Below are 144179 nucleotides of genomic sequence, written 5' to 3' on the forward strand. Positions count from 1 at the left end.
CATACGACCTAACTTTGAAGAGGAAGATCGTTGTTGTGGCAGGAGAAAGCCCATAACCCCGGTATCCTCTTCTTTGGCCGGCGGTCCGCTTTCAGATAAAAGTGGTCTCTGACAGATTCACCGCAAGATCACTTTTATCGGAGGTGGGAGAGGGGCTCCCCCTCCCTCCGCCGCTTACCTGAGCGGCGGCAGCTGCGGAGGCAATCGCATGTTCCTCCTACTTGGCATGGAGGCGAGTGAGGGGAAGATGGCCACCACCCATGTCCATATCATTGCAGGGTGGGAGCGACGTCAAAATGACACTTCCGCCCACAGCTCTCTTAACCTCTTTCAGACCGGACCATTTTGCAGGCCAATGACCAGACCACTTTTTGCGATTCAGCACTGCGTCTCTTTAACGGACAATTGCGAGGTCGTGCAACGTGGCTCCCAAACAAAATTGACGTCCTTTTTTCCCCACAAATAGAGCTTTCTTTTGGTGGTATTTGATCACCCCTGCGGTTTTTATTTTTTGCGCTATAAACAAAAAAAGAAAGAGAGACAATCTTGGAAAAAAAAAAAACGCATTATTTTTTACTATAATAAATATCCCCCAAAAATATATATGGAAAAAAAAAAATGTTTCCTCAGTTTAGGCCAATACATATTCTTCTACATATTTTTGGTAAAAAAAAAAAATAAATGAAAAAAAAAAAAAAAACGATTATTGATTGGTTTGCGCAAAATTTATAGCGTTTACAAAATATGGGATAGTTTTATGGCATTTTTATTAATAATTTTTTTTTTTTACTAGTAATGGCGGCGATCAGCGATTTTTATTGTGACTGCAACATTATGGCGGACACTTTTTGGGACCGTTGTTATTCCTGTGTAAATGGCACTGGCAGTGAAGGGGTTAACCAGGGGGTGGCAGTGTAGGAGTTAAGTGTGTCCTAGGACTCAGGGGGGTCCCGACCGGCGCGCCGCCGGCGGTGCACACGTGATGGCAGGGCGGCAAATTCAACTGAACGTACCTGTACACCAGTTTGCCTGCCCGTGCCATTCTGCCGACGTACATCGTTGTGCGCCGGTCGGGAACTGGTTAAAGGGCCATTTAAAAAAAAAAATAAAATAAATAAAAGTATTGCATTTTAGTGTAAATATGAGATCTGAGGTCCCTTTGACCCCAGATCTCATATTTAAGAGGTCCTGTCATGCTTTTTTCTATTACAAGGGATGTAATTGTAATAGGAATAAAAGTGACAGATTTTTTTTTTTATTTATTTATTTTTTTAAACCACTTGCCGCCGCCCTATAACAAAATGACGGTGGCAAAGTGGTTTCATAATCCTGACCGGACGTCATATGACGTGATCAGGACTTTGAGCCGCTGCGCGCCCCCGGGGGCATGCATCGCGGCGATCGTTGTTGCGGGGTGTCAGTATGTCAGACGCGAGTAGAGGAGAGCCGATCGGCTGCTCCTCTGACAGGGGGGGGTCTGTGCTGATCGATTATCAGCGCAGCCCCCCCCCCCCCCCCCCCCCCCGAGGATGCCCACACTGGACCACCAGGGACGCCACCAGACCACTAGGGATGCCCAGGATAAGGTATGCCACCCTATACCACCAGGGATTCCAGTCAGTGCCACAATGGATGCCAATCAGTGCCCATAATGAATGCCAATCATGGGCATCACCGATTGGCATGCATTATTGTTTGGCACTGATTGGCATCCATTAGTACAGTATATTATAATACAATGCCGCCTATCAGTTCCCATCTGTGCCGCCTATCAGTGCCCATCCGTGCCACCTACCCATGCCCATCTGTGCCACCTACCCATGCCCATCCGTGCCAGCTATCAGTGCCAATTTGTGCCACCTATCAGTGCCCATCCGTGTTACCCATCAGTGCCACATATCAGTATCCATCAATGCCACCTCATCGGTGCCCATCAGTGTCGCCTTATTGCCCATCAGTGAAGGAGAAAACTGACTTATTTACAAAGTTTTGAAACTGAAACAAAAAATAAAAAATAAAGAACATAAAGAACAGAGTTAAAATAAAAAGGTAAAATAAACAATAATTATATGAAAACGGTGTTCAAACCACACATGTGAGGTATTGCCACGATCGGTAGAGCAAGAGCAATAATTCTAACCCTAGACCTCCTCTGTAACTCAAAACATGCAACCTGTAGAAATTTTTTAAACAATCGCCAATGAAAATTTTTAAAGGTAAAAACTTGTCGCCATTCCACGAGCGGGTGTAATTTTGAAGCGTGACATGTTGGGTATAAATTTACTTGGCGTAACATCATCTTTCACAATCTTAAAAAAAAAAAATTGGGCTAACTTTACTGTTGTCTTAGTTTGTAATTCAAAAAATATAATTTTTTCCAAAAAAAGTGCGCTTGTGAGACCACTGCGCAAATACAGTGTGACGGTGTGAAATTATTTAAAACGACCACCATTTTATTCTCTAGGGTGTTAGGAAAAAAAATGTATAATGCTTGGGGGTTCCAAGTAATTTTCTAGCAAAAAAATATGTTTTTAACGTGTAAACAACAAATCTCAAAAAGAGGCTCGGTCTTTAAGTGGTTAATTACTAGCTGTCTGAAGATCATATGTAATTCAGTGTGTGGATAATAGCTACATGTTAGGCTCGGTTCACACAGGGACGACACGACTTCAGGACGACTTTGTGAGGCAACTTGGAGACGACTTGAACACGACTTTTAGACACAACCTTTTGCCGTGGCCAATCAGAGAATGAGCTCTGAAGGGGGAACTCCACGCCAAAATTCTGAAAAAATTTTGGCGTGGGTTCCCCCTCCGAGAGCATACCAGGCCCTTAGGTCTGGTATGGATTCCAAGGGGAACCCCCTACGCCGAAAAAACGGCGTGGGGGTCCCCCCCAGACCCTTATCCGAGCACGCTACCTGGCCGGCCAGGAAAGGGGGTGGGGACGAGCGGGCGCCCCCTCCTGAGCCGTACCAGGCCGCGTGCCCTCAACATGGGGGGGTGCCTTGGGGGAAGGGGGGGCGTGCGGCCCCCCCACCCCAAAGCACCTTGTCCCCATGTTGATGAGGACAAGGGCCTCTTCCCGACAACCCTGGCCATTGGTTGTCGGGGTCTGCGGGCGGGGGGGGCTTATCGGAATCCGGGAGCCCCCTTTAATAAGGGGGCCCCGGATACCGCCCCCCCACCCTATGTGAATGAGTATGGGGTACAATGTACCCCTACCCATTCACCTGTAAAATAAAGTACAAAAAAAAAAAAAAAACACACAACACACAAGATAAAATAATTTATTGCACAGCTCCGGGGGTCATCCGTCTTCGGGGGTCTTCTCGCCGGACTCCTACGCTATCTTCTTGTAGCTCTTTTACTAGCGGAGGAGACCGGCATTCTTCTTCGTCGCCGCGGCCTCTTCTTCCGACTTCGGGGGCCTTATGCCCCTCTTCGGTTCTTCTGCCGGGCCACCGCGCTTTCTTATAGCTCTTTTACAGGCGGTGGCCCGGTCTTCTGTCGCCGCCGCCGCCTTCCGTTCTTCTTCTTCTTCTCCTGGAGATGTTCACTCGACGTTCTCTCCGGCCGCAATGCCAGGGACGCGCTGCGCTGCCACTTATATAGGGACAAGGGGCAGTGTCACATGGGTTGGTCACATGGGTTGATGTCACATGGCGACAGTCCCAGCATCCTCCGGGACTGTGACATCATAAGGGGGCGGGGTCACCATGTGACATCAACCCATGTGACATCAACCGATGACCCCGCCCCTTGTCCCTATATAAGTCGCCGCGCAGCGCTTCCCTGGCATTGCGGCCGGAGAGAGCTTCGAGTCAAGATCTCCAGGAGAAGAAGAACGGAAGGCGGCGGCGGCGACAGAAGACCGGGCCACTGCCTGTAAAAGAGCTATAAGAAGGCGCGGTGGCCCGGCAGAAGAAGCGAAGAGGGGGACAAGACCCCCGAAGTTGGAAGAAGAGGCCGCGGCGACGAAGAAGAATGCCGGGCTCCTCCGCTAGCAAAAGAGCTACAAGAAGATAGCGGAGGAGTCCGGCGAGAAGACCCCCGAAGACGGAAGACCCCCGGAGCTGTGCAATAAATTATTTTATCTTGTGTGTTGTGTTTTTTTTTTGTACTTTATTTTCCAGGTGAATGGGTAGGGGTACATTGTACCCCATACTCATTCACATAGGGTGGGGGCCGGTATCCGGGGGCCCCCTTATTAAAGGGGGCTCCCGGATTCCGATAAGCCCCCCGCCCGCAGACCCCGACAACCAACGGCCAGGGTTGCCGGGAAGAGGCCCTTGTCCTCATCAACATGGGGACAAGGTGCTTTGGGGTGGGGGGGCCGCACGCCCCCCTCCCCCAAGGCACCCCCCATGTTGAGGGCACGCGGCCTGGTACGGCTCAGGAGGGGGGGGGCCCGCTCGTCCCCACCCCCTTTCCTGGCTGGGTAGCGTGCTCGGATAAGGGTCTGGTGTAGATCTGGGGGGGACCTCCACGCCGTTTTTTTGGCGTAGGGGGGTTCCCCTTGGAATCCATACCAGACCTAAGGGCCTGGTATGCTCTCGGAGGGGGAACCCACGCCAAATTTTTTTTCAGAAATTTGGTGTGGAGTTCCCCCTTCAGAGCTAATAATTCTGTCAAAGTCTCCTCCGTATAGACAGAGATCCGACTTGGAGGCGACCTCCATTGAAATCAATGGGTACAAGTCGGATTGAAGTAGTACAGGAACTTCTTTTGAAGTCGGAGGCGACTTCAGTAGCGTGCATTAAGACGGCTCTCATTCACTTACATTGATTTTTAAATGTTGTCCGACCTGAGGCGACCTGAAGTCGGATCGCAGTCGCCCCTGTGTGAACCGAGCCTTACAGAACTCCTATTTATAGGACACTGCACTATGAATGGTGTCTTAGATAAATATATGTCTCAGTCATGTGGTCTTCAAGGAAATCTAAAAATGAAAAAAAAAAAAGTTATGTTGCAGATATGTCATCCAGTGTTGGTCATCTTACTTTAAAAAAGTAATTAAAGTTAAGTTACAAATTACTTCTCCCAAAAAGTATTTGCGTTAGTAACTCAGTTACTGCATTGGAAAAGTAAATTAGTTACTCAGCAAAGTAAGTAACTTTTTTTTTATATGCGGAGGGCGGGGGCCACCCGTCACCTGACCCCGCCCCCCTCTGACGCAAGGGGAAACCCGGGCTTCCCCGTGACGTATGGGTGAACCTCGCACCCCTCTGATGTAACACAGGCAGGTTTCCGTTACATCAGAGGGGTGCGGGGTTCACCCATACGTCACGGGGAAGCCCGGGTTTCCCCTTGCGTCAGAGGGGGGCGGGGTCAGGTGACGGGTGGCCCCGCCCTCCGCATATAACAAACGTCAGGCCGCCGAAATCCCTGCAGTGTCTCCTCCGTGGAGACAGAAGGTGGATGGATTCGCTGCGCTGGATGAGATCAGCGTCGCTGGAACCCGGAGAGATGATCGTCCGTCGCTGGATAGCAAGAGTGGATTACCACCGCTGGAATCTTTTTTTTAATTTTTTTTATTTTTAATAAAGGAATTTTCAAAAGTGTGTTTGTCTTATTTAACTATTTTTTACACTTTCTTTGTGTACCCCCTTACCATTTCAAACAGGGGGGGCCGGCATCTGGGGGTCCCCTTGTTAAAGGGGGGCTTATAGATTCTGACAAGCCCCCCGTCCACAGACCCTCACAACCACTGGCCAGGGTTGTGAGGATGAGGCCCTTGTCCTCATCAACATGGGGACAAGGTGCTTTGAGGGGGGGGGTCACAGACCCCCAAAGCATCCTCCCAATGTTGAGGGCATGTGGCCTGGTACGGTTCAGGAGGGAGGGGGGGCCGCTCTTTCGTCCCCCCTCTTTTCCTGCGGCCTGCCAGGTTGCGTGCTCGGATAAAGGGTCTGGTATGGATTTTTAGGGGGACCCCCACGTCAATTTTTTTTTAATTTGACGCGGGGTTCCCCTTAATATCCATACCAGACCTGAAGGGCCTGGTAATTGAATTTGGGGGACCCCCACGCTTTTATTTTTATTTTTTTAACCACTTGAGACCCGCAATACGTCTATTGACGTCATGGGGTTTTGCTGGTTATATCTAAATGATGCCTGAGTCCCTGGAGTCTCTATGATCGTTCGGAGGCCGGGCGCGATGTTATGACGTCACGCCCGGCCTCGGTATTCAAATTAACGGCGCCAATCTGGCTAGGAAGCCAGGATCGTTTTTTTTTTTTTTATTATTTTATTCTTCCCAGCCTAGAGGTGAGATATGGGGTCTTATTGACCCCATATTTCACTGTAAATAGGTCCGATCGTGCCATATTCCTATTACAAGGGATGTTTACATTCCTTGTAATAGGAATAAAAGTCATCAATTTTTTTTTTTTTTAAGTGTAAAACTAAATAAAAAAAAAAAAAAAAAAATTTTAAGCGCCCCTGTCCCCGTGAGCTCGCACACAGAAGCGAACGCATACGTAAGTTCCGCCCACATGTGAAACCTTTGTTCAAACCACACATGTGAGGTATCGCCACGAACGTTAGAGTGAGAGCAATAATTCTAGCCCTAGACCTCCTCTAACCCAAAACATGTAACCAGTAAAAAAATTTAAAGCGTCGCCTATGGGGATTTTTAAATACCAAAGTTTGGCGCCATTCCACGAGCGCGTGCAATTTTGAAGCGTGACATGTTGGGTATCTATTTACTCGGCGTATCCTCCTCTTTCACATTATGCAAAAAAATTGGGCTAACTTTACTGTTTTTTTTTTTTTTTTTTTTAAGCATGAAACTGTTTTTTTTCTGAAAAAAAACGCGTTCGAAAAATTGCTGCGCAAATACCGTGCGAGATAAAAAGTTGCAATGACCGCCATTGTATTCTCTAGGGTCTTTGCTAAAAAAACATATATAATGTTTGGGGGTTCTATGTAATTTTCAAGCAAAAAAATTAGGAATTTTACATGTAGGAGAGAAATGTCAGAATTGGCCTGGGTCTGAAGTGGTTAATCAATTACTTTCAATGAGTGTTCTCTGTATTACGGAGCCGACAATTCATAATAGCTACGAGTGATTTTAAAGGACTTTTTTTCCTGCATAAATGACACTTTGTGCAGGGACAGTTCCAAGCACCAGAAACATGCGCCCCTTCACAGGCATACTATAGACAACCCCCCCCCCCCCCCTACGAAATTTAAAGGAATTACACTTTTATTGTTTCACTTTATTCATTATTAAAATCACTGCTCCCGAAAAAACGGCCGTTTCTAAAACTTTTTTTTGCATTGATACAGGTCCCCTGGGGCAGGACCCGGGTCCCCAAACACTTTTTAGGACAGTAACTTGCAAATTAGCCTTTAAAATTAGCACTTTAGATTGTGAATGTTGGAGTCCCATAGACTTTAACCACTTGCCGACCGCCGCACGACGATATACGTCGGCAGAATGGCACGGGCAGGCATATGGGCGTATATATAAGTTCCTGCCTGCCCGCGGGTGGGGGGCCCGATCGGGCCCCCCCCCGGTGCCTGCGGCGGTCGGCATTCCTTCGAGAGCGATCCGGGATGAGGGGGCGGCCATTCATTCATGGCCACCCCCTCGCGATCGCTCTCGACGAATGGAAATCCCCGGTGACATCACTTCCTCTCCTGTAATGTAAACACAGGAGAGGAAGTGATGTATTCTCTCCTCCGTGTCGGTATTTTTCGTTCCGACACGGAGGAGAGCGGATCGGTGAGTTGCACCAACACTCTACACACACAGTAGAACATGCCAGGCACACTCACACCCCCCCTTTACCCCCCGATCACCCCCCCAATTACCCCTGCCCCCCAGTCACAGTGACACCAATGTCATTTTTTTTTTTTTTTTTTTTTGCATTGGTGTCATTTGTGACTGTAATAACTGTTAGGGCAGTTAGAGTTAGCCCCCTTTAGTTCTAATGTGCCCCCCTAACCCCCCCAATAAAGGTTTAACCCCGTGATCACCCCCCGTCGCCAGTGTCACTAAGGCTGGGTTCACATTGCAGCGGTTTATGAGAACGAATGTGATTCGCACCGCACTGCAGTGCAAATCACATCCGATCTCTGTGCGATTCGAGTTCAGCCATTCGCCGCACCCGCCGCAAATTCGCACGGGACCCTTTTTTTGGTCCGCAGCAGAATCGGATCGCATGGGTGTTCACACCATGCGATCCGAGTTTGCAGATCGCACTGCGATATGCGAACTGATCTGGGGGTGTCAGTAACATTTCACTGACACTCCCAGCAGTTCGCATAGGGCAGTGTGAACTGCCGCCGGGAGGCATGCGATGCGGGAACCCGCCGCGGATTCGCGGCGTTTCCGCATCGCTCCAGTGTGAACCCAGCCTAATAAGCGATCATTTTTCTGATCGCCGTATTAGTGTCACAGGTGACGCTAGTTAGGCAGGTCGGTATTTAGGTTCGCCGCAGCTTTTTATAGCGCCAGGGACCCCCATATACTACCGCATAAAGCCCCCTGATTGCCCCCTAGTTAACCCTTTCACCTGTGATCACCATATAACTGTTACAGGTGACGCTGGTTGGTTAGTTATTTTTTTATAGTTTCAGGGCACCCGCCATTTATTACCTAATAAAGGTTTAACCCCCTGATCACCCGGCGGGTGTCATTTGTGACTAATAACTGTTAGGGCAGTTAGGGTTAGCCCCCTTTAGTTCTAAGGTACCCCCCTAACCCCCCCAATAAAGGTTTAACCCCGTGATCACCCCCCGTCGCCAGTGTCACTAAGGCTGGGTTCACATTGCAGCGGTTTGAGAACGGATGTGATTCGCACCGCACTGCAGTGCAAATCACATCCGATCTCTGTGCGATTCGAGTTCAGCCATTCGCCGCACCCGCCGCAAATTCGCACAGGACCCTTTTTTTGGCCCGCAGCAGAATCGGATCGCATGGGTGTTCACACCATGCGATCCGAGTTTGCAGATCGCACTGCGATATGCGAACTGATCTGGGGGTGTCAGTAACATTTCACTGACACTCCCAGCAGTTCGCATAGGGCAGTGTGAACTGCCGCCGGGAGGCATGCGATGCGGGAACCCGCCGCGCATTCGTGGCGTTCCCGCATCGCTCCAGTGTGAACCCAGCCTAATAAGCGATCGTTTTTCTGATCGCTGTATTAGTGTCACAGGTGACGCTAGTTAGGCAGGTAGGTATTTAGGTTCGCCGCAGCTTTTTATAGCGCCAGGGACCCCCATATACTACCGCATAAAGCCCCCTGATTGCCCCCTAGTTAACCCTTTCACCAGTGATCACCATATAACTGTTACAGGTGACGCTGGTTGGTTAGTTATTTTTTTATAGTTTCAGGGCACCCGCCATTTATTACCTAGTCTCACTAGTGTACCCCTAAATTTAGGGGTGTCTACTTTCCAAAATTGGGTCATTTGGGGGGGGTTTGTGCCATCTTGGCATTTTATGGCCTTCAAAACTGTAACGCCCTTAGAAAGCCTGAAGGCGGTGCTTGGGTTTCGGGGCCCCGTACGCGGCTAGGCTCCCAAAAAGTCCCACATATGTGGTATCCCCGTACTCAGGAGAAGCAGCAGAATTTATTTTGGGGTGTCATTTCACATATGCCCATGGCATGTGTGAGTAATATATCATTTAGTGACAACTTTGTGAAAAAAAAAAAAAAAAAAAAAAAAAGTTTGTAATTTTCCCGCAACTTGTGGCAAAATATAAAAAATATTCCATGAACTCAACATGCCTCTCAGCAAATAGCTTGGGGTGTCTACTTTCTAAAATGGGGTCATTTGTGGGGGTTTTGTGCCATCTTGGCATTTTATGGCCTTCAAAACTGTAATAGGTAGTGAGAAGTGAACTCAAAAATTTACGCCCTTAGAAAGCCTGAAGGCGGTGCTTGGTTTTCGGGGCCCCGTACGCGGCTAGGCTCCCAAAAAGTCCCACATATGTGGTATCCCCGTACTCAGGAGAAGCAGCAGAATTTATTTTGGGGTGTCATTTCACATACGCCCATAGCATGTGTGAGCAATATATCATTTAGTGACAACTTTGTGTAAAAAAAAAAAAAAAAATTTTTTTTTTGTCATTATTCAATCGCTTGAGGCAAAAAAATAAAATATTCAATGGGCTCAACATGCCTCTTATCAATTTCCTTAGGGGGTCTACTTTCCAAAATGGGGTCATTTGGGGGGGGTTTTGTACTGCCCTGCCATTTTAGCACCTCAAGAAATGAGATAGGCAGTCGTAAACTAAAAGCTGCGTAAATTCCAGAAAACGTACCTTAGTTTGTAGATGTGACAACTTTTGCGCAAACCAATAAATATACAATTATTTACTTTTTTTTTACCAAAGACATGTGGCTGAATACATTTTGGCCTAAATGTATGACTAAAATTGAGTTTATTGGATTTTTCTAATAACAAAAAGTAGAAAATATCATTTTTTTTCAAAATTTGCGGTCTTTTTACGTTTATATCGCAAAAAATAAAAATCGCAGAGGCAATCAAATACCATCAAAAGAAAGCTCTATTTGTGGGAAGAAAAGGACGCAAATTTTGTTTGGGTACAACATTGCATGACCGCGCAATTACCAGTTAAAGCAGCGCAGTGCCAAAGTGTAAAAAGACCTCTGGTCATTTACCAGCAAAATGGTCCGGTCTGAAAGTGGTTAATAGGGTTCTAAAGTTCACACGAAGTATGCTATATAGTAGCTCCGTCAAATCTTCTTTATACATTCGACAGACACCATAAGCCTTCAAAGACAGATTCGACCGTAATTCATGTGGATTTTCGGACGAATGCAATTTTTTTACGAAAAACGAAATAAATAAAAACGAATTTCAGGAGTAACTAAATAAATAAATTTTTCGGACGAAAACGAAATTCCGAAATGAAATATTTTACTCTGCACATGTCTAGTGGGTATGGCAGAGTATTGTCAGGGTATTGCAAATCATTGGCAGGGTATTGCATTTGCAGAGCATTGGCAGGGTATTGCAGAGTATTGGCAGGGTATGGAGGGATAGCTGTGACTGCAATTGTCACAGAGCTGCGCTTTGGGCACTACAGATGCAGCCCACATCGCTGCATCCATCCAATTTCTCCCCTCCACTGTACAGATCTGTACATAGAGGGGAGAGAGGAACCGGCGGCATCATTTGACGGAACAATCACATTGTAAACGGCCGACAGGTGCACCAAGATGGCCGCCACTCCGGACCTAGGCCAAGGCACGCTCCGGATCGCGGCGGGTGACAACCCATTGCACCCCTAGTGGTGGTAGATGTAATTGCAGTAACGCTGCCCAAGTAATGGGAACGGCGTTACCATGAGGGGAAGAGTAGAGTAATCAGTTAGATTACTCGTTACCCTCTAAAGTAACGGTGTACTTCAACTCCGTTACTTAAATCACTGATGTCGTCACATGGTTGTGCTTTCTAATACAATTTGTGAAAATTTAGAGGACATACACGCACACAAAATTGTTGATTTACAAAAGAAGTTATTTACTACTAGATTGTAAGCTCTAATAAGCAGGGCCCTCCGATTCCTCCTGTATTGAATTGTATTGTAACTGCACTGTCTGCTCTCATGTTGTAAAGTGATGTGCAAACTGTTGGCACTATACAAGTGATCATCACTGTAATAAGCAATCAGAGTAAAAAAAAAAAAAAAAATCCCAATCACCTCTCCAGAGTTGTACAGTGTCAAACATTTCATGGCCCAATGCTCACTCTGACTAGCCACCCTCTCTCAGGGGAGGATGCCATTTGTAGAGTAGTCTTTCCAGAGCTTGAGGGAGACCCTTTTAACTCCTTTTTTGGGGGTGTTTCAACTTCCCCTTCTGACCTTAGCCCATTGCACAAAGCAGAGGTACTACCAGAAGAAATTGCATCCATGGCTATTACTGCTCAGCCTGATGTAATAGTAAATGTGTCAAAAGGAATGCCTGGGTCACCAAACCTCTTTCTTGCCCCTCTTGCTCGTGTACCTCCGCAGCTTGCGGAGGCACTTTAAAAAAAACAAAAAAAAAAAAAACAAAAAAAAACCCCACACACTCTCATGCCACAAACACGCGCCAACGCTGCGCTAAGCTCCCCCTGTCGCTTATGGCCCCACTCTTCTCCCTTTTAAGGCTGGGTTCACACTGCTGCGGGGGGAGATCCGGATGTGATTCGCACCGCAAATCACATCCGATCTCCGTAGCAATGCGAGTACAGCCATACAGATAGTATGGCTGAATTCGCATCGCTCCCGCAGCAAACTCGCACGGGACCCTTTTTTTGGTCCGCAACAGAATCGGATCGCATGGGGGTTCACACCATGCGATCCGATTCCTGTGCGAGTCGGCAGATCGCACTGCGATATGCGGACGGATCTGGGGGTGTCATTAACATATCATTGACACTCCCAGCCGTCCGCATAGGGCAGTGTGAACTTCCGGCGGGAGTAATGCGATGCGGGAAAACGCCGCGGATTCGCGGCGTTCCCGCATCGCAGCGGTGTGAACCCGGCCTAAAAAAGAGCTTTCCTGCGCAAGTGTGGGCCTCTGATCCTATGGGAACATACAGTGAGGGGGAAAACTGGCGAAAAGGGAGCCTGGAAGCTGACCAGTAGGGCGACATGGCGGTTGTTTTTGTTTTTTTCTCCTGGTGCTTCTTCCTCGTGAAGAGGGGGAGAAAACAGCACAGGTGGGGGGCGTTTGGTGGGGCGGAAACTTACCAGAGGTCTGCTGCTGGCTGGAGGAAAGGAAGCTGCTGTACCTGTACAACCTGAGCTCTGTGGGGAAGCGTGAGAAGGTATGTGCTCTATAGAGCCCCCAGTGGTGACACATAGGCATGATAACATTCACTAAATTAAAGGAGGCATTCAAATTAAATTCCAAAATTTCTTAGAAAATTCCACTTACCTTTCCCGCCGCAGGGTTTTCTGTGGTAAAACCCAACAGATCCAATCTTCACCCTTCATGGTGGGTTCCGTTAACAAACCTTCAGAAGCTTGGGACCCTCGGGGAAACCCACAATCCTGAGCCTGTAATAGCACCACTGCCAGTAAAACTTTATGGTCTCAATACCAAAAGTAATGGATCCCAGGGTCCAGCTCTCTAAAAAGAGAAGCGTTTCCAGGCGAAACCTTGTTTCTTCGGGCACGAGGCCCGGAAACCATTCAATTAGGTCAAAAGGGCACTTTGAATGGAACTGGCTGTATGGCTAGCCCCAGCAAGGAATGCTCCAGTGGAGCTCAGCACAGCACATCTTCACTCGTGACCAACACCTTAGACACTGGCAAAAAAACTGGGATACTCCTAGTATTGCGAGGGGTTATATAGGGACGCAAATTCCTGTTTAGGGTGTGCCAGTGTGCAGCACCCGAAGGTGGGCTATAACCCACATAGTAATTACTATGGCTCTGTGTCCCTTGACGATTAAAGAAATGTGATAGGTAGTATGGAAATTAGATGTGTAATTTATGCTCCTCAAAACCCAAAAGGTGCTCCTTGGATTTCGGGCCCCTCTATACAGTTGGGCTGTGAAAAGTCTCACACATGTGGTATCCCCATACTTGAGGCATAGCACAATGTGTTTTTGGGTGCAATTCTCAGTATGCCAATGCCGTGTGTGAGACATAACTTGTCAAAATTACAACTTTTTGGAAAAAAAATAAAAAAAAATAATAAAACACACAAACACACCACATTTTCATTTCTTTTCGTTTTCCAATTGTGACAAAAAAATTGCAACTTCAAAAAACTCCCCATGCCTCTTACTAAACATGTTTGATGGTCTACTTTCCAAAAAGGGGTCATTTGGGAGGTATATGTACTATTCTGAAATTTTAGAGCCTCAATAATATGATAGGCAGACAGTAAATCAGGAATGATTCATTTTAAATTATACACTTACTTACAAATACTTATACACTTGTAAACTCTGTACCTTTCACACAGAGTAAATAATGTACAAAATATGATTTGCGTTTGATTTTTCCCAAAGAAATGTGGCAGAATACATTTTGGCTTAATTTTATGAAGAAATAAAGTTTTGTAAGTAAATAATCTAACAGAAACCAAGAAAAGTGTTTTTTTTTTTAAATTTAATTCAGTATTTTTTCATTTATATAGCAAACAAGTAAAAACCCAGTGTAGAGTAAATACCACCAAAAGAAAAACAAACAATCTCTATGTCTCAAAATATATTTTATATATATATATATATTATTAAAGTTTCATTTTGGTACAGTATTGCACGACTGAAGTTTTTGTCAAAGTGTGACAGCGCTTAAAAACTTAAAAATGGCCTGGGCTACGGACTATCCAGTGCCAGATGACCCTGCCTTCTTCCTGCTTCACTGCTCCGACATTCCCACTACTACCTACAAAAGTCGGTAATACATCATTTACTTAACGCTGCCAAGCACTGCATTGCCCTTTGATGGAAAGAATCTGACCCTCTATCTATCCAAATGTGGCTTAGAAAGGTTGAAGACATTAACAAAATGGAACATCTGGTGTTATCTGAGCAAAACGAACGATATTAGCAAACATGGCTTTCCTGGATTATGTTCATATATTCAGATGAGGACAGATCCCTGTTAGATTGCTCCCCACAACCACCTTAAACATCCCACTCTTTACCAGCCTGTTCGGTTGTTTGAGGTTTTTATTTTTTTCCTCCTTTCTCCTTCTTACCCATCTGGTCCATTCTTCCTCCCACCTACTATATTGAAAACCTGGGTACTCAAGCTTGTGTGCACTTAGTATATTAGTGCAATTCATCCCTGTACAGTCTGACCTGAAATTTTGTACCCTTTTATGCACTTATCTTACTTGACTACTCTTTCGCTGTTCAGAATTGGATGTGATTTGTTGGTTACATTTTACACCTTAAAATATATATTTGAAAACAAAAAAAATGGCCTGGGCAAGAAGGATGTAACAGTATCCAGTATTGAGATGGTTAAATGGCACCATAATGGGGCTATGTTTTAACACACCACAGCAGACAGGTGTGGACCCTCTATAAATTGTGATAACAGAAAAAAAATAAAAAGGGGGGGGGGGGGGGGGGACAGATGTGTAAAAATTGTCATAGTGGTGCATTGGCAGCCCATTCAAAATTAAAGAGCCGCTTTACAGCAATGCAAGTGTCTGCATCCATCCTAATCAATGGTAGATCAAATTATAGGTACAATGCAAGTTCAAAATCTATTGAATATTTTTTTTTTTTTTTTTTTTTTAAGATTTAATATCAGCTTGAGTATTTCAAATACTATATAGACATACTCTGCATTACTCGTCTTATAACAAATAGTGCTCCTCACTACAAATGTTTGTTCCTCGGTTCTACAAGGTCCACTTGGGAGCATAAATAAGATACCACGGCATTATGTAGATTGGCCTCTGGTATAAAAATACAGTCCCCCACTTACAAATGCATTCTGTTCCGGGAGCACGTTCATAAGTCCACTTTGATTGTAAGTCCAACAAGGAGAGGTGTATAATGCTTTTCAGAAAAAAAAAAAAAAAAAAACCCCCAGCACAAAAAAAAATACTGCAAAAGAAAACATTTTTAATCTTACAGTACAGAACAGTACCTTTAAATGTACAGTATAACAGCTGGCATACAGGGGCTGGCATGAAGTGAGCAGAGAAGGAGAGTTACTGACTGAAGGAGGGAGGGGAGGTGGGAGATGGTGGAGCTGAAGGGTCATCAGCAATAGGTAATTACATAGTTTGTGAGGTTGAAAAAAAGACAAGTCCATCGTGTGTGTACTTTTATGTTAATCGTACATTGTGTATTCCTGTATGTTGTGATCGTTAAAAGGTACCCAGCTAATAGTTTTTCAAAATGATCAATGCTCCCCACTAATACCACTGCTTGTGGAAGAGAATTCCACATCTTTACCGCTCTGACAGTAAAGAACCCTCTATGCAGTTTAAGATTAAACCTCTTCTCTTCTAATTGTGTCTTTAAATTCCCTTTGACTGAAAAGTTTTTTTCCCTATCCTAGGGTCACCAGTACGGTATTTGAAGTGAATACCCTTTTTAATGCATGCCAATATTCTGTTGGCTTTGCTTACAGCAGCTTGGCGGTCAATTTCACTCATGCCTGATGTTGATGGCACAGGTTCTGGTTCCTCCTTCAATTCTATCTACTCTTGAAAAAAAACACGACCCAATGATGTCTGGGTAGTAGCTGTTTATTTCTCATCAAAGATGACACAGTAACACTGGATGAAATTCTAAACAGCTTCTGCAACCTTTGTGTATCATTCTATGTTTGAGTCCCGTGCCACAAAAACTAACAGTGCCTCCTGGAATGAAGAAAGTCCCCTTGCCATTTCCTGTGTCAAGAGTCTCTTTGGTTCTTCAGTTATTTCTTCCTCCTTTTGCTGGGCCTCCAATTCCATCAGGTATTCATTAGTAAGCCCCTCGTGTTGCACAGCAAGGAGTTCAATGAAGTCATCTTGCAGATCCAGGGCCAGCTTCTCGCTGAGGGTCACTAAATTGCCGAAGACCTTTTTGGACTCTTCACTCACCTTCTCAAATCCACGAACATCATGAACAAACTGCGGGAAAAGCTTCTTCCAAACCGCATTCATAGTGGAGGCCGCAACCTCACACCAAGAAAAGTCAATGTTTTTTTATGACCTTGTAGGTGTTCTAGTTCTTCAAAAATTGTTGCAAGGATGTTTCCGATTTGTCATTCACCTTTACTGCCTGACGAAAAGTGTGATGTAAATAACATTTCTGGAAAGCTGCAATAATTCTCTGGTCCATAGGTTGGATTAATGTCGTAGTATTCGGTGGCAGATGCACTACTTTGACGTTGGGATGAAAGTAATTTTTTTTCTGCATGGTAAACTAAGAGGCTTCAGTTTCATATCACCGAAAGCACTGCCACCAAACAGTTAGCCTGTCCTTTGCTGCTTTATAGCCTGGCGTCAACTTTTCCTCCTTACTGATGTAACTTCGGTCTAGCATCCTCTTCCAGTACAGTTCTGTCTCATCTACATTAAAAACATGCTCAGTTAAATAAGCGCCTTCATCATTTTCTTGAAGCGTTGCAGGAAATTCCCGGGCAGCTACGGTATCTGCACTCACCATTTACTTTTACATTGTAAAGGTTGGTTCTAGCCTTGAATCTATGAAACCAGATGTGACTGTCATTAAAAGATGCACCTTCTTATTCTTTACCTGTGTTTTTTTTATGTCTTCATACAGGCTTTTTTTTATTTTTATTTAGCATTAGGCTGAGAGGGACTCAACACTGATGTTGATCCTACATCTACACACTGAGAAGTTCCTTTGTTTCCGCTATCACTTTTCCATGCTCTTTTTAAATTATTGTTGACATTATTGGCACAGCAGATTTCACATACTCCATAATCTTGTCCTTTAGAATTGTGTCGATGGTTGAACTATTCATGTTATAGGAACGAGCGATGTCTACTATCTTTTCTCCCCGCTCCAATCCCATCAATTATTTTCGCTTTTGTTTCTATTGTTATTGCTTGGCGCTTCTTAGCAGTCCCTGCTACATCAATGTTGCTTTTATGCTTGCTTCAGGACATCCTGGGCTTGAAATCCACACTGTACACTATAGTACTGTACACAGCATCACGAACGCTTGTGACAGAGGGTGCACACGTGTGACAATGTCTGACAGATAAAGTGAGCTACTTCGGTGAGTTGACATGCGAACAAATGTTCGCATTTTTTGAAAGTTTGCAACTTGAAGATTTGTGTGCATCTTTGCATAAGTAGGGGATTTACAGAGGGAGCTAATGCACTAAATTGTAATTTACCATTCAGAAATGTAAGTGTTAAAGTGGTTGTAAACCCTGTTACCAATTATAACTTGAATATCTCCTAAACCTTAAATATCTCCTAAACCAGTTTAGGAGATATTCAGTATATGCGTCATTGCCGATATCACCGACGCATGCACTGAAGAAATGGGCCACTGGCGCAGTTTCTTCAGCAGCTGTGCCATGACCGGCAGCTCCCAGGCGAATGCGTGGGAGTGACATCATTGTGGCTCCGGCCAATCGCAGCCCCGCTGCAAACCCAGAAGTAACCCCGGTGGAAGATGCCCATGCTGTACTTGGAGGACCAACGCTGATCCGAGGCATTGTTCTAAGGTATTTTATAATAAGCTAGTATGATGCATACTACCTCGTTATGCCTTTGTCTTGCAGGGTATTTTTTTCCCTCCCGAGGTTTACAACCTCTTTAAAAGGGAACCTGTCAGAGAAATCTGCAGACTGTTCTTGCTGCTATCCTAAAAATACCAGTTGCCTGGCATTGTATTTGTCCAACATAGTTAATACTTTTTCAGTCACTGTCCTTGACCAACTGTGCAAAAAGTAAAAGACAGAAATTCAGATCTGCATGTCTCTTCTGGGATGGTGATTTAGAGAGCATTTGAAGCCAGAGTTTCAGCATGACAATTAGGCGAGTAGCATCATCAAGAGAAGAGGTCAGTAGTAGTAGTCTTCTTATTACAAGCTCCCCTATAACCCAGTGTGACAAGCATTGGAGGGGATTTGTAACAGGATTTTCTCAGGAGAAAGGTAATCATGTCAGCCTATTACTCTCTATTTCGCCATTCTATCTAGACTGTTCTGATAGCTTGAACAGTTTATACTACCTATGTGCTTGGATAAACAGAATTCCATCATGCTGCAATAGCCTGGGGCAGATATGGTAAGTTAGGGTCTTATGGTGGATGATTACTTTGAATACAAGCATAACCGGTCTTTGTATCCATCTCTAAACAATGTGTGAGCAGCTATCCTCTGTACCAATCTGCCACATAAATGAGAGGAGGATTATAGCAGAGGTCTTCTGAGGACAAGGGCCACATGTGTATAATGCAGAACACTGGCACACACTAATGGGTTGATTTACTAAAGGAAAATCCACTTTGCACTACAAGTGCACTTGGAAGTGCAGTAATTTTAGATCTGAGGGGAAGCTCTGCTCAGTTTATCATCCAATCAAATATTCAAAGAAAAAAGTTTATTTTCCTTGCATGTCTCCCTCAGATCTACAGCGACTGCACTTCCAAGTGCACTTGCCTTTAGTAAATCAACCCCCGGGTGTATTTATAGTAAGACGAAAGAAACAGAAATAAGGACCTCTGAAAGGCATATTATTAGATGACGTACCTGTGATTCTTTTTCACTAATCTTTTATCATGAAACCCTTCAGTTGAGATGACCGTGCCTATCTAGTGGGACCAAAGAGCTGAGAATTCAAAGCTAAACTGTAGGCAAACAGATAAATACTCAGTTTAAATACATACAAGAGATCTGTCTTACCTGTAAAAAGATCTGTCATATTGGTCATATTTTTGAGCCAGACAAATGGAAGGCAACCTAATATCCTGGTTCAGATGGAATGCCGAGCCCACCTTAGGAAGAAAGGAAGGAATTAATTTCTACAGGTTACCAGTTTAGGGTTATAGAGGCGGTTTAGTGACAATGCGCACAAATGCTGGGGATTATTATTGCGTCCACTGACTTCAATGCTAGGAGTTACTAATGCATCCTCGGATACCATTGTTGGGGGTTATTATGGTCTCCACTGACATCAATCCTGGGGGTTATGAATACGTCCTCTGATACCTGTGTTGGGGGTTATTATGGCATCCACTGACACCAATGCTGGGTGTTATAAGTACGATCACTGACATCTATGCTGGGGGTAACTCTAATTCGTGTTTAGAAACAGAATTAGGGGCGGGACAGGGTAGGGGTTGGGTGGGGCAACTGGTGGCAAGTAACTCTTAAGGCCTGGCTAGTAGCTATTTTTTGAGCCCTGATGTACCTAGTACGCCATCGATCTGCAGCTGCAGGCATCACCTGGTATCATTTTTTTAGAGCTGGTGATCGGCTCTCTTGTACAAGCAATCGGATTGGTTAACTAACCACTCGATTGCTATTACAAGCAGCGGGAGAGGACATAAACCCCCCCACCCCCCCCCCCTCGGCTTGCTCTGGGTCTACCCTCCCATACAAAACTATAACAATATTTAAAGGAATATTTCATTTTTATTGTTTCACTTTAAGCATAAAAAAAATTATTATCACTGCTCTTCGAAAAAATAGCCATTTAAAAAAAATGTTTTTGCATTGATACATTACCCCTGGGGCAGCACCCGGTTCCCCAAACACTTTTTATGACAATAACTTGCATATAAGCCTTTAAAATTAGCACTTTTGATTTTTCATGTTAGTGTCCCGTAGACTTTCAAAATTTGCCCCAAACACCACATATTGTTCGCCCGAACTCATGCTTGGGCCGAACCATTCGCCCATCCCTTTAAACAAGTCAGAGCTCAGTGGATAAGTTATGAATTAAAATTTCCTGCAAAGTAGGGAATAAAATCCTTTACTTCCTGTAGTAAAAGCACCACACCGTGTACACCTAAACACTAGTTAGTAGGGGTGCAACGGATCAAAAAAACTCACGGATCAGATCATTCCTCGGATCAGAGTCACAGATCGGATAATTTTTCAGATCAGCAAATAATAATTTAATTTGCAAAAACCTGTGAAAATTCCACTACCATATAGTCCCCACTGTAATATCCACAATATCCCCCACTGTAATATTGGTCGAGTATGGCTGGGTATGGCAGAGTATTGGCTGGGTATGGCTGCTTCCATCCGATCTTTCCCCTCCACTGTACAGAGAGGGGAGAGAGGAACTGGCGTCATGACACAACGGCGGTTTGTTTACAAGGGATCGCTCCGTTGGAGCGATCACATTGTAAACGGCCTCGGTGTAGAAAGATGGCCGCCGATTCAGAGCTAGGCCGAAGCCGCGGCCTTTCCTAAGGCCAAGACCGCGGATTGCGGCATGTGCCGATCCGAGCGGGGTGACCCGCACGGATCGGTGATGATCTGTTGCACCCCTACTAGTTAGCCACTATGGAAAATTTATAACCAGCTATTTTTTTGTGATACGGCACTACGTTATTTTAACAGACATTTGTGCAGTAATGTGACACTGTACCCAAATAAAAGTTATGTCCCTTTTTTCCCACAAATAGAGCTTTCTTTTGGTGGTAGTTGATCACCTCTGCTTTTTTTTTTTGCACTATAAAATAAAAAAAATGAGCAACAATTTTGAAAAAATATATATTTTTTACTTTTTGCTATAAACCATATCCAATAAAAATTATAAAAAAAAAATTAATAAAAATCGAATTTCTTCATAAATTTACTCTAATATGTATTCTGCTAAAAAAAATTTTTTTTTTTGTACCAAAAATAAGAAGAATCCCAATAAGTATATATTGATTGGTCTACACGAGCGTTCTAGCATCTACAAACTAAGGGCTATAGTTATAGAATTTTTATTTATACTAGCAATGGCGGTGAGCAGAAACTTATAGCGGGAATGTGATATTGGAGTGGACAATTGGACACTGACACTTTTTTGGGGGGGGGGGGATCAGTGACACTTATACAGTGATCAATGCTAAAAATATGCAGTCACTGTACTAATGACACTGGCAGGGAAGGGGTTAAACATCAGGCTTGATCAAGAGGATCACTGTATGCCTAGCCAATGTTTGTGTTTCCTATGTGTTCTGCTTTTACTAGGGGAAGAGATGGAATGTATTCCCTGCTTTGCAGGAATACAGAATTTATCCCTGCCCCCGTCAGAACAGTGATCTGCCTTGTTTACATAGGCAGATCCCAGTTCTGTGTACTTTACCCAACAATCAGCGGGTGCCGGATGACAGAGTGCCCGGCACCTGCAAGTTGGCTTCTGAATTATCACAGCAGAAGCGGTACACGCCCCCACACAGACACTATCTATACACACATATGATCCGGAGCACAGCTGCTGCCCTGTAGCAGTAAAACAGGGCTACAGGGCAGTCAGCAAGTGGTTAGGCACACAGTTAGCCTTTTGATCACCCTAGATGTTTAACCCCTCTTCCCTGCCAGTGTCATTAGTACAGTGACCGTGCATATTTTTTTAGCACTGATCATAGTATTAAGTTACTTTCACACGGAGGCGATTTTCACATGCTTTAGCGCTAGAAATAGCCTCTGCTAAGCGCCTGCAAACTACCCCCCATTCATTGCAGTGTGCCTTTTCACACTGGGGGGTGTGCTTGCGGGAAGTTACGAAATGTCCTTCAAGCAGCATCTTTGGGATGAGTTGGAAGAGCTGTATTTAGTGCTCCCAAAACGCACTGCCCAAAGCTCCTGAAAAAGCGCTGCAAAACTGGAGTTTTTACCTTTTTTGGGGGGTAAAAACCACCCCACTAGCGGTCAAAAATCACCGCTATAACGAGCGGCATTTTAGTGCTAACGGCTGGGCGCTGCATTACTGGTTCCAACAAAGTGTCTGAATGTCTGCAGCAAATTATAGCAGGACTACAATATTGCGGATCACCACCATTTTTAGTCTAATTAAAATTCCAGTATATACACACCATAAATGTAACAAGAGCAAGCAGCTCTCATAAATCAACCACTTGTTGGTAAAAACTGTAACTAAATACAGAGTTGAACCAAAGTCAAGCAATAGTGATCAGCAAGACCCCAAATAAACTCAAGCTTTTGCTCCATTGCGGAGCGCTTCTTTGAAGTGGACATTGAGTGGGATCTGTTTTGCATGAATGCTGCTGTGAGGGGAGTCATTCCATCTGATCACAACATTACCTCGGACAGCTCTGATTGAGGATTACCTGGTGGTGGATGCAATACACGGAACAATCAGCGGGACAAGCCAGTCACTCTCTGGTGCCCAAGCACAGCTTGCCCAGACTCATCCTTCAATGACAGCAATCGTTTAACCACTTGCCTACTGGGCACTTAAACCCCTCCTGCCCAGACCAATTTTCAGCTTTCAGTGCTCTCACACTTTGAATGACAATTACTCAGTCATGTAACACTGTACCCAAATTAATTTTTTGTCCTATTTTTCATACAAATAGAGCTTTCATTTGGTGGTATTTGATCACCTCTGGGGTTTTTAATTTTTTGTGCTATAAATGAAAAATAAAGACCGAAAATTTTGAAAAAAAACAAACGCATTTTTCTTTGTTTCTGTGATAAAAATTTTCAAAAAAATTTTTTTTTTTCATAAATTTTGGCCACAATTTATACTGCTACATATTTAAATAACCCAAATTGGTAGATATTATTTGGCCTTTGTGAAAGTTAGAGAGTGTACAAGTTGTGGTGCAAATCATAAAAAATTGATCACATCTGATGTTCTGACGGCCTATCTCATTTCTTGTGACCCGAACAAGCCAAGAAAGTACAAATACCCCCCAAATTACCCCTTTTTGGAAAGTAGACATTCCAAGGTATTTAGTAAGAGGCATAGTAAGGTTTTTGGTGTTGTCATTTTTTCCCACAATTCTTTGCAAAATTAAGATTTTTTTTATTTTTTCCCTAAAAAATTGTCATTGTGATAGGTTATTTCTCTCACATGGCACGTGTATACCACAAATGACACCCCAAAATACATTCTGCTACTCCTCCTGAGTATTACGATACCACATGTGTGGGACTTTTTAACAGCCTGGCCACTTAGAGAGGCCCAACATGCAGGGAGGGCCATCAGGTGATCTAGGAGAATAAATTACACATCTAACTTGTTGACTACTTATTACACTTTAAGGCTCTGAAGCACCAGAACAATGACACGTGGCACTCATGGCAGATGCCACTGATACGTGGCACTGACAGATGGCACTAATACGTGGCACTGATGACAGATGGCACTGATACGTGGCACTGATGACACTGACAGGTGGCACTGGGGACAGGTGGCACTGATAGGTGGGCATGTGTGTGTTTCACTGTGTGTGTGTGTGTGTGTTCTTACTCACTGGCTGCAGCTGTTCATCTCTCCCTCCTCACACTCTGTCTCTGTGTGAGGAGGGAGAGCCAGCGATGAGATGTTTACATATGAGATCACCTCTCATTGGACACTGCGATCGAGTGCTAAATGGCCGCTATGAGTGGCCATTTAGCACAATCTGTGATTGGCTGTGTCCGAGGGACACGGCCAACACAGAACTTCCCCGATGCCCGCCCGTGGCGGCGTGCAGAGGGGAAGTAAACAGGAGGATGTCCCTCCCGGCAGTTAGCGTCCACGCTGTAGCCGTCTTTTGGCTATAGCGCGGGCACGAAGTGGTTAAGAGGTGGATTGAGGCGATTCCTCCATCAGGCTTTACACTTCCCGACATCTAGTAGTGTTGATCCCATAGGGAGCGGGATTCGTATATAGAAAAATACAGCTGTTTGAGAGTTATCTTTCCAGTGGATTACGATCCTACTGACCTAATTAACCACTTCACATCTAGGCCAATTCCGACATTTCTCTCCTACATGTAAAATTCATATTTTTTTTGCTAAAAAAATGACATAGAACCCCCAAACATTATATATGTTTTTTTTTAGCAAAGACCCTAGAGAATACAATTGCGGTATCTCGCACGGTATTTGCGCAGCAATTTTTTCAAACACGTTTTTTTCAGAAAAAAAAACAGTTTCATGCTTTAAAAAAAAAGCAAAAAACAAAACAAAAAAAAACAGTAAAGTTAGCCCAGTTTTTTTGCATAATGTGAAAGATGAAGATACGCCGAGTAAATAGATACCCAACATGTCACGCTTCAAAATTGCACACGCTCGTGGAATGGAGCCAAATTTTTTTACTGGTTACATGTTTTGAGTTACAGAGGGGGTCTAGGGCTAGAATTATTGCTCTCGCTCCAACGTTTGCGGTGATACCTCACATGTGTGGGTTGAACCCCGTTTTCATATGTGGGCGGGACTTATGTATGCGTTCGCTTCTGTGTACGAGCTCACGGGGACAGGGGCGCTTTTAAAAAAAAAAAAAAATATTTTTTATTGTTAATTTTACCTTTTTTTTTTTTTTTTTTTTTTTAAGTGTCAAACTAAAAAAATAAAAGTATCAATAAGACCCCACATCTCACCTCTAGGCTGGGAAGCCTAAAAAAAAAAATAATAGATATAGATATATATGTATATGATCACGGCTTCCCAGCCAAGGTGGCGCTGTTATTTTGAATGCAGAGGCCGGGTGTGACATCATAACATCGCGCCGGCCTCCGAACGATCATAGACTCGGTGACCATCTGGTCCGCCGGAAATCTCTATGATACCATCTGGGGGCCGGTGGATCCTGTGACCGACTCGCCGATGGAAACGGTGAGTCGGTAGAAGCACCAGAGGACGCCGGGAGGGGGGCTTCCCCTCCCGCAAGAATGATCAAGCGGTGGAACAGCCGCTATGATCGTTCTTATGGTGCAGGGAATCGCCGGCTGAAAATGCCGATATCTGAATGATGTCTGTGGCCTCAGGCATCATTCAGATATAACACCACAAACCCCACGACGTCATATGACTTACCTTGGGCGTCAAGTGGTTAAAGCAAGGCTTGACAAATTTGCTTAGAATCTAGGAGCCAGCTGAAAAAGTTAGGAGCCAGTTATTTAAATCCTCTGCCCAGTGCCCAGAACTGCATGTCTGGGGCATCGGACAATAAGAATTGCTCATGCCTGATGCCAAGAGAAAGACAATATAAAAAATAAATAAAAAAATAAAAAAAAACAACCCAACAACTTTTGTTTTGTTATGAGCTTTTGCTAATAAGTTTTTTTTCTCCTTCACTGATGTGCTTTGATAGGCTGCACTAATGGGGTGGCATTGAGGTTGGAACTGATGGGCACTGACAGGTGGCACTTATAGGCACCAATAGGCAGCACTGAGGTGCCACTAACTGGCATTGGCAGGCGGCACTGGATTGCACTGGCAGGTGGCAATGGCAGATGGCATTGGCAGGTGGCAGTAACTGGCATTGGCAGGTGGCACTGGATTGCACTTGCAGGTGGCACTAACTGGCATTGGCAGGTGGCACAGATTGGCAAGTGGCACTGGCAGGTAGCACTAACTGGCAGGCGGCACTAACTGGCGGATGGCATTGGCAGATGGCACTAACTGGCATTGGCAGGTGGCACTGGCAGGTAGCACTGCTTGCCACTGGCAGGTGGCACTAACTGGTATGTGGCATTGGCAGGTGGCACTGGATTGCACTGGCAGGTGGCAATGGTTGGCATTGGCAGGTGGTACTAACTGGCATTGGCAGGTTGCACTGGCAGGTTTCACAGCCGATAGTGTAACTTTGAAACTGAATGATCCCTGCAGTGGATTTTTGTTGATTATACTCATTGGTCTGATTGTAATTTCATTATTTCACTGTGTCCTCAAGGTGTGTGAGCCCCTTTGCACTATTTATAAATATATACACCAGTTTTCAAACGTTTGCGCAAACCAATGAACTGCTTGCCGACCGTATACCGTACATATATACGGCGGATCTCCTGTGCAGGATCTTGTACCTGTACGTGATCCTGCATATCCGGGTCTGGGGTGCGCACGCAATCAGCGGGTCTGGCAGATTCAACGTAGACATAAAGCGAACGGTGGTCTGTCTATGTAAACAAGGCAGACTTTCGTTCTGTCAGTAGGGAAGGTAATGATCCTGTGTTTCAGCAAGGCAGCAACACAGAGCTCCGCCTTCCCATGGTACAAGCACCTCCCCCACACAATGAGAAAGCACATTTTAGGCACAGTTAACCCTTTGATTGCCACTGATGCTAACCCCCTTCCCAGCCAGTGTCATTAGTACAGTGACAGTTCATTATTTTTTTTAGCACTGTATTAGTGTCACTAGTTCCCACAAAGTGTCACTTAAGCTACTTTTACACTGGAGCGGGGGGGTGTTAGCGGTAAAGCACTGCTAGCTGCGCTTTTCATCCACTAGCGGGCGCTTTTAACCCCAGCTAGCTGCCGAAAAGGGTTAAAGTGCCAGCCATTGATTTCAATGGCAGGGCGTTTTAGGAGCGGTGTATTCACTGCTCCTGCAACGCCCAAAGATGCTGCTCGCAGGACTTTTTTCCCGTACTGCCAGCGCACTGCCCCGGTGTGAAAGCACTCGGGCTCTCACATTGGGGCTCCAGAAGGAGGCGTTTTTTCAGGTGCTATTTTAACCCCCGTTCACACCTATGCGAATTAGATGCAGCTTACACCGCATCCAATTCTCTGGACATTTTAAAATACATTCATTTGAATGCATCTGGTTCATACATGTGCGTTGCATTCGCACTGCGCATTGCACAAAAAACATGTGCTTTTTCTGGGCATTGTGGTGCGAATTACAAGCCCATTATCTTCTATGGGAACACATCTGATTCGCAGATGCATTCCGTGAACAGGAATTACCTCCCCCCTCTCTCTGCTCACTGATACGCAGCTAAAACGCAGAGGAACCTCTGAACTGATTTTTATCTTTGCAGCGAAACCGGAGCTTCAATTCGCAACGCACATGTGCTAAAGCCCAAAAGCGCCTTAAAGCGGGGTACCACCCTAAAGTGGAACCTCCGCTGATCGGAACCCTCCCCCCCCCTCCGGTGTCACAATTGGCACCTTTCAGGGGGGAGGGGGTGGAGATACCTGTCAAAGACAGGTATTTACACCCACTTCCGGGCATAGACTCCTGTGGGAGTATATGTCATTTCCTGTCCTGCCGTGCTGTCTGCTGGGACACACACGGGTCTCAGAGACAGCGCGGACAATTCCTATTGCGCTGCACGACTCGCGCATGCGCAGTAGGGAACCGGGAAGTGAAGCCGATTCGCTTCACTTCCTGATTCCCTCACCTAGAATGGTGGCGGCAGCAGCCGAGCGATCGATCGGCCTCGGCATCGCTGGAACCCGGGACAGGTGAGTGTCCATTTATTAAAAGTCAGCAGCTGTAGTATTTATAGCTGCTGGCTTTTAATATTTTTTTTGTAGGTGGAATCCCTCTTTAAAAACGCCTCCAGTGTGAAAGGGGCCTTAGGCCCCTTTCACACATATGGGCCGTTCGTCTATTTTTCATCCATCCGTTGACGTATGAAAAAAAAATAAAAAAATAAAAAAAGAAAAAAGGACACCAATGCATTCCTATGGAAAAAACAGAGGATTATCTGTTTTAATCCGCTTCCATCAACATCCGGTTTTTTGAACAGATGAAAGCTCTATTTTTCATCCATCAAAAAAATGGATCGTCGAAAAATGGATGTAAACTGACAAATGGTCAGTTTTTCATAAATGTTTGCATTGGCTGTGGATGTAAAAAACAAAACACAAAAAAAAAAAAAAAAAAAAAACCCCTGGATGAAAAACAGATGAACACTTCATCCATTTTGACGTGACTGAACTGATGGAAATAACGGTCCGCATGTGTGAAAGGGGCCTTACACACTATTAGATTTTCTGCAGATTTTTGTCTTCAGATTTACCAAAACCATATAGTGCAAGGGCCTGCCTGATTGCATACAAATGAAACTGTTAAAAGGTTTGACCTCATAGTATGTGGTTTAGATAAATCTGAAGACAAAAATCTGCAGAAAATCCAATAGTGTGTATGGGGCCTTAAACTACGTAGAGGGTTCTTTACTGTAAAGATGTGGAATTCCCTTCCACAGGCGGTGATCTCAGCAAGGGGCATCGATAGTTTCAAGAAACTATTAGCTAAGCACCTGAACGACTGCAACATACAGGGATATACAATGTAATACTGACATATAATCACACACACACACACACACACAGGATGGACTTGCGTCTTTTTTCAACCTCACCTACTATGTAACGATGTGTCCGATTTCTCTGCCGCAATATCGTAGTCCCACTATAAGTCACTAATCGCCACCATTACTAGTAAAAAAGAAAGAAAGAAAGAAAGAAATTCCACAAAAACATCCTCTAGTGTGGACAAGATTCTGAGGACAGGTGTCTTTTATACACAAAGAGTTGTTGGAGCACCTTCTTAAATTGACAGGACTAATCTGTGTACCACAGGAGCACGGATTATTGATGGTTGGTAGGGGATCAAATGTTTATCTAAGACCGCTTTCACACTGGAGTGTTTTGCAGGCGCTATAGCATTAAAAGACTAAGTTAGACTTACCGGTGACGGTATTTCTAAGAGCCTTTCAGGACAACCCCGGAGAGAGTGTAGCTCCACCTTGTCATTAGGAAACACATGCCCACATTAAAAACACCTCCTCTTCCTCCATGGCTTCAGTTATTGTGGCCTTCCGACGCTGGAAAATAAAGCACAGAAAGCACAACACCATGGTAGAACTTAATACATTTACTAAGCATAACCTAGGGAGGGAAGTAACGGTTGTCCTGAAAGGCTCTTAGAAATACCATCACCGGTAAGTCTAACTTAGTCTTTCTCAAATCGCCTTTCAGGACAACCCCGGAGAGGATAACCGAGAAACTTACCCTAGGGCGGGACTACTGCCTGCAGTACCTTCCTGCCGAAGGCCTGATCTGCCGCAGACAGTAAATCTAACCGGTAGTGCCGGAGAAATGTCGAATAACTGGACCAAGTGGCAGCCTTGCAGATTTGTTCAGGCGTTGCACCGGCCCTTTCAGCCCAGGAAACTGCCGTGGATCTAGTAGAGTGGGCAGCAATACCTCGGAGGTATTTCTCCTTTTACTTTATAGGCTTCTGTTATAGCCAGCTTAAGCCACCTACCCAGCGTACTCTTAGAAGCTTTCTCCCCCCTTGCGTGATCCAGAAAATATCACAAAAAGGGCGTTTGATCTTCTAAAGTCTTTAGTCATCTTCAGAAACTGCAATAGGCACCTTCTCACATCCAATGTGTGAAAAACTTCCTCTCCTGCATTCGCTGGGGTTGCAGAGAATGTAGGTAACACTATCTCCTGCGATCGATGAAAAGCTGAGGATACTTTTGGTAGGAATGCTGGATCCGTCCTCAGTACCACCCTGTCCGAATAAACTCGGAGGAAGGGTTCTGTAATAGCTAGGGCTTGGAGCTCGCTGACCCTCCTGGCCGAGGCGATGGCCACCAAAAAGATTGTTTTTAAAACCACCTTCTGTAAAGAAGCTTCTTGTAAGGGTTCAAACGGTGCTCCCGAGAGACCCTGCAAAACTGTAGACAAATCCCAACTGGGAAAGTCTTTAAGGCTGCTTTCACACTGGGGCGGGAGCGGCGTCAGCGGTAAAGCGCCACTATTTTTAGCGGCGCTTTACCGTTGTTTTAGCGGCGGTCTGCGGGCGCTAGCAGGGTGGTTTTAACCCCCGCTAGCGGCCGAAAAAGGGTTAAACCCGCCCGCAAAGCGCCGCTGCAGCGGCGCTTTGCCGGCGGTATTGCCGCAGTGTCTCATTGATTTCAATGGGTAGGAGCGGTATAGGAGCGGTGAATACACCGCTCCAAAGATGCGGCTAGCAGGACTTTTTTCACCGTCCTGCCAGCGCATCGCTCCAGTGTGAAAGCCCTCCGGCTTTCACACTGGAGGGAAAGGGGCCGGTTTTTTTTCAGGCGCTACACAGGCGCTATTTTTAGCGCTGTAACGCCTGAATACCGCCCCAGTGTGAAAGCAGCCTTAGGGCTACTTCGAGTAAGAGCCCTAAAAAAATCTAGAAATTAAAGTCTCTTTAGATAAAGTCTTTTCAAAGAAAACTGATAAGGCAGCCACCTGAGTCTTCAGGGTACTGGCTGCTAGCCCTTCTCCATTCCTTCATGGAGAAACTCCAAGACGGACACCGTGCTCTTGACCTTGAGCTCTCTAGAACTACACCAGGAGTTGAACTTCTTCCAGACCTTCATGTAAATTGCCTGTGTAACTGCCTTCCTGCTAGACAGCAGGGTCTTTACTACTTTATCTGAGAGACCTTTGGCTTTTAAGAGGTCCTCCTCAGAAACCAGGCGGTTAGCTGTAGAAATTCCACCTCTGGATGATTTACTGTCCCCTGGGATAACAAATCTTTTCTGAGTGGTAACCTCCATGGGGGCTTCGAGGCTAGGTTTCGAAGACCAGCGAACCAAGGCCTTTTTGGCCAAAAAGGAGTGACTAGTATTAAGTCCGTCCCTTCTTCCCTGAATTTCCTCAGCACTAGTGGAATTAGAGGAAAGGGGGGAAAGGCGTAGCACAGCTGGTAGTGCCAGGGGTGAGCAAATGCATCCAGCCCTATTGCTGCATCTCCTCGGTGAAGAGAAAAGAATCTGTCCACCTTTGAGTTCTGCTGGCTGGCAAAAAGGTCTACCTGTGGAACCCCCCCAAGCCTCGGAGATCATCAAGAACACCTCCTGATTCAGGCTCCATTCTGCCTCTAGCAATTTCCGCCTGCTTAGGAGGTCCGCAAACAAATTCTGAGAGCCCTTCAGATGCACTGCCGATAGTGAAGCTGTGTTCTGCTCTGCCCAGGCTAACAACGGATTGGCCAACTCCATCAAGCTCCTGCTCCTGGTTCCCCCTTGTTTCATTATATAGGTAACCGCTGTTGTGTTGTCTGACAACACCTGGACATGATGGCCTCTCAAATTCTGCTGAAAGGCCACCAAACCCAGAAAGATCACCTTCAACTCCCTCCAGTTGGATGATCTTTGAGCTTCCTGCTTGGACCAAACCCCCTGAGATGTTTGACCATCCAGGTGGGCCCCCCAGCCCCAGGCACTTGCGTCTGTTGTTAGACGCTTGTCCAAGGGAAAAGTCCACTCCAGACCCCTTGAGAGGTCTACCTGGTCTCTCCACCACCAAAGAGCCCTTTTCGTCCTTGACGAAATTCTTAACTGCTTTTCCAAAGGATCCTGATAGGACCAGCTTGACAGAACCTCCCTCTGAAGGGGTCTGGAATGGAACCTGGCCCACTGAACAGCCGGGATTGCTGCCATAGCCGTCCTGACCGAGACTGCCTGGTTGCTCTGTATCCGCTGTACAGCTAGCTGCAACTTTTCCTGTTTTTCCAGCGGCAATCAAACTTTCTGGAGAATCGAGTTTAACGTATACCCCAGAAATATCATTTCCTGTGAGGGGATCAGGTTCGACTTCTCTAGATTTAGAAGCCACCCCAGGCCCTCGAGGTGAGACTGGGCCCTCTGGAGATTGACTAGGACCTGCTCCCTGGAGTCTGCAAAAAAACAAAAGGTCGTCCAGATAAGGGACGACTGAAATCCCCTTCAACTTCAGGGGTTCCAGAGCCTCTGCCATAATCTTTGTAAAGACCCTGGGAGAGGACGAGAGTCCAAATGGCAGAGCCCTGAATTGGAGGTGCCATACTGAACTCCCCACCTTCAATGCCAGGTGCAGGAACTGCTGCGATGCCTGATGAATGGGTATATGAAGGTAGGCATCCCTTAGATCCAGGGATGCCATGAAGCATTCTGGGGTCAACAACTTTGTGATGGAAAAAAATTGTATCCATCCTGAAATGTTTGTACCGAATGAACCTGTTCAGAACTTTCAGATTCAGGATTAAACGGTACTTCCCTGAGGGTTTTTTCACCAGAAAAATATGAGTAAAACCCCTGCCCTGCTGGTTTATTGGGACTTGAATTAGAACCTCTTGCTGTATCAGCTCCTGTAATAAAAGCTTCATTGCAGAGGCCTTCTCCTGATCCCTTGGCAATGTTGTCACATAAAACCTGCTCGGCGGTGGTTCTGAAAATTCCAACCTGTATCCCTGATCGACAATGCCCTTCACGAACAGATTTGGAGACAACCTGTGCCATTGTTCGCGAAAAGCTGACAGTCTCCCCCCCACTGGGGAGAGAATGTCACTTGCTCTTGGGGGAGATCTAAAGAGGACTCCACCCTTGGCTTTGCCCTTCTGCGAACCCCATCTGCTCTTGCGATCCTGGTCTTTTTTACGGGACTGCTGAAAAGCACTAAAATTCTTTTTGGCAACCTGCTTTTTCTTAGCTGGAAAAGCCTTCTTTTTATTGGCCGTCCTATCCAGCACACTCTAAATCGAGGTCCAAAGAGCAAGTCACCCGAGAAGGGCAGACCACACAGTTTGACCTTAGAGGCCGTGTCTCCAGACCATGTTTTCAGCCAAACTGCTCTCCTGGCTGAATTTACAAGAGCCGAGGACCTGGCGGCCAGTTTGACCGAGTCTGCTGATGCATCTTCCATATATTTGACAGCATTCAGGATCAGTGGAAAGGACTCTAAGAGATCCTTGCGGGGTGTCCCCGCTTCAATATGGCTCTTCAGTTTCTCTACCCAACATTCCAGGTTCCTGGCCACTACCGTAGCTGCCATAGCTGGCTTTAGACTGACTGACGCAGCATGCCAAGCCTTTTTAAGGATGGAGTCAGCTTTTTTGTCCATTGGGTCTTTAAGGATCCCCATATCCTCAAAGACTAGATCCGTTCGTCTGGATACCTGCGAGAAAGCTGCATAGACTCTGGGTTTTTTGTTCCAAACCTCTGAGACTTTATCTTCGAAGGGAAACCTTCTCTTGAGAGCTTTAGCGAAGAAAGGGGCTTTTTCTGGGTCCTTCCACTCCTTTCTCACCGAATCGGAGAGGACCCTGTGGACTGGAAAAACTCTCCGTTTTGTTTCGTCCAACCCCTGGTACATTTTGTCATTAATTGACAGCTGTACTTTTTCTTCTTGAATTTCTAGAGTAGTGTAGATTGCTTTTAGAATGTCATCTACTTCCTCTAGTGATAGCTTGTACTTAGAGCCCCTGCTATCTTCTTCCTCTTTCTCCTCCTCAGAGTCCCTGAAGGAGATGAGAGTACTACCCCTTCGTCTCCAGACTCCTCGGTCTCCACCTGTCTGGATGACGACACCCTGGGGCTGGGCGGAAAGTTCTAAGGCTCGGTCTGTGCGGGAAGATTTTGTATCAGGATGGACCTGACTGAACTCAAGGAGTTTGTCAGCTCTTTAACCGAAGAAAACAAATCCTTATACTGCTGGGATGTTTCCTCTTCCACCAACTCTCTGATACAAACTCTGCACATTGCCTTCTGCCACAAATCTCTGAGGGGGGTCTTGCAAGGAGGACATTTTCTCTGACCTGGTCTCGCTTTTCCTAGTGATTTTTCCTGAAACGACATGCAGGCTTAACTCACTAAAAGCTCTCAACAACCAGTTGCTTAACACCAAGCCAGTGTAGAGACCAACCACCAAACAGACCACTAAGTGAGACCCCAGAACTAGGCTGCAAAGGGTCAGAGCGAAGTCACCTCTGACCTGCAGCGACAGGCCCCCAAGAGGGGGGGAACAGACAAAGACATAGCCCAATAGTGAAGCAGAGGGTGCCACTGCACCTTACATACCTGGGCTGGTACCGGTGCTTGGGGCGCCTGTCTCTGCCATAGCTGGCTTACATTCCTCCATCGCTGAGTAAGGCAGCATTCACAAACAGCTCTGCCATTTTTTTAAATTTTCCCGGCCGCCGCGTCATCAGGGCCGGCCGGAAGCACACGTTCACCTGACCCGCCCCATGATCCCTGCGTTCCAGGCGCTTGAACCACGGCGCCACGTCCCCGCGTCATCGTAAACGACGCTGTTGCCGCCCGGGACCCGATGCCGAAAACTGAGCCACGCCGCTGACCTGCAGCGACCTCCGCCAGCGACAGAGCCCTCCCTGCGCTAGTCCAGCGGACACCCGACGCCAGCACTCCGAGGGTCCTTACTCCCCTGAGATGGCGGGACCAGGAGCTCCAGGAGTCCTCTCCCACTGGAGATGCTGCTGAGGGGGTCAAAAAAACAACCAGTACCTAAGGTAAGCCTTACTCCCCTACAGAGAGTGTAGCTCTCCCCTGGTTCAGGCACATGCTTCCTCGCTGGAGGAAACACAATAACTGAAGCCATGGAGGAAGAGGAGGGGTTTCCTAATGACAAGGTGGAGCTACACTCTCTGCGGGGTTGTCCTGAAAGGCGATTTGAGAAAATAGCACCTGCAGAATGCCCTAAAACAGCTGCTCCATTCATCCCAGTGTGAAAGCCCTCGAATGTAGCGGTGCGCTGGCAGGGCGTCAGAAAAAGTCCTGCCAGCAGCTTCTTTGGAACTCCTCCACCGCTTCTCCCCATTGAAATCAATGGGGCAGTGCTGCGATACCGCTGGCAAAACGCCACTCTGGCGGCGTTTTGTCAGTGGATTTAACCCCTTTTCTTATGCTAACAGGGGAATAAAACCTCAGAATAGCGCTGCTTTACCGGTAGCGGCTCAGTGTGAAAGGGGTCTAACTCATTGAACTGAGACTGAATTTATATTGTGTTTTTTCTGGATTTTTGGTCGATTTTCTATATCATGAACAATACACCAATGTATGATGGTTCGTGCACGAGGTTCTGTGGAGGGGGGGCATGTGTGCTAGAGTTGCCACCTCATCCCTTTAAATCCAAACACCTTGGAATTATACAGGTTCTGAGGCTAATTTAATGCAGATAAGGCACCAAGTGAGTTTAATTACCACCTTAATCAGCCACAGAACCTGTGTAATTAATGTGTTCAGGTTTAAGGCCGGTTTCACACCGCTGCGATGCGGGAACGCCGCGAATCCGCTGCGTTTTCCCGCATCGCATTACTCCCGCCGGCAGTTTCACACTGCCCTATGCGAACGGCTGGGAGTGTCAATGATATGTTAATGACACCCCCAGATCCGTCCGCATATCGCAGTGCGATCTGCCGACTCGCACAGGAATCGGATCGCATGGTGTGAACCCCCATGCGATCCGATTCTGTTGCGGACCAAAAAAAGGGTCCCGTGCGAGTTTGCTGCGGGAGCGATGCGAATTCAGCCATACTATCTGTATGGCTGTACTCGCATCGCTACGGAGATCGGATGTGATTCGGATCTCCCCCCGCAGCAGTGTGAACCCAGCCTAAAAGGGATGAGGTAGCAACCATAGCGTGTGCCCATTGGCCAGTGGGGGAGACAATCAGCGGGTCCAGCGAACTTGATGGCCGCCCACGATCATTCTCCAAAGTAAACAGGGCAGATCTCCATTCTGTCAGGGGATGAAAGAGATCCTATCTTTGTGCTACACAGGAAGACTGATCTGTGTGTTGTCCCAGGCAGCCCATCCCCCACACAGTTTGACCCCTTTCACACGGAGCCGTTTTTGGGCTAAAATTAGCACCTGTAGAACGTCTGCCCTGCAGTCTCAGCGTGAAAGCCTGAGTGCCTTTACACTGAGGTGATGTGCTGGCTAGACGTTAAAAAAAAAAAAATAGGATTTTTTGTACTCACCATAAAATCCTTTTCTCTGTAGTAACAACCCCCCAGCCTGCCTCAGTACGTCAACAAGCAGTATGACGTATAAAAAAAAAAAAAAAAAAAAAAAAAAAAAAAAACAGGAGGTGCGGGTGCTGTGGCAGTCGGTGAACTACAGAGAAAAGGATTTTACGGTGAGTATAAAAGAATCCTATTTTCTCTTAGGTTCACCGACTGACACAGCTCCTTTATTCTTGACCATTGGGATGTCCTCAAGCAGTGCCAAAACGAGGGGTGGGAAACAGTATAAAAACTTCACCCACAAAAAAACAGTGTGGGAACAGCATAAAACTTTTACCCACAAAAAATAAAATAAAAAGAGTGCTCCTCTGGGAGTCACTACCTCACAAACCTCCTCAAAAAAAACTAGCGGTAACAAATGCAACAGTGCATTTACTTAAAGTACCTGTGATTTTGTAAAAAAAAAAAAAAAAAAAGGAAGAAAAATTAGGGCCCCTTTTACACTGGGACGGGAGTGGCGTCGGCGGTAAAGTGGCGCTCTTTTTAGCTCCGCTTTACTGTTGTTTTAGCGGTGGTATTGGGCTGCTAGCGGGGCAGTTTTAACCCCCGCTAGTGGCCAAAAAAGGGTTAAAACCGCCTGCAAAGATGCTGCTAGCAGGACTTTTTTCACCGCCTTGCTAGCGCACCGCTTCATTGTGAAAGCCCTCTGGCTTTCACACTGGAGTGAAAGGCGCCTGAAAAACACCTCAGTGTGAAAGGGGCCCAAGTGCAATTACACGGCCCCCTGCAAAACTTTGTGGCCAAAACAGGCATCAGCCGATGCACTGACATCTACCTTGTAGAATTTTGTAAAGGTGTGATCAGACAACCAAGTCGCCGCCTTACACACTTGAATGACAGACGCTTGATGTCAGGAGGTCTAAGACGTTCCGATTGCCCTTGTAGAATGGGCTGTGACCAGAAAGGGGGCACCCGCCCCTTCAAGGCGTAGGCCTGTACTACAATCCGTCTGATCCACCTGCAAATGGTGGCCGACGAGACCACCATGCCTTTTTTCGGACCAGCCACCGAAACAAACAAGGAGTCTGACTTCCGAAAGGGAGCCGTAGCAGATAAATACACCCTCAGAGCCCGTACCACGTCCAGGAAATGGAAGGCCACCTCCTTAGGATGTGTCGGCTTAGGACACAGAGATGGTAACACAATGTCCTTACCCCCGCCCATTGAAATGAATGGGCAGCGCTGCTGCCAAAACACCGATGCAGTGGAGGTTTTTTTTTTTAACCCTTTTTTGCCCGCTAGCAGACGAAAATCTCAGCAAAAACGATTGTAAAGCACCACTAAAAAATAGCAGCACTTTACTGCCAATGCCTCGGTGTGAATGCACCCTTAGACGCACACCGATGGAACACATTTAAAACCTTGATCGCCCCTGATGTTAACCCCTTCCCTGCCAGTGTCATTAGTACAATGTCAGTGCATACTTTTTAGCACTGATCACTGTAATAACATCACTGCTTCCCCGAAAAGGTGTCAAAAATGTCAGGTAGGTGTCTGATCTCTCGGCCGCAATCCCGCTTAAAAAAAAAAAATTAATAATAATAAAAATAAAATAAACAATAACAATATTGCAGATCACCGCCATTACTGGTAAAAACACACACACACAAACATATATAAAAAAATGCCATAAATATATCGCCCATTTTGTAGATGCGCCCACTTTCTCTCAAAGGTTTTTTTTTTTTTAAACTAAAACCATGTAGCAGAATACGTTTTGGCCTAAATTTATGCAGAAATTTGATCTTTTTTACATATTTTTAATTGGATATTTTTTATAGCAGAAAGTAAAAAATTTTTTTTTTTTTTTTTTCCAAAACTGTCTCTATTTGTGGGGAAAAAGGACATCAATTTTATTTGGGTAGAGCGTCGCACGACCGCGCAATTGTCAGTAAAAGTAACGCAAAAAATGGCCTGGCCATGAAGGGGGGGGGGGTAAATGTTGCGGATGTGAAGTGGATAATATGAGAGTGTTGCTGGGGCTCCTCATGTAGTAGTAGGGAATGAAGCCCTACTTCCTCTGGCAAGTGGCACAGCGCTATGTGAAGAGGCCGCCCTCCGTGTCTCGGATTGCTCTCCTCCCCGGACGGTGACGTGTCTCTCTTACAGAAGAAGCCCAGCCCCGCACCCAGACAGAGGCGGTCCTCTCCTCCGTCCTCCTCCCATAACAGGGCCGTCCTTCTCACCGGACAACGTCTGTCACCAGCCGGCACGGCGGCGGCTCTCCTCCAGCGTTCCGTTATACCGACACCGGAGAGGCGGGAAAGCCGCTGAGGTAAGAGGAGCGCCGCGCGCGTCTCCGCGTACTACTGAGAGCTCGGCGCCACGATTCAAACTCCGAACGGAGGCGGGAAAAGGAATCCCTGGCACGGGATTGGACCGAGGGACTGAGCATTTTGTTGCGCGTACTTCTTTCGCTGGTGAGAGCGGAGGAAGGCGGTTGGCTGTGAGAGTGGAGAGGGGGCGTGGAAATGGGCGGGGCTGTGCTAGTGAGGGTTGTGTGTATGTGTGTGGGGTGATGTGTTGTGCATCCACTGCATTAAGAGATAGTATTCTGCAATCTGCATACCTTGGTTTAGGGAATAGGGATGCACTGATGCCATTTTTTATTAACCACTTCAGCCCTGGAAGAATTACCCCCTTCTTGACCAGAGCACTCTTTGTGATTCGGCACTGCGTCGCTTTAACTGACAATTGTGTGACGTTGCACCCAAACAAAATTGATGTCCTTTTTCCCCCACAAATATAGCTTTCTTTTGGTGGTATTTGATCACCTCTGCGGTTTTTATTTTTTGCATTATAAATAAAAAAAAAAAAAAAAGCATCAATTTTGAAAAAAAAAAAAAAAATTATTTTTTAATTTTTGCTATAATAATTACCCCCCCCCCCCCAAAAAAAAAAATATATATATATATATATATATATATATATATAATTTCTCAGTACGTATTCTACATAGTTTTGGTAAAAAATCAATCGCAATAAGCGTTTATTGATTGGTTTGCGCAAAAGTTATAGTGTCTACAAAATAGGGGATAGTCTTATGGCATTTTTATTGATCATCTTTCTTTTTACTAGTAATGGTAATTTGCGATTATTGTTTATCATGACTGCGACATTATGGCGGACACATCGGACAATTTTGACACATTTTGGGACCATTGTCATTTATACAGCGATCAATGCAAGAAAATTGCATTGACTACTGTAAAAATGTGACTGGCAGTGAATAGGTTAACCACTAGGGGGTGCTGTAGGGGCTAAGTGTGTCCTAGGGAGTGATTCTAACTGTGGGGGGGGGGGGGGAGTGGGCTAGCTATGTGTGACATGTCACTGATCAGCGCTCCCGATTACAGGGAGCGCTGATCAGTGTCATTAGGCAGAACGGGGAGATGTTTGTTTACATTAGCATCTCCCCGTTCTTCCTCTTCGTGAGGCGATCGTGGGTATCCCCGCGGACATCAAGTCCACAGGACCCGTGATCAGGGTCAGGGAGCTCCCGGCGGGCACGCGCAAGCCGCCTCTTAAAGGGCAACGTACAGGTATGTTAATCTGCCTGTATGTGCCCTTCTGCCACAGTATATCTGCGTGAGGTGGTCGGAAAGCGGTTAAACACAGAGTGCGAGTACCAATACTTTTTTTTTTTTTTTTTTTTTTTTTTTTAGTACTCACTGATACCTATCACCTAGGAACAGTGGGCAGAGGGGTGGTTTGGGAGGTGGTGGGGGGAGGGGTAGGAGGGTACTTGAAGGGTGGGGGGAGCTAGAAGGGGCTCCGGGAACACAGGGAAAGGACAGAGAAAGCAGCACCATCTAAGTGCGGTATGATTGCAATTTAATGTATAAAAGGTAATACACTCACAGGGATAAACACAATTCCCACATGAATGATGAATGTGGTGTTCATCTGCTCTACTCTCGGGTGGTAGCCGCTGGTGTGTTGGTGGGCAGAGGTCCAGGGGTGCTGGTAGAGCATTCAAAAAAGGAAGCTTGTTTGCTCACCCCCCCCCCCCCCCGCTGCCACATTTTGGTACCGGGGGGGGGGGGGGGTGTACTGGCCCATCTCCCTTCTTCGGGTTTCTGCCAAGCCATCCATAAAGCGCAGCGAGCTTCACGCATGCACAGTAGGGAAACGGCTGTAATAGGAATCGCGGTGGCAGCATCCGAGAGCCGATTGAAAAATCGTCTGGGGTACCGACATCGTGGGATCCCTGGACAGTGGTATGACCACTTTAAATTGTGGTCATACCGCACTTAGATGGTGCTGCTTTCTCTGTCCTTTTTTAGGGCAGGAGGGTGGCAGGCAGGGAGGGGAATTCCGTGGACCAGTGAAATGTCATCGGTTGTTAAGGACGCAGCATCCCCGCTCCCTAAAATCCAGTAATTGCTGGCATTCTTTACTTAATAAGTGAACCTAGCCTTAGAAATCTTTTTTTCCCCAATTTCAGTTCTGCTTTAAAGTGGTTGTAAACCCTTACAACACACTTTGACCTACAGGTAAGCCTAGATTAAGGCTTACCTGTATGTCCAAGAAATATCTCCTAAACCTACACGGTTTAGGAGATATTTGCCGAAAGACAGGCACCGCTGTGTACGGCGCATGCGCCGCAGACAGCGCCGCACTGGACGCGCCGCGGTCAACGGCAATATGCCGCGAGTGGCGGCTCCCGTGCGCATGCGCGGGAGTGACGTCATCGTGGCGATGCATAGTAGTCCATTATGCTTTACCTTTGCAGGGAATGAAAGAGGAAGTAAACTCATCAGGGTTTACTTCCTCTTTAAAGTGACTCAGTCACTGAAGGGAAGGGAGCAATCTGTTGCAAGTATGAGATGCTTGCAGATACTTGCAACATCCTCTCAGATTTTCCTGTCAGGACCAAATTTCACACAGTTTTGAAGGGCAAGTCTTTGGCACTTCCTCATAGTGTCAAAGCTTGCCCATCCCTTCCTATCCCCCGTAGACTCCATTGGCCAGTGAGGTTGTCCATCATGGTGATGGGCAGTAGGCATGTGGGGGGGCTTAGCAACATGGTTGGACACTACCTGTGAGTAAAACGTCTGACTAAAAATGGAGAACTCAAGACTCCAAGTAGTCTGTGTTGGTTGGAAAACCCCTCCCTGACTGGTGCCCGTCTTTCCCTGAATTGATGGCTAAGCTCTACCAACTGCCAAGAGGGATTACCTTTCCTGGCTACTGAGGAAGTCTTGTTGGACACTGAAATGGCACTTGGAAGGACTTTCCCATCAGGAAATCCACCCCAGTAATCAAGCCAAAAGCAAATCCAAAGCTTTTGCAAGGTAATGAAGGCAACAATGGGCATCTTGTGGTCTCTTCTCTTAGGCAGTATACAGTATAATTCTACCTGCTACATTTTCGAGATCTTTATGTCTTGACTTGCCAAATGTGCATTTTGATCTACAGATCTGTTCTGCCAGCAGTCTTATATCCAGTTGAAAATGCTTCAGGAGGAGATGGAAGAATATGTGGAGTTGAGCCGGGAGCTTGTCAAGGTCCTGGTTTCTGACGGCGCAGTTGCTGATTTAAAGAAGAGCCTGGACTGGCAGGAAGCCATGATCAACTCGCTTGTAGACACGCAAATGCAGACCTTGGATCTCATTAGAGGTGCTTCTGTCTTTATGATTACCTGGCTTTGAAGTAGTTGTGGGCCTTCAAAAGGTCTACCATCATAATTCCTTTGATATGATTTGAAATGGCAATAATGCAAGCAGCAAACGCACTTAGTTCCTCAAAAGATTGGAGTAAAAAATCTGAATGGGAAATATTACAATTGAATTGATTCATGCATACAGTATGTACCCTAAGCTCCAGACTGGGAGTTGCCATATTGTGGGTTAAAGTGATTGTAAAGTTTCCTGTTTTTATTTTTTTAAATTTAAAGCGGAGGTTCACAAACTTTTCAGAACCCTACCCCCCTGCGGTGTCACATTTGGCACCTTTTCAGGGGGAGGGGGGGGGGGTGCAGATACCTGTCTAAGACAAGTATTTGCACCTACTTCCGGGCAATGACTCCCTCTGTCTGCTGGGACACACGGGTCCCAGGAGATAGCGGGGTCCAGTTAAGACGCGCAGCGCGACTCGCGCATTCGCGCTAGGGAATCGTGAAGTGAAGCCGCAATGCTTCACCGAGGATGGCAGTGGCAGCTGCGGAGCGATTGATCGGCTTCGGGTGCCAACATCGCTGGACCTTGGGACAAGTAAGTGTCCATTTATTAAAAGTCAGCAGCTAATTTTCTGTTAAAAAAAAAAAAAAAAAAAAGTCAGCAGCTGCAGTATTTGTAGCTGCTGGTGGACCTCCTCTTTAACCACTTGCTTACTGGGCACTTAAACCCCCCTCCTGCCCAGACCAATTTTCAGCTTTCAGCGCTGATGCACTTTGAATGACAATTGCGCGGGCATACAACACTGTACCCAAATGAAATTTTTTTTCCCCACAAATAGAGCTTTCTTTTGGTGGTATTTAATTACAGCTGGGAGTTTTATTTTTTGCTAAACAAACAAAAAAAGATGCAAAATAAAAAATAAAATAAAAAATCATGTTTAATAGTTTTGTTATAAAATTTTGCACAGGTCATTTTTCTCCTTCATTGAAGTGCGCTGATGAGGCGGCACTGGTGGGCACTGATAGGCGGCACTGGTGGGCACTAATAGGCGGCACTGGTGGGCACTGATAGGCATAGTTAAGGCGGCACTAATAGGCACAGATAAGGTGGCACCGATAGGCACAGATAAGGCAGTACTGATGGGCACAGATAAGGCGGCACTGATGGGCAAAGATGGGCACAGATAAGATGGCACGGATGGGTGGCACTAAGGGGCACTGATAGGTACCACTGATAGATGGGACTGATGGGCACTGATGGGCGGCACTGATGGGCACTGGTAGATGACACTGATGGGCACGGATATGTGGCACTGGGGTGCAGCACCGTTGTTGAGGCAGATTGTGGGCACTGATGGGTGTCACTGACGGGGGGCACTTATTTTTTCCTGAGGTGGCACTGGCAGGGGGCAGGTGGGCACTGGTAAGCTGGCTGTGATCGGGACTGATGTCCCGATCACGGCTGCCGGTGATCGGCTCTTTTTTTTTCTCCTCTCGATGTCAGCGCGAGGAGGAAAGATAGCCGATTACCGGCTCCGTTGTATCACATGATCAGCTGTCATTGGCTGACAGCTGATCACGTGGTAAGGGGTCGGGATCAACCCCTTGCTCGGATCCGTCATCAGGCGAGTCTCATAGACTCGCCGATCACAGGGGGCGCGCAGGCCGCTCGTGCACTGGACGACGTCAATAGACGTCGGCAAAGGAGGTCCGCGCTGTAGCCGTCATTTGGCTATAGCGCGGATCTCTAGTGGTTAAACAAACATGTCATATTTACCTCCGCTGTGCAGTTTCTTTTGACCTCGATCCTCCTGGGGTCCCCCTGTGGCGCTCCTGGCTCCTCCTCTTAAGTGTCCCATCGGAGAAGCGCTGTTCGACTGGACGCCCGTGCAGGCACACTCCCATGTCCTGCCATTGTGTCTATTGAAACAGAGCGCAGGATTTGGCCCCACCCTCTGTGCCCATGTCGTTGGGTTTGATTGACAGCAGAGGGAGCCAATGGCTGCACTGCTTTCAACATATCCAATCAGGAAACGGACACCGGCCGGAGCTGATGTGCTCGATCCCATCAAGCAGATTTTGGGGCTCAGGTAAGTATAAGGGGGGCTCTGCTGCAGTAAAGAAGGTTTTTCACCTTAATGCATAGAATGCATTAAGGTGAAAAGTGGCAAGGGTCTACAACCCCTTTTAAAGCTGGCTATACACCTATAGATTATCTACATATTTTCTATGGTTTAGATGGAAAAAGTGCAACAGATTTCTCAGTGTTCGCTAAACTGTGTGGGTGGAGGAATCTCCCACTTTTTCCATCTAACCATAGAAAATCTGCAGATAATCTATAGGTGTATGGCCAGCTTAAGCCTGGTGGACACTACTATTTTTTTTTTTTTTTCCCGTTCAACCCAGTTAGCTGAACGAAAAAAAAAAAACCTGACAGCTAAGAAGAAGCCGCTGTACTATCTGATGTCTCAACCCACCCCCCGCCTCTCTACCACATCCAGTCAGAAAAGTTTTTTTGCATTTATCAAGGAAATGCAGGCAACCTTCTGAATGGTGCTTGTGCCAAGCCTGTGACCTCCTGTGTTCACAGTGCAGCAGGGCAGCTGCTTGGCACATGGCCCAGAAGCAAGTGAAGATCGCTGGAGTAGCAGTGCGTATTAATATGATTTCTAGGGGGATCTCATCCAGTCTCTTTCAACCACTTTCTGTCTACATACACTCAATCTAGCCCATGTGTTGGCATGACCACTTGTCGTGTCTAGGGGTGCATGTGATAGGGTGACAGCGCAGTCGTTTGGGAGGCATTTGTACACCATAGGAGGAAGTGCCTGAAAAAAGAACTTTATGACAGGATCATCCTGTATTGTTTTAATGAAATCCAGAGGCTTAAACACATTGAAACAACTTCTGAAATAAAATCAACTTTTATATGATATTTTAATGATTTGGGTTTAGGTCCTCCTTAAAGTGTTCCTAAGCTGCATTGACTATATGTGGTTGTACACAGAACAAGGAAATGCAAATATTTTAATAAATGTAAACTGCTAAATACCTTTTCTCATCAGCGGTATATAGCGGTCTTGTGACTTCTGTCAGTGCCTGGTTAAAGCTTGTAGGAGGAGTTTTCATAGTAAACTGGCTGTCCTAGCAGGATCCAGGACCCCTGACACTCTGTTTGCTGATTGGTCTTGTGCTGAGCACATGTACTCTCCCAAGAAAAGAAAAAAAAAACTCTCTAGCAATACACACCAAACTGAGCACGTGCAACCTGACTCCAGTAACTCAGGACCTGTTTTGGAGTCAGTGGAAGAAGAGAAGGATCTATGCATACAGGATCAAACAGTCTTTTTACACAATGCAGAGGATTAACCCCTTAGGTTCCACAGTGGGTATAACAAGCATGCTATGCTGCATATACAGACTGATTTTACTGTTGTGGGTTTAGTAACACTTTGAGGGTTCGTTTTTCTGCATTGGGATAAATGCAGGTCATTCCTAGGACACATGGAAAACAATGGTTTTCTATTTTTCCCCATTCACACCACACTGCTGGCGTACTGTATGGTGCAGTGTAGAAAAATGCAGCATGTCTGCATTTTTATGCACCATAGTGGACAGTACTGCATGTCGCCACACAGTAGTGCAACGCACCCCATTGCTGTGCAGTGGCATGAATATGAATGAAGTTTTACTATATGGCACTTTTAATGAATTTAGGAAAAAACAAGCAGTACGGTATGCTGAAATACACATTGCACCACAGCTGACATTGAAACTATCTTTAATTTACGTTCTTTCTTTTGAAATCTTTAGATCTTCTTTCAGTAGAAGAAAAAGTTGCACATACCGTTCTTGCAACAGAAGAGACCAAGCAAAAAGTGTCATCCAGACTTCATAATATTGAGCGGGAGCTGCAGGATGTTTGTGAGAAAAATGCATCAGTGGAAACCGACATAAAATATCCTTCAGACCAAAGTAGTGTTCCTTTTCTTGTACAATTGATACAATGATATTATAGGCAACCAAAAAAGGGGTACGTGATTTGTTTACCACTTAGCGACCGCCAACAGTACATTTACTGCTGGCGGGGGGCTCCCTCAAGCACCACAATGTACTCGTACTTTGTGTTGCACATGCCTGCCCCCTTGGGCTGCAGCGGCACGATCCACAATTGCAGTGTCACTGTGGATGCAGCAAATTGCAGTGCTCTGTATCGGGCCGCTATTAGCTCCCCAGGTACCATTTGTTTGCTGTGCGATTGCATGTCACATAGTAAACGATAGTCATGAATGAAATCTCTTTATAACATTATTGTTTACTATGTGTGATCTGTGATTTGTCACCAGTGATCACATGGCAACCTGTACCATGTGAACGCTGTGGGTCAATCACAGTAGTAAACAAAGCCATTCATAACAGTTCAAACGATTGCTTGTTACAGTGGTGATCACAGTAACAGCAATCGGTGAAAACTCCCTGATCACCCCCAGAGTAGTACATTGCCACTATGGTGATCCTGAACTACTCTGACAGTATATTCACTTAAGCACCGCCTCATGCCAATGTACATCGGCAGAATGGCACGGCTGGGCACAAGCACGTACCTGTACGTTGCTTTTTAAGTGCCCAGCCGGCGGCGCGCTCCCGACCCGGTCCTGTGCTCCGTGGCCGCTGGACCAGCGGACCCGAGCGCCGCTGGTGTCCCGCGATTGGGTCACAGAGCTGAAGAACGAGGAGAGGTCTGTGTAAACAAACCTTTCCCTGTGTGGCTGTCACCGATCATCTGTTCCCTTTTATAGGGAAGGACGATCAGTTTTGTCAATTTTGTTTGGGAGCAATGTCACACGACCGTGCAATTGTCAGTTAAAGCGACGCAGTGCCGAATCGCAAAAAGGGGCTTGGTCCTTTGGCTGCAAATTGGTCCGGGGCTTAAGTGGATATGACGAATAAGAAAAAAATAATTAAAAAAAATAATAATTTAAATGAAAACTTCATCCATCACCCAATGGATGAAAAAAAAATGGACAGACGGAACGTCTGTGTGTGTAAGGGGGGCTTCACAGGAATCCAGATCACAGTGGCAAAAAAGTGAATTCGGAGGAGGCTGAGAGCAATAGAAGGGTTATTTTCTCAAATCGCCTTTCAGGACAACCCCGGAGAGAGTGTAGCTCCACCTTGTAATTAGGAAACACATGCCCACTTTAAAAACACCTCCTCTTCCTCCATGGCTTCAGTTATTGTGTTTCCTCCTTGGAGGAAGCATGTGCCTGAACCAGGGAGAGCTACACTCTCTGCAGGGGAGTAAGGCTTACCTTTCGTTGCAGGTTTTTTCTTTTTGACCCCCAGCAGCATCTCCACGGGGAGAGGACTCCTGGAGCTCCTGGTCCCGCCATCTCACGGGAGTAAGGACCCTCGGAGTGCCGGCGTCGGGTGCCTGGTGTCCGCTGGTTAGCGCAGGGAGGGCTCTGTTGCTGGCGGAGGCCGCTGCAGGTCAGCGGCATGGCTCCGTTTTCGGCGCCGGGTCCCGGGCGGCGACGGCATCGTTCACGGTGACGCGCGGGCGCTCTGAGGGGGCGTGGCGCCGTGGTTCAAGTGCCTGGAACGCAGGGATCATGGGGCGGGTCAGGTGACCGCGTGCTTCCGCTTCCGGCCGGCCCTGATGACGTGGCGGCCGGGAAAATTTAAAATGACAGAGCTGTTTGTGATAGCTGCCTCACTCAAACGATGGAAGAGTGTAAGCCAGCTATGGCGGAGACAGGCGCCCCTAGCACCGGTCCAGCCCAGGTACGTAAGGTGCACTGGCACCCTCTGCTTTACTGTTGGGCTATGTCTTTGTCTGTTCCCCCCTATTGGGGGCCTGTCGCTGCAGGTCGGAGGTGGACTTCGCTCTGACCTTTTGCAGCCTAGTTCTGGGGTCTCACTAGTGGTCTGTTTGGTGGTGGGTCTCTGCACTGGCTTGGTGTTAAGCAACTGGTTGTTGAGAGCTTTTAGTGAGTTAAACCTGTATGTCGTTTCAGGAAAAATCACTAGGAAAAGCTAGACCAGGTCAGAGAAAATGTCCTTCTTGCAAGACCCCCCTCAGAGATTCATGGCAGAAGGCAATGTGCAGAAATTGTATCAGAGAATTGGTGGAAGAGGAAACATCTCAACAATATAAGGATTTGTTTTCTTTGGTTAAAGAGCTGACAAACTCCTTGAGTTCAGTCAGGTCCATCCTGATACAAAACCCTCCCGTACAGACCGAGCCTCAGAACTTACCGCCCAGCCCCAGGGCGTCGTCATCCAGACAGGTGGAAACTGAAGAGTCTGGAGACGAAGGGGGTAGTACTCTCATCTCCTTCAGGGATTCTGAGGAGGAGGAAGAGGAAGAAGATAGCAGGGGCTCCAAATTCAATCACTAGAGGAAGTAGATGATATTCTTAAAGCAATCTACACTACTCTAGAAATTCAAGAAGAAAAAGTACAACTGTCAGTTCATGACAAAATGTACCAGGGGTTGGACGAAACAAAACGGAGAGTTTTTCCAGTCCACAGGGTCCTCTCAGACTCAGTGAGAAAGGAGTGGAAGGACCCAGAAAAAGCCCCTTTCTTCTCTAAAGCTCTCAAGAGAAGGTTTCCCTTCGAAGATAAGGACTCAGAGGTTTGGAACAAGAAACCCAGAGTCGATGCAGCTTTCTCGCAGGTATCCAGACGAACGGATCTAGCCTTTGAGGATATGGGGATCCTTAAAGACCCAATGGACAAAAAAGCTGACTCCATCCTTAAAAAGGCTTGGGATGCTGCGTCAGTCAGTCTAAAACCAGCAATGGCAGCTACGGTAGTGGCCAGGAATCTGGAATGTTGGGTAGAGAAGCTGAAGAGCCATATTGAAGCGGGGACTCCCCGCAAGGATCTCTTAGAGTCCTTTCCACTGATCCTGAATGCAGTCAAATACATGGCGGATGCATCAGCAGAATCGGTTAAACTGGCCGCTAGGTCTTCGGCTCTTGTAAATTCAGCCAGGAGAGCAGTTTGGCTGAAAACATGGTCTGGGGACACTGCTTCTAAGGTCAAGCTGTGTGGTCTTCCCTTCTCGGGTGACTTGCTCTTTGGTCCCGATTTAGAGTCTGTGCTGGATAGAACAGCCGATAAAAAGAAGGCTTTTCCAGTTAAGAAAAAGCAGATTGCCAAAAAGAATTTTCGTGCTTTTCAGCAGTCCCATAAAAAAGACCAGGAGCGCAAGAGCAGATGGGGTTCACAGAAGGGCAAAGGCAAGGGTGGAGTCCTCTTTAGATCTCCCCCAGAGCAGTCCCCTAAGAGCAAGTGACAATATCTCCCCAGTGGGGGGGGAGACTGTCAGCTTTTCGCGAACAATGGGACAGGCTGTCTCCAAATCTGTTCGTGAAGAGCGTTGTCGATCAGGGGTACAGGTTGGAGTTTTCAGAACTACCCCCGAGCAGGTTTTACGTGACAACATTGCCAGGGGATCAGGAGAAGGCCTCTGCAATGAAGCTTTTGTTACAGGAGCTGATACAGCAAGAGGTTCTGATTCAAGTCCCAGTAAACAAGCAGGGCAGGGGTTTTTATTCACATATTTTTCTAGTGAAAAAACCCTCAGGGAAGTACCGTCTAATCCTGAATCTGAAATTCCTGAACAGGTTCATTCGGTACAAACATTTCAGGATGGATACAATTTTCTCCATCACAAAGCTGTTGACCCCAGAATGCTTCATGGCATCCCTGGATTTAAGGGATGCCTACCTTCATATACCAATTCATCAGGCATCGCAGCAGTTCCTGCGCCTGGCATTGAAGGTGGGGAGTTCGGTATGGCACCTCCAATTCAGGGCTCTGCCGTTCGGACTCTCGTCCTCTCCCAGGGTCTTTACGAAGATTATGGCAGAGGCTTTGGAGCCCCTGAAATTGAAGGGGATTCCAGTCGTCCCTTACCTGGACGACCTTTTGTTTTTTGCAGACTCCAGGGAGCAGGTCCTAGTCAATCTCCAGAGGGCCCAGTCTCACCTCGAGGGCCTGGGATGGCTTCTAAATCTAGAGAAGTCAATCCTGACCCCCTCACAGGAAATGAAATTTCTGGGGTATACGTTAAATTCGATTCTCCAGAAAGTTTTCCTGCCGTTGGAAAAACAGGAAAAGTTGCAGCTAGCTGTACAGCGGATACAGAGCAACCAGACAGTCTCAGTCAGGACAGCTATGGCAGTTCTGGGCCTGCTTACGGCAGCAATCCCGGCTGTTCAGTGGGCCAGGTTCCATTCCAGACCCCTTCAGAGGGAGGTTCTGTCAAGCTGGTCCCATCAGGATCCTTTGGAAAAACAGCTAAAAATTTCGTCAAGGACGAAAAGGGCTCTTTGGTGGTGGAGAGACCAGGCAAACCTCTCAAGGGGCCTGGTGTGGACCTTTCCTGTGGACAAGCGCCTTACTACAGACGCAAGTGCCTGGGGCTGGGGAGCCCATCTGGATGGTCAGACATCTCAGGGGGTCTGGTCCAAACAGGAAGCTCAAAGATCATCCAACTGGAGGGAGTTGAAGGCGATCTTTCTGGGATTAGTGGCCTTTCAGCAGAGTTTGAGAGGCCACCATGTCCAGGTGTTGTCAGACAACACAACAGCGGTTACCTACATTATGAAGCAAGGGGGAACCAGAAGCAGGAGCTTGATGGAGCTGGCCAATCTGTTGTTAGCCTGGGCAGAGCAGAACACAGCCTCACTATCGGCAGTGCATCTGAAGGGCTCTCAGAATTTGTCTGCGGACCTCCTAAGCAGGCGCAAATTGCTAGAGGCAGAATGGAGTCTGAATCAGGAAGTGTTCCTGATGATCTCCGAGGCCTGGGGGGTTCCACAGGTAGACCTTTTTGCCAGCCAGCAGAACTCAAAGGTGGACAGATTCTTTTCTCTTCACCGAGGAGATGCAGCAATAGGGTTGGATGCATTCGCTCACCCCTGGCATTACCAGCTGTGCTACGCCTTTCCCCCCTTTCCTCTAATTCCACTAGTACTGAGGAAATTCAGGGAAGAAAGGACAGACTTAATACTAGTCACTCCTTTTTGGCCAAAAAGGCCCTGGTTCGCGGGTCTTCGAAACCTAGCCTCGAAGCCCCCATGGAGGTTACCACTCAGAAAAGATCTGTTATCCCAGGGGACAGTAAGTCATCCAGAGGTGGAACTCCTACAGCTAACCGCCTGGTTTCTGAGGAGGACCTATTAAAAGCCAAAGGTCTCTCAGATAAAGTAGTAAAGACCCTGCTGTCTAGTAGGAAGGCAGTTACACAGGCAATTTACATGAAGGTCTGGAAAAAGTTCAACTCCTGGTGCAGTTCTAGAGAACTCAAGGTCAAGAGCACGGTGTCCGTCTTGGAGTTTCTCCATGAAGGAATGGAGAAGGGTCTCACAGCCAGTACCCTGAAGACTCAGGTGGCTGCCTTATCAGTTTTCTTTGAAAAGACTTTATCTAAAGAAACTTTAATTTCTAGATTTTTTAGGGCTCTTGCTCGAAATAGACCAGTAGCCCTTAAAGACTTTCCCAGTTGGGATTTGTCTACAGTTTTACAGGGTCTCTCGGGAGCACCGTTTGAACCCTTACAGGAAGCTTCTTTACAGAAGGTGGTTTTAAAAACAATCTTTTTGGTGGCCATCACCTCGGCCAGGAGAGTCAGTGAGCTCCAAGCTCTAGCTATTACAGAACCCTTCCTTAGAATTTATCAGGACAGGGTGGTACTGAGGACGGATCCAGCATTCCTACCGAAAGTATCCTCAGCTTTCCATCGATCGCAGGAAATAGTGTTACCTACATTCTCTGCAACCCCAGCAAATGCAGGAGAGGAAGTTTTTCACACATTGGATGTGAAAAGGTGTCTATTACAGTTTCTGAAAGTTACTAAAGATTTTAGAAAATCAAACGCCCTCTTCGTGATATTTTCTGGATCACGCAAGGGGGAGAAAGCTTCTAAAAGTACGCTGGGTAGGTGGCTTAAGTTGGCTATAACAGAAGCCTATAAAGCAAAAAGAGAAATATCTCCCTCAGGTATTGCTGCTCACTCTACTAGATCCACGGCAGTTTCCTGGGCTGAAAGGGCCGGTGCAACGCCTGAACAAATCTGCAAGGCTGCCACTTGGTCCAGTTAACGACATTTCTCCGGCACTACCGGTTAGATCTACTGTCTGCAGCAGATCAGGCCTTCGGCAGGAAGGTACTGCAGGCAGTAGTCCCGCCCTAGGGTAAGTTTCTCGGTTATCCTCTCCGGGGTTGTCCTGAAAGGCGATTTGAGAAAGACTAAGTTTAGACTTACCGGTGACGGTATTTCTAAGAGCCTTTCAGGACAACCGTTACTTCCCTCCCTAGGTTATGCTTAGTAAATGTATTAAGTTCTACCATGGTGTTGTGCTTTCTGTGCTTTATTTTCCAGCGTCGGAAGGCCACAATAACTGAAGCCATGGAGGAAGAGGAGGTGTTTTTAAAGTGGGCATGTGTTTCCTAATTACAAGGTGGAGCTACACTCTCTCCGGGGTTGTCCTGAAAGGCTCTTAGAAATACCGTCACCGGTAAGTCTAACTTAGTCTTTTGACTTAAGAATACATACTTGAATATTATATACAGTATTTATTTTCTTTTATCAAACTTTCTTGACACATTAAAGTGGAAGTAAACCCTGTTGGGTTTTACTTCCTCTTTACTTGCCTGCAAAGGTAAAGCAAAATGGGCTACTATGGATCACATGGTAGCCCATTATGTGTCACTTATCTGAAACCAAAGCCCGCAATGTCACTGCTGTCCCCACTAACAGGGAGCGTCCATCTTCACCCCTCTTCCTTCCGGGGCCGCAAACTCCGGCTCGGTGATTGACCGTAGCCGCACGATGTCCCTTCCGATCATGCACGCGGGAGCCGCCAGTCACGGCATGACCCATATTAGAAATGTCACAATGTGCCCTGTCTAACGTGCGCATGCGCCGTAGTTGTTTTTGTAGGTACAACCACTTTAAGGCTGCATTCACACCTGAGCGTTTTAAAGTCATGCATCTTTTACTGTAATTTTTACAGCTCACCAATGTAAAAAGCAGGCGTTTTGCTTCAGGTGACAGAGCACTCAGATTTGAACAGGTGCCATTGAAATGAATGGGATTTTGCTTGTTGGGTGTTTTTGTTTTGTTTTTTCAAGCGTCTTATGAGCTGAAAAAGCTCAGGTGTGAATGCAGCCTTAAAGATAAGTTCACCTTTACAAAAAAAAAAAAAAAAAAATAGCAAATTATGAGCCTGTAAAGCATTGCACCTACGATCAATCGTGGGTGCAATGCCATGGTCCTGCAGACTGTCTGTGGAGCTCCGGTACAGGTAGGCTGTTACACAATGACAGGAAGCATGAATGAACTACCTAGAGTGCTCAACAGCGCCCTGGTAGTTCATTGTGAACTCCTAGCCGGGGGGGGGGGGGGGGGGGTGGACAGTGCATCTATGATATGTTACACCCTAAATATAGGATGTAACATGTTAGAAAAGGTGAACTTATCCTTTAAACAAACTTCTACCACACATTGGAAATAGTCACGCTAGGACTGACCCATATAGTAGGCTCTCTGTCACACTGATGTTGCAGATATTGTAAAACGGCTCCATTTGTCAGACATAACGGACAAGAGTGTAAACAGGTGATTACAGAGGCGGGGATACTGTTTCATACATTTTCTCCACTCTGAAAGCATTCTTTGAAGATGACACGCTTCTCGACGTACAGGTCACCACATACCTGTAGCTCTCTTGGAGGCTGGAAAACCATAAAGTGACACTAAAGCTCAGTTTTTTTTTTTGTTTTTTTTTTTGTGTTTTTAATAACAGACATGTCATACTTGCCCCCACTGTGCAGCTCGTTTTGCACAGAGTAGCCCGAACATCCTCTTCTGGGGTCCCTCGGTGGCTCTCGCGGCTTTTCTCCGCATTAGATAACCCCCTGGAAGAATCGCTCTCCCGGGGGGTTACCTTGCGGGTGCGCTCCCTAGTCATTCATTCGGCGTCCATAGAAGCCCGAATGTATGACTTGGCCCCGGTGCCCAGGTCAATGGATTTGATTGACAGTAGCGGGAGCCAATGGCTGTGCTGCTATCCATCCATCCATTCATCCAGTCAGGACTCTAAACAGCGGCTTTTGCTGGTGTGCTCGTCCTTGGTCGTACAGGTAAGTAAAATGGAGGCTTGGGGGGCTGAAGCATTACAGGAGGTTTTTCACCTCAAAACATAGAATGCATTCAAGGTGAAAAACCTGGAAGGTTTACAACCTCTTTAAGTTGGGCATAGATGGTGCGATTTTTTTTTTTTCTTTCCTGCAAACAGACTGTGTTGATGGGGGAATCCCTCCTGCTAAGCTACTGTGTTCTGCCAGCAGGGGGAGCCATCTCGGCTGGGAGAACACACAATGATTATTACTAGCAGCTATAGTCATTGACAGTAGTAGCATGGAAAATCTAACAGGCTGGTTGTTCCCAATTTGATTGATCAACTTTGGTATAATCAGTCTGCCCATAAATGGTTCAAATCTCAGCCGGTTCAGCAGATTCAAACACTCTATCACTGGATTTACCCCTCCGCTACAATTTTTGATTTCTGTTTTTAAAGTCTGACTGACTTCCCCTGTCTTTTCATTAACCTTGTGGTGGGGAATCGGCTGTTTTAGTTATGTATATGTTTTAATTGTTTAATTTGTGACGTTTGCTTTTCCTGAACATCAATACATTCCTCCAAAAGGAGATAGAAGACTTGAAGCTAATAGAAGATGAAATTGAAGAGGTAGAGAGAGAAGCTCAGGAAGATACGACTGTAGTCATCCCCTCAGCCTTGTGAGTTCTGTCATCATTGAAAGAGAATTGCAGGCAGAACATGACATGCTGCATCACATATGTAATGTAAAGGCTATTTGCTTAGGCCACATTATTTTTTTTCATCCCATGTGTGTGTGTGTGTGTGTGTGTGTTTGTTTTAACCTCGCCTTGAACCACTTTACCCCTGGAAGGATTTGCTCCCTCAGTGACCCCAGGTCATTCTTTGCAATACGGCACTGCGTTGCTTTAACTGACAATTGCGTGGTCATGCAACGTTGTACCAAAACAAAATTGACATCCTTTTTTCCCACAAATGGAGCTTTCTTTTGGTGGTATTTGATCATTTCTCCGGTTTTTTATTTTTGCACTATAAACAAAAAAAGGCAGAAAATTTGGAAAAAAATATATATTTTTTTGCTATAAATCCCCCCCCCCCCCCAAAAAATAAAAATAAAAAAAATAAACTAATTTCTTCATCAGTTTAGGCCAATATGTATTCTGCTACATATTTTTGGTAAAAAATATAAGCATATATTGAATGGTTTGCACAAAAGTTATTGCATCTACAAAATAGGGGTTCGATTTAGGGATTTTTAATTGTTTTTACTGGTAATGGCGGCGATCTGCGATTTTTGCAGGAGTGCAACTTTGCGGCGGACAAATCTGACCCTAAGTGACACCTTTTGGTGACCAGTGGCACCAATACAGTGATCAGTGCTACAGTGCCTCGCGAAAGTATTCGGCCCCCTTGAACTTTTCAACCTTTTGCCAAATTTCAGGCTTCAAACATAAGGATATAAAATTTAAATTTTTTTGTGAAGAATCACCAACAAGTGGGACACAATTGTGAAGTGGAACGAAATCTATTGGATTTTTGAAACTTTTTTAACTAATAAAAAAATGAAAAGTGGGGCGTGCAAAATTATTCGGCCCCCTTGCGTTAATACATTGTAGAGCCACCTTTTGCTGCGATTACAGCTGCAAGTCACTTGGGGTATGTCTCTATCAGTTTTGCACATCGAGAGACTGAAATTCTTGCCCATTCTTCCTTGCAAAACAGCTCGAGCTCAGTGAGGTTGGATGGAGAGCGTTTGTGAACAGCAGTTTTCAGCTCTTTCCACAGATTCTTGATTGGATTCAGGTCTGGACTTTGACTTGGCCATTCTAACACCTGGATACGTTTATTTGTGAACCATTCCTTTGTAGGTTTTGCTGTATGTTTGGGATCATTGTCTTGTTGGAAGATAAATCTCCGTCCCAGTTTCAGGTCTTTTGCAGACTCCAACAGGTTTTCATCCAGAATGGTCCTGTATTTGGCTGCATCCATCTTCCCCTCAATTTTAACCATCTTCCCTGTCCCTGCTGAAGAAAAGCAGGCCCAAACCATGATGCTGCCACCAACATGTTTGACAGTGGGGATGCTGTGTTGCTTTTACGCATAACGTTTTGCATTGTGGGCAAAAAGTTCGATTTTGGTTTCATCTGACCAGAGCACCTTCTTCCACATGTTTAGACGAGACTTTTTATGGATATCTTTGAGAAATGGCTTTCTTCTTGCCACTCTTCCATAAAGGCCAGATTTGTGCAGTGTACGACTGATTGTTGTCCTATGGACAGACTCTCCCACCTCAGCTGTAGTTCTCTGCAGTTCATCCAGAGTGATCATGGGCCTCTTGGCTGCATCTCTGATCAGTCTTCTCCTTGTCTGAACTGAAAATTTAGAGGGACGGCCAGGTCTTGGTAGATTTTCAGTGGTCTGATACTCCCATTTCAAAATGATCGCTTGCACAGTGCTCCTTGGGATGTTTAAAGCTTGGGAAATCTTTTTGTATCCAAATCCGGCTTTAAACTTCTCCACAACAGTATTACGGACCTGCCTGGTGTGTTCCTTGGTCTTCATGATGCTCTCTGCGCTTTCAACAGAACCCTGAGACTATCACAGAGCAGGTGCATTTATACAGAGACTTGATTACACACAGGTGGATTCTATTTATCACCATCAGTCATTTAGGACAACATTGGATCATTCAGAGATCCTCGCTGAACTTCTGGAGTGAGTTTGCTGCACTGAAAGTAAAGGGGCCGAATAATTTTGCACGCACCACTTTTCAGTTTTTTATTTGCTAAAAAAGTTTAAATTATCCAATAGATTTCGTTCCACTTCACAATTGTGTCCCACTTGTTGGTGATTCTTCACAAAAAATAAAAATTTTATATCTTTGTTTGAAGCCTGAAATGTGGCAAAAGGTTGAAAAGTTCAAGGGGGCCGAATACTTTCGCAAGGCACTGTATATCAGTCTCTAAATGGCCACATATAATACTTATTATATGTTATACTATAGAAGACTGCCATAGACTGAAAACTTGCTAAAGGAAATGACCAGAGTTCTACAGGATTGGTTGAAGATTGAAGTCATGCTGTGAGGAACTAGGGACATACTAAACGAAACTTCCAGAGATTGCTCTTATTAAAGGTCCCTTTACACATCCATGCCGACTACTGACTTCTGGGACCAGAGGCCCTAGAGATTTTCGACCCCTCAAATCTATAGATATTATTGCTGGTTCTAATAGAAGAAAAGAAGGGGAATGTATAATATAATTCTTTGTTCTTTTCAGGTACATGGCAAAACTGTTCCATTCTGTAACCAAGATTGATTGGGATTACAGCTGTGACTCAACACTCATCAAAGGCAGTATCCTTCCAATGCTATGCGACTATGGCTGTGTGGGTTTTTCTTATTTTTTTCCCTTATGGGCAATTTAACACAAATTGCAAGTAGTGTTGTGGGAAACACAAAAATTTCATATTTTCTGGAGTTTATCAAAGTTGAAGATATTTCGGGGGCTATTTACTAAAGCAGAAGTGCAAAATCTGGTGTAGCTCTTCCTAGAAACGTATCCAACTTCCAGGATTTAAGGACAAAGCTTAATGGAAGAAGCTGAAGTTATAATCTAAATGGCTACACCAGTGTCAGTAAATCCCCCCCCATGCCACCTACACATGATCTGAAAATCGAACAACAGATCGTCTGATTTTTTTTTTTTTTTCTTTTTTCGCTTACTAGTCGCAAGTAGATATTGAACTACTAATAAAATGGTTAGATTACAGTCCTGTTTGTACCTTGTTTTTGCTTAGTGCTTCGATGGGGCTTTGATGAGATTTGGTGTGGCTTCAAGCGAGTTTTGTCATAGACTTCAAATGGAGGCGTTGAAGGCGCTTTGAAGCACCCTCAAAGCTACACGGGGTATAATTTTTGAAGCGAAAGCAAGGTATAAACAGGACTGTAAGCTAACCATTTTATTTAGTGACAGGAGCTTTGACTGGCGTTCAGAGAGCTTTAACAAAGCCTGTCCAAAGCCATGTTTTGAAGCAAGTGTAAACTAGCCCTAAGGCTGTCCGCAGACTACAGACACGGCAGTGCCTACAAATGCCTAAAAATGGAGAGCAACTGAGCATGTGCAGAGCAGGGGGAAACGGTCTATTACTGGATTTTAAATAGTATAGGGACTTATTTTTAATGTTTACAGTAACATATACCTATACCTTTTACCTGCAAAAGGAGCCAGCCTGGAGTCATCTAGCAGTTCTACAACTTTAAGATGCTTTGTCCGGCACTGTGTTGCTGTATGGAGGCAGCCATCTTGGTAGAGGCATGGCTTTGCTTCCTCGTGTCGGAGCCTCCAGCAAGGAGAACAGTGAGCTGCATCGTGGTGATATCAAGAAATCTCCTGAGAATAGCCGTCAAACAGTGCCTTAGATCTGTATGGGAAGTGAAGCAGTTCTGAAGCATACAAAAGTCCATCCAGGCACAGTTCCTTACTGACTTAAGATGCCTTGTCCTGCATTGTGTCTCTGTGTGGAGGCGGCCATCTTGGTAGAGGCATGGCTTTGCTTTTTCACATCAGAGCTTCCAGCAAGAACAGTGAGCAGCACTTGGGTGAAATCCCCTAATCTCCTGACACTAGCAGTCAGGGGGCTGTATGCACAGGGGTGCCTAGGCGCACTCGTATACCAGGAAGTGCACTGCTGTTTTTTAGGGGCAAATTAAAACTTTTTTTGTGTTTTTCGTGCAGGGTACTACTAATGCCGCATACACACGACCAGACTTTCTGGCAGACTAGGTCTGCCAGTAAGTCCGTCAGACAATCTCATCATGTGTGGGCTAGTCCAATCATTTTTCATAAAATAAATCTGACGGATCTATAAATAGAACAGGTTTCAAATCTATCCAACAGACACAATTCCGATGGACTAAAATCGGGAAAACCGTTCGTCTGTGTGCTGGTCCGAACAAAACAATTGGACTTAGTCCGTTCGTTTGGAAAGTCCGTCGGAACTCAGCCGAAAGTCCGTCAGAAAGACCGTCTGACCTAGTCTGCTGGAAAGTCCGGTCGTGTGTACGCGGCATAAGGCACAATTAACCTTTCTTACTATAACATGACATGAGTTTGATTTCAGGTCCACCTTTTTAAGTATTATTTACCAAATTCACTTAAAATGGTTGAGTAGTAATTGTGACGTCCATGTGCAGGATAATGTTTAGTGGCAATTTACTTTTCAATATATTCCATAATCTTTCTTTAACTGTAACCTTAAGTCCACTATGGAGGAGATATTGCTCAGCCCATCTGCATTGACAGCACCCAGCGCTCAAAGATTTTTATCTGCGATTACCTATGGAGCCTTCTGTCCACTGAATGGTGACCGAACCTGTGTGGAGGGAGGGCGTTTTTATATAGCATTCCAAAATGCAACTATAAATTCCAGCATTGACAAGTGTAGATGTCGGAATATGATTTTAAGTATTCACATGCATTTGTATGGTAAATTTTCTGTACACGTCATGAAAGTTTATATACCTGTATATACTGTCCTTGTGAATATTCTTGTGTGGTATATTTATATTGTAGTTTAGCTTAAACACTTAGTTAAAGATTTTATAGTGCAAACCGTCCCAGTTATCATTACAGCTGCAGACAGAATTTCTCTATGCCGTATTATTGTACTGCTGGTTGCATTCACCGACAAATGAAGGCCTTGTGACAACTGTGCCATGAGTATGGATGTCAAATGAGAGTTAAAGCGACATTAAACCTCCCTTTCTGGGGTCCACGCTGGCGCTCCAGGCCCCTTCTCTTCAGCGAGTGACCCTGTGGAAAGCCACTTTCCAAGGGGGCAACCGTGTGTGCTCTCTCCCCAGCCTCCCAGTCTGCATCTATAGACACAAACTGGGCATCTCAGCTGCTTGGTAAAGGGGCACTTGTGTGCGCTCAATCCCGAGCCCCGCTTTGTGTGCCCATAATGCTGAATTGACACATGATCACGGGCGAAGTAATGGCATCGCAAACATATCCAGCATTTTGCAGCCATTTGAAATTCTGCACGTTCCATGTGTATGCAACCTTAGACACACAGAATGGGGCTTGGCCCTGCCCTTGCTCCCCCATCACTGGCTGTGATAGCAGCAGGAGTCAATGTTTCGCCAATGAGGAGGCAGAGACCCGGGAAAACGCCTTTCTTGTGCACTTCACTGGATTGCAATCGGGCTCTGATAAGTATTGGGGGGGAGAGGGGAGTTTCATACTAAATGTAATGCAGGTTAAAAAACCTTCAACCTTTAGAACCACTTTACAGGACACCTCTACTGAGAAAAAAACAGGGCTGCCATTTGCTGACTTTTATCTGAAAATGCTAGTTGCCTGGATGTCTGTTGCTGAATTTCGTTTTAAGTCACTGTCCTGGAACAAGTATTCAGATTAAAAGGTCACAGTAAAGTCAGACTTGTAAACTTGCATCAGGTCAGAAACTATAAAAGCCGTTGGAACAGCAGAATAGCCAGATAACTGCTGATTCCAGAAGGAGAGGACACATTTATTAGCTTCCATACTCTATGGTAGCTGATTTTAAGGGACAAGTTCACCTTTAGGCCGGGTTCACACCGCTGCGATGCGGGAACGCTGCGAATCCGCGGCGTTTTCCCGCATCGCATTACTCCCGCCGGCAGTTCACACTGCCCTATGCGGACGGCTGGGAGTGTCAATGATATGTTAATGACACCCCCAGATCCGTCCGCATATCGCAGTGCGATCTGCCGACTCGCACAGGAAGCGGATAGCATGGTGTGAACCCCCATGCGATCCGATTCTGTTGCGGACCAAAAAAAGGGTCCCGTGCGAGTTTGCTGCGGGAGCGATGCGAATTCAGCCATACTATCTGTATGGCTGAACTCGCATCGCTACGGAGATCGGATGTGATTTGCACTGCAGTGCGGGTGCGAATCACATCCGGATCTCCCCCCGCAGCAGTGTGAACCCAGCCTCAGGTCCCTTTCACACTTGTGCAAGTTGTCCTGGACTTGGGACTGCAAAGTCGCATGACAAGTCATACCTCATGATTTCCAATGCGTACCATTCATTTCTGTGCAACTTCAAGTCGCACTGACTTCAAAGTATAGACCTCAAGTTTTCACAGGCATTCCCTGAAATCACGTCAAAATCGCCCCTGCAAAATCAAGGGACTTTGAAGTTGCAGCAGTGTGAAAGGGGCCTTACAGAAAAATCTGAATGGTGAGCTTACACTGGACCCCCTCCATCACATCCGGTCCCACTGTACCTGGAGCTGGAGATCTACTGCACTGATCGTATCGCCGCTTTACTTGTCCGGGAAACAGTGATTCCCCGCGGCTTAATTTCCTAAACGTACCTTGTAGAGGTATGGATATGAGGCATTCTGATTGGACCGTGCCATCACATGGGCAGCGCAGAGAAAATCAGAACCCACGTAGCCCATCTTTGTCAGTGCTGAAGAAGAAGAGAGAAAGCTGCAGGGATTTCAAATCCCCGGACTGGTAAATTGACAATACGATGCATCAGTGCAGGAGATCACCAGTTTCAGGTAGAGTGGAACCGCGTGCGAGGGGGAGGGGGTCCAGTGTAAGTTCACCTTACAGATTTTCTGTAAAGGTGAACTTGCACTTTAAAGAAATGCCAACCTAAACCTGCTTAGCCCTGGTTCACACCGGTGCAGCTTTGAAATCGCGCTACTTCAGCATGATTTCAAAGCTGCACATCAGTGCTATTTGCACTGACTATTTCATTGCGGCTTGAGACTTCATTTTACAAAAGTCTATTCAAGTCGCAATGAAATGGGTAAAAAGTTGTGCAGGAACCTTTTTCATAATTGCTGTGACATCAACGCTTCAATTGCCGGCAATGGGGTGCGTCTTGTCATGTGATTTGGAACTGTAAAATCACATGACAAGTCGCACCGGTGTTAACGGGTGCTTAGGGCACTCGGGGAATGGAAGTGAAAAACACTGGTTTAAATTCCATGTGTTTTTTTTTTTTAAATAAAACTAAAATTGGCTTTTAATGCATCTGTTTAAAGAGTGAACATTGATGGAAAAAGAGGAATCTGCAGTTTTGTGTAGAATCTCTATAATGACCAGATTTGTTTGTGTGCATTGTTGCTGTTCTTTTCTGCGGCTGCCAACAGTTTTTAAAATTTTGTAAATAAAAAGTAAATGGTTCTTGCCTGTTTTTGTTTTTCATTGTTTGTAAAATATACCATTGCATACCTTTTTTATTTTAGACCCAGTGACATCATCACTCTGCGCTTCTCTATGCAGTGCAGGCAGGTCGTGGCTGGTGGAAGTAGCTGGAAAGGTGCTGTACATTGCTTTCTGAAAACATCACCGCCTTCTGCTTCAGTTTTCTTCCAAGAATCCTCAACCTTGATGTAAGCAGTGGGCTTGCTGTTAGAAGGCCTTATGCAGATACCAAAATCCTCTGGTGTGTGGATGTCAGTCTAGAGCAGTGGGTGTTTCTAGGCAGGCTGCATTTTAATGATGCCCACATGGGATGCTGAGCCTCTATGACTAAAGGAACTGTAATCCAATAAATGGAAAAGGCTGTCCGGGGACAGTAAAGCTGTCCATACATGGATCGAAATTTGGCCGCTCCAGCAGGAACCGGCTGAACTTGGATCCATGTGTGGTCAGGCTGGTTGTACATATTTCGATCTATCAATTGCACATACAGCCTGTTGTGATTTTGCCGAACAATCAGTGATGCTAGCTATAGCCGGCAACTTTTGATCATTGTAATCTGCCAGGGAGGGGGGAAGTTACCCCACTGTCAGAACACAATGGCTCAGCGGGAGGGATTCCCTCATCTACCCTGAATGTGTGGATGGGGGAATTGGCAATTTTTTTTTTTTTTTCATTCAACCCGCTGGTCAAATGAAAATTTTAATAAATCATGTATGGCAGGTTTAAGGCTTGGGAGGAAAGAACTTGATAATATTGGGCGTCCTGCAGCCAGAGAATGAAGTGGCTTCTATTAAACTTGCTGCAGCTTCTAATGCACTCTGAGCAAAGCAGTGAAATCAGTGTAAGCAATTTAAGTACAGACGAGGGGCCTGTACAATTGTGCAAGACTGATGACTTCTATGAGTGTTTACAACCACTTTATCTGCTGTCTTCCGCTTTCTACACTCTTTGAAAAGTGCAGATTGTGTTAGAAATCCTTCTTCCTGTTTCAGCAGTGGGAGGGGAGTCTGGGCTTACACTGTGTGAGAGCTGATTGGAGGAAAGGGACACACCCCCCCTCCACATAGGCAGAGGAACAAAGGAACATGCAGAGCTATAATCTGAATAGACAAGCTCCCTGATAATCGCCCTCTCTACACAAATTTTCAGTTGCTGTTATCTCATATGTCGGAGAACTTGACAGAAGAGATTCTGCTGATAACAGAGGAACGAAGCACCGGAGAGAACCGACACGAGCTTTGGAGAGAGATAAGCACATCTATCTATAGTGTTTACTTAGGTTCAATTTCATGAATCGGGTTTACAACCACTTTAAGCCTAGTGCACATGGGGTCGAATGTGGGGTGTCATCGGCCGGTTCAATAGAAAATGGCTGACATTTGGCCCACGTGTACAGCAGCTGGTACGACAGAAGCCAGCCATTTGGCCTGCTTCTGTTGAAGGGTCATGACCGAAAAAGGTCTGCCGACCAGCTCCTGTTCATTGGCTGAGAGCGCTGACCAGAGTGTTCTGGTGGGGGGGAGCCGCCCCCCTGTCAGAACACAATAGCACAGCAGGGCTAATTGCTGCACTAAAATTTAATTGTTAGTACAGCAGCTCTGACCTGAGCTGTCAGATTTTTTCTTTTCTTTGTTTCAACCTTCTGGGATGAACAAAAAATAAATAGTAGCGTGTACCAGGCTTAAGGCTCCTGTACTTATCGCCTTGGGTGATGAGCTGTCAGTGCCCACATAGCTGGTGCAGTGCTCTGGGAATTTGAAATCCCCCCACTTGTCTCTCTCTATTTCCTGCAGGGCATCCAGGATGGATCAAAGAGATTCTCTGTGCCTGTGCTGTCCAATCAGAATCACACAGATCTGTCCCAGAAGCCATGCAGAAAAGAGAAGAGTGGCAATTTTAACAGCTGCACTGGCTGTGTGGGCACTGACTAAAAGGTGGCTAAAAGGTGTTTGCTCACCTTTTTTATTTATGTTTTCTGAAAAGGCGATGTTACACTTTAACAGCTTGCCTACCAGCGCGTGATGATGTACGTTGGCACAATGGCATGGCTGCGCAAATGAGCGTACAGGTACGTCCCCTTTAAATCTTTGGCGCGCGTGCTCGTGGACCCTATGTCCGCTGGTGGCGTACAATCATGACACAGAGAGGCAGAACAGGGAGAGGTCTATGTAAACAAGGCATTTCCCGGTTTTGCTTAGCAACATGACCGGGATCTATGGCTCCCTGTGATCTCTGTCATGTTCTAGTGAGCACCCCCCCCCACAGTTAGAGCACAGTGAGGGAACACAGTTATACACTTGATCGTCCCCGAGCGTTTAACCCCTTCCCTATCAGTGCATTTTTATAGCACCGATCTCTATAAATGTCATTGGTCCCAAAAGTGTCCGATGTGTCTGTCGCAGTCACGATAAAAATCACAGATCGCCGCCATTACTATTAAAAAAAAAAAAAAATGCCATAAATCTATCCTATTTTGTAGACACTATAACTTTTGCACAAACCAATCAATATACACTTATATTGATTCGTATAATATACGCAATTTTTTTTTACCAAAAATATGTAGAAGAGTACATATCGGCTTAAACTGAGGAAAAAATTTGTTTTTTTATTTTTTTGGGGATATTTATTATAGCAAAAAGTAAAAAATATTGTTTTTTTTAAATTGCTCTCTTTTTTATTTATAGCGCAAAAAAATAAAAACCGCAGGGGTGATCAAATACCACCAAAAGAAAGCTCTATTCTTGGGGGGGAAAAAAGGATGTCAATTTTGTTTGGATGCAACGTCGCACGACTGTGCACTTGTCAGTTAAAGTGACGCAGTGCCATATCGCAAAAAGTGCTCTGGTCAGGAAGGGGGTAAATGCTTCCAGGTCTGGAGTGGTTAAATACCAGAGTAAAGACTTAGTATTCCCTGTAGGCTCTTTGAAGCTGCTGGTTTCCACATTACTGACATACTTTGCATTCTTCTACACTGTGTCTCTGGAGGCGGCCATCTTGGTATACTCTTGTCAGCTGCTCACCTATGAATGGTGGAAATAAATAAATAAAAAAAAAAAAAAACACAGCAGCAGCGATGGAAAAATAACAGATCCACAAAATGACAGAAGCAGAAATAGGGAGAAATCTGCACTGCAGCTTCTCAGGCACAGCTTTCTCTCCTACAAGGAGAACAGTGAGCAACACTACACAGGGTCCTGTCTATATGGAGTGTGTATTGGCTTTGCTGTACATTTAATGAAAGATCAAACATATTTTTGAGTATGCTGATTTACTTTGGATATGCGTCTTATCTTATGGTAAAGTGCACAGAAGCTGAACCCCGGAGAAAGCTTCTGGTGAGCTAATTATTTCCACATAGGCTGTATTTATACCTGAGCATTTTGTAGCTTGAAGCTTAAAAATGCCCAAATATAAAAAATATTTTATTCTCTATCGGGGTGGATTTGATTTGAAATCAAAGTAAATTAAAATCACTAGTAAAAATGCTTTATTTAAATCCACTCGATTTGAATCATCATTTTAAAAGAGCAACTGTCATCTGTCCCGCAGCGGTGGCTCCTCTGACGTGCTGTAGACTCACCGGTAGCCCCATTCACTGTAAAGGGATGGCTGGTGATACGGCAGTGACAACAAGGTGAGGGACGTGGGGGCAGCAGGTGTGTGGACCCCCGCTAACAGGTGCTGCTATTATAAATATGAAATGACAGGTACTCTTTAAGGCTACTTTCACAATGGGGTGGGCGCCAGCTGTAAAGCAGTGCTATTTTTAGCGCCGTTTTACCATCGTTTTAGCGCCACTATTCGGCCACTAGTGGGGCGGGTTTGCTGCGCTGACCCATTGTTTTCAGCGGAAAGGGGCACTATAGGAACGGTGAATACACGACTCCTATACCGCTGCAAAGATGCAGCTTGCAGGATTTTTTTTTTTTGACCGTCCTGCAAACGCACCACTCCAGTGTGAAAGCCCTCAGGCTTTCACATTGGAGTGAATTGAGCGGCCCTTTCAGGGCGCTTTGCAGGCGCTATTTTTAGCATCGTAGCGCCTCAGTGTGAAAGTTTCCTTAATGTAAGGACTCATTCTTGCTGGTAGTTGGTGTGAATGCATCAATGTAGTGCATATTATCGCAGCTTGCATTCATTGAGTTTACCAAAAACTTTGCATAATATACAGCCTCATGATACATAACTAAGCTCCATTTCATGCTGAATAAACTAAATTATTGCATTTTAAATAGAAAGCCATCTGTTAAAATGTTTTTTTTTTGGAGTAAAAATCTATCTATTAAAATACATTTTTAAATAGATTTAAATAAAAATTTTTTTTTTTTTTTTTTTTTTTAAATCATAGATTTTTATCCACCCTGTTCTCTATGGTGACTGTTCACACCTGAACATGCAGACACCTGCAAATTAAGACCCCCATACACACCATTAGATTTTCTGCAGAGTTTTGTCTTCAGATTTACCAAAACCATACAATATGAGGTCAAACCTTAGGAGTATCAATTTGTATGCAATCAGCCAGGCCCTTGCACTACATGGTTTTGGTAAATCTGAAGAAAATCTGATATAGTGTGTATGGGGGCTCTGGAGCTTCCTTTTTTTATATATATATCTTGAATTAGGCAGATTGCAATGTTATGAGTCACATAGAATTGCAATGGTGTGTGTGCAAACACGCAAAACCCATGTTTCTAAGCTGATATGTTCACACAGGAACAAGTGATGTCACAGATGATACTGTTCTCTATTGGCTAATACAAAAAAAAAAAAAAAAAGTCCGAAGCTCAAACGATGTAACAAAACAAGCAACAACATGTGTGAAAAACTAAAAATGTGACGCCCAGGTGTGAATGCAGCCTAAAAAGGTCAAAATTCCATTTGTATAAAGCACAAATCAATGTAATTGTCAGACATGGAAAAATGTTTTTTTTTTATTATAGTTTGCATCAATATATTTAATGCCTTGAGCAAAGAACAGTTGGACGAAATCCATACATTTATTTATATATTTACAACATAATAACATATACATTTATGTTTAGCATGGCAAACAAAAAAAAAACACCCATATAAATTCAGTAAAATGTTCTCATGCAGCAACACTAGAGGGAGCTCTTGGGTCACATTGGGCTTTGCGTATGAAAACTGCATTCTAGGTTCATGTACCAACCATATTCTGTCATTTTTGTGGGGTAGATTTGAAAGAAAAATCAAGGGATCTGCTGGATAACGGGAACTAAAACGTGCTTAATTTTTAGCATTTTACTCACACCCAGCCAATTATAATAGCAGTTACTCATGCTCTGAAACTACAATGCACTTTACGTGTGTTGACTTTCTCAGATGGCTTCTCTTCATAGTACATAACAAGAGGGGGGAAAGGTTAGAAGTCAAATGTTTACTTGTCTTGGATCAGTGATTTTAAGTACTGAAGAAAGATGATCAGCATGAGAGTCTGGTAACTAGCATATAAAGAAAATCTAAGACTAAAAACAGGTTCAATGTTTCTCCTATGTCTGGTTTCTCTAAAGGCCCCTTTCAAAACGGGCATTCTGATCAGGTATGCCTGATCGGGAGCACCATGTAGCCATATAGACAGGTGGATGTAAACAGATTTATACTATATTGCCAAAAATATTGGGACACCTGCCTTTACATCTCAGTCTTAGTCCGTAAGGTTCAATATTGAGTTGGCCCAACTTTGTAGCTATAACAGCTTCAACTCTTCTGGGAAGGCGGTCCACAAGGTTTAGGAGTGTATCTATGGGAATGTTTGACCATTTATTTAGAAGAGCATTTGTGAGGTCAGGCACGGATATTGAATGAGAAGGTCTGGCTCGCAGTCTCATTTCAATTCATCCCAAAGGTATTCTATCGAGTTGAGGTCAGGACAGCCAAGTTCCTCCACCCCAAACTCGCTCATCCTTTTCTTTATGGACTTTGCGTGGTGCACTGGTCCAAATAATTTTTGGTGGGGGGGGGGGGGGGGATTATGGTGTAGGGTTGTTTTTCAGGGGTTGGGCTTGGCCCCTTAGTTCCAGTGAAGGGAACTCTTAAGGCGTCAGAATACCAAGACATTTTGGACAATTTTATGCGCTCAACTTTGTGGGAACAGTTTGGGGATGACTCCTTCCTGTTCCAACATGACTGCTCCCCAGTGCGCAAGCAAGGTCCATAAAGACACAGATGAGCGAGTTTGGGGTGCACAGAATCCGGACCTCAACCTGATAGAACATCTTTGGGATGAATTAGAACAGAGAATGCTAGTAGCCAGACCTATTCATTACACATCAGTGCCTGACCTCACAAATGCATTTCTGGAAGAATGGTCAAACATTCCCCTAAACGCACTGCTAAACCTTGTGGACAGCCTTCCCAGAAGAGTTGAAGCTGTTATAGCTGCAAAGGGTGGGACAACTCAATATTGAACCCTATGGACTAAGACTGGGATGCCATTAAAGTTCAAGTGTGTGTAAAGGCAGGTGTCCCAATATTTCTGACAATGTAGTGTATGTCTATTTAGACCCACCTACCTTTAGGTCCACGCAGGTCCGGGTAAAAAAAAAATGGAAAAGCACTGTGTCTTTTTCTGGACCTAAATGTGATGAATTGGAGGTAGCTTGATGTAAACAAACAGCTGAACTACTCCATAATGCGTTCATGGGTCTGCCCATGTCTGCCAGACACAAACTAAAAAGGTCATAGATGTCAAAACTGACATCCGTCTGCTTCAGCAATTATTCAGCAGGGGATCAGCTCACGGATCTCCTGCTGATCAGAGATGACTCCTTTGCCTATGAAAGCAACCTAACTGTCTAGCACAGCTTTTCTCAACTAGGGTTTCTCCAGATGTAACTAGGGGTTTCTTGAGCAAAGAGCAAATTCTTCCTCTCGGATAAGTAATGACTGACACCCATGATCTTTTTAGCTATCTGTAAGTGGAGAATTCTCCCCAATAACCACCAATGTAAGAAGCACTATCCTCACTGACACCACCACATTATTGTCCTGTGAGATGTACAGACAGTACTTATTAGCAGGGGTTCTTCCAGACATAAAAGTTATTTCAAGGGTTCCTCCATGTGAAAACCGCTGAGAAAGGCTGCTCCGAATAAATATGTAAGGTGGACTGACCCATTGCATATAAAATGTTTCTTTTATGTCCTGTAGCCAATTGTGCATACAAAATGTGCTGATTTATAGGACAGGGACAACTCAAATATAGACATAGATAGTACAATGCCATTCCTGCCTACCGGATTCTTTCTGCAGATAAAGGAGGAGGGTATGTACAATGAATCCAAGTATGTTTTGTGCTTCTCCGGCTGTTTTGGTAGTTAATTCTGCCAAATAAGACAATGAATAACAAATCGGCAACAAGGGGGAAATTCAGGTAGGTGGCCAGGACAAAATGGCTTCCTGAAACCTCAACAGTAAACAATCCTGAATGGACTGAGATAGCACAGACTTATTCAGCCGCTACCTCCAGATCCATCAACTAATAGCAGACTTTTCATCCATTCAGAATGACTAGTCAGTACACACATGGCAGCTTACGTTTTCTTTCAGTTCCTATTTTTAAATGACACTATACATGTTAATTCTATTTTGATACAATATTTATTTATACATTCTCTATGTACACCAATTTACAAATTATACATTATGCTCAGCCACCACCCCAGTTTTATAATCGATCAGTTGTCTCTAACATCACTCCGAATCTTAAATCATATCTGAAGACTTTTTTCTCTTTTTTAGTTTTGGATAGAGTAGAGGACGGTTCATCCCATTTTTTTTGTCTCATTGTGAGGTCTTTACTTCCTGTCTAAAAACACAACAGGAAGTGAGAGATCTTTCCAAAGGAAGGAACAAGTGTTCCTTATACAGTAAGGGCTTGTTTACACTTGCTTGGGCTTCAACACACATTAACCACTTGTAGCCGAATGACGGGTACAGCGCGGCCGGCTAGTTCTGAGACATCATCAAATGATGGCATTCCCTGATTGTGCCCGCCGGGGAGCAGGGCGGTGTGATCGCAGTGTCTGGATCACAGGTTGAGGTAAAGAGCGGCTCTTTACCACATGGTCAAGCTGTGTCCAATCACAGCTGATCATGGATGTAAATAGAAGCCGGTTATCGGCACTCCTTTCCTCATGCTGACAGCGTGAGGAGGAGAGAAGAGAGCCAATATCTGGATTCTCTAAAAGTGACATCAACACGGATAATCAGGTCACTGATTATCAGTGCAATCCCAACAGTGCCGCCAATCAGTGCCTCCTCATCAGTGTCACCTATCAGTGCTGCCTACCAGTGCCCATCAGGGCAGCCTCAATAGCGCACATCAGTGAAGAAAAAAAATTACCTGTTTGAAAAATTTTATAACAAAAAAGTTTTGTTTGTTTTTTTCCCAAACTTTCGGTCTTTATTCGTTTATTTAGCAAAAAATAAAAAACCTAGTGGTGATTAAATACCACCAAAAGAAAGCTCCATGTGTGTAAAAAAATAATTATAAAGATTTAATTTTCACAGCGTTGCATGACCGCAAAATTGCCATTCAAAATGCGACAGCACTGAAAGCTGAAAATTGGCCTGGGCAGGAAAGGGGTAGAAGTGGCCAGCCAGTAGGGAAGTGGATAAAGCGCCTACCGTGTGTTTTTAATGCTTCCGCAATGCTTCGTGATGCCCTCTGTGTGTGGATATTTCATACCTGCAACTTCTCCAAAACAAAGGGAAGCTAAAGCCTCTCAAAAGCATCAGGTGCTTTAAGCGAGCTTTGTCATAGGCTTCTATGGAGGCTTTGAAGCCCCACTAAAGTGACACGGGTATAATTTTTGAAGCAAAGCAAAGAAAATGCAAGTTGTAAACAGGACTGCAAGCTGTGACAGGAGCTTTCACTGGAGTTCAAAGAGGTTAAAAAATAAAAAAATAAAAAAAAGTGTCCAAAGTCATGTTTTAAGTGTAAACGAGCCCTAAAAGATTTCCCTTCTATTCTGGTTCTAGTGAGTACTGGTGACTTTTGTCATCAGGAAAAAAAAAAAAACGGGAAACAAGCAGACTTTATCAGCACAACATGGAGCAAAGGTGATATATATAAAACCCTAAAGTTTATTACAACCGATAAAAACATGCCATATTATAAAAACACCCCATGAATGGGGACACACATTGTGAGATTATACCCAACAATGGAATGGGAGTAATGCACTCCTACTAATTCTACACATAAAAGTCCAAACGTCATTGCGTTTTGTGAGAAATTTTGCTTCTTCAGGACAGTTTCAAAAAATTTCAAAAAAGGTATACTATGGACTTGCATATTGGTCTGGAGGGATGGCCATAGGGGCAGAAAGTAACCAACACACCCAAAGGAATCCCATGTACAAATAGGCGGGGGAGGTAGAATACTTTTGGTATCAACCACCTAATAGTGAAATATAAATATTCTTGTGCCCAAGATAGGAGCGATAGTTGGCAAAGAAGTAGAAAAAAGGAAGAAGGGAGTTCAGGCCTTCAACCCAAATTGCATTATGCAAACCCAACTGTTCTGAGAAAGCAAAATTTCTCAAGAAACGCGTTGACGTTTTGGACTTGGAGAAGTAATTTGGCACCATACTAATGCCCCGTACACGTTCCGATTATCGGACCACAAAAGTTGCTTTCGGACAGATCGTTCGATAATCTGATCGTTAGTACGCAGCTTTCGACAGCCGATCACGACAGTCCGTCCAACTAAATCCGAAGGAACAAACAGGAAAACTTTGGTCGGATGACAGCCCATCGTACGACAGTCGTGTAGTCAGTACAGTATGCGTCCGATAAAAGTCATTAGACAAACACCACGCATGATCGGAAACATGAAAATAAACCAGAAGGACACACAGGTCACACGTTTTTGACATCATTTAAAATACGTAGCTACACACGACGGAAGATTTTTCCAGAATCGTACGACAAAAGTCTTACACACATTTTGCACTGTTGTATTCAATCTTAGTTGTATACAACAAAATGTGAACGATCGGTCTTAAGGCCCGTACACACGGTCGGACTTTTTGACAACAAACATGCAAATTAGCTGTTTTGGAGCAACATCCGACTGTGTGTACGCTCCATCGGACAAACTTTTTCTGTTTTCATCGGACTTTTGTTGGCTCTGCGAACGGACAAACTTTTTGACAACAGAAGTCCGATGGAGCAAAGTCCTACCGTGTGTATGCAAAAGCATCGGACTTTTGTACAAGGTACAAACACGCATGCTCAGAACCATTGCAAACGATCAGACTACAATACAGAAGTTGACCAAAGGTGGCGCTGGAGTCATTGAACGTCCTCTTTTGAAGCGGCGTCAGTACGTTGTGACGTCACCACGTTCGTGTTTGTTGTCAAAAAGTCCGACCGTGTGTATGCAATACAAACTTGTGGACAACACACTTTGTACAAAAGTCCACGGAAAAGTTTGTACAAGTCCGACCGTGTGTATGGGGCTTTACGATAATCGGAACGTGTGTACGGGGCATAAGCATACATATATGTGATCTATTATGTGTATAAATAGGAGTGGTGCCTTGCTCCCATTCCATTGTTGGGTATAATCTTACAAAGTGTGTCCCCATTCATGGGGTGTTTTTATAATATGGCATGTTTTTATTGGTTGTAATAAACTTGATGGGTATATATGATAAATGATAATAGACAAATGAACAGGTTTACACCCGAGACAGCAGCTACTTAAAAAATATACATAAAAATAGACAAATTGATTATTAATAATTCACACTTTACACAGGTAAATTCATGAAAAAAATAATAATAATTCAAGCAGCGCTCCTATCAGTTCTGTGTCGTTAACATAATAGCTTTATATGTATTATGACATAACATATGAATAACCAGATTAATTTAATCAGTAAAATTAAACAGTCCAACAATTCCAGTGCTCTGAATGCAACAAAAGATTAAGGAAGTGAACAAGTCCAAAACAGGGGGGCCGTAGTGAGTGACTCCAGTGAGAAATGGAAGAAAACTAGGTGCACTTCACACTAACTCCTCCACTAACTCCTCCACACGGTGCTCCACACTCCCACAGGGGGTTAAACTCACCAGAAATTATGCTGATAAGGCTGGATTATTATTATTTTTCTCATGAATTTACCTGTGTAAAGTGTGAATTATTAATAATCAATTTGTCATAGATATATATATATATATATATATATATATATATATATATATATATCACCTCTGCCTCATGTTGTGCTTATAAAGTCCACTTGTTTGTAACAATTGTTCCATGCTTTTTTGCTATATAGTTCTGAATTTGGCACTGTGGGAGTCTTTGATTTGATTTGTCATCAATAAGTACAGAAGGTAGATTTCCCCACCAGGGACAAATACAGAAAATAAAACCCAACAGAGGTTTTTACCCTTCCCTACTCTATTTAAAACCAAAAAGAAAAAAAAACAGTTTCTAGATACACTTTAGGCATTCTTTGGAAGTGCTTTACAAAAAAACTGGGGCAAAAAGTAGGACAATGACCTATTGCAATAAATACAGTATAATACCTTGTTTCATTTGGTAGAGGAAGTTTGATTAGCTACTAGAGGTGACTCCCCTTTTGCTTAACATAGACCACTAAAATCAAGGTCCACTCAAACTGCCCGAGCCACCTTCCCTTTTTAAATCACTTACCTACTAAAATGTACTTGTAATTAATAAAGTTATTAATGCTTTACCTTACCCCCAACTTCTGAATTGCTGGGGGTTGTGTCAAATTTTCAAATGCTCTGTAGTAAGTGATTTGTGAAATGTGAGGAAGTCAGGGCAGTGTAAGCGGAACTTGAATTTTAAGGTTTTTTTTTCTGCCCTTTCTTCAGGCACTCTGTTCAGGCACTTCACTCACTTCCACTGATAGAGGTCAGTTGGGAAGAGTTAGCACCTTTGTCAGCCTTCCTAGTGACAATTGTCACAGGTACAGGGAGGGAAGGGAAATTTTCCAAACAGAGCATTAAATACCTGACAGAGGTTCTAAATCGTCCATGCTCTATTAAAAAGCCAATGTTGGTGGTAGCAAACTTTACTTGAAAGATGACCGATGACTCTTGACTAGAAATAAATAGGCTAAATCCTTAGGGCTCGAGGTCCAAAGATCTGCAAATTTCATATGATCCACAAGTCAAGCTGCAATTAATGTTTTTAAATTTGTTTGGTAAAATACATACTTCAAAATGGTTTCATCCTGGCAAACCAGGTATTTGCAATATTATCCCCATAGAAGGGGTGCCCGTGCAAGAACCGCTTGCCCCTGGAAGGGGGACAACATTTTGAAATCTAAAACTGAGTTGAAGTGCATACAGTTTGTATTAACACAACAGGTGGTCTACATGCTTCTGGACCTCTAGCAATAGATATACTATAAGCCTAAGGAGCAAGGCTGGTATCCTTCTAAAGCAGGGTTTTTAAGGTTCTTATAAAAAAAACTAAAGGCAGATCAGCAGATTCAAACCCTGTAAACTGGATCAGGGAAGCAGAGCATGTGTAATGCCATGTGACCAGATTTGAAATAATTTCTCGATTAAGATCAGGTGTCTATGATCATCCACAATAGCAATGTTCAGTACTTTCTAGGGGGCATAAGTGATTTCACCGGTGTTGGAGTTCCATTTCCTGAAGACACAGTGGTCTCCAAACCCTCCTGCTTATGGGATGACTTCTCTGATTTGCTGGTACTTCTTTCCAAGACAGGGAAAAAGCCAAATCTCCCCCTAGTTTCTCCATCCTCGTTAACATAACAGAAGAAGCAGACCAGCCTCAGAATGGCTCTTCTAATGTCTCTGCTGGTTAATGTGTAGATGATTGGGTTTAGGAGAGAGTTTATCATAGCCAGGCCAAGGAAGTAATCAGCCTTGAATAGGATCGGGCAGGAGTTGACCTCACATGAGACATCAAACAGTAGCAATATGAAGAGGGGAAGCCAACATCCAATAAATGTTCCCACCACAATTGTAACCGTCTTTAACAGGGCCATGTACTTTTGGGACTTCCTCAGTGCTCCCTTTCGAAGTGTGCCCAGTCTTTGACTGTTGTGTTTGACAATCCTGTATATGCGGAGATAGAGAACCACAATGGAGATAAGAATGGCCAAAAAGACACTAATGCACACCAATATGTAATCCTTAGAATACAAGGGCAAGATAGTGGAGCAGGCTGGGAGGTTGTGGATGCAGTTCCATCCCAATATCGGCAATATACCCAACAGTATAGAGAGCAGCCAACTCACCCCAATCAGCAAGGCCATTCGTCCTTTCTTGTCTCCACTATAGAGCTTCATACGGACCATGGTGATATGACGCTCAATAGCGATGGCCAGTAGGCTAAATATAGAGGCAGTTAATGTGACAAAGACACCCCCTTCTCTAATAAACCACATGGCAGGGGTAAGGCGGAGTGTGTTTGCCCCTGACAACACAATGTTGACCATGTAGGCAATGCCAGCCAGGAGGTCTGACAGAGTTAGATTGCCAAGGAGGTAGAACATAGGAGCATGAAATTTCTTGTTTCGCCAGATGGCCAAAAGTACAATAAGGTTCTCCAAGACAATAAGCACACATACCACTAGAAAAAAGACAGATTCAGCTTTCAGTCCACTTTTGTATCGACTAGTGGTGAGCTTCCCGGTATAGTTGTAATGTAGTGCTATAACACTGTTGCTTTGGTATTCTCTGTACAGTCGAGTCAAGTGATATTGATGCGTTACTTCATCCATTTCGCACAGATTTTTCCAAACTTTTGGAAAAGTTATAACTGAAGTTAAGCATCAACCGTGGAAAAGATATCCAGAAATAGCTAGACGCCTGGACACATAAGGGGCCACATTAATATTTAGGGTGTTACAAGTTTGGTGGCTTTTTCCTTTACGACCATGTAGTAGATCAAAGTATTGTCACTCGAGAGTCTTGAATCTTCAATTCCATATTTTTCCTGAAGGTGTCAGTGTTGCCCCATCTATCCAATAGTTCTTCAAAGAAAATTCTGTAACCTGTATGTGAAAAAAAAAAAAAAAAAAAAAAAAATTAAGTTATTTTTTTTTCTATCTTCTCTATCAAAAGGAAGCATGCACGTTTTATTTCCACATTTTCTTTGTGAAATACTGCAAACAAGAACAAAGTTTTAAACTGAGTTGTACAACCTGCTTCCTCTGAAAATACATAAAGAAAGTGTATAGTTGTGCGCATATTATCAGAAACAAGGATCATTTGTTGAGCAACTTTGTCAACTTTTCACCTCTGAAACCTCTGTAACATTTAAATGGAATTTTGCTTTAAAAAACAAAAACAAAAACAAAAAAACAACATTTTATATGAACTCCAGGCAAACAATTAGCTACACACATGAAATGCATATAAGGGAGCCATTTTACCTGCCGAAGCCCATCTAGGTCTGAAATTTGCAAAGCCTTGCCACATGTAGGTGGATGACACCACTTTTTCTGATCCACCACAAAACTACAAAAAGAACACAGTGGTGTCATCTCCTCACCCATAGCCTGTTGACTGGACAGTGGAGGAGCAGCAGCAGAATGATGAGGTCAACTCTCAGTCACTCTGTTTTTTTCCTCTATCAAAATGCTCATTGTTTACATGCAGTATGCCCAATTAGATCCCAATCACTCCAAACTGAGTGCTGCTGTGTGGGGGACTGCAAGAGACTGGTAGAATGCACTGAATGGTTTGTTAATGATTACCTAGCTGTACTAATTTTGTGTCTTTTATGCCTATCAATCTATGCACATTCATAAGCAGAGGTTATATTTAAGAGAAACCAGCACAGATTTATAAGCAGCTTCAAATGTTACGAAACCCACAAAATTAAAATCAGTCTGTATATGCAGTAAAGTATGCTTGTTATGCCCACTGTAGAACCTAAGGGGTTAATCGTTCGCATTGTGTAAAAAAGGCTGTTTGATTCTGTCTTCTCTGGTCTTCCCCAATCCATCTCCTGATAGTACAGAGCCTTGGGGGACACATGCTCAGTTTTGTGAGCGCATTGCTAAGGGTTTTTCTTTTGGGATGGTTCATGTGATCAGCACAGGGCCAATCAGCACTGTCCAGACAGAGGGTCAGGGGTCCCGCAACCTCATTAGGACAGTCAGAGGAGAATGAAACCTCCTCCTACAAGCTTTAACCAGTGCTTGGCCAGACACTGATAGAAGTCACAAGACTATATACTGCTGATGAGAAAGGTATTTAGCAGTTTATATTTACTAAGATAATTGCATTTCCATGTTCTGTGTACTGTGGGAGACCAGATATAGTGGATGCAGGCTCCCGGGTTTAGTAACACTTTAATACAATTAGAGGGAAAAACTCTATATGCAAATGTTGACTTTGCCTATAAAACTCAAGCTTGGTCATGTCCCTCTTACATTCTGAGCTTCCCTAGAGATAGGTGACCTTATTGACCAATTCAGGAGATGGGGGGGAGGAAATACCAGACTTTCTTATAGGAGAAGTGTATGTAACAGTTTCCACTGAAGGTAACAATTACTTTTGCACTTTTAATTAACATGTCAATTAACCGCTTCAGCCCCAGGAGATTTTATCTCCTTCCTGACCAGAGCACTTTTTGTGATTTGGCACTGCAACGCTTTAACTGACAATTGCGCGGTCATGCAACGTTTTTCCCCACAAATAGAGCTTTGATAGGTGCTATTTAATCACCTCTGCAACTGACAACTGAGGGGCAAGTCCTTCTCTGGAAGTGAAGGGCTCTTGCATAAGGTATTGAAAAAATTTAATTCAATTAAATATTATGTAAAGTGGGTGAAGAGGTCCGCTTTAAGCACAAGCATAGGACTAAGTCTGGCTCTCCTGCCTTTTGTTTCTTGTACTAAACTTCTGAGCAGTTCCACCCATTTTGTCCATATTAACATGGGCATCCTCAGAACTTTTTTCAGGGGGAGGCATCATTTTAGGGTCACCCATGTGCCGCCCCTTTTCAACAATGTCATTTTCACATTGTCATGGTCAGAGACAGCAGGCGTAGTACAGTCCCTAGGATAAGTAATGGATAATGGCCGACAGGCCCTCTTACCAGACCCAGCAAAACTACAGCAGCGATCCCTCCAGCTGGATGATCGCTCACTCTGGGTTCCCTGGGGGCGTCCGTGGTCAGTAGTGTAGCATGTCTGTACCCTGGAAGTATCTCAGTGTTTCCCTCTGGTGACGCTGGGCTGCATGGCTCTCTGTCTGGCACTGGGCAGCGTGGCTCTCTCTCTGGTAGCACTGGGTAGCGTGTCTCTCTCTCTGGTGGCGCTGCGTAATGTGGCTCTCTCTCTGGTGGTGCTGGTTAGCGTGGCTCTCTCTCTGCTCTCCTAGTCTCCTTTGATTGGCCCTCAGTTATGGCCAATGGGGAAGGGATCTAGCGGGCAGGAAGCTGGGCAGGGAACCTGGTGAGAGCCGCCATCTCTTCTCCCTGACCGGAGATAGGGGCGGCGAGCAGGGGAAACCACTGACAGCCCGCAGCTCGCCTTTTTCCTTTTCTGCTGGACTGAGCAGGGAAAAGAGCTCACAGTCACACTACACTGATTGGGGGCTTGATAGCTTCTTTATAGTGTCACCCCGCTGGCTGCCTGCACCCCCATAGCAATGCCACTGTGCTGGACTGATTCCGGGGGGGGGGGGGGGGGGGCACTTGACCCCCCCCCCCCTTGCTCCTACCTGTGGATGCCCATACATTCTAATGTCATATGATTACCATAAAAGTGAATAATAAAAATTTACATAATGTGCCCCCTGTCTCTAGCTCCAATCTTTCATTATATGTTGAAAAATTTCAAGAAATAGCTCCTTGAGAAACCGCTGGCTATTTACCAATCACTGAATTTCAAAACCCTCCATTTTTTGTCATCTGTCTCTGAAATAAAAATAACTTCTGGAGTTTGCAGGTGCACAATACACAAGTTAAAGACTGGAGAGGTAGATATTTGAGCTGTAGAGGGTCTTGTGACTGCTGCAGCCCATTATCCCACCCAGTCATGTCAGTCCCATTGCCCGATTTACCTGTAGGTGTCCATTGGCAGCCAGGAAGGTAGGGAAATAGAAAAGTAAAAGAGGAGATGACATGTATGGAGAGAGGAGAAGGACAGAGACGGGAAAGACGAAGCATGCTTGACTAATAATTACCACATAAGTCATCTATACTGGTTTCAGAGACTAGTCCTGTCACGTCGGCGTTCTCCCAAACCAGCCTCATTGCAGAAATTGTATTTACTTCTTTTAACCCATTCACAGGCAAAAATGAATGGTTTTCTAAAGCGTCGCTGATTTGTAAGGATCATCCTGATTTTATTTTTTTTTTTTTTTTTTTTATAACCGAGGATAGACAGATACCAAAAACATGAATTAAATTGATTATATAATTATTAAAAAATAATGATTTTTCCACCCCATCTCCCCCAGATGTATTTTTTTGCTTTTTTAATAACAATCTTTTTCAGGTGTCTTTTGGCAAGTCGCGTGACTTGTTGGGTCCTCTGCGTCATTTTCTCCAGCATTGCTAGATCTTCAGTGATGAAGATAGCGCCACAAATGTGATAATTTCAGCTTTTCTTTTTGTATCGGTTTACTGTAAATGCAGGGTGTCGTGGTGGCGCCCTCCTAGGAGTAGGTCCATGATGCCCTGGACTCAGAGAAAGTGGAATGAGTGGAACTTGGTTTCATTTAGACTAGAAAAGGACCAGCGCTGAACTACGGAGTGGGGGAGTCTGCAGGGAAAGCACCAGAGAGTGGGTGAATTATGCTGCCCTGCTTGTATATTAAAAAAAAAAAAAAAAGTGGCTACGTTAAAAAGAAACTATAAACTGGCTCATAGCCTTCCATTGGAAATCTACATCAGTACATACAGATTAATGAAACAAAACAGGATAAACACTATCACTCTTATCTAAAAGATATTCCATGCACTGTATAATACTAACAAAAAATAGGATCCTTGGTTCATTCCTGGTGATATTTTATTTAAATTTGATGGGCCACTAAATTGTTCACAGATCATTCCATTGTAATATCATTATAACTAACTATTTGTACCAATACCATTTTTGATTACATTATTGTAGTTCTTTGATATATTTACTTTTTTTTCCCTTTTTCACCAGAAGTATTGAAATAACACATGTACGACATACATTTTTATTTTACATATGATGTATACGTTCCTCTTTATACTGTACATTGTCTATATTTTGTGCCACAATTTTAAATAAAAGTTTGTAAAGAAAAAAAAAAAAAAAAAAAGAAAATAGGGCTTTAATACTAAAAAAAAAAAAAAATGGGATCCTTGGTTCATTCCCGGTGATATTTAATTTAATTTTATGAACCACTAAATTGTTCACAGATTATTCTATCGTAATATCACATATTAACTATTTGTGCCAATACTATTTTTGATTACATTATTGTAGTTCTTTGATATATTTACTTTTTTTCCCCCTTTTTCACCAGAAGTATTGAAATAACACATGTATGACATATATTTTATTATTTTACATTTGGATATGATGTATACATTTCTCTTTATACTGTATATTGTACATATGTTGTACCACAATTTTTCTTCAAATAAAAGTTTGTAAAAAAAAATAAAAAGAAAGTAGAGCTTTAAATGTATTTTTTTTTTTTTTAAAGGAACCTAGGGTACCTAAACCTGTGGGGACACCAAATTATTTTCATCCACTTAATATGAAGCCCGGTGTTCATGTAAACCGGATACATCCACTTAATAACAGGCTTGGCGTTCACGTAAGCTGGACACATAAATCCTGTAAAGTAAGACGGCACTCCACCATGGGACTGTACGAAGAATTTATATTGCAAAACACGGTAAAACATCCTGTTTTGCAATAAAAGTTCTGCATACAGTTCCGTGGTGGAGTGGTGGCCTACTTTACAGGATTTATTTGGAGAAATTACCTGCGGTTAGGGACAGATGTGCTCCCGTAAATGCGAAATGTCTGTTGTTCAGAGGTGCACATCTGTCTCTGACCACAGGTAATCGCTGCTTGTGCGATTACATGCAAACTGCTGTGGTCAGCCACAGTGTCAGAGGCTGGCCAGAAACACCTGACTGTACCCGTTTAAAAAAAATACGATGATCTGGGCAGTATATGGCCCTTATTGAATATGTGCCTGAAACTCTTAAGATCACAAAAAAATATACAAGGGCACTATTTACGACTGGAGGAAAAAAGTTTGAGATCCACTCAAAGGGGTTGATTTACTAAAGGCAAATCCACTCTGCACTACAAGTGCACTTGGTTGCACAGTCGTTGTAGATCTGAGGGGAAGCTCTGCTGATTTTATCATCCAATCATATGCAAGCTAAAATGCTGTTTTTTATTTTTCTTGCATGTCCCCCTCGGATCTACAGCGGCTGCCCTTCCAAGTGCACTTGTAGTGCAAAGTGGAGTTACCTTTAATAAATAACCCCCAATGAGTGGTTTGCATTCTGGGCATGCGTCTCTGAACACATAGGGCCCTTAACATGAGTATCACGCAGTACAGCGTTCAGCCACAGCTTGCCATAGACACTGCACCAGTCCCTCCTGAGCGCATTAAAATGACTAACTAAATGAAATTAGTAAAAATAACAAATCTATCCGAAACAAAGCTAAATACATTTTTCAGTTCTGCACATATTTTATATGAATATTAAGTTTAGAAGCATATATAAATATACATATTAGGAACTAACCGTTATATTGAAAAAGCCAAGATTTTAAAACAAAGTGCATTAGTTTACAGGTGATTTTTTTTAGGAACAGCCCTCTAATGCTTGAGAACGTCCCTGGAAATTGGCAGCTGTTGTATATATTAACATGGATGCATTTTAGGGATAATATTCATATAATCTAATCATGACCTGCAGATAGCTATTTTATACCACACCCATGTATTCCCTGTTCATATAAGGAAATAAATGGATTTTCCAGACAGCAAGCTGCTGGCATTAGATCAAACACCTATAAAAAGCAGTACATTTAATGTGGTTGTAAATCTCTAACCTGAAATACAAACAAAGCATATCCTTCCAAAGTGTGCACTTGTCTCAATCCAGAGCACTAAGCCCCTGTACACACGGCCGGAGATTTCCACAACCAAATCCGGCGGATTTTCTCCGTCGCATCTTGTCCGAAACTGTTGCATACACGCGGTCCGACTAAGTTGTCGAAAAATCCAATCTTTCAGAACGTGATGACGTAATTTCGTTACGATGGGACTACATTCAGGCTAGTAGCCAATAGCTTTGATGTAGGAATTTGATCTGAGCATGCGTGGCACTTGGTCCGATCAAAATTCTCTACACATGATCGGATTACGTCCGACCGGCCCAGTTGGTCGGGAAATATTTCCAACATGTTGGAAAATTGGGTCCGACGGATGCATCGGACGGAATCAGTCCGATGCATACCACACACAGTCGGATTATCTGACGACACGGTCCGATAAGACGCATTCCGACGGATTATCCGACCGTGTGTATGCGGCATAAGTGTAATTTTTGTCTGCTGCCTCACCTCTCTGTTCTCTGCTTGGGTCACTTCTGACAAGTTTTCCTGACACCAAGAGAAAAAAGGTGACCGGGGGGGGGGGGGGGGGGGGGTTAGAAGCTCCAGCACACAGCCTGTAACGTACAGCCTTAGCTTTGCCAACTCACCAGCCAGTCTGCAAAAAAACAAATTAAACCTAACAGTTCAAAAACAAGGGGTTTAGTTTGCACACATTAGCAAATATATATGTGTAAGCTGCAGAGGCCACGCCATGGCACCTCAGGGTACTCCAGTGCTAACTCCTACATTTTGAGAGTCCTCAAAGTTGGAGCACATATATAATAATGGATAGATTGAGGGCAGGTATGCCTGGAGAGAGCCCAGTCCTCCTAAAAGTATAGGAGCGCACTGAACACCCAGCAATAGAACAATGGCAGCAAAGGTATCCAGTGTGTCCCCAGTTATACAGTATCTCACAAAAATGAGTACACCCCTCACATTTTTTGTAAATAACACTGAAGAAATGACACTTTGCTACAATGTAAAGTAGGGAGTTTACAGCTTGTATAACAGTGTAAATGTGCTGTCCTCTCAAAATAACGAAACACACAGTCATTAATGCCTAAACCGCTGGAAGCAAAAGTGAGTACACCCCTAAGTGAAAATGTCCAAATTGGCCCAAATTAACCATTTTCCCTCCCCGGTGTCATGTGACTTGTTAGTGTTACAAGGTCTCTGGTGTGAATGGGGAGCAGGTGTGTTCAATTTGGTGTTATCGCTCTCACTCTCTCATACTGGTCACTGGAAGTTCAACATGGCACCTCATGGCAAAGAACTCTGAGGATCTGACTGAAAAAAAAAGAATTGTTGCGCTACATAAAGATGGCCTAGGCTATAAGAAGATTGCCAAGACCCTGAAACTGAGCTGCAGCGTGGTGGCTAAGACCATACAGCGGTTTAACAGGTCATGTTCCACTCAGAACAGGCCTCGCCATGGTCGACCAAAGAAGTTGAATGCACATGCTCGGTGTCAAATCCAGAGGTTGTATTTGGGAAATGGACGTATGAGTGCTGCCAGCATTGCTGCAGAGGTTGAAGGGGTGGGGGGGGGGTCAGCCTGTCAGTGATAAAACCTTACGCCCCACATTGCATCAAATTGGTCTTCTTGGCTGTCATCTCAGAAGGAAGCCTCTTCTAAAGAGGATGCAAAAGAAAACCTGCAAACAGTTCGCTGAAGACAAGCAGGCTAAGGACATGGATTACCGGAACCATGTCCTGTGGTCGAATGAGACCAAGATAAAAACGTATTTGGTTCAGATGGTGTCAAGCGTGTGTGGCGGCAACCCGGTGACGAGTACAAAGACAAGCATGTCTTGCCTACAGTCAAGCACGGTGGTGGGAGTGTCATGGTCTGGAGCTGCATGAGTGCTGCCAGCACTGGGGAGCTACAGTTCATTGAGGGAACCATGAATGCCAACATGTACCCCATGACATACTGAAGCAGAGCATGATCCCCTCCCTTGGGAGACTGGGCTGTAGGGCAGTATTCCAACATGATAACGACCCCAAACACACCTCCAAGATGACCACTGCCTTGCTAAAGAACCTGAGGGTAAAAGTGATGGACTGGCCAAGCATGTCTCTAGGCCTAAACCCTATTGGGCATCTGTGGGGCATCCTCAAACAGAAGGTGGAGGAGCGCAAGGTCTCTAACATCCACCAGCTCTGTGATGTCATCATGGAGGAGTGGAGAGGACTCCAGTGGCAACCTGTGAAGCTCTGGTGAACTCCATGCCCAAGAGAGTTCAGCCAGTGCTGGAAAATAATGATGGCCACACAAAATATTGACACTTTGGGCCCAATTTGGACATTTTCACTTAGGAGTGTACTCACTTTTGTTGCCAGTGGTTTAAACATTCACATTGTTTACATTGGCTGTGTGCTGAGTTATTTTGAGAGGACAGCAAATTTACACTGTTATACAAGCTGTACACTCACTACTTTACATTGTAGCAAAGTGTCATTTCTTCATTGTTGTCACATGAAAAGATAAAATATTTACAAAAATGTGAGGGGTGTACTCACTTTTGTGAGATACTGTAAGTTGGGGTGTGTTCCTTCCCTCTAATCAGCTCTCTCTGAGCTTTGCAGAGTGTAAATTCAGCTCTCTGCCCCCTTTTTTTCTGCCATCATAGACAAGCTTTATACATTCTGGACTTTAAACGGATGAAGAGAAGACTGAAGATAAACAGGTACACCTAATGTAGGAGGATTTGTTTCATCTCCGTGTATCACCGGATGCTAGTCATATCCCTGGATATATGTAAAGCTTTACAACCACTTATTTTTTTCATCATAAAGGTGCACTTTAATTTGTTTTTTTTGTTTTTTTTTTTTTTTTTTATAAAAAGAACGCATTTTATTTACCACTTCGCATTAATGTGAACTGGCGATAAAACGGTATTTGTTAGATTTGCTGTAAATGTTTTCTTCTCACCATAGTTTTTCAGCACTTAGTAACCAATGCAGGGCGTGTGTCAGATGTGTAAACCACAGATATTGCACCTAACGCAAAGCTGTTACAATGTGAGCATTGCCACATCATAAAGACCTGAAACCAACTCGTATGAATTCATATTTAAAACCCATTACACCATCAATTTCCCACCCTTTATGTTTGATCTTTTTTCATTTGGTCTTGCATCCACAAATATACTGCTTTTTTTTATTTTTATTTTTTATTAGTTACATAGTTAGTCAGGTTGAAAAAAGATACAAGTCCATCCAGTTCAACTTTAAAAACAATAAATAAAATAAAAAAATATAATACAATCCAATATACCCAATTTTATACCCACAGTTGATCTAGAGGAAGGCAAAAAACCCTAGCGCCAATTTACTACAGCAGGGGAAAAAAAAATTCCTTCCTGATCCCCCGAGAGGCAATCGGATTTTCCCTGGATAAACTTTATCTATAAATGTTAGTACCCAGTTATATTATGTACATTCAGGAAAGTATCCAGGCCTTTCTTAAAAGGAATCTACTGAGCTGGCCAGAACCACCTCCGCAGGGAGTCTATTCCACATTTTCACAGCTCTTACTGTGAAGAAACCTTTCCGTATTTGAAGATGAAATCTCTTTTCCCCTAGACGTAAAGAGTGCCTCCGTGTCCTCTGGGTTGACCGTAGTTGTTAAGCTAACAGCTGTGTGGACCACATTCTATACTATCAATGGGCAGAGGCTTCAAGAAGGCCATGTTGACGCCATATCATTCTGAAGGATCTGCACTGCATCAGCACATCACATGGCACCACACTAATCAGTGTTACGGTGCATTGCCTGAAAATGATGCATGCACCATTTTTTGAAAGCACATCGCAACGCATGAGATTGAGCTGCTGCGCCTTGCGCTGCAACACAAGTACTTTGAAAGGTGCATTGGGGTGCTATTCAGAATCAATAGTGTATAACGTGCAGAGGTCAGAAGTATGTAACATACAACCTAGCAATATGCAGTTCAATGATCTAGACATAGTAGCACACAATATTGTGCAGAGAGTGCATTGATCAGGACTATATAATGTACAAAATAGTGTGTAATGTGCAGGGGTCAGGAATAAGTAATGTAAAAAATGGGGTATAGAATTCAGCAGTCAGGCGAATGTAACTAACAACATAACATATAGAGTGCAGCAGCCAAGAGAACATAATGTAATGTGCAACTTGGCATATAGAGTGCAGCAGCCAGAAGAATGTAAGGCACAGCAATGCTTATACAGTGCAGTAGCCAGGAGAACGTAATGTACAATATAGAGTATAGCATGCAGTAGTCAGGCAAATGTAATGTACAACAATAATGTATAGGGTACAGCAGCCAAGAGAACAAAATGTACACTATAGCATATAGAGTGTGTAGCGGTGTCCTGAAGAGCACGCGCTATGCGTTTTTGAAAGTTAATGTTACAATGTTGGGTACAATTGTTCTAAATGTGGACCTCAGCATCAGTCTGACTGGACTACAGGATGTTCAGCCTGGCCACAAGGGGCACTGTCTCTTCTGGCAGGCATGGAACCACAGTCTAGTTGGGTGCTTTTAGTTTACTCTCTCTCTGAGCCCGTCCAGTGGAAGTGTCGCTCTTGCTGTTCTTTCTGGGAGAGGGTATTTAAGATGCGAATGTCACGTGGTTCGGGGGTCTGGTCCAGAATGATGTACTGACTTCATGGTCCTTGTCCTCCTGACCAGCCCCCAGGAAGACTATGGCCTGGGGTGCAGATCCACCTGATCTTGATGTCTCGGGGCTGGCTAGCCCGAGGCAAGGAAACTAAAAGGAGTATTCTGAAGTGGTTGGGTTCCGTCTCCGGTTTGGGAGAGACCCAGTGACTTCAAGCATTCCAGGGGAGGACTCTTCAGAAGAAGGCCACGTACGGGCTTGTTTCTTAGTAAGAACCTGGAAGGGCTGAAGTACCCAAGAGAATCCGGTCTCGTGGATATCGCCAAGCTGGCTGAAAGATCCGGGTATCCTATGAGTGTTCTTCAAGTTTAGTTTCCCTACGTGTTCTACAACAACATCTGTGGCAGAGACTTGTTCCTGAGTAAGCACCTTGTTGGCTGCTAGGCCTTGTGAGAGAGGGACTATCCAACTTGAGTGAACATCCAGTTGTGAATGGCTATTCTCTGGATGCAGTCAAAAGTAAGCAAGTTCTTCAACATTTTGACTTTGACACTTATGCCGCTTACACACGACCGGACTTTGAGGGACTAGGTCCGACGGTCTTTCCAAATGAACGGACTTGGCCACACACAATCACATCAAAGTCCGACGGATTTGAACGTGATGATGTACGACTGGACTAGAATACGGAAGTTCATAGCCAGTAGCCAATAGCTGCCCTAGTGTCGGTTTTTGTCCGTCGGACTAGCACACACACGGACGGATTTCTCGGTCCGGCGGAAAAATTTAACACATGTTCTATTTCTAAAGTCCGCTGGATTTTTGGCAAGCAAAGGTCCGATGGAGCCCACACAAGATCGAAATGTCCGACGGACTCGTTCCATCTGACCTTTGCTGTCAAAAAGTCAGTTCGTGTGTACGCGGCATAAGAGTACCTGAACTTCCTTTCCAACCCTCTGATCCCAATTTAAGAGACTGTTCATTGTCTACGTTTTGCAAATAAAATCCATTCAAGTGGATCTGTTGTCAGTCTCTCGAGTTACTGGGTCTTCTACCACGGGACACCCCTAGACGTGAAGCGAGTGGAACAGAAGGTAACAGTAAGCCCAATCAAACCAGCAGCTCCTTCAGGGGTAGTGCTACAAGTGCAACAGTGAGAAGAATAATGTGCAACACTGCATATAGAATGCAATGGTCAGAAAAATGTAATGTACAACAAAGCTCATTTAGTGCAAAAGCCAGGAGAATGTAATGTACAATATAGCATATAGAGTGCAGCAGTCAGAAGAATGTTAAGCACAACAAAGCTTATATAGTGCAGCAGCCAGGAAAATGTAATGTACAATACACAGTATAGCATGTAGTAGTTAGGCCAATGTAACTTACAACAAGGTGCAGCAGCCAAGAGAACAAAATTTACAATATAGAATAGAGTATAGAGTGCAGCAGTCTGAAGAATGTAATGTGCAACATGGCATATAGAGTTCAGCAGCCAGAAGAATGTAAGGCACAGCAATGCTTATACAGCGCAGTAGCCAGGAGAATGCAATGTACAATATAGAATATAGCGTGCAGTAGTCAGGCAATGTAACCTACAACAATTAAATATAGGGTGCCTCAGCCAAGAGAACAAAATGTACAATATAGCACATAGAGTGCAGCAGTCAGAATAATGTAATGTGCAACATGGCATATAGAGTGCAACGGTCAGGAAAATGTAATGTACAACAAAGCTTATTTAGTGCAAAAGCCAGGAGAATGTAATGTACAACATAGCCTATAGAGTGCAGCAGTCAGAAGAATGTAATGGGCAACATGGCATATAATGTGCAGCAGCCAGAGGAACGTTAAGCACAACAAAGCTTATATAGTGCAGCAGCCAGAAAAATGCAATGTACAACATAGCATATAGACCGCAGCTGTCAGAAGAATGTAATGTACAACAAAGCTTATGGGGTGCAGCAGTCAGAAGGATGTACCATACAACATAGTGTATAGATTGCAGAAGTCAGGAGTATAAAATGTACAACAGTGTGTACAGTCCAGTGGTCAGGAATATGTAGCATACAACATAGCAATCAGTGTAAGCAAATCATTTCTTCCCCCACTCCAAACCATTGATGCCCAGTGCCAATGCCCACCCTGAGTTATTGGTAGTAAATTATCTCCTTCACTTAAATCATTGGACGATGGTAATACATAATCCTGCACCTCACAAGATATGCATTTATTTGCATTCACTATTCAGTCAATGGGCCTGCTTAACTTGAGTAAGTGCAAAAATGGCAACATTCCTATTATCTGAAAGCAAGTCAGGCGGCAACACATAGGTGTGTATCAGCCAAGAAAGAACAATTGGGATTTCTACTTAAAAAAACATTTTCACTTATCTGTTAGGGAACAAAAATGTAGGCGATTGTGATTTACTGCAGGAAAACTGACAGATGTAAACTTTCCTTCAATGTTTGTAGTAGATCAGAGGGTGTCACATTCTGGGAGAGACATCTGAAGAGTACTCAGCACTGTGTTATTTTCCTTGCACTCAGTATTAATAGCATGTTTGTTTTCTTACAATGTCCACAATGACCCCAGTCTACGGGAGCAAATCTCCCTTCACTTCCCCTTTCACCTGCTCTGTAAACAATACAATGCAGGAAAGGGAAATTCACAGCCTTCCTGACTCCGCACAGCCCAGCACAGAACCAACTCGCGGGGATGTATAGTGGTTTACTACATATTTTTTATTTATTATTATAGTGGTCAGGAATTTTTCTGTCATGTAAAGATGAAACATTACACATGAATGTTTTGTATTTCATATCCAGCCAGTAGGTGGAAGCGTTGCTTAGCGTCTCTTTTAAAACAACCTGTTTACAGAGCTCAATAGCTCAAGATGAATCATAGTAGTGAATCCCCCAGGGGACCCAGTGCACATAGCCTGTTCAAATCTGTGCGGTGGTTGCTGAGCAGCATGGTCTCACCACTCCCCCGCCCCACAGCTTTCCAACCAGGCAGCTAGCATGGAGATGAATAGTTAGACAGGACTGACAGACAAAGCACACAAAGAAGAGGGGGCACAACTCCTGCACCTGCCTCCTCTAAAAGTTGCCATGCAGAACATCTAAAACCTTCCATCTAATTTGAGAGCCATGTGCCTCCTTTGTACTAAGAAGAAAAATTAGATTAGCAATACAGAAATGGGGGAAGGTGGCCAGAGAAGAGGTACAGAGAAAGGGGTACCTGAGGTGTAGGACTGGAGCATTACAGGTGTAGCCAGGGATGTTAGTGGTTAAAACATTTTCCATGCTTGGAAACTTTGCTCCTTGCCTGTGATATAAGGAGGATTAAAGAGGTTGTAACCCTTAAAAAAAAAAAATAAATAGATCCTGTTCCTTTAAAGCATGTTAACCCACATAGTGCTTGTGTGGTGTTATTTGTCTCATTCTATGTTGTAATATACCTGGTTAATCCTGCCTGTTCTTGTGTCCCACTTAGTGTGCTGACCACTGTAATCATGGCTGCTGATCCATGATACTGTGGTCAGTTTACATGCCTCTGTCATCCCACACCCCTCCCCCCCGCCCTGCCACTATTCTGTGCGGCAGTAAAGTTAGTGATCCCAATTACTGCCAGCCCCCCTGTAATAAAACGATATACTACACAGTATGTGTGTTTTTAGAATATTCAGCAGCTAAATACCTTTTTTCACATTACCAATGTGTGGTCATGTGACCACCCAGCTGATGTCAGATGGAAATCTCAGACCCCCCCTTCACTGTAGTCCTTAGATTGGGAAGGAGAGCAGTGGGCGGTCACATGATCTCACATTGGCGATGTAAAAAAGGGTATTTAGCTGCCTAATCAAAAAAATTAAAATAAAAAAAAAAATAAAACACAAACTGCGTAGTATATCTTATTTTTACAGAGGGGCTGGCAAGAATTGGGATCACTAACTTTACAACCACTTCAAATGCATTGCCTGCCATGCTGAGCTGCAGTGACCATTTTTTGGAAGACCATGAACAATGCTCAGCTATGGTGTGTCTTCAATGATGATGGTGGGTATTTTGTGTGAGCCGATAGGTATGCTGTATTGACTCTGATGGGCAGAAGGCAAACACAGAGAAAGGGGATATAGACAGCTGTGCATCCTGGGACAACAAGAGCCTGCTGGGAGGAATTGAAAATTGTAGGGGATGTAGTCCCCAAACAGGCTGAGCATGTGTTTCAGATTAGCAATGGAACTACACATTTCAGAATGTCTGGGGCTCTAGAGAGAGGAAACGGAAGATCTGTTTCCAGGCTCAAGGCAGAAATGGTGAAGACACTGTGGGTGGCAGACTGTGCTGCAGGCACAGAGACAATTTACATCAGAGACACAGAGAGGTGGAATAGTGGACATTTCATGGTAGGATCATTAGGGAGAACACCTTTGACAATGGCTGATGCAGCAATACAAAGAATTCAGGAGTTGGATGAGAGGAGCCCTTGCAGTTTTATCAATTTATTTGCTCTGTTTGAGATTCTTCCAATGCCAGGAAAAGAGGTTAACGAAAAGAACAACCAGACCTGCCTGCTATTTCAGAAAAGATAGAAAGTAGTAGTAGCTCTTGGCTTGTTTTGTTGTGCATGACTAAGCTGGAAAGGGGCACACAAAAACACAACTCCACAAGAACACACCAGCAGCTACTACGCTACTCTCTTTCAGACAAGTGTAGTAGTTGCATGAGTGTATTGCTGTGGCTTTGTATTTTTGTGAATGATAGCACACAGTGGTGACTGGTGTTTTATTTTGGGGGGGGGGGGGGGGGGGGGGGAACAACTAGTCGAAGGCACCCGTGATCTCGTGGTAATCCAGTACATACCCCATCTAGGTTCCGGGCAGGAAGCTCTGCGACGGGTGACAAGCAGGCATCTCCTCCTCCTCCTCCTTTGCATCACTGCTCCTCCTAGGCATCCAATAGGATCGCCTGTTCTTTCAGGGAATCAGGTGATGGGTCTCATGGCCAGCTTCCCGATTGGCCAGGAGGAAGCTCAGTGTGAGAATAGCCAATATTTATTCGCTATTCTCACACAACTGGGTGGGCTCCGAGCACAGTGCTCAGCTCCTCGGGCCCACCCTTTTTTGAAGCCTACTAGAACCTCTGGCTCTAATCACGTGATTAAACCCCCCATTGGAATCCATGTATTCAGTGCCCCAAATGTAGATTGGGGTCGGACGCATGGATGGGGGGGGGGGGGGGGCGCGTCCGTGCACCCTGCATTACTGGCCGCCACTGCTCCTCTTCAATGCGGTTATTCACATCAACACAAACCTACAGCTACTACAGTATTCTCTCATTCCTGAATAGCTGAAAGCTGGGTCGGGGGTCAGTCTTTTCTTTCATTACAAGCAAGTCTTGACAGTACAAGGAAGATGGCAGACAAAAGTAGACACTGCTAAGTACACATCCCTACAGTCACAAAGGTGGAAACATTATGCTTTGGGGCTGTTTATCTGCTAAAGGTATAGGCTGACTTTGCCACATTGAGGGGCCAGAACACTGAAGATGGCCCATGGATGGATCTTCCAGCATGACAATGGCCCAAAACATACCAACAAAGGAGTGGCTCAAGAAGAAGCACATTAAGGTCACGGAGTGGCCTATCCAGTCCTCAGACTTCGTATAGAAAATTTATGGAGGGAGCTGAAACTTCAAGTTACCAAGCGACAGCCAAGAAACCTTAAGGTTGTAGACAAAATGGCTAATTGAGCCCAATTTGGACATTTTCACTTAAGAGGAGGTCCGTTTAAAAAAAAAAAAAAAAAAAAAGTCAGCAGCTGCAAACACTGCAGCTGCTGACTTAATAAACACACTCACCTGTCCAGGGCGCCCGCTCTCGGGTCCCGGCGCCGCCATTCGTTGTAAGGGAAACAGGCAGTGGAGCCTGATGGCGTCATTGCCCGTTTCCTACTGCGCATGCGCGAGTCCCGCAGCTACTGCGCATGCGCGAGTCCCGCAGCGCTTTCTGAATGGGACGCGCTGTGTTCTGGAACACACAGTTCCCAGAACACAGCGCGACTCATTACCCAGAAGACGCCGCGACGAAGGGAGAAGACACAAGATCTCCGCGGAGGAGGAAGAGGAAGATTAGGAGAAAGTGCCTAGCAACAGGCATTTCTGGTAAGTAAAAAAAAAAATTTTTCTTCATTTTTTTTTTTTTTTATATTTTTTTGTAATTTTTAATATTTTTTCGTTTTCAGGGTGGCCCTCCACTTTAGGGGTGTACTCACTTTTGTTGCCAGCAGTTTAGACATTAATGGCTGTGTGTTGAGTTACTTTGAGGGGACTACAAATGTACACTGTTATACAAGCTGTACACTCACTACTTTACATTGTAGCAAAGTAGCATTTCTTTGGTGTTGTCACATGAAAATATATAATAAAATACTTTCAAAAACGTGAGGGGTGTACTCACTTTTGTGAGATACTGTATGTATCGTGTGTTTATTCTGGATTTTTGGTTGATATTCTGTCTCTATCATTTAAAATACACCTATGATAAACCCTACATTTCTTTGTATGTGGGCAAACGTACAAAATCTACAGGGGATCAAATCATTAATTTCCCCTCTGTGTGTGTGAAATTATATATACACATATATATACACATATACATACACATACACACACACGGTATCATACTGTACAGTGTGATCATTATCGGTGTATATATATATATATATATATATATATATATATATATATATATATATATATATATATATATATATATATATATATATATATATATATATATATATATATATACACACTCGGTATCATCACACTGTAATGATACCGAGTGTATATAATATATACACCGATAATGATCACACTGTACAGTATAATCATTATCGGTGTATATATACACTCGGTATCATTATACGGCGTGATCATTATCGGTGTATATATACTTGGTATAATTATACGGTACGATGTCCATCGTTGGTAGGAGCACACAGTGACCATTATGCGTACACACATACTCACCATTGTACTGTCAGTGATGTCACATAGCCACTTGTTTCCTACAAACAGAAGATTTACCATTTCCTGAAACGTGACCTAATTTTGTTATTCACCCGACACAGGAAAGATTATCTGATTCTATTTATATAAGGGCCAATTCTTCACATCCCACATAAAAAAAAAAAAAAAAAAACATATTTGTCCTCTCGGAGGGGACAATAAGATACATGGGAAAAAGTCCATCCCGGAGTCCCAATCAGCTAGTAAAATCCCAGACATCAGGACCAGTACATGGGAAGGATTAGGATGTTCTATTGCTTAATATTATAGAATTAAAGCACAAATCTCCTAAATCAGACACAGGAAGGTATAGCAGTGCATCTTATCTCTGTTATTCTATATGCGTATATGCTCTGTGACTCTTTGCATCCAGGAAAATCTGTCTGTAATTCCCTCTTCCAGCAAACACTTTCTAGATGTACAAGGCTGGTAGAGACATCCCCAAAAAGACTTGTAGTTGTAATTGCAGCGAAAGGAGGTTCTACAAAAGTATTGAATACAAATGCACGCCACACTTTTCAGATATTCATCAAGACATGGATGAGTGACTTTAGGGTAAAGGAACTTGACTAACCTGCACAGAGTCCTGTCCTCAACCCCCCATAAAACACCTTTGGGATGAATTTGAGTGGAGACTGCTAGCCAGGCCTTCTAGCCAACATCAGTGCCTGACCTCACAAATGCGCTTCTAGAAGAATGTTGAAACATTCCCATAGACACACTCCTAAACCTTGTGGACAGCTAAGTGACCAGAGGGCAATAAAATCAGGTGACTGAGCCACGGTTTTACTGCCCGCTAACAGAATTAGAACATGCAGCTGCTCAGGGCTGTACACATGCCGCAACCGCAATGCTTTCCTTCACAGCCATGGCAAAAATGTCAAAAGCGATACACTGATTTTGACATGTGGGACCAACGTGACATCATTCAATTCAATGGGGTCATACCGCAACCTCCCTGGAACCGGTTGTAATGCAGCATTTTGAGGGTTGAAATAAGCGTTTAAGAGCATTTTGCCTCCTCACCATCTGCCAAAGGCCTCAGAAAAGCAATCGACCGCACATCACTTTTCAGTGGAGTGGATACGTATGACACGTGTGAAAGAGCCCTAATAATTTCTTGTCCCACTGCCCAAGCCATGACCTTTGCTGGGTTAAAGAGATGGCAGCTGCCTGTAGTGACATAGGAGGAAAGCAGAGAAAAACGTAGAGCACCACAAGAGATGCTGGCAACCAATGCTCTCCTAATTATCAATTGCAGAAGATCTTTGAGCAAGTATTTTTTTCCGCCCAGTATAATTCAATGGCACAGTCAGGGGGACAGCCCAGTATTCATAAGTCAGCTTTTTCTTTTTATCTGTTTTACTACCTGACCTGCAGGTGTCACTGTTGTCATTTCTGTCTGGTAGGCTTAGCCCTACTTTTCTGTACATGTTCAATATCTGGTGCATGCCAATTAAAGTCATTGATGATTTGATTTGACAATTTAATATTAACAATACTGATATTACTACAGATCACATTACATGCATAAAATAATAGCATATATATATATATATATATACACACATACACACACACACACATATACACATACACACACACGCCACTTTATTAGGCACACCTGTTTAATTGCTTGGTAACACAAATTGCTAATCAGACAAACACATGGCAACTCAATGCATTTAGGCATCTAGACATAGTGAAGACAACTTGCTGAAGTTCGAACCGACCATCAGAATGGGGAAGAAAGGGGGAATTAAGAGACTGTGAACGCAGCATGGTTGTTGGTGCCAGACAGGCTGGTCTGAGTATTTCAAAAACTGCTGATCTACTGGGATTTTCACACAACCATCTGTAGGATTTACAGATAATGGTCAGAAAAAGATAAAATATCCAGTGAGCAGCAGTTGTGTGGAGGAAAATGCCTTGTTGATGTCAGAGGAGAATGGTCAGACTGATTTGTGATGATAGAAAGGCAACAGTAACTCAAATAACCCACTCAATACAACCTAGGTATGCAGAATACCATCTCTAAGTGCACAACACCTCAAACCAGATGGGCTACAGCAGCAGAAGACCACACCGGGTGCCACTCCTGTCCAATAAGAACAGAAAACTGAGGCTACAATTTGCACAGGCTCAACAAATTGGACAACAGAAAATGGAAAAATGTTCCCTGGTCTGAAGAGTCTCCATTTCAGCTGCGACGTTCAGATCAGGGTCAGAATTTGGTGTAAACAACATGAAAGCATGGATCCATCCTTCTTGGTATCAATGGTTCAGGCTGGTGGTGGTGTAATGGTGTGGGGGATATTTTCTTGGCACACTTTGGACCCTTTGATACCAAATGAGCATCGTTTAAACGCCACGACCTACCTGAGTATTGTTGCTGACCATGTCCATCCCTTTATGACTACAATGTCCCCATCTTCTGATGGCTACTTCCAGCAGGATAATGCGCCATGTCACAAAGATCAAATCATCTCACCACTGGTTTCTTATACATGACAATGAGGTCACTGTACTCCAATGGCCTCCACACTCACCAGATCTCAATCCAATAGAGCGCCTTTGGGAAGTGGTGGAACAGGATATTTGCATCATGGATGTGCAGCCGACAAATCTGAGTGATGCGATTATGTTAATATGGATCAAAATCTCTGAGGAATGTTTCCAACACCTTGTTGAATCTATGCCACACAGAATGAAGGCAGTTCTGAAGGCAAAAAGAAGTGCAACTCGGTATTAGCAAGGTGTACCTAATAAAGTGGCCGGTGAGTGTGTGTGTGTGTGTGTGTGTGTGTGTGTGTGTGTGTGTGTGTGTGTGTGTGTGTGTGTGTGTGTGTGTGTGTGTGTGTGTGTGTGTGTGTGTGTGTGTGTGTGTGTGTGTGTGTGTGTGTGTGTGTGTGTATAATTTTATATATATATATATATATATATATATATATATATATATATATATATATAAATCACCATCCCAGTGTCTCAGAAAAAAACAGCAATCCATTCATCTGTGTTTCAGATAGATTTCATGGATTTCACGCAGGGTAATGTTGAACCAAACAATGCTCCTCAAATGTCCTCTGTGCTTTTTTTTTCTTGCTTATCCTGAAACATTAAACACTAGTAAATGCTATAGGCACAGTGGATGGGTGGCATTTAAGGTGCACTACAATAGTAGTCAATGGAGGCAATTGCAAAGCTTCAACACCTACCGGACTCTGAGGACAGTGTAAGTTTTGCTTCACCATGATATGTGGCAATTCAAACATATGCATGTGCACAGCCCTATCTTCTCTCCATGCTAAGGCAAATCCAAACCACCTGTTTTTGTTGCCTGTGTAAACAATGCCATATTAACTATTTATTAAGCACTAAGTTAACCACTTGCTTACTGGGCACTTAAACACCCTTCCTGACCAGACCAATTTTCAGCTTTCGGTGCTCTCACACTTTGAATGACAATTACTCAGTCATGCAACACTGTACCCAAATTAATTTTTTGTCCTTTTTTTCCCACAAATAGAGCTTTCTTTTGGTGGTATTTGATCACCTCTGGGGTTTTTATTTTTTGCGCTATAAATGAAAAAAGACCGAAAATTTTGAAAAAAAAACGCATATTTCTTTGTTTCTGTGACCGAATTATGCAAATTATAAATTTTTCTTCATAAATTTTGGCCACAATTTATACTGCTACATATCTTTGGTAAAAATAACCCAAATTAGTGGATAATATTTGGTCTTTGTGAAAGTTAGAGAGTCGACAAGCTGTGGTGCGAATCGCACAAAAATTGATCACATCTGATGTACTGGTGGACTATCTCGCTTCTTGTGACCCGAACAAGTCAGGAAAGTACAAATACCCCCCAAATGACCCCTTTTTGGAAAGTAGACATTCCAAGGTATTTAGTAAGAGGCATGGTGAGGTTTTTGATGTTGTCATTTTTTTTCCCACAATTCTTTGCAAAATTAAGATTTTTCCTTTTTTTTCTTTTTTTCCACAAAATTGTCGTTGTAATAGGTTATTTCTCTCACATGGCACGTGTATACCACAAATGATACCCCCAAAAAAATTCTGCTACTCCTCCTGAGTATTACAATACCACATGTGTGGGACTTTTTCACAGCCTGGCCACACAGAGAGGCCCAACATGCAGGGAGCGCCATCATAAATTACACATCTAACTTGTTGACTACTTATTACACTTTTGAAGGCCCTGGAGCACCAGGACAATGACACGTGACACTGATGACAGATGGCACTGATACGTGGCAATGATGACACTAATATGTGGCACTGATGACAGATGGCACTAATACGTGGCACTAATACGTGCCACTGATGACAGATGGCACTAATACGTGGCACCGATGACGCATGACACTGATGACAGATGGCACTGATAAGTGGCATTGATGACACGTGACACTGACAACAGATGGCACGTGACGCTGATACGTGGCATTGATGACAAATGGCACTGATACGTGGCACTGATGACAGATGGCACTAATATGTGGCACTGATGACAGATGGCACTATGTGGCACTGATGACACGTGGCACTGGGGACAAATGGCACTGACAACAGGTGGCACTGGGGACAGATAGCACTAACAGGTGGCACTGGGGGCAGGTAGCACTGGGGCGGATGGCACTGGGGTAGGATGGCACTGGGGTGGATGGCACTGGGGCAGGATGGCACTGGGGGAGGATGGCACTTTTTTTTTACTTTTTTTTTTTTTTTTTTTTACACTTACGGCCGCTGCAGCCGTTCATCTCTCCCCTCTCACACGCTGTCTGTGTGAGGAGGGAGAGCGGCGCTGAGAGATGATCTCATATGTTTACATATGAGATCATCTCACATTGGACACGCCGATCTCGCTGTAAACGATCGCTGTGATTGGCCGTTTACAGCGATCTGTGTTTGCCTGTCTCCGGGGGACACGGCAAACACAGAACTTCCCCGATGTGCAGCGGCGCGCATTGCGGAAGTAAAAAACAGGACGTCCAGGGACGGCCTCCCAGACGAAAGCGCCTGCTCTACGGCCATCATTTGGCTATAGGGCGGGCACGAAGAGGTTAACTTTTAAAAAAAATATATATAATTAAGTGAGGACATCACTAAAATGTAAATATGCGTATGGTGTAGGGAGGTTATTAGGGAACACCTTTTAGGAAAATCTTTCCTCCAGTGCCCGGCAGTGACAACCTGTCATTGTGTTGTCCCCCTGGCAGTATCTCAGATGTGTGCCTGCTGTCGAGTCAGTGGAGTCAGTGAAGGTTGAGTATCCACTTGCCGATCGCAATGCGTATCTATAAGTTGTGGTTTGCCAGGGGTTATGGCTGAAGCTGTCAGCCATAACCAGTGTTTTTTTTTTTCAGCCATCTAATGAAAGCGGTCCAAGTGGCTAATTAGAATTAGAATACAATAGCTGGCACAAAAGATTTTAGTCCACACTGTTTGGCGTGGATGGAGGAACCAATTCGATTAGTATGTCCAGCCCAACAGCAAAAATGAAGGAATCTTCTCTGCCGGCTTATGGATTTAGTGCCTGAATACATATTCAGGCAGTCACTTTTTGGCTGCCCAACTCAGCCGATTTTTAGATAGACTTTTGCTGAGTTGGGTGGTGTGGTTGGGCCACCACTCTGCTCCAATTTTGGCTGATTCAGTGGGAATCAGCCAACATTTGAACCATCTTTGGCCAGCATTAGGCCCCATACACACTATTAGATTTTATGCAGATTTTTGTCTTCAGATTCACCAAAACCATATAATATGCGGTCAAACCTTAAGAGTTTCAGTTTGTATGTAATCAGGCAGGCCCTTGCACTACATGGTTTTAGTAAACCTGAAGACAAAAATCTGCCGAAAATCGAATAGTGTGTATGGGGCCTTAGCATAGGACAGTGTTAAACCCCCAGACAGGTTTTATTTCTATCGGTTTGCCCTCTGGGAGGATTCGTTCTCTCTATTCATCCTGGTGACCATTGTCATGGGCAAAGAAACTGATAGAAACTGCCAGTCGGGTAGTTATCTTTCATCTGTTAAGGAACCCTGCCATGGTAGCAAAAATTCTTACAAGAAGGTGCCGCGCAAGAGAAGAGAATACTTTTAGGATTTATTTTGTTTCTCTGACTGGATCACCCTAATGTTAACTGCTGGCAGGGCTGGTGCAAGGATTTTTGACACCCTAGGTGAAACCTCATTTTGCCGCCCCCCTGGCTCCACCCCTGACTCCACCCCCTTTCCCCTGCCCATGTATACCCCACCTTTTTTAATGAAGCACCTGTCAATGCAGCCTCACCAGCGCCCATCAATGCAGCCTCACCAGCGCCCATCAATGCAGCCTACCAACGCCCATCAATGTAGCCTACCAATGCTCTTCAATGCAGCCTACCAGTGCCCATCAATGAATGTTTACTTGCTTCCATTCATTCGGGAGTCGGGCTGCACCTCTGACACTATGTGCGAAGGTGGCTGCCTGCTGATGCTGAGACTTAGTTGCTTGCTGCAGAGAGAAGAGAGTAGGAACACCAATGGCCCGGCGCCCCTAGGCAGAAGTGCGCCCTAGGCGGCTGTCTAGTTTTCCTAGTGGTAGCACCGGCCCTGACTGCTGGCCATTTACAGTGCAGCTTACAGTAGCCTCAGGAAAGATGTAATGCTTTTTGAAACAGTATGAAGTCCACCCTGTATACTAGCAGAATCTGAGAAAATAGGTGTAGGAGCAAGTGAAAAGGATGTGGGTCTTTTATAATTTTTTGAGGGGATGAAAATGTCACTTCATCATAAAACAATGCTCAACCTGATAATATCTCAACTAACATAATCACAGACAATTGTTTTACTTGAATCATCTCCAAAGACTCTTGTGAGTCACACAGCCCTGTTATATTGGTTGTACTCTTTGCCCTTGTACACACGGTCGGACATTCTGACAACCAAATCCGTTGGATTTTGTCCGACTGATTTTGTCCAAAACTGTTGCATACACACGGTCGGACAAAGTTGTCGGAAAATCCGATCGTGCAGAACGTGATGAAGTAATTTCGTTACGATGGGACTACGTTCAGGCTAGTAGCCAATAGCTTTGGTCTAGGAATTTGATCTGAGCATGCGTGGCACTATGTCCGATCGGAATTCTCTACACACAATCGGACAAAGTCCGATCGGAAGATGTTATCGGAAAATTTTATAGCCGAGCTGGAAAACTTGGTCCGTCAGAGTAGTCCAATGGAGCCCACACACGGTCGGATTATCCAACACGGTCCTATCAGACATTGTCCATCGGAATATCCAACCATGTGTACAAGGGCTTACCCTAAGTCTTACATGATAATCCATATAATGGTGACATCTAACCTATCTTATAACAATATTTCCTGATACAAAGAATATCCAGCATGCATAAAAATTCTATTTATTTTAGACCTAGACAGATATACATTGGTATACAGTTTACATTACAAAGTCTTGTCATAGCTCAGGCAAGGGATCCAACACATATCATAACTGTGGCAAGCAAAGCTTTACCTGCAACACCTGGGTGATTATTGGGGTGAGAAGTAGCTCACAGGGCTTCAGTTTAGACATTAAATGAAGACATGTAAATACCAATAAGAAGGCAATGCTGTATCTCACAATACATTCGAGGTGGGCTTTTTGGTTCTTCTGTATCTCCTTACCATGACCTTAATGGTTGTACCCAAAAGCTCTGCACCATAGAGCCAGTATAGCCATATCTTGCACTGATAAGACTTGGTTCACAATTCTGTGACCCTAAAGTGGTGTGACTTCCAGCATTGTGACTTTGATATTTTGCAACTTTGGCTTAATCTTTAAAAATAATAAATTGTAGGATGCTAACATACAAGCTGGATCAGTTCCTCATTGTCAAGAACATCCCTAGGTCTCCTGGAAGCCTGCACTGAGAGCACATCTAGGTGTACAATGTTCTGGCTAGGTAGAAAATGTGCTTTGGGATGAGATTTTGAGCTGCATGGATTGTCTGGCCCACAAGCACAGGGCCGGGACAAGGGGTGGGCAGGAGGGAAAGCTGCCCTGGGCACTGTCGTATCATGTGATATGGGGGGCACCACAAGGACGCTGTGGGGATTTGTGTTGAGAAGGGGGTAAGAATTGTTCTAGGAGGGAAAATTTGGGAGGTGTGCTAGGAGTGGTGATTTGGGGGGATTTGTGTTGGGAAGAAGAGGGATGGGAGAAGAGGATTTGTGCTATAAGGGCAGATTTTGTGAGTTTGTCCTATAAAAGTAATATCGTAGCGTGGCAATATTCTTTTTTTTGGGGGGGGGCGCAATTTGTCAGGTTTGCCCTGGGCTTTGTATGGCCTTGTCCCACCACTGCACAAGCAAGCACACATCAGACAATGGACTGGGAGTGGAGTTTAGGGTTAAAATAAAGCCATCCGAAGTCAGATCATTTTGCATTCATAAGACAAATATACAAGCTCTTTGCAACATTTGTGATTTGAACGTTGCAGTTTATGGCACTCACATTGCACCAAAGACAGTTTATGGCACTCAAGTAGTGAAGGAACTTTTTTTTTCCCCAGACACTTGAGTCACAGCAATTACGTTGGCACCCATTGAAATCAATGTGTTTTGACTTGTCATGCGACTTTCTGAGCCACAAGCCGCAGCAGTGTGAACTGGGGCTAAGAAGCCTGAAAAAGCTGTATGCAAGTTGGAGATGCTGGCTCTGTAAAGTTACTTTAAAGTTAAGACTAATCATATTTTTGAGTTTTGTGGAATGGAGGACATGAAAATACCTTCTGCTGTAGGAAGGCACTACTGCATTTTACAGTACTATAAAGGTGGGTTTTTGGCTCAATATGAACAACTTCACTGCTACCTTAAACGCCATAATTTTCCCTTCCAATGTTAAGCTTTTTCTAGCACCGAATTATTCTCAAACACACCAAAAATTTTTATAAAACTGTTGATCCTTCCCCGTTCTCTGTAGAAATGGAAACTAGCGTCTCTGTGCCCTACGTGTTTGTTGGCCAGTTTGGGTAGAAGAATTCAGCAAGTCAAAACACTCCAGTTATTCCATGTGTGATGGCCACGTGTCTCATCTCCTGGTGCCATCAGTGAGGCATCTGCCTATCTATGGCAAGATGGAGACTTGAAATGTCCAAGCAGAAAGCTCCAGCTGAGATGGCAGGAACTGGCTTTCTGTGACCTCTGAGAATGACTTAGTACTTTGTCTTCCATTGTAGTTTATTGTTCCATGGCCTGGAATAACTGAACCATTCCAAGCTGGAAGAGAAAGCATTGCCTCCCTTGTTTACACTAATCTCACAAGCCCACTGGCCATGTTCGTAACTGGAGGGTATAGAAATGCATTACCATTGAATACAGTGCCTTGGTTTACATTTCAATAGTGCTGATTGTTCTGATAGTCCTATACCCAGGAAATGGAGAAATTCTAATTACTGAGCTCCACGCCTCATATTTAGTAATGTAAATGTAACCAAACTAGTAACTATGTGTCAGAATGCTGACCTGAGGGTATCAGGGGACATTTTTGTGTCCACAGGCCTGAGATGATGGTTGGTCATCTAGGTGTTTATGGGTGCCTGTAGACACATTCAAAATTGTAATCCCATTGCTCTTTTTGTCCCCAAGGTGCCAGAGTTGTAGATCTTTCTTCTCATAGGCAAATACGTGAATGATTGGTCAAGTGGTCATGTGTATATATGAAGGTGTCTACGTTGGCATCAAACTGAGTCTGACCATGCAACCATCCTCTGATGCTTGCTGCCAGTTACAATCCAGACAGTGTACAATATTTACTAATGATCCAATAAGCCAGAGCATTTCTTGGGATGATTGGGCCATGTTAACTACCAAGTGACAAAGCGCACAGGAGAGCCTACAGATGGCCATAGATGGTTTTAATCTTGGCTGGTTCAGCAGGGACCGGCCGAGATCCGATCCACCTATGGGCAGGCTGAATGTACCCAAGTTGATCAATCAACTTGGGTACAACCAGCCTGTCTGATTTTGCATGCGTGTTCTCCTGGCGTGGATTGCTCCCTCGGATTTACTAAAACTGAGTGCAAAATCTGGTGCAACTGTAATGGAAGCCAATCAGCTTCTAACTTCAGCTTGTTCAATTAAGCTTTGACAAAAAAAAAAACTGGAAGCTGATTGGTTTCTATGCAGAGCTGCACCAGATTTTGCACTTTCCAGTTTTAGTAAATCAACCCCAATGGCTCAGAGGGAACCTGTGATTGCATGAAAAAAAAATGTAATTATTATCGATGTACCTTGAAAAAGTATTCATACCCCTTGACATTTTCCACATTTTGTCATGTTATAACCAAAAATGTAAATGTATTTTATTGGGATTTTATGTGATAGACCAACACAAAGCGCCACATAAGTGTGGCGTGCATTTGTATTCAGACCCCCCCGGAGTCAATACTTTGTAGAATCACCTTTCACTGCAATTACAGTTGCAAGTCTTTTTGGGGATGTCTCTACCAGCTTTACACATCTAGAGAGTGAAATTTTTGCCCATTCTACTTTGCAAAATAGCTCAAGCTCTATCAGATTTGATGGAGAGCATCTGTGAATAGCAATTTTCAAGTCTTCCCACAGATTCTCAATTGGATTTAGGTCTGGACTTTGACTGGACCATGCTAACACATGAATATGCTTTGATCTAAACCATTCCATTGTAGCTCTGGCTGTATGTTTAGGGTTGTTGTCATGCTGGAAGGTAAACCTTTGCTACAGTCTCAAGTCTTTTGCAGACTGTAACAGGTTTTCTTCTAAGATTGCCCTGTATTTGGCTCCATCCATGTTCCCATCAACTCTGACCGGCTTCCCTGTCCCTGCTGAAGAAAAGCATCCCCACAACATGATGCTGCCACCACTATGTCTCACGGTGGGGATGGTGTGTTCAGGGTGATGTACAGTTTTAGTTTTCCACCACACATAGCATTTTGCTTTTAGGCCAAAAAGTTAAATTTTGGTCTCATCTGACCAGAGCATCTTCTTCCACCTGTTTGCCGTGTCCCCCACATGGCTTCTTGCAAACTGCAAACCGGACTACTTATGGCTTTATTGTGTGTTCCTTGGCCTTCATGATGCTATCTGTTCACTTAGGTCCTCTAACAAACCTCTGAGGGCTTCACAGAACAGCTGTATTTATACTGAGGTTAAATTACACACAGGTGGACTCTATTTACTAATTAGGTGACTTCTGAAGGCAATTGTTTCCACTAGATTTTAGTTAGGGGTATCAGAGTAAAGGGGCTGAATAGAAATGCACACCACACTTTTCATATATTTATTTGTAAAAAAAAAATTGAAAACCGTTTATCATTTTCCTTCCACTTCACAATTAAGTTGTGTTGGTCTATCACATAAAATCCCAATAAAATACATTTGCATTTTTGGTTGTAACATAAAAAAAATGTGGAAAGTTGCAAGGGGGTATGAATACTTTTTCAAGGCACTGTATATGGGGGCAACAATTTTTGCACATTACATATGCAGGCTCTGCTTCCTGTTGGAGGAAGTTGCACCTCTGTGCCTTACTGATCCTTGTCTCTCGCAGCAAATCTATTGGCAATATTTAAGAAACTGAAACACTCGCATTAAATGTGGCAGCTCAAAAAGAAAAGCATTACTGTAGCACAAGGACCTGTTAACAGCAACTTTCTTTTCATATTTGCAATGTTTTACATGTGTGGTGAAATACTTGCTTTTTTTAACCACAAGTGAGAAAATGGGCTCTGCATGTAGTTTTTTATGCTGGTTTCGTGTTTGTATTCACTTCACTGTTCTTATAGGCACCACTGTGTTCAATGGCATATGTACTATTCTTTTTGTTAATGTAGTTTGTAATGTATGTTTTTTTTCCCTTTTTTAAAATGTATTATATTTTATTTATTTACATTTTTACTTTAATGTTTTATTTTAATGACATTTTTTTTTAATTATTTACATTTTTACTTTAATGTTTTTTAATTTATTTTTTTTTTTTTTTTTTACTTTCATGTTACTTTGTTTATTTAAATTATTGTTATTATTTTAATTTGTTTTATTTTAATTATTTCTAATTAATTGGATTTTTAATGTTAATTCAGTTCTAATTTCTTTTTGGATTATATTTTTATTAACATATATTTTTTTTGTTTGTAATGTTTATATGACTGTTTCTAGCAAAGTTCTAAATAAAGAACTACACTTTGAAGACACGTGGTCCCTTCATCAGACTGCCCCTCTAATCAGTGAGATGAAAGGGCCTTGTGCCTTGAAAGCTTCCGATGATTTTTACTATAGTTAGAAATTCAAAGTGTTCTTATTTGTGTTATTTTGACCCTGAAATTTATTATTCCTAAATGCCTGAGTTAGCTACAACCATAGGTGGGTTGGTGACGAAAATCAAGATAGGTCCTCTCAGTTTAAAGAATTTTTTTATTTTAATTTTTAATTAATTTAATTTTTATAATAATTGTATAATAGTTTTAAAGTGGAACTCTAGCCAAACTTTTTTTTGCATAGGAAAGGATTCTAACCTTTGTTGGACTATTCTTCCTGTCTCCTTCTCCTCCTGAGGAGATTTGCCCTCACTTTAGAAAGGGATAAAAGCAAAGATAGTATTAAAAATTTAAATAATAAAAAAAAAATCCATCTTGGAAATGAATGAATGGAAAATAGGAGTGCAGGCAGTAATAAAAAAACCTCACATTGCTTCCTAGGGCTCATTCACAGCAGCCCCACTGAGTTGTATTGGGCAGCCTTGGCCAATAAGGTCTTAACACATAGACAAAGCAAATTGCTTTATGTCCTATTGCTTCAATTCACGCCTAATGTGTAAAAACAGGACATGTTGTGTAAAATTAAATAGAATTTAAAAAAAAAAAGTAGAAAAAATAAGCACTACAGTGCAACTTAACAAGATGGTATGCATGCACAACTACCTAGCTACCACTGGAAGGAAGCAATGAACACCAATAACAAAAAAAAAAAAACAGAACCAGAAAAAAAAAAAAATGGTAGTGTGTACCTGGCCTAACACCTTTAAAAATAGTGGAATTTGATTCCGCTTTAGCATATTATTTTTAAATGTAAGTACTTGCTTTTTTCAACCACAAGTGAATACACAGGCTTTGCATGTAGTATGTTGTATTTGTGTTTGCATTCGCCTCACTGCTCTTATCAGTTCCTCTGCATCAAATGGCAGCACTTTTCTTTTTTGTTAATGTATTATATTTTAAGTATTTAAATTTTTTCTTTTATTTTAATGTTTTTTTTTTTTTTTTTTAATTATTGTTATTTTACTTTTATTTTGTTTTATATTAATCTTATGTTTAATGTTAATTAAATTCTAATTTCTATTTTTTGTTTTTGTTAACGTATCTTTTGTTTTTTTATTTGTTTATACGACTGTTTCTAAAATAAGTTCTAAATAAAGAAATACACTTTTCTCTTCGTCGGGTTTCCCATTGAATCAGTGAGATGAAAGAGCCTTGTGTCATAGAAAGCTTCCTATGATTTTTCCCTAATAGTTCGCTCTAGTTGTAGTTGGGCAAAGCACAGGCTCACTTCAAGGTGAATGTGTCACATAAGAAGCAATCGTGGTGATCACTATAGAATTTGTTTTAAAGATTGAAATTTGTCTTGCCGTTGCCGAGTTATCTACAGTGTAAACTCATTGATTGTGGTAGACTTCATTAACCCTACAACACCACTGTGGGATGCTGAACGGAAGCTGCACATGGTCGTGAGCTCCTGACGTGGCATTATTTATGAACACTGCAGAAAAATTATTCCACTCACCGGCCACTTTATTAAGTACACCTGTTCGATTGCTTGGTAACACAAATTGCTAATCAGCCAATCGCATGGCAGCAACTCAATGCATTTAGGCATCTAGACGTGGATAGATATATATGTATATATACAGTGCCTTAAAAAAGTATTAATACCCCTTGACATTTTCCACATTTTTTTCATGTTACAACCAAAAGCGTAAATTAAATTTATTGGGATTTTATGTGATAGACCAACACAAAGTGGCACATAATTGTGAAGTGGAAGGAAAATTTAAAATAGTTTTCAAATGTATTTACAAATAAATATCTAAAAAAGTGTGGCGTGTATTTGTATTCAGCCCTCTTTACTCTGATACTCCTAACTAAAATCAAACCAATTGCCTTCAGAAATCACCTAATTAGTAAATAGAGTCCACCTGTGGGTAATTTAAGCTCAGTAGAAATACAGCTGTTATGTGAAGCCCTCAGAGATTTGTTAGAGAACCTTAGTGAATGAACAGCATCATGAAGGCCAAGGAACACACCAGACAGGTCAGGGATAATGGTGTGGAGAAGTTTAAAGCGGGGTTAGTTTATAAAAAAAATATCCCAAGTTTTGAACATCTCACAGAGTGCAGTTCAATCCATTATCCGAAAATGGAAAGAGTATGGTACAACTGCAAACCTACCAAGACATGGCCGTCCACCTAAACTGACAGGCCGGGCAAGGAGAACATTAATCAGAGAAGCAGCCAAGAGGCCCATGGTAACTCTGGAGGAGCTGCAGAGATCCACAGCTCAGGTGGGAGAATCTGTCCACAGGACAACTATTAGTCGTGCACTCCACAAATCTGGCCTTTATGGAAGAGTGGCAAGAAGAAAGCCATTGGTTAAAGAAAGCCATGAGAAGTCCCGTTTGCAGTTTGTGAGACACAGCAAACTTGTGGAAGAAGGTGCTCTGGTTAAATGGTGAGACCAAAACACTGCACATCACCCTGAACACACCATCCCCACTGTGAAACATGGTGGTGGCAGCATCATGTTGTGGGGATTCCTTTCTTCAGCAGGGACAGGGAAGCTGGTCAGAGTTGGGAGGAAGATGGATGGAGCCAAATACAGAGCGATCTTAGAAGAAAAGCTGTTAGAGTCTGCAAAAGATTATCCCTATTTTGTTTTCTTTAAATGCTTATATTTTGATTGTAGAATTTTTTTCATTTTTTTTATATTAGTACAAAACTTTGTAGATTGTGTAATCACATTGTAGGAAGCTCTGCTTTGCACAATTAGCAAACTTGCAGTAAAACAATTCACGATTTAACGATTGTCCAGGGTCATAGCTTTGCAGATTGGATGAACATTTCTGGTTGGCCTATGAATTGCATAAATGATTGGATTTTTATTGTTTACTGATAAACAGATACTGTTAGATAAACAGTAACTGTATATTCAAAGAAAATTCCAATTAAACCTCTATTGCAGTTTAATGCACGTGCCCAACTTCCATATTCACTTTCGCGTTTTGCAAACCACACTATGACATGTCTCCATTTTAGTGCATCGGTAGGCTTATAGGCTGGCCTTGGTTAATGGCTATTAACCCCACCCACTCCAAATTCTAAATTTAAAAATGCATTAACCACTCGAAGACCAGGCCTTTTTCTGACACTTTTTGTTTACATGTACAAATCAGTATCTTTTGCTGGAAAATTACTTAGAATCCCCAAACATTATCATTATTATTATTTTTTTTTAAAGCAGAGGCCCTAGAGAATAAAATGGTGAGTGTTGCAAGTTTTTATGTCACACGGTAGATGCAGTAGTTTTTCAAATGCAAATGACACTTTTTTAATTTTAATACACAATATATAAACCAATAATTTGATAAAATATAAACCATGTCATGTTTTAAAATTGTGCATGCCCATGCAATCGCGACGGACTAATGTACGTACATTTTATTATTCATAGGCGGCACCTTTTAAAGTCTTTACAGGTTACCACTTTTGATCAACACAGGAGGTCTGGTGCTAGAATTACTGCTCACAATCTGTCATTCACGGTGATACCTCACATGTGTGGTGTGATCGGTGTTTGCGCACGTGCAGGACCGACGTGTGCGTTTGCCTTTGTGCAAGGAGGAATGGGGGCACTTTTATATATTTTTTCAATTATTTATATTATTTATTTTTTATTTTTACACTGTCCCTTTAATTTAATGTTTTTTTTTTTTTGTTTTGTTTTTTATCACAGAGAATGTTAATATCCCCTGTGATAGCATTAGGCAGTGACAGGTACTCGTTACTGAGAGATCTTGGGTCTGTTAGATCTGTTAGACCCCAGATCTCTCCTCTGCCTTTAAAAGCTTCAGATCATACCAAGATCGTTGGGATCCGATGCTTTTTTTCAAACCACTAAGGTTTTGTTAAAGAGAAAGTAAACGGTTTGTGTGTTTTTTTTTTTTCTTACTTGCAAAGTAAAGTCATAATGTGCTAGTATGCATCACACACTAGCACATTATGTGAAACTTACCTGCAAATAAAGCCTTCATTGTCACCACTGGAGACCTCATCCATTTTCAACCGTCTTCCTTCTGGGTCCACAGACTCCAGCTGTGTAACTGGCCTGGCCTGCGGGATGCCACTCCAGCGCGTGCGCACGGTAACCGCCGGTCACGCCACAGGGCTCTGAAGAAACAGCACAGATGGCCTTTCCATCAGAGCGCAGGCGCCGGAGTTGTCATCAGCTGCATACACAGTATTTATCTCCTACATGGCCCACGTTTAGAAGATATTTACATTATCTATAGGTAAGCCTTATTATAGCCTTACCTATAGGTACAAATAATCGATGGACGTTTACTTCCACTTTATCAACCGGAAGTGATAAAATACTTGTAGCTTCTGTTTTCTTAAACCATAGAGATGATTGGAGCCGTTCTGGTCTCCAATCAGCTTTATGGTTAACAGACAGGACCACTGGCTGCACTTTCGGGTTTCCTCAGTGGGATGGTAAAGCCCAGGAGAGCCATGGAAGGAGACGGGGGGGGGGCTGACCGCTGGCTAAAAAATACAAGACCAGAATGATGATGCCTGCAGCTGTAGGCATTATCCCGGCATAACCACTGAAAGTCCAGCAGCGTACGGGTATGTCGCTGGTCGTCAAGTGGTTAAAAACATGCGTTAAATCAGATCTCAGTTTACAAAGAAAACGCAGGTTGATACAAAATGCAGAAGTGAGCGCACACGTGAGCAGCACCCACATATGAAAACTATGCTTAAACCACACATGTGAGGTATCGCCGCGATCGGTAGAGTGAGAGCAATGATTCTAGCTCTAGACCTCTTCTGTATCTCAAAACGTGCAACCTGTAGAATTTTTTAAACGTCGCCTATGGAGATTTTTAAGGGTAAATGTTTGTCGCTATTCCACGAGCGGGCGCAATTTTGAAGCGTGACATGTTGTGTATCAATTTACTTGGCATAACATTACCTTTCACAATATAAAAAAAATTTTAGCTAACTTTACTGTTGTCTTATTTTTAAATTCAAAAAAGTGTATTTTTTCCAAAAAAAGTGCGCTTGTAAGAACGCTGCGCAAATATAGGGTGACAGAAAGTATTGCAACGACCGCCATTTTATTCTCTAGGGTGTTAGAAAAAAAAATAAAAGGATAATGTTTGGGGGTTCTAAGTAATTTTCCAGTAAAAAAACAAAAAAAAACCTGCTTTTAACTTGTAAACAACAAATCTCAAAACGAGGCTCAGTACTTAAGTGGTTAATGTGCACAGCAAATGGTCTTTGGTCATTAGCGGTTGGGGGACTGTAAAACCTTGCAGTTGAGCTGTGCTTTTACTGCCCCCCCCCAAAATACTACCCCCTTTTGCTGGAGAGGCAGCGGCCAGGGGTGTACACATGCCATGTTCACAATGTTTTGCTTTGTGAACATGCCAGGAATTATGGGGGGGGGGGGGGGGGGTAGCGCCCGTTGAATGTAACACATTTAAGTGAATGGGGCCATGCTGAAACTGCCCCACAGCCACATGTGCTGATCAAGGGGTTAAATCAGGGAGATAAGGAGGCAATACAAGGGCTCCTCACCACCTATCAAGTGCTCTCTGATGAGCGATCAAAACATTGATCGCTCTTCAGAGAGCACTGCAAGTGTGCACAAACCCTTTAACTTTTAAGGGCGACCATACACAGCTCAAATTCAAGCCTGGAGTCACTCCGTCAGCACTGCCCAGCTTGACAAAAATACTGATTGGAAAAATGGAAATGCGAGAAATTATCAGCTGAATGCCGACTGCATCCAATCAGACCATAGAAATACAGTAAGGAGCACCAGACCCAAATTGGATGGATCATTTTAATCGTTGATAAAAAAAAGTAATATAAAAACAGCCAACACATTTCGGGGCAACATCACTCCTGCTCCATCAGGGTTCAATACAGAATACAACTTGGATGGACTTTACAGATATTATACTTATATAATATTATACTTATTATACTTATCTGACCCCCATCTCGATCCAGCGATGTGCATGAGAGCAGCAGCTCACCCATCTCTCTCTCTCTCCTCATTGGCTCACACAGCAGTGGGAGCCATTGGTTCCTGCTACTGCCAATCACAGCCAGTGAGCCATTGAGGGGCTCTCAGTGTGTGAACGGACAATGTCTATTTACAGGAGCGCGACTCGGGGGCGTGTCTGCTCGAGTTTTCCCATAGCAAGAGGCTTGCTAGCTATTATGGGGGAATTAGCGGGGGGGGGGGAGTGGGAGGAGGTTCAGGGACTTTTTTAAACACAAAATGGTCCTTTTTTTTTTTTCTTTTCTTTTCAATAGACTTCAATGGAGAAGCTGCATAAAAGCATGTAGTGTGTTTCTTCCACAATTTTGCAGCAATTTTACTATGATTTTACCATGATTTACATTTTTTTTATCTACCCAACAACAAATTGGCCCCAAAAAAAACCATAAAAAATTCAAAATGCAAATTGCAAAAAAATTGCATGTGCACAGCAAAGAGCACTGCAGAAATGATCCAAAGCAAACTTTGAACCGAGCCTCGATCAGTTGCTGAGCAGCAATGACTGTACCAATCAGATGCAGTCACTGTTCAGGTATTCGGACAGCTGCGGGTGTCATGGCTGTCAGAATACAATAGCAAAATGCGAGATTGCTCCATTCACGATGTTTAGCATAGATTAGAGCTGCACGATTAATCGCGATCCTTTTCCCTTCCCGATTCTAAAACAGCATTTCCCGATTCTATCTAACAAGTGCAGGGAGTTCTCTGACAGCTGAAAAAAAAATATCCAGGCAGCCTACCAATTTTTATCACAACATCAGGGATAACTATAAACAAAGTAACATTTAGTTCTTAGATCAAAGGGATGAACTTCTGTCTGTAGATGAGAGAAGTTTAACCATTTAAAGACTTAACCTTTTTCTGACTCCTGCTGCTTACACGTTAAAATCTTTTTTTTTTGCTAGAACATTACTCAGAACCCCTAAACATTATGTATATTTTTTTAGCAGAGACCCTAGAGAATAAAATGGTGGTTGTTGGAATTATATATGTCACACTGTATTTGTGCAGTGGTCTTTCAAACACAATTTTTTTGGAAAAAAATACACCAATTCATTAAAAAAAATTAAACAGTAATGTTAGCCCAATATTTTTGTATAATGTGAAAGATGATGTTACGCCGCGAGAATCGTGATCTTTAATCTAAGCAAAAAAATTGTGATTCTCATTTTAGCCAAAATCGTGCTGCTCTAGATAGAGAAAACTATGCCTATATGTCTAGCCTGACTTATACCAACTCTGCTTGTGGTTAATGACAGTATTCAGTACAAGTCAAATCTAGAAGATGGCGTTCCAGATGTAGTTTGAGCTTCCGCCAAGTGACATAATGATCTAAAAGTCACCAAACCACACAGACAAATATTGCTAGAGATGGAGGGAATGCATTGCTGTCACTATGGAGATTATCATTTGGAGAAAATACCCATTTTATAGATTTTATTGTATCAGATCTGTCTGTCCACTGACGGACGGGGTGACGTCTTAATATCTACCAACAGGTAAGGCCAAAAAAATGCGTTCAGAAGCTGTGTTTAGAGGCATTTCAAACGCCAAACACAGCTAAACATGGTAACTCGCGTTTCATTTTTCATTTTTGGCTATTTTGAAAAAAAAAAGGTTTTTCTTTTTCAAACGCTTCTAGACGCAAACGCGGCTAAACGCAACTAAATGCGGCATTTAAAAGCGGCTAAAAGTCACCGGTTTCTAGCTGTCAAATCGTTCAGGAGAGGTTGAACAACATCCTGTGTACATGAAGCCTAAGTCGACTGATTCAACTCACAAACAACGCTGTCTTTACAAAGCAACAGCTACAATTAATTTTCCATCAATACTAAAACTGATAATAGTGGAAATCACGTCTTTTATATGATTTACTGCATTGCCATATCATGATCACCGGGCAAATACAACATTGGGTTCACTACATGAGTGTCAGAACAAATGTTTCATTTATTTAGGATTTGATGCATTTATTACTGGAGACAAATAATAGGTTGACATCATTCCATACATTGCACATGACCGAAGGACACTAGTTCCAAATAGATCTTCCATTTTTGTACTACAGTTGATTATTGTCCATAATAGTTTTTTTTTGTGAACCAACCAACAAGCCTTCAGGGGTCTACCACCTTCTTCTAATGTCAATGCAGTACCGATAATCAGACCTTGACCCCTTTCACACTGGGGCGCTTTTCACGAGTTTTAGCGCTAGCCTGAAAAGTGCCACTCAAGCCACCCCCGTGTAAAAGCCTGAGTGCTTTTACACGGGCGCTATTAACCCTTTGTTCAGTCGTAAGCGGTGGTTAAAAGCACCCCGCTATTGACCGAAAAGCGCTGCTATAACAGCCCCAGTGTAAAAGGGGTCGGTAGACCGCCAAAAGCTTGTCCCGATAACGTAGTTGTGCTAAGAAAATCGCCCCCCTCCGCTCCTCCCAGGACCTCCTGCTTTCTAGCTCCCTTGTTACCTCCTCCCATGCTCGCCTTCAGGACTTCTCCAAAGCCTCTCCCATCCTCTGGAACTCCCTGCCCCAGTTTATCTGATCAGCCCCCTAACCTGTCCACCCTCAAAACTCACTTATTCAGGGAAGCCTATCCCACACCCACCTAACAACTGTCCCCGAGCCACCCCCATCAAATCATTCCATGCATCTATTAGCTTTTGTACCACCACCCCCTAACTTTAGAATGTAAGCTCTATGAGCAGGGCCCTCCTGTACCTTTTCTATTGTGCTGGTCCCTCTCTACATTGTAAAGCGTAAACTGTTGGCGCTATATAAATCATGTATAATAATAATAAAAAAAAGATATCATGGACAGTACTGAAGTGTAGTACAACGATCAGATATCTATTTGGAAATGTATTTTGCTCATGTTCAGTGTACGCAGCGATGCAGATCTACTATTTATTTCCAGCAAAAATGCATCAAATCCTAACCACTTGCCCTCCGGAAGTTTTACACCCCTTTATGACCAGGCCATTTTTTACTAATTGGCAAAGCTTTACTTTAACTGACAATTGCGCGGTCGTGCAGTGCTGTCCACAAATTACATTTATATAATTTTTTTTACCCCCACAATTAGAGCTTTCTTTCGGTATTTGATCACCACTGGGTTTTTGATTTTTGGCGCTATAAAGAAAAAAACAAAAACAATTTTGGGAAAAAAACAAAAAACAGTATCTTTTACTTTCTGCTATAAAACATATCCAATAAAAAGAAATTCGGAAAATCCAAATTCTTCATAAGGACGTATGTTCCTGGCAGGATTACCATTATCAGAGGCTTCTGGCAGTGGGGCTGGACGGTGTTCCTATACCTCCTGGGCATTTAAAAACGCCAACACTGATTGGGAAAACTGCCTGTGTGCATGTAGCCTAAGGAAAGGTAAATACATTCCTTTTATGTTCTTGAGTTTAGATACATGTTCAGCTCTTTGTACATGAAAGTTAATATAATCGGTTAATGTTTTTGTTAAGATTAAAGAGGAACTGCAGTCTGCTCACATCATTTGTAATAAAAACCTCTTTGCCATTCTGAAGCTTCCCTCCAACCACTTTGCATATTATTTTATATAAACTGTGATTCTGTACTTGCCAAATACGCTGCAGAAATCTCCCTCCACTGAGTCTAGTCTGGCTGCAACCATTTTAACTATGGGCAGCTGAAGCTGCTGCCTGTTCACTTCCTGGATTTACACAGATACACAGAGTCACACCTCCAGCTCTGCAGCTTTCATTGGCCCTCTTATGACTAATTTCCCCCTCCCTTCCTGGCAAACTCTCAGAGAGTGAGAGAGAGCTGTGCATGATGTCATAAACCTAGGCCAGGGATATGCAATTAGCAGACCTCCAGCTGTTGCAGAACTACAAGTCTCATGAGGCATAGCAAGACTCTGACAGCCACAAGCATGACACCCAGAGGCAGAGGCATGATGGGATTTGTAGTTTTGCAACAGCTGGAGGTCCGCTAATTGTATATCCCTGGCCTAGGCTAATGGCCAGACAAGGAACAGAAAGTGGGCTGTATAAGGTATTTATTGGCAGAACAAAAATGTTTTACTATCCAAAGTTAATACAACAAGGGCAGAAGATTAAATAGATAGAAAGTTCAAAAAATGACTAAAGGTCCGCTTTAAAAGGAAAACAAAGTTAGTGGCAATTAGTCACAGTCTACTGAACGTTATATAACTATACCATATCTATACGATGAACTGGGTAGCTTCAAAAGCAGGCGTTTCATGAGCATTATTGAATCTCCATGAACCCCTTTCAAAAGTGTGCGAAATTGCAGTGGCATAATGCAGTGGCATAATGTGCTAGTATGCATTGCATACTAGCACATTAGGAAATGCTTACCTAAGAATGAAGCCCTTCAGTGGCGCTCTGTAATGGCTGACAGGGCTTCCATCTTCATTTGATCTTCCTTCTAAGTTTGTGTGCTCTGGCCTTCTGATTGGCCAAGCTGCCATGTCATAACTCCCACGCATGCGCACAGGGGTCATGGCCGAGGCACAGAGCAGGTATGCCATCCCTTCACAGCGCATGCGCTGGTGATGTCATTGGCTGCATGCAGTGTGAATATCTCCTTAACTGTGCAAGTTTACGAGATATTCACTGTAACTAAAGGTAAGCCATATTATAGGCTTAGCTGTAGGTGCCAGTTTAAAAAAAATACTTTAATACCATTTTAATTGCATTAATGGGAGCTAAAATTTCTTTGCATATCTAAGTGAGCCCTAAGCCTTGGTTCACATTGATGTTTAACTACTTCAGCCTTGGTTCACATTGATGTTTAACTACTTCAGCACGATTTCAAAACCGCCAGATCAGTGCAATTTGCACCTCCGATTTCATTACGGCTTGCGACTTTGCTTAACAGAAGTCTATACAACTTACAATGAAATCTGAAAAAAGTAGTGCGGGAACCTTTTTTCAAAGTTGTTGTGACATGAGTGGCGGCAATTTGAACAATTCCATTGCCGACAATGGGGTGTGTTGTGTCATGTGATTTGGAACTGTCAAATGGCATGACAAATCGCACCAAACAAGGGCTAAGGGAACAAAAGAAAAAAAATTTTTTTCAGTGTAACTAAACATATCTTTATATATAATAACTTCTTTATTATGGTGAAAAAAAACATCTGCTCCGAAAAGAGAGACAGGAGTTTCTAAAAATTGGTGATAAACGGTGCTGTTGCCCATAGCAACCAACTTTATCCTTTCATCAGAAACAAAGATGCTTAACTGTCTAGCTACAGCAGAGGAAGCAGTTCTTTCTAGCAACCAGATTCCTTAATTGATCAGAAAGAGAAAACCCAACTGGTTACCCCAAGGTATCTGAAGGACTACCATGGACAAAAGAACCCACCGGTTGCCCAAAAGAATCTGAAGGACTACCATGGAAAAAAGATCCCACCGGTTGCCCAAAAGAACCTGCCGCGGACAAAAGATCCCACCGGTTGCCCAAAAGAATCTGAAGGACTACCATGGAAAAAAGATCCCACCGGTTGCCCAAAAGAACCTGCCGCGGCGGACAAAAGATCCCACCGGTTGCCCAAAAGAATCTGAAGGACTACCATGGAAAAAATATCCCACCGGTTGCCCAAAAGAACCTGAAGGACTACAATGGAAAAAAAGATCCCACCGGTTGCCCAAAAGAACCTGAAGGAGTTCCATGGACAAAAGACTCAATTTGCTGATTTTTTTTTCTCTTTATTCCAGTTTTCGTTAATCAGCCCCAACGTATCTACAGAAAAGAAACAGCTATTTCTCCCGCTAATCTATCTATTGTGCCAATCCCGGGATGAGGTAATGCTCATCCATCAATTAGTCCTTTCCCGACAATAGGTGACAAGTGGCTACAGCCGTGGGAAAAGACTGTTCAGCAGGTCCAGGAGAAGTAAGGCAGAGCTTACACTCTACTATACCAGAACTCTATGGAAGGTATTCCACATCTGGATTTAATCTCACCCTAGGAGCACTGGATGGATGCTGGTTTAGGGGGACGGTGAACATTTTACTTGCATTCCACTGCAATGTGCTGCAGGCTGTCAAGGGAACAAGAGCAAAACTCAATGAAAAGTTTGCTGCTGAGATGGACAAAGACAAGCAATGAAGCAGTGGGGACCTACCTTGCACAGCAAAGTTTTGTCTGCTAAATCCAAACTTCAGAGGAGGAGAGAGAGGAGACCCCAGCCCTGTGCCTGCTCCAGGCAGCAGATAAGACTGAGACCTCCTCCTGTAGGGATCCAGCTCAGCATTGCCCTGCCCATCCTCTATGCTGCTTACATATGAAAAGCCTGCCCAGCTTGCCTGTCCTCATATATCAAACTATCCTTCCTCAACCCTTGTCTGACACAACCCTATATCTGCTCAGCGTCCTCCCCCTGCTCACTCACACACTACCTCCTCTTCTCTTACTTTACATCAACCTTTCTAACTGGGAGGAACCCTAGAAATACTTTGCAGGTCTTAGGGAACCCCTGCTAATAATTACTACATGTGTAACTCATGGCGCATTAGTGTGGACAGTCAGTTGCAATAAAAGAAGAGCTAAAAGAATAAATAATGAAGGGTACTTGTAATACTTGACACCAAGGGCTGCTCGAAACAACAAAATATTTTTATTAATAATACTAATAATAATAATAATACATAAAACAAATAATAACCATAAAAGAAACACAGACAGTGAAAATTGTAATCTATTTACACATTGGTGGTCAGTGGAGAAATGCGCACTTACATTAATGATCCATGGAAAAGGTCAGTGTAAATGCACCCTTACATTGGTAGTCAGTAAATAGATGCCCACTTACTTTAATGATCCACAGAAAAGTGCCCCTATGTCGATGGTCGCTATATTGGTGGTCAGTGAAATACTTCTTTACATTGGTGTTTAGTGAAATGCTCCCTAACGTTGGTGGTCGGTGAAATTCTCCCTTACACTGGTGGTCAGCAAAATCCTCCCTTACACTGGTGGTCAGCAAAATTCTCCCTTACATTGGTGGTCAGCAAAATCCTCCCTTACACTGGTGGTCAGCAAAATTCCCCCTTACATTGGTGGTCAGCAAAATCCTCCCTTACACTGGTGGTCAGCAAAATTCTCCCTTACACTGGTGGTCATTGAAACTCTCCCATACATTAGTGGTCAGTAAAATGCTTCTTTACATTGGTGGTCTGTGAAATGCTTCCCTATATTGGTGGTCAGTGAACTGCTCCATTAAATAGTTTTTTTTATTGGTAAAGTGCTCTCTTAAATTTGTGGGAGGGAGAACGACTTAGCTTGGTGGTCTGTGAAATGTTCCTTTACATTTGTGGTCAGTGAAATGCCTCCTTACATTGGTGGTCAGTTAAATACTCCTCTACATTAGTGGTCAGTGAAATTCTCCTATACATTGGTGGTTAATTAAGTACTTTCCTACATTGGTGGCCACGTTTTTAAAGAGACAACCTTTGGAATGCCAATCATATCGTCATAATGTATGTAAATACATTTTGAGAATTTTTTCCAATCATACGTATATCTGTAGATATCAATGTAAATGTTATTTATTCACTATTCTATTTTAGAACATAATCTCTTTTTGTTAGTATACACCCCTGAAGAATGAGACAACGCTGTACTCTGAAACGCGTCAGATGCAAGAAGTATAGATTGTATTCTGTATCTAATGACGATGAATATGTTTTAGCTATGTTTAAGCATTCCATATTTTTAATCTGTTTTCTATACGTTTCTAAATAAATAAAAAACTTTTTTGAAACTTTCAAAATTACACATCTTTCTCAAATATATTGTGCCTTAAAAATCCACCCCAAGGGGGCCCCCTTTTCTTTTTCACCAGAGGGGGGAGGAGTACAATGAGTGGAAGTTCCACTTTTGGGTGGAACTCCACTTTAATGCAACTAATGCAGTTCTATGGGGCCACAACAAGTTAATAGGCTCCGTCCAACGCGTTACGCCTGGATTGCTTTTCACAGAAGGGGCAGTCCCTGCCACACGTGAACAAGCCCTATAGGTATGCTTGAAGATGTAATAAATTATTTATTTATTGATTACAGGTATTTACAGCGCCAACAACTTAAGCAGCATTTTACATACTGTACATTCAAATGTATGTTCTCAAGGAGCTTACAATCTAATGCTGGCCATACATGGAACGATTTTATGTATGTATTTTGAAAAGATCAGTGTCCAATCAGAAATGCAATAGGAAGAGCAAAAAAGATAACTTGGTGCACCATACAGTTGTTTTGGCCACACATGCTTCAATAAGTATTTTTTTTCTTCTGATAGGAATAATCAACATAATCGACACCCCATTCGTTCAATACGGGAAGTGGATTTTGAATGTTAGTTATCGATCACATCTCTGTTTCCACCACATAATCTCCTCAAAATTCAATCATATTTATTAACAAAGTATCAATAATTTTTGACTTTGGTAGAATCCAATCCAAATGGAGTCTAAATCAAGCTGAATGAAAGTTATGGCTATAAGCCCCTGTACACACGGTCGGACATTCTGACAACCAAATCCGTTGGATTTTGTCCGACGGATTTTGTCTGACGGATTTTGTCCGAAACTGTTGCATACACACGGTCGGACAAAGTTGTTGGAAAATCCGATTGTACATAACGTGGTGACGTTATTTTGTTACGACGAGACTACGTTCAGGCTAGTAGCCAATAGCTTTGGTCTAGGAATTTGATCTGAGCATGTGTGGCACTTTGTCCGTCGGAGTAGGCTACACATGATCGGACAAGGTCCGATCGGAGCATTTTGTCGGAAAATTTTATGGACAAGTTGGAAAACTTGGTCCGTCGGATACTCCGACGGAAACAGTCCGATGCAGACCACACACAGTCGGATTATCCGACAAAACAGTCCGATAGGACACATTCCGTCGGAATCTCCGAACGTGTGTACAAGGGCTTAGACTGTTTGATCAAATTGCACATCGATTGGATAATACAATTGAAGTGGATAGGGATTGCCATTAGTGATCACACTGTCTTAAAATGCAGGGAATTTAGAAAGTTTTGGAAAGATTTGATCAGCAGACGGGCAGAAATCACAACTTGAAAGGAGATTTTTCTAGATCATTTTGGATTGCCAATTATTGTTACCTATCTGATATATGCTGTGAACATAGGTCTCCTGTAACGTGTATGTAACTTTTGTTTTCTGTTCTGGATTGGGGAAGAATAAGAACCCCAGACAGGTTTTAGCTGCTTTTTTGGGGCTCTGTTAGAGAGTAAAGCTGGATACACACTATACAATTTTCTTTAAAATTTTCTTTTAGATTTACCAAAATCATATAATATGAGGTCAAACCTAAACACTTTCAATTTGTATACAATCAGGCCCTTGCACTACATAGTTGAATGTAATTCGAAAGGAAATCTAACAAACAAAAGTTGTATAGTGTGTATCCAGCTTTACCCTCACTTCCTGACAACTTATTACCAGACAGGAAGTGAGGGAAAATCCCTTCCTCTGATTATGTGAATAACATTGATTATCTCATGGCAATGGCACCTGGAAGTGGGTAGGCTATATTAGGCAGCAAGTTAACATGTTTTTGAGTGACTTTGACGAGGGCCAAATTGTAATGGCTAGACGGCTGGGTCAGAGCAACTTCAAAACTGCAGCTCTTGTAGAATGTTCCTGGTCTGCTGTGGTCAAGACTGACCAAAAGTGGTCCAATGAAGGAAAACCGGTGAACCAGCGACGGGGTCATGGGCAGCCAAGGCTCATTGATGCACGAGGGGAGCGAAGGCTGGCCTCTGCAATCCGATATAATAGGAGAGCTACTGGAGCTCAAATTGTTAAAAAAGTTAATGCTGGTTCCTATAGAAAGGTGTCAGAACACAGAGTGCATCCCAGTTTGCTGTGTATGCGGCTGTGTAGTTGTAGTCCAGTCAGGTTGCCCATGTTGACATCAGAACTGGACCACAGAGCAATGGAAGAAGGCGGCCTGGTCTGATCAATAACATTTTGTTTTACATCATCTGGATGGCCAGGTGCCTCCCGTCACTTACCTGGGAAAGAGATGGCACCAGGAAGCATTCTGGGAAGAAGGCAAGCGTGATGCTTTGGAAATGTTCTGCTGAAAAACTTTGGGTCCTGCCACTCATGTGGATGTTACTTTGGAGTCCATGCCTCAACAGGTCGCGGTTATTTTGGCAGAAAACAGGACCTACTCAATATTATGTGGGTGGTCATAACTTTATGGCTGATTGGTGTATGTCATCCCACCATCTAATGCGTGTAAAGACAGGTCAAATGACATCATGATGCAGGTCAACGCACATTGCTGTGCATTTCAACACACGTCACTGGGCACTTAACATTGTACTTCAATGCACATTGTGATACGCATCATAAAAAATGCTGTCACATTGCATTGTGCGTTGAACTGCACTGTTGATGCATTGCATTGATTTCAAAGGACTCTCAAAAGCCTCAAGCTTTTTTGAATTTTTCAGAGGAACATAACCCAAGTTCATTAAAATGAATAGATTTCCAGGGCCAGACCTGCACTGTACCTAGAAAGGCTGGAGCTGCTTCTAGAGACATTGAATATTTGGAGTTTGGCTGTCATCAACAACCTCACCAGATATTATTATAGAGCCAGAAGAAAGGGCCACCTAACTGTGGAACATAGTAAACCCCAATAGGACATTTAGAAATGGTGACATCATTTTAAAACCTGAAACCTTACTTAAAAAAAGAAAACATGGAGTTTCCATGTCTTGGGGCAATGTTTCTCAACTCCAGTCCTCAAGGCGCCCCAACAGGTCATGTTTTCAGGCTTTCCATTATTTTTGCACAGGTGATTTAATCACTTTCACTGCCTTTGTAATTATCACAGCCATTTCATCTGAGGGAAATCCTGAAAACATGACCTGTTGGGGTGTCTTGAGGACTGGAGTTGAGAAACACTGTCTTGGGTCACAAGTTTGAAGGTTTGTAAGATAACTGAAATACATCACAGGTGATATCATTTGCTGCTCAGTGATTGCAGTATTCTAGTCTGCATCTCCCCAAGGTAATACATAAAACCTGGCCTGTTAGTGGGCCCCGAGGACAGGGTTGATGACCACTGCTCTAAAACACATCTCCAACACTATTCTAGAAATGCAATGAGCTAAAAAATGCGCCTGCTTAGATTTTTATAAAAAATTAATAAAAAAAAAGAACAGTTATTCTTTTGCCCTCCATTCCTTGTCCTATACTAACCCCCCTCCTCTGTGATCCTGTATGTTGTATACGATCACCCACCCCAAACCTGCAGTAACAAGTAACAAGTTAAATAGACACAAGACATCAGCAAGAAGTGGAATTTTTTTTTTTTATCAGAACAATTTTATTTTAACCAAAATATAACATTTTAACCAAAACACGTGATATCAATTTTAAAGCTTAACTTTAGGTATGGCAATTTTTACAACTTGGACTAAGGTAAGTATGCGTGTGCCCTACCTGTGGGATGCTTGTGGAAGCTGGAAATCACTGTAGTAGACATTGCTATTGCAGCGATTGCCTGTGCCGAGCGGCTGCCCTGCTGTTAATCATAGCTCCCAACTATCCCTGATTTCAAGGGACTGTCCCTGATTTGGAGCAATATCCCTCTGTTCCTCATTCCTTCTCATTTGTCCCTCTTTTTGGTCTGATCTATATAGATGTATATAAAATGCACTTTTTATCTATCAAAAAGTGTTTCCCAACGCTAAACCTTTCATCTGATTTCTAAATTGCTGCATTTGTAAATTCCAAAAGCCAATATAAAGGAATGATAGTGGTAAAAAAGCATTTGTGGGTTTAACCAAACATGTTTTTTATGTACATTTAGCGGCAGCTCCTAAAGAGTTCCCAAAGTTAAAGTTATGCCTGAACTGCAGTTTGGTTTGGGTACATTTGTCTAAATTTAGACTTCAGCATCAGTCTGACTGGACTGTGAGATGTAAAGCCTGGCCACAGGGGGCACTGTCTTCTGGCAGGCATGGAACTATGGTCTGGTTAGATGCTTAAGTTACTCTCTCTTGGAGCCCGCCTAGTGGGAGGCCTCTCTCGCTGTGCTTTCTGGGAGAGAGTATTTAAGATGCGGACGTCACGTGATTCGGGGGTTCTGGTCCAGAATGATGTACTGACTTCATGGTCCTGGTCCTCATGACCAGCCCCCAGGAAGGCTATGGCCTGGGGTGCGGATCCACCTGATCTTTATGTCTCGGGGCTGGCTAGCCCAAGGCAAGGAAACTAAAGGAGGATTCTGAGGTGGTTGGGTGCCGTCTCTGGTTTGGGAGAGACCCAGTGATTTCAAGCATTCAAGGGAAGGACTCTTCAGAAGAAGTCCACGTACGGTTGGTTTCTTAGTAAGAGCCTGGAAGGGCTGAAGCACCCAAGAGAATCCGGTCTCGTGGGTATCACCAAGCTGGCTGAAAGATCCAGGTATTCAAGTTTAGTTTCCCTACGTGTTCTACAACAACGTCTGTGGCAGAGACACAGACACTTGTTCCTGAGTAAGAACCTTGTTGGCTGCTAGGCATTGTGAGAGAGGGACTGTCCAACCTGAGTGAACATCCAGTTGTGAATGGCTATTCTCTGGATGCAATCAAAGTAAGCAAGTTCTTCAACATTTTGACTTTGACACTAAGAGTACCTGAACTTTTCTTTCCAACCCTCTGATCCCAATTTAAGAGACTGTTCATTGTCTACGTTTTGCAAATAAAATCCATTCAAGTGGATCTGTTGTCAGTCTCTCGAGCTACTGGGCCATTTACCACGGGACACCCCTAGACGTGAAGCGAGTGGAACAGAAGGTAACAGTAAGCCCAAATCTAACCAGCAGCTCCTTCGGGGGTAGTGCTACATGCAATTGTCCTTTAAGGGGGCGTGGCAAGGGGTGTGTCCTTTGCCGCCATACTTTTGCTGATAAGTGTCCCTCATTCCCATTCCCAAAAGTTGGGCGGTATGTGTTAACTGAACACAGAAAGTCGCATGCTTGGCACGGGCACCACTTGAAGTGCACCTTGCACTTTCTTGGCATGGAACCTGGAAACTAGCGGAGATCACTGGAGTAGTGGTGCCTACTACAACAATTTCCAGCTTCCACAAGGTTACCACAAGTATGGCACATAGTGTACATACTTACATTGATCTAAACTGGACAAACTTTGAAATTGCCATACCTAAGTTTCAACTTTAAAGACTCACCACCATGGATTTACCAGTCCATCAAGATAATAAGGCCCCCCAAGTACAGATAGCCATGATTAAGAGAAGTCTGGGCAATGAGGTCGAAGTTATCTAAAGATCCCACTGCCATATATAGGGCTAGGTAAAACTTCCTTCATGCTGCAGTGACACTATCCATTCTAATTTTTTTTTTTTAAGATTTAAAGAGACCTTGCCACTAACATTGCTGATGACAGCAGAAAAGAATCTAGTATTTTAAACACTCTAAAATACATTTTGGTTCACACAAACACAATGTTATACCCATTTTTTGTTACAGTTAAAAAGATGAGGTTGTGTCAAGTACGTGGATACCAAACATGTCAAACCTTATCTATCTAACCCTGTAAAGAAAGAAATTTGCTATACATACCATTTCTAAAGGGCGGTCTCCAGCGGCAGATACTGTGTGCAGGAGAGAACCGACAATGGCTGAGAAATGCCTGGGAAGTAAGGATGAGCTCAGGCGTGTTCGCATGGTCCACATGCAGAGCCCACCAGGAAGTCGGCGCAACGCTGCACTAATCACAAGTGAGATATTTCCCGATCTCTGCAACCGCGCATCGGGGCATTGTCTCACTGCCTGTGATTAGCGCAGCGTTGCGCTGACTTCTTGGCCGGCTCTGCACATGGACCATGCGAACACGCCTGAGCTCATCCTTACTGGGAAGTGAGGTCACCCATAAAGTTACTATGAGGCTTCTGTTGTCAGCTGTCTCTCCTGCACACTGAAGCCACCACTGATAGATCAGCGTGGGACCGGACTGGAGTGGCTGCAGAACAGGTAAGTATAACAATCTCTTCTTTACAGGGCTAGATAGATTAGGCTTAGAGTGTAGCTAAGCGTAGGTTTCATCTTTGGCTGAACTTTTACCTTTAAAAACGTCCATGAAATAGTAAAAAACTATGCTACCCAACATTGTCCATAGCTGATGTTTTAAACTCTTTTACAAGTTATAATTTTAGAGATTGCCATAAATTATGGCCCTAGAATTATTGTTCTCATTCTGATGTGGTGATACCTCACATGTATGTGCCCTATTTTTGTGTTTGAATTTGTGTGTATGTGCAGGGCAATGAGGGATGGTTTTACATTTTTGTATTATTTTTATTTTATTTATTATAATTACATTTATTTTTACCTCTTTTTTTTAAATATATCTTTATTTTTTCATTTAACCACTTCAGCCCCGGAAGATATGGCTGCTGAATGACCAGGCCTTTTTTTTCGATTCGGCACTGCATCAATTTAACTGACAAGTGCACAGTCGTGCAACGTTGCACCCAAACAAAATTGACGTCCCTTTTTCCCCACAAATAGAGCTGTCTTTTGGTGGTATTTGATCACTGCGGTTTTTATTGTTTGCGCTATAAACAAAAAAAGAGCGACAATTTTGAAAAATATTTTATACTTTTGCTATAATAAATATCCCCATTTTTTTTTTAAACGCTATTTATTCTCAGTTTAGGCCAATATGTATTCTTCTACATATTTTTGGTAATAAAAATTGCAATAAGCGTATATTGATTAATTTGTGCAAAAGTTATAGTGTCTTCAAAATAGGTGATAGATTTATAGCATTTTTATTATTATTTTTTTACTAGTAATGGCGGCAAACTTTTATCGGGACGGCAACATTTTAGTGGACACATCGGACAGTTTTGACACATTTTTGAGACCATTGGCATTTATACAGCGATCAGTGCTATAAAAATGCACTGATTACTGTAAAATGTCACTGGCAGCGAAGGGGTTAATACTAGGGGGCGATCAAGGAGTTAACTGTGTTCCCTCTCTGTGTTCTAACTGAACGTGGAAGGGGAATGTCTAGGAGAGATGACAGATCACTGTTCATACTTTGTATGAACAGACTATCAGTCTCTTCTCCCCTCAGAGAATCGGATCTGTGTGTTTACACACACAGATCCGGTTCTTGGTGTGTCGCGAGCGATCACGGGAGCCCGGCGGTCATCGAGACTGCCAGGCATTTTTTCCGGCTCTGGGGGTGAGCAGCGGGCAGTGAAACTGCGGTGGCTGGTCGGCAAGTGATTACATTTATTGCTCTCACAAGGGGGGTGCTTCTGTGATAGCATGGGCAGGTTGCAGGTCCTATTTATGGAGATTAAAGGAATCTATTAGACCCCTAATGTTTCCCCTGCCCTCCATTGCAGCTAATCAAGCATGGGTTGTGGTTGATTAGCTCCTTCCCTGGCCAGTAGCCAGTGAAAGACAGCTCTGAACCAGGAAGTGATGTAATACAGTAATTCATCGCGGAGGAGATTAGGTAACAGATGTTCTGTGATCTCCTTCCACACGTGTTTGGGCAGTTTATTGAAGTCCTGGGCTCCATGGAAGAATGGGAAAGCCTAGGAACAATCGTGGCTGGCATCGGAGGAGGTGGTGAAATAAAAACAACACCAAGCTTATGTATGCAACAGCAGTGACCTTGAATACCAGGACTTTTATATACATACCTTGGTAGATATGGAGTTAGGCTGGGGTTCCTATTAAATGTTCTTCTCCTTGAAATTTCATTAATGACTGGGGTGATGACATCACACTGTAATCTCCAGTTGGGGAAGAACTGACGTTAACAGCAAGCATTTTCTGTCTGGAGTTTAGCGGAAATGTAGACACTACAAGCGGATAATATAAATTAGAATCTGTAAATCCATTTACATTGCGCTGAACTTTGCAGAAAATATGAGTTTGTAGAAGTGAAGAAAAGGTAGAATTACACCACAACGATTATGTGGTAACCGGCAATTTCATAAGTGCCAGGATACAATTTGTTCTATGTTTTCAAAACTGCTTACCAAACTACCTTCATCATGACCGATTTAATGGGTGGGGTTAATTATACCACTTAAAGTGAACGATCATAAAAAAAATATATATAAATACTTCCATTACTGACTTGTGTCCAAGTTGGGGACAAGATCACAATGGTGACACAGTTTAAATGAGGATGGGTGTACCTTGGTGAAAATTTTGCTTATGTCACCCTTAAAGAATAACAAAAAAAATAAATCTTATTTTTTTTCTCCAGATATTGAACACTGACAGGTTTTAATTTCTGTCTGTATCCCCATTATGGAGATTTTTTCTCTTCAAGCACTTGACCTCTGGAAGGCTTTACCCCCTTCATGACCAGGCCATTTTTGGCTATTCAGTAGTGCTCTATTTTAACTAGCAATTGACACCGACTGGAAAGGGGTTAACATCTAGGGGCAATTAATGGGTTAATTGTGTGCCTAACTATGTGTAATGTGTGCTGCTTTTACTTTACTAACTTGACCGTTTTTTTACCCTGCAAAGCAGGGAGAAGAAACAGCCATATTGCTGTTCACAGTACAGTACACAGGGTTCTGTGTTTGTATGGTGATAGTGACCATAGCTGATCAGCTGAGTTCAGCCAAAATCATTGGCCTAAATCAGCTGCCAAACTAATGCTTTGACCAATCACAGCATGGGTCGACAGCGCGTGCCATAAACTTGGATCAAGCTGGCGATGTACAGGTGCATGGTCCGGCCTGCCTGTGCCACTCACCTGCAGTAAAACTACTGTAGGGGGACAGCAATTCTTTTTAATTCTTCCTTCCCTGGTGGTCCTTCTGCACTTTCGGTGTAGCCCATAGGGCCCCAGCAGACAGTATAGTTTGTTTTGGTGCTTATCCAAGACAGTGGAGAAATAGCATTCTTTACACCAGTTTTTAATAAGTAAATGGTTTGGTTTAGTGTCTCCTACACTATGTGTGCAGTCTCTGACCATCTCCTGTAGTATGTCTACAACAAGAAATGTAAGGGTGCAATAAGGACAGCTAAGATAGAACATGAAAGGCACATAGAGTAGGAGAGCAAAAAAAATCCCAAGAAATTCTTTAAGTATGTAAATAGTAAAAAAGGAGGACAGACCATATTGGCCCAATAAAGAATGAGGAAGGACATCTGGTTACAAAGGATGGGGAGATGGTGAAGGTATTGGATTTATTCTTCTCCTCAGTCTTCACGAGGGAATCGGTGGGATTCAGTAACCAAAACTGCAGTGTTTATCCACATGACACATCACAGGAGGCACCTCCATGTTTAACAGAGGACAGAATTAAAATTAGACTTGGGAAACTTAACATTAATAAATCACCGGGACCAGATGGCTTGCACCAGAATGTACTTCGGGAACTCAGTCAAGTAATTTCCAGACCATTATTCCTAATTTTTACTGACAGTCTACTGACTGGAATGGTACCAGCTGATTGGAGAAAAGCCAATGTAGCACCAATATTTAAAAAAGGCCCAAAATACATCCCTGGGAATTACAGACCAGTTAGCCTAACATCAATAGTATGTAAACTCTTGGAGGGGATGATAAGGGACTATATACAAGATTTTGGTAATGAGAACGGTATCATTAGCAGTAATCAGCATGGATTCATGAAGAATCGTTCTTGCCAAACCAATCTACTAACCTTCTATGAGGAGGTGAGTTGCCATCTAGATAAAGGAAGGCCCGTAGACGTGGTGTATCTTAATTTTGCAAAGGCATTTGACACAGTTCCCCATAAACGTTTACTGTACAAATTAAGGTTCATTGGCATGGACCATAGGGTCAGTACATGGATTGAAAACTGGCTACAAGGGCGAGTTCAGAGGGTGGTGATAAATGGGGAGTACTCGGAATGGTCAGGGGTGAGTAGTGGGGTTCCCCAGGGTTCTGTGCTGGGACCAATCCTATTTAATTTGTTCATAAACGACAGTTCAATCTCTGTATTTGTGACGATACTAAGCTAAGCAGGGCAATAACTTCTCCGCAGGATGTGGAAACCTTGCAAAAAGATCTGAACAAATTAATGGGGTGGGCAACTATATGGGAAATGAGGTTCAATGTAGAAAAATGTAAAATAATGCATTTGGGTGGCAAAAATATGAATGCAATCTACACACTGGGGGGGGGGGGACCTCCTGGGGAAATTTAGGATGGAAAAGGACCTGGGGGTCCTAGGAGATGATAGGCTCAGCAATGGCATGCAAACAGAATATTGCCATGCATTAAAAAGGGGATCAACTCTAAAAAGGGGATCAACTCTAGAGATAAAACTATAAATCTCCCGCTCTACAAGACAGGTCCGGCTGGAGTATGCTGTCCAGTTACGGGCACCAGTCCTCAGGAAGGATGTACTGGAAATGGAGCGAGTACAAAGAAGGGCAACAAAGCTAATAAAGGGTCTGGAGGATATTAGTTATAAGGAAAGGTTGTGAACACAGAACTTGTTCTCTCTGGAAAAGTGAGGCTTGAGAGGGGATATGATTTCAATTTACAAATACTGTACTGGTGACCCCACAATAGGCATAAAACTTTTTCACGGAAGGGAGTTTAACAAGACTCTTGACCACTCATTAAAATTAGATGAAATGAGGTTTAACCTTAAACTACCTATAGGGTTCTTTACTGTAATGATGTGGAATTCCCTTCCTTAGGCGGTGGTCTCAGCGGGGGGCATTGATAGTTTCAAGAAACTATCAGATAAGCTCCTTCAAGACTGCAACATACAGGTATATACAATGTAATACTGACATATAATCACACACATAGGCTGGACTTGCTGGATTGGTGTCTTTTTTCAGCCTCACCTACTATGTAACTATGTCTCTGACCATCATGTTTAATATGTCTGCAGTCTCTGACCATCTCTTGTACTATGCCTGCAGTCTCTGACCATCTCCTGTAGTATGTCGGCAGTCTCTGACCATCTCTTGTACTATGCCTGCAGTCTCTGACCATCTCCTGTAGTATGTCGGCAGTCTCTGACCATCTCCTGTAGCATGTCCCACATCTCTGACCATCTCCTGTAGCATGTCCCATGTCTCTGACCATCTCCTGTAGCATGTCCCATGTCTCTGACCATCTCCTGTAGCAGGCACACAGTTTCTGACCATCTCCTGTAGCATGTCCCACGTCTCTGACCATCTCCTGTAGCATGTCCCACGTCTCTGACCATCTCCTGTAGCAGGCACACAGTTTCTGACCATCTCCTGTAGCTAGGGTTGCCACTTTTTCTTCAAGCCAAACCCAAACACTTTAGCGGTGCACAGTAAATTGTTTTGTTTTATTATACACTATAGGATTGTAACAGACCTGGGACACCTTTGGGCACTCCAAAGAGAATAGTAATGTGGCGCACATAGTGCCCCCTAACCCTCCTGTCAAGCCCTGTTCCTAGCCACATTCCTGCCCGGGTTTCAGGTAGACACATGATTAAAAACTTGGAATGTCCGGGTGAATCCTGGAGAGGTGGCAACCCTACCTGTAGCAGGTCTGCAGTCTCTGATCATCTCTTGTAGAATGTCTACAGCCTCTGAGCATCTACTGTTGAATGAGTACAATTTCTGCAGCTTTCAGTATCATTATATTCACCTAATATAGCACTTGCAGGCAATTATTTTAAACAGTGGGCTACCACTGGTCTCTATCTAACGCTGCTATGGCAATCTCAGAAGCATTTTAGTATTTTATGGTCTTTCTAACAAGTCACTCAATAATACTAGGTTCCAGCCACCAGCTTCCTGTATTCCATCTCTTCACCTCTATTCCCTTCGGCCAAGTATGGGTTAAATGTGGCTTAATTCCTGTACTTAAGCCTCAAACAAACCCACGCCCAGTTCAGTAATGAACCTCTTTACATCATAAAGCCCCATTAACAAAAGGCAGTTTGAATTTAAAGAGAATAATCTTGCTGAAGCTTCAGCTCCCTGAGGGGATGAACAAATGAACATGCTATTTACAAGGAAATTATCATCAAAAATGGCCATTTTCCTTTGAAATAGGGTGTGGCATGAACACCCAATAGGAGGCTTCCATCCGGACGCTCCTATGATCTTCAAGTTGGAATTCTGGAGGGGGGGAGGGGTGATTGATTTATTGTAAATGTTATTAGTGTGTGAAATATGTTGTGAAAATCTGCAGAAAGTGGTAGTACATAACGATTGAAAGTGCTGGTTCTGATCAAGGGCTGACAGACAGTTATTACAAGGTGTTTGTATTAAAATGGTTGTAAAGGCAGAAGCTTTTTTTTTTACCTTAATGCATTCTCTGCATTAAGGTATAAAACCTTCTGAGATCAGTTCCCCACCGAAATACTTACCGGATCCAGCGCTGTGCACAAGAGGAGCAGCACTGCTCTCTCTGCTCACTGGGTATGGAGGCAGTAGCTGGAACCATTGGCTCCTGTTGCTGTCGATCAAATCCTGTGAGGAAAGATTGTGGGTGAGGCCAAGCCATGCTGTGTGCATCAATGGAAACACATGGCCCCGTTCGGGAGCAAACCCGCACGGTTGTCCCCTTAGCAAGTGGCTTGTAATGTGGCCATTCAGAAGGGAAGAGGAGGTAAGTATAACTATTACACAGACCCTTACTGTATCCACAACCCTAACTCTGACCTTCCCTGTATCCCCAACTGTAACACTTGTCCTTCCTGTAACCCAACACTAATCCATTCTGTATTCCCAACCCTAATTCTTGTATCTACAACCCCATAACTAACCCTCCTTGTATCCCAAACCTTAACATTAACCCTTTCTCTATCCCAAACCCTAACTCTAACCTTTCCTGTATAGCAACCCTAACACTTACCCTTCCTGTAACCCAACACTAACCCTTTCTGTATCACCAAACCCTCACTTTAACCTTCCCTGTATCGTCTAACCTAATACTTACCCTTCCTGTAACCCAACACTAACCTTTTCTGGATTCCCAACCCTCACTCTAACTTTCCCTGTATCGTCTAACCTAACACTTACCCTACCTGTAACCCAACACTAACCCTTTCTGTATTCCAAACCCTAATTCTCCTTTTATCTACAACCCCAAAACTAACCCTCCTTGTATCCCAAACCTTAACCACTTAAGGACCGCCGCATGGAGATGTACGTTGGCACAATGGCACCGACAGGCACAAGCACGTACATGTACGTGCCTGCCTTCCAGCGGGTGGGGGGTCCGATCGGACCCCCTCCCGCTGGCTGCGGCGGTCCGTTTCGCTTCAGGAGCGATCCGGGATGAGGGGATGGCCGTTGGTTTCTGGCCATCCCCTCTTGATCGCTCCTGGCGAATGAGAAGCTTCCCCTGCCTGTGTAGTGTAAACACAGGCAGGGAGGAAGTGATGTCACTCTCCTCGGGGCGGTCTTTTTGACCGGACTGCGAGGAGAGCAGAGATAGTAAGTGCACCAACACTACACTGACACGTAGGTACACATAGGCACACAAATCACCCCCACGATCGCCCCCCCCCTCCCAGTCACAGTGTCACTGTCAGGGCAGTTAGTGTTAGGTCCAGGGTAGCCCCCTACCCCCCCAATAAAGGTTTAACCCCCTGATTGCCCCTAGAGTTAACCCTTTCACCCCCTTTTGCCAGTGTCACTAAGCGATCGTTTTTCTGATCGCTGCATTAGTGTCCCTGGTGCCGCTAGGTAGCTAGTTATTTTTTTAGGTTCACCGTCAGGTTTTTATAGCATTAGGTACCCCCATATACTACCCAATAAAGGTTTTAACCCCCTGATTTCCCCTAGAGTAAACCCTTTCACCAGCGATCACCATATAAGTGTCACTGGTGATGCTGGATAGCCAGTTAGTTATTTAGTTATTTAGGTTCCCCGTCAGGTTTTTATATAGCGTCCGGGACCCCCATATACTACCTAATAAAGGTTTTAACCCCCTGATTGCCCCAAGTTAACCCTTTCACCCCCTTTTGCCAGTGTCACTAAGCAATCGTTTTTCTGATCACTGCATTAGTGTCACTGGTGCCGCTAGGTGGCTGGTTATTTTTTAGGTTCACCGCCAGGTTTTTATAGCATTAGGTACCCCCATATACTACCCAATAAATGTTTTAACCCTCTTATTGCCCCTAGAGTTAACCCTTTCACCAGCGATCACCGTATAAGTGTCACTGGTGACGCTGGTTAGCCAGTTAGTTATTTAGGTTCCCCGTCAGGTTTTTATATAGCGTCAGGAACCCCCATATACTACCTAATAAAGATTTTAACCCCCCTGATTGCCCCTAGTTAACCCTTTCACCAGTGATCACCATATAAGTGTTACGGGTGACTCTGGTTAGTTAGTTTGCTTTTTATAGCATCAGGGCACCCACCATTTATTACCCAATAAAGGTTTAACCCCCTGATCACCCGGCGGGTGATATCAATTAGGTTTTAGGGTCAGGGTCTGCGTCGCCCCAGGCAGTGCTAAGTTAGTGCCAATACCGCTAACACCCACGCGCAAAGCATACACCTCCCGTAGGGGTATAGTATCTGAACAGATCAATATCTGATCTGATCAGATCTATACTAGCGTCCACAGCAGTTTAGGGTTCCAAAAAAACGCATTGTTAGCGGGATCAGCCCAGATACCTGCTAGCACCTGCGTTTTGCCCCTCTGCCCAGCCCACCAAAGTGCAGTATCGATCGATCACTGTCACTTACAAAACACTAAACACATAACTGCAGCGTTCGCAGAGTCAGGCCTGATCCCTGCGATCGCTAACAGTTTTTTTTGGTAGCGTTTTATATTTAAATCCTGAAGGTGGTGCTTGGTTTTCGGGGTCCCGTACGCGACTAGGCTCCCAAAAAGTCACCCACATGTAGTATCCCCGTACTCGGGAGAAGCAGCAAAATTTATTTTTGGGTGTAATTTCACTTATGCCCATAGCATATGTGAGCAATATATCATTTAGTGACAAATTTGTGCAAAAAAAAAAAAAGAAGTTTGTAATATTCCCGCAACTTGTGACAAAATATAAAATATTTCATGGACTCAACATGCCTCTCAGTAAATAGCTTGGGGTGTCTACTTTCCAAAATTGGGTCCTTTTGGGGGGGGTTTTGTGCTATTTTGGCATTTTATGGCCTTCGAAACTGTGATAGGTAGTGAGGAGTGAAATCAAAAATTTGCACCCTTAGAAATCCTGAAGGCAGTGATTGGGTTTCGGGTTCCCGTACGCGGCTAGGCTCCCAAAAAGTCCCACATATGTGGTATCCCCGTACTCAGGAGAAGCAGCAGAATATATTTTTGGGTGCAATTCCACATATAACTATGGCATGTGTGAGCAATATATCATTCAGTGACAACTTTTTGTAAACTTTTTTTTTTTTGTGTCATTATTCAATCACTTGGGACAAAAAAAAAAATATTCAATGGGCTCAACATGCCCCTCAGCAATTTCCTTAGGGTGTCTACTTTCCAAAATGGCGTCATTTTGGAGGGGGGTTGTACTGCCCTGCCATTTTAGCACCTCAAGAAATGAGATAGGCAGTCATAAATTAAAAGCTGTGTAAATTCCAGAAAATGTACTCTAGTTTGTAGACGCTATAACTTTTGCGCAAACCAATAAATATACGCTTATTGACATTTTTTTACTAAAGACATGTGGCTGAATACATTTTGGCCTAAATGTATGACTAAAATTTCGTTATTCGATTTTTCTTATAACAAAAAGTAGAAAATATATTTTTTTTTAAATTTTCAGTCTTTTTCCTTTTATATCGTAAAAAATAAAAATCACAGAGGCAATCAAATACCTTCAAAAGAAAACTCTATTTGTACGAAGAAAAGGACGCAAATTTAGTTTGGGTACAACATTGCATCACCGCACAATTACCAGTTAAAGCAGTGCAGTGCGAAATTGTAAAAAGACCTCTGGACCTTAAGCTGACAATTGGTCTGGGGCTTAAGTGGTTAATATTAACACTTTCTCTATCCCCAACCCTAACCTTTCCTGTATCACCAACCCTAACACTTACCCTTCCAGTAACCCAACACTAACCCTTTCTGTATTACCAAACCCTCACTCTAACCTTCCCTGTATCGTCTAACCTAATGCCCCATACACACGATCAGAAATTCCCACAGAAAAAACTTGGATGGTTTTCTGACGGAATTCCGCTCAAGCTTGGCTTGCTTACACATGGTCACACAAAAGTTGTCTGAACTTTCAACCGCCAAGAACGGGATGGCGTACAACACTACGACATGCCAAGAAAATGAAGCTCAATGCTTCCGAGCATGCGTCGAATTGTTTCCGAGCATGTGTGATTTTTGCGCGTCCAAATTGCATACAGACAAACGCATTTTCGGATAGGAACTTTTTCTGAACGAAAAATAGAGAACCCGCTCTCAATCTTTTGTTGGCTGTAATTCTGTCAGCAAAAGTCCGATGAAGCATACACACGGTTGGAATTTCTGACCAAAAGCTCACATCCGACTTTTGCTGGCAGAATTTCTGATCGTGTGTATGGGACTTAACACTTACCCTTCCTGTAACCCCCGCCCCCATCCCCATCTGTATTTTTATACAGTACAGAATCAGTAAGGGTCGTATCCAAGAAAGCCTGTCAACAAAGACCTGGGAAACAAGTTTACGCTAACCATGTGGGCTGGGGCAGTATTAAACTCAACCTGCTTACAAGCTGTTGTGGACATTTGGATGATGATACGAGCATGGGTTTGAAATTGTGGTTTATGGATGGCACCTTATTTATATTAATCCTATACCTATCAATAGTTTTACCTTTTGGAAATTTTGCATTCCCCAGCAAGTTTTAACAACTTTTGGCATTCACCGCAGCTGTCCTAAAAACAGGACATACTCCCTGACCTTTTGAGATGGGAAATATTTTTATCTTTTAGCTAAGAATATTTAGGCACGGAATACAACCCTTGCCACACTCCCAGGGATGCAGACCATGATAAATTAAAGTGCAAGAATGATCATTTAAACTGGACAAGGGGCACCAAACTAAGTGCAGTATTAAAAGGACAATTTATTAAATACAAAGCCAATTGGCTACTCACATGAAATCTGTGAGAAACGTCTAGTAAAAAGAGTCCATGACCACTGGAGAGTCCAGAATGGTATTCAGGAGCGTGTCTCAGCGGGATATGTCAGCAAGGCGATGGAAGAAGCCAGGCTGGTTTCTGCTTGGTGGCGTGCGCACCAGTGTGGAACACACTGGAGAATGTCCGAAAACCGTAAATGACGTCCGGTATATTGATTAACCCCTTTATTCCCTTATTTATCATCTGTAATATCCCTCATTTACTGAAATTTATGAGTGTCTTTTACATAATGCTCTCTGTTTAACGTTGTGTATGCCCCAATTCTTGCGCCATCTTCCCTTTCCTATGATCAGTTAAACCAACTGAGGTTTTTTCAATGCTTCTTTCCCATTATATTAATATAGTATTACCATTTCAAATTACCCAATGCAATAATCATTGGGTAATAAAAAATAATTTCTCAACCATGGTTGTGTGTAACCCCAGGGCTCCTCCAGAGGATGTTAGTGGTTCCTTGAGCAATCATCAAATGCTGCCTCTCAGATAAGTATCCATTGACACCAATGATCTTTTTAGCTATTTGTAATGGAGGCATTCTTCCCACTGACCAATGTAAGAAGCGTTCTTCCCACTGACCACCAATGTAAGAAATATACTTCCTATTAACTACCAATGGAAGAAACATTCTTCGAACTGTCCACCAATGTAAGGAACATTATTCCCAATGACCACCAATGTAAGGAGTATTCTTCCTATTGACCATCGATGTAAGAAACATTCTTCAAACTGACCACCAATGTAAGGAACATTCTTTGAACTGACCACCAATGTAAGGAACATTCTTCCTACTGGCTACTAATGTAAGGAACATTCTTCCTACTGACCACCAATGTAAGGAACATTCTTCCTACTGGCTACTAATGTAAGGAACATTCTTCCTACTGACCACTAATGTAAGAAGTAGTCTTCCAACTGCCCACCAATGTATGAAGCATTCTTAACACTGAACACTGATGTAAGAAGCATTCTTTCAACTGACAATGACCACCAATGTAAGCAGCCTTCTTCCTACTGACCACCGATGTAAGAAATATTCTTTGCACTGACCACCAATATAATGAACATTCTTCCAACTGCCCAACAATGTAAGAAGCATTCTTTCTATTGACTATCGCTATAAGAAGGATTCTTACAACTGACAATGACCACCAATGTAAGAAGCCTTCTTACTACTGACCACAGATGTAAGAAACATTCTTCAAACTGACCACCAATGTAAGGAACATTCTTCCCACTAACCACCAATGTAAGGAGTATTCTTCCCACTGACCACCGATATAAGAAGCATTCTTTCCACCATGCAGGGCCCCCCTAAGCCCAGAAAGTTATTTCTTCAGTTCCTCCATGTTAAAAGGCCAGAGAAAAGCTAATCTAGACCATTCAGCCCAGTACATAAAGTGTGATACATTGGCTGCCCATACACAGGCAGATCTCTTGAAAATAGTATTAAATGGTGAGCGATTCCATTGCCTTTCACAGAGCACTTTGAACCTGTCGTGACTGAGGCAATGTGTGTGGTGAAAGGATTGTTCCCTGTTTCTAATCACTATTTTTAAGTTGCAGAGATTTCCAACACTTCCGATGATTGAGCATTTTTGGTTTGGTCTCTGTGTTAACCCCTACATTGCCTGAAAGAGCTTTCAACTCAGAACTTTTTTGTATAGACAGCAGGCTGAAAAATAGACGATAAACATTAGACTGCCAGCAATGACTGCCCTTTTTAACTAAACTTAAATTTACTGCGAGCAGGCAGCAGGTGCAGCTCTCTTCCTGGTTTGGGGCGTGCATGGGAGCGCCCCCTGCAGACCTTTGCTGTGATTAAAAAATTATTTGGGCTGAAACCTATTGCTCGGTGTCCAATCACACAGAAATCTATGTACAATGAATGGAGAACTCACTGAGGATCTGAAAAATAAAAATTGTTGCTCTACATAAAAATGGCCTGGGCTATCAGAAGATTGCCAAGACCCTGAAACTGAGCAGCAGCACAGCGGCCAAGACCATACAGCGGTTTAAAAGGACAGGTAGCACTCTCACCTAGCAGTAAAAAGGGTTGCTGGTTCGAATCCCAACCGTGACACTACCTGCTTGGAGTTTGCATGTTCTCCCTGTGCATGCGTGGGTTTCCTCCGGGCACACTGGTTTCCTCCCACACTCCAAAGAGGTCAATTGGCTTCTGTACAAAATTGATCCCTAGTATAAGAATGTGAGTTGGGGACCAATGTGAGTGTATGTGTGGAGTGCTGCGTAAATTATATGGGTACCTTAAATAATTAATATATAATAGAGTAGTATCTTAATGAGACACAATGTACAGGGATAAGGGATAATTGCGGACATGCACACTCACTCAGGTTGAAATGGATGGACTAGTGTCTTTAGTTAACCTTACTAACTATGTAAGAACAGGCCTAGCCATGGTCAACCAAAGAAGTTGAGTGCATGTGCTCAGCGTCATATCCAGGGGTTGTCTTTGAGAAATAGACATATGAATGCTGTCAACATTGCTGCAGAGGTTGAAGGGGTGGAGGGTCAGCCTATCAGTGCTCGGACCATACGCCGCACACTGCATCAAATTGGAATGCATGGCTGTTGTCTCAGAAGGAAGCCTCTTCTAAAGATGATGCAAAAGAAAGCCTGCAGTTTGCTGAAGACAAGCAGACTAAGGACATGGATTACTGGAACCCTGTCCTGTGGTCTGATGAGACAGAGATAAACATATTTGGTTCAGATGGTGTCAAGCGTGTGTGGCGGCAACCAGGTGAGGAGTACAAAGACAAGTGTGTCTTACAGTCAAGCATGGTGGTGGGATTGTTATGGTCTGTGGCTGCAGTGGCTGGGGAGCTACAGTTCATTGAGGGAACCATGGCTGCCAACATGTACTGTGACATACTGAAGCAGAGCATGATCCCCTCCCTTCAGAGATTCGTTCCGCAGGGCAGTATTATAACATGATAAGGACCCCAAACACACCTCCAAGACGACCACTGCCTTGCTAAAGAAGCTGAGGGTAAAGGTGATGGACTTGCCAAGCATGTCTCCAGACCTCAGCCATATTGAGCATCTGTGGGGCATCCTCAAATGGAAGGTGGAGGAGCACAAGGTCTCTAACATCCACCAGCTCTGTGATGTTGTCATGGAGGAGTGGAAGAGGACAACCGGTGGCAACCTGTGAAGCTCTGGTGAACTCCATGCCCAACAGGGTTAGGGCCAGGGCCGTCTTTAGCGCAGGGCAAACGGGGCACCTGCCCTGGGCCCAATGTTTGTAGGAGGGCCCGCATTGCTACCCGTGAATTGGGGCCCCAATGAAGGTTTTGCAGAGTGCGCAGAGGACACGGGACGGGAGGCTGTATTCCCGTGCTAGCCAACTGAGAGGGGGCGGGGCTGGGAGCTCCACTGACGCTCTGACCCGCCCCGTGCAATCTGTATGCTTGGAGCAGAGCGGCTGTAGTGAGAGCCAGTGATCGAAGTGGGAGCGTCAGTGGAGCTCCCGGCCCCGCCCCCGGACCTCTGTATTCCCCAGCCAGTATAGAGGGGGCGGGGCCGGGAGCTCCACTGATGCTCCCACTCCGATCACTGGCTCTCACTACAGCCGCTCTGTTCCCAGCATACAGGCTGCACAGGGGCGGGGTCAGAGGGTCAGTGGAGCTCCCGGCCCCGCCCCCTCTCAGCTGGCTAGCGCGGGAATACAGCCTCCCGTGTCCTCTGTGCACTCTGCAAAACCTTCATTGGGGCCCCAATTCACGGGTAACGGGGCCCCCTACAAAGCATCAGTGGAGCTCCCGGCTGTTGTAGTGAGATCAGAAAATGGAAGCCCGCCCACATACCTCTAAATGTATGTAGTGAGTATGGCTGCCCAGGTATGTCCTTGCACCCATAAAATGCCTGAATGCTTAAGCTGTCTTAACCCTGAGCTGTGTTATTCAACTGTCAAGCTGTGGGTTGCTGAAAGTTCTCTGACCATCACCTGTAGCATGTACGCAGTCTTTGATTGTCTCCTGCAGTATATCCGCAGTCTCTGTCTCCTGCAGTATGTCCGCAATCTCTGATTGTCTCCTGCAGTATGTCCGCAGTCTCTGATTGTCTCCTGCAGTATGTCCGCAGTCTCTGATTGTCTCCTGTAGTATGTCCGCAGTCTTTGATTGTCTCTTGCAGTATGTCCGCAGTCTTTGAATGTCTCCTGCAGTATATCCGCAGTCTCTGTCTCCTGCAGTATGTCCGCAGTCTCTGATTGTATCCTGCAGTATGTCCGCAGTCTCTGATTGTCTCCTGCAGTATGTCCACAGTCTCTGATTGTATCCTGCAGTATGTCCACAGTCTCTGATTGTCTCCTGCAGTATGTCGGCAGTCTCTGATTGTCTCCTGCAGTATGTCGGCAGTCTCTGATTGTCTCCTGCAGTATGTCGGCAGTCTCTGATTGTCTCCTGCAGTATGTTCGCAGTCTCTGATTGTCTCCTGCAGTATGTTCGCAGTCTCTGATTGTCTCCTGCAGTATGTTCGCAGTCTCTGATTGTCTCCTGTAGTATGTACCCAGTCTCTGTCTCCTGCAGTATGTCGGCAGTCTCTGATTGTCTCCTGCAGTATGTCTGCAGTCTCGGATTGTCTCCTGCAGTATGTCCGCAGTCTCTGATTGTCTCCTGCAGTATGTCGGCAGTCTCTGATTGTCTCCTGCAGTATGTCGGCAGTCTCTGATTGTCTCCTGCAGTATGTGCGCAGTCTCTGATTGTCTCCTGCAGTATGTTCGCAGTCTCTGATTGTCTCCTGCAGTATGTTCGCAGTCTCTGATTGTATCCTGTAGTATGTACCCAGTCTCTGTCTCCTGTAGTATGTACCCAGTCTCTGTCTCCTGCAGTATGTCGCCAGTCTCTGATTGTCTCCTGCAGTATGTCGCCAGTCTCTGATTGTCTCCTGCAGTATGTTCGCAGTCTCTGATTGTCTCCTGTAGTATGTACCCAGTCTCTGTCTCCTGCAGTATGTCGCCAGTCTCTGTCTCCTGCAGTATGTTGCCAGTCTCTGATTGTCTCTTGCAGTATGTCGACAGTCTCTGATTGTCTCCTGCAGTATGTTCGCAGTCTCTGATTGTCTCCTGTAGTATGTACCCAGTCTCTGTCTCCTGCAGTATGTCTGCAGTCTCGGATTGTCTCCTGCAGTATGTCCGCAGTCTCTGATTGTCTCATGCAGTATGTCTGCAGTCTCTGAACCTCTCCTGTAGTATGTCTGCACTCTCTGACACTCTCCTGTAGTATGTCTGCACTCTCTGACACTCTCCTGTAGTATGTGTTTTAATGTGCCCCTTTACTTGCTCAATTATTTAGGATTGCTCCACTGCTCAGTGAGAGGTAATGATGTGCATTAACCTGTAGCAACCAATCAGCGAACAGTAGTGATCTTCTTTAATCTCTAGCAGCCAATCAGTAAGTGGTAATGATGTGCATTAACCTTTAGCAACCAATCGGCAAGCAGAAATTATGTGTTGTAACCTCTAGCAACCAGCCAGCGAGCAGTAAGGATAGGCTGTAACCTCTGGCAAACAACTGAAATCACTGCGTGATCTGCTGCAGTAAACTGATTTTGACTCTACCTGCTATTTTTTGTATGTCTCAGAATGGAGGGGGGGCCCCAAGAAAATGTTTGCCCAGGGCCCAATCAAAATTAAAGACGGCCCTGGTTAGGGCAGTGCTGGAAAATAATGGTGTTCAGATAAAATATTGACACTTTAGGCCCAACTTGGACATTTTCACATGGACATGGAGTGTACTCATTTTTGTTGCCAGTTTAGACATTAATGGCTGTGTGTTGAGTTATTTTGATGGGACAGCAAATTTACACTGTTATCCAAGCTGTACACTCACTACTTTACATTGTAGTAAAGTGTCATTTCTTCATTGTTGTTACATGAAAAGATATAATAAAATATTTACAAAAATTGGAGGGTGTACTCACTTTTGTAAGATACTGTACATAAGACAAAATACAATAATGAAAAATAATAGGGGCAAAAAAATCCTGATTTAATCATCTTAAAACAAGAACAAAACTGTATAGGATCAACTGTAACTGCTCTTACCCGGAAATTAATTTTAGGTCAGTATGCGAACACACCAGGGCCTCTGAACCGCCAAATAATGAGGATATCAGTGTGTCATAGGAGAACCAAAGTGCCTATCAGTGAGTTCGATCTTATTATGTCTATCTAATAAAAAATAAACTCAGTGATGATTAAATACCACCAAAAGAAAGCTCTATTTGTGAGAAATAAATGACATAAATTTAATTTGTGTACAGTGTTGAATGACGGAGTAATGGCCAGTTAAATTAGCCCAGTGCTGAATAGCAAAACATGTCCTGGCCAGGAAGGGGGTAAAACCTCCTGGAGGTCAAGTGGTTAATTTACAGCAATTCTACTGTATTGGTAAAAGTTTAGTGATGATGACGTAAAATGGAGATGTAGAATGACATAGAGGGTAAAGTATAGGAACATAGAAGAGTGACAGCAGAAAAACATGAAGTGGTCCATCAAGTCCACCTCTTTTTTCTTTTCTTTTTGTTTTTGTTATACAACCTTTTTGTCTGAGTATAGACCTATGTTTTTCAAAAATGGTAATTTCAGATTTACTTACTGTAGTCTGTTTCAAGCTTCAAATGATGATTATAGCAAGGTAAAAAGTAGGATAGTATATAGATATATAAATTCAACACATAAGTATAATAATATTTTTCTAATTTATTAGTCATATCATATGAAAGTTTAAAAGATTCACATATGA

General features: G+C 43.6%; 2 protein-coding genes across 4 annotated transcripts; one reads left to right on the plus strand and one right to left on the minus strand.

Annotated features, from left to right (window-relative positions):
- The first annotated feature begins 38232 nt into the window (after positions 1-38232).
- On the plus strand, positions 38233-62071 carry SPC24 (SPC24 component of NDC80 kinetochore complex). 2 transcript variants are annotated; one of them, XM_077470229.1, is made up of 6 exons: positions 38233-38537; positions 41539-41739; positions 45551-45695; positions 54453-54557; positions 57159-57235; positions 59141-62071. In XM_077470229.1, the coding sequence occupies exons 2-6, from the start codon at positions 41574-41576 to the stop codon at positions 59245-59247; spliced, it is 600 nt and encodes a 199-aa protein (XP_077326355.1). In that variant the 5' UTR covers positions 38233-38537; positions 41539-41573; the 3' UTR covers positions 59248-62071. The 2 variants fall into 2 exon arrangements, with proteins under 2 accessions (XP_077326355.1, XP_077326356.1); XM_077470230.1 differs by having other exon boundaries at positions 38233-38392.
- Positions 62072-72448: 10377 nt separating this feature from the next.
- On the minus strand, positions 72449-118579 carry LOC143961081 (sphingosine 1-phosphate receptor 1-like). 2 transcript variants are annotated; one of them, XM_077470231.1, is made up of 2 exons: positions 118415-118579; positions 72449-76137 (listed from the first exon to the last, which is right to left on the minus strand). In XM_077470231.1, exon 2 carries the CDS (start codon positions 75862-75864, stop codon positions 74713-74715), a length of 1152 nt encoding a protein of 383 aa, XP_077326357.1. In that variant the 5' UTR covers positions 75865-76137; positions 118415-118579; the 3' UTR covers positions 72449-74712. The 2 variants fall into 2 exon arrangements, with proteins under 2 accessions (XP_077326357.1, XP_077326358.1); XM_077470232.1 differs by lacking the exon at positions 118415-118579 and adding an exon at positions 97112-97201.
- Positions 118580-144179: the final 25600 nt, after the last annotated feature.

Source organism: Lithobates pipiens, unplaced genomic scaffold, assembly GCF_037356315.1.
Source record: "Lithobates pipiens isolate NorthernLeopardFrog02 unplaced genomic scaffold, aLitPip1_a1.2 Scaffold_8, whole genome shotgun sequence".
In the NCBI taxonomy this organism is placed as follows: domain Eukaryota; kingdom Metazoa; phylum Chordata; class Amphibia; order Anura; family Ranidae; genus Lithobates; species Lithobates pipiens.

Coding starts and splice junctions, on each gene's coding strand:
- LOC143961081 (XM_077470231.1), bottom strand. CDS start 75,864: ATGGATGAAGTAACGCATCAATATCACTTGACTCGACTGTACAGAGAA.
- SPC24 (XM_077470229.1), top strand. CDS start 41,574: ATGCTTCAGGAGGAGATGGAAGAATATGTGGAGTTGAGCCGGGAGCTT. Junction 41,740..45,550: donor GACCTTGGATCTCATTAGAG/GTGCTTCTGTCT, acceptor TGAAATCTTTAG/ATCTTCTTTCAGTAGAAGAA. Junction 57,236..59,140: donor CTCAACACTCATCAAAGGCA/GTATCCTTCCAA, acceptor TGTAACCTTAAG/TCCACTATGGAGGAGATATT.